We start from the raw sequence: 126,846 nt of genomic DNA, 5'->3' as shown, positions 1-126,846 counted from the left end.
ACACACACACACACACACACACACACACACACACACACACACACACACACACAGACACACACACACACAGACACAGACACAAAGCGATCTCTCAGGTGATTGTAACTCTCATACTTTACATATGTTTAAAGCTTGGAGAACAATCCTTGATGATGACCCAAGGTCTGGACGTTCCGTCCATGAAGATTCCATCAAGGAGACAGAAAAAACTTAAACTGTCAGATAGACGTATTACCAGTGCTGAACTTGAGGAAGACACAGGTCTAAGCCATGGATCCATTGAAACTATCATTCATGAACATTTACAGATGAATAAGATAACTGCTCGCTGTGTGCCAGCGTTTGTCGACATGGCATGTTTTGTTTGTTCATTTGTTCGTTTGTTTGTTGTTTAGCGCAGCACTCAGCAGGGTTCAATTCTTATATGACTGCCGTCTGTAAAGAGAATTCAGTGACTGACATTGTGAGCATCGATAAACGCAATTTGGATACGAGGACATGCATCTATCAAGTCAGCGAGTCTGACCACCCGGACCCGTCAGTTACCTCTCACGACAAGCATAGCCTGAATGCAAATTCCAGTCCTGATTTTAACGAGGGCCAAGCATGGGTTGCTGAAGAACAATTCTAACTCGGATCTTAACTGTGGACAAGCATAGGTTGCTGAAGATCAATTCTAACTCGGATCTTAACTGTGAGCAAGCATGGGTTGCTGAAGACCAATTGTAACTCGGGTCTTAACTCTTGGACAAGCATGGGTTGCTGAAGACCAATTGTAACTCGGGTCTTAACTCTTGGACAAGCGTGGATTGCTGAAGACCAATTTTAACGCGGATCTTAACAGAGGACAAGCATTGGTTGCTGAAGACCAATTTTAACTCGGGTCTTAACTGTGGACAAGCATTGGTTGTTGAAGACCAATTTTAACCCGGATAATGACTTGGAGACAATCGTTGGTTGATCAGGACCAATTCTCACCCGTATATCTACGGGGAATATGGCACATGTGAGTCAACCAATTAATTTGTCGAGGCACAGGTAATTAAAGTCATAGAAAAGTCATATTGTACGAATTAACATGACCAACCACATTAATTGAAAAATTCAATCAATGGCTTTCTGTTTCAATGTGTTTGTTTGTTTGTTTGTTTAAAGTCCCGGCTATATGACAACGGTCTGTAAATCATCGCGTCTGGATCAAACAATCAAATTAATGACATCCTGAACATCGATCCATGCAATTAGAAAACGAGGATATGCAATCAGCCAAGTCCACGAACCTGACCACCCTCAGTGAAAGAGTTTAAACAAAACAGCTTGTGTCAAATATTTGACGTCCCATTCAACTCTGCACAGCGAATTAAGACGACTTGGGCCCTAGCCTTTTATTATTTGTGACTTATTTGTTCTGAATAATATGAGTGATGCATGTGTCAAAGACAGTGTTTTCATATGTCGATATTACCATTACGAAATGAGTATTACTTGTGCTAGTCGTTGGTTGGTTGGTTGGTTGGTTTGTTGTTTAACGTCGCGCTCAGCAATATTCCAGCTATATGACGGCGGTCTGTAAATAATCAAGTCTGGACCAGACAGTCCAGTGTTTAATATCATGAGCATCGATCCATGCAATCGGGGTCGATGACATGCATCAACCAAGTCAGCGAACCTGACCACCCGATCCCGTTAGTCGCCTCTTACGACAAGCATAGCCGCCTTTTACGGCAAGCATGGGTTGCTGAAGACTTAAATTCTACCCGGGATCTTCACGGGTCACTTGTGCTACTTGTCATGATATGTATATATAATTAACTCACTCACTTATAACTTGTATGGGGTAACTGGTGTAGTGTTTCTTGTTAGAAGCAGAATATTTTCTCGATCACCACTTGAATGTACTGTTTTTACTCACTGATGGTTCAGATGTGAATGGTCTCATGCAGAGGTGTGTGTGTGTGTGTGTGTGTGTGTGTGTGCGCGTGTGTGTGTGTGTGTCTGTGTGTGTGTCTGTGTGTGTGTTTCCCCCAGCAGTGACAGTCACAGTACTCTAATTTTGCTACCAATATATTTCCCAGCATGGACCCCAGCAATATTCTCCCTCACTAAATTAAAACATTAACGGAAAAGTGTATACCATAGGTCTCACACAATATTCAATATCACAGTGTTCACGTGAAGCCAGCAAGGCCACTTTTCAATTGTTTGTAATGAAGTTTAAGAATTCGGGCGCAGCAACCTAGTTTCAGCGACCAAATGGACCGGATGGTCATTCGCTAACATGGTTGATGGTGGGTCATCGTTCGTCGAAGGCGTAGATCGTTGTTCGCAATATCAATCACTTGATTGTCTGGTCCAGATTCGATTATTTACATACCGCCGTCCTATAGATGGAATATTGCTGAGTGCGGCACTAAACAACAAACAAACAAACAAATACACAGTAAGAATTCGGAGAGTCGTTTTCAAAGGGCTCCAGAGTAGTCGAGTAGTTACTTCGCTCGTCGAGCTAAATAAACGTCCTACGTCTTGATTTTGATGGAACGGCTGTTGCTGAACGTACTCATTGACCCTTGGGATTGCAGTGCAGTGTTAAATCTGTCGCAATTTCAACATTTTAAATAGAAGCAAGTTATTTTGCTTTTGTTTGCGTTGGTTTTAATGACAGAGCGCTTTGTTTTTATAATCCCAGCGCCGTCGTGTACGATGGCACGCAATCAACGTGATCACCCGATGTATATCATCTGTGTCGCTGCTTATTCTCTCTATGTAACGGCGTAAATGGTCGTTTCAAACTCTTGAAGATCCGGGTTAGAATTGGTCAACAGAATCCAACATTTGCCGTCTCCAGCAACCCAGACCGTCGCAACATAGCCAGGATTATTTTGCTGAGTGCGGCGTCAAACAAACAAACAAACAAAAACGTTTCAACAGCGGTTACTACTATAGGAGCAACGTCGACGCCCACTGGGTACGATAACACGACATCCACCAAGTCAGCGAGCCTAACCACCGATCCATTGAGTCGCATCGTCAAACACGTACAGCTAGCTGGCCATAGGGCCCTATTCTATCCTGGAATGTCCACGGGACATATTCCTTTATAATACTATGCAATTAATATCTGATTGTACCTTAAACTACTGAAGAAACAAAATGTAACAAAATATGAAAAACATGTGTTAATGCATTCAGAACAAACTAATGACAGATTCCTAATCATATTTTATTTTTGACGGAACATCAAATCTTTCGTACCAGTCTATATCACTTACAGTGAAATCCTCCGGATTAACAAGTGTCCGCATTAACGAATATTGGCTCGGACGTGATTCCCGCTGTACATATGTACACATTCTCAACAATAACCTGTCGTCCGTTTTAAGGAGGTTTCCCTGTACTTCATCGTGATCAATTGCACCAGCAGTGGTTCATCAAAACGCCAGACTTAATCTTTGCACTGTGTGATACTGCGTGAAGCTGTGGGGGCTAGTTGTTGTCACATGAATCAACCACAGACACAGGCTTGTCACAGGGGGCGTCACAGGACATCACACGTGTTCACGGGTCCCCGGATCAGAGGTCAAGGTGTTAATCTCGCTTTGTGTTGTGTGACACGAAGTTGATGTGGAAACGTGGCCTGTTCATGACGTTTACTGTACTAATAATTGAGAATACAAAAGCTGCATGTTATCATTAGTAGAAATTCGATGTGCAAAACTGAAATACTTTTTAAAGCGGCGCTAAACCAAACTCACTCACTCTCCCTACTGTACTGCCACAACTACCAAGTTGCTGCTGATGCTATTACTAAACCACTACTACTACTACTACTACTACTACTACTACTATGACGACGTCTACCACTACCAGTAATACTACCACTACGACGACAAAGTACAACAACCACTACTACTACTACTACTGCTGCTGCTACTTCTACTACCACTACTACTACTACTACTATGACGACGTCTACCACTACCAGTAATACTACTACTACGACGACAAAGTACAACTACTACTAGTACTACTACTGCTGCTGCTGCTACTACTTCTACTACTACTACTACTACTACTACTACTATGACGACGTCTATCACTACCAGTAATACTACTACTACTACGACGACGTCTACCACTATCACTACAATTACTACTACTACTACTACTACTACTACTACTACTACTACTACTGCTGCTACTACGACGACTACTACTGTAACCAACATAACTACTACATATACGTTGCTGCTAGTGCTATCACTAAACCACCACCACTACTAGTAGGAGTACAACTACAACAACTACTACTGCTGCTACTGCTACTGCTACTGCAACTGCTTCTGCTACGACTACTACTACTACTACTACTGCTACAACTACCATAACTACTACTATAAATGCGTTGCTGCTACTTGTTATTAACCGTCACAACTATATTGTTGCCGATGATGACGATGATGAGGCTTCTACAGATGATCTAATATTCGTCACATGATGAACCTTGGTTGGAAGGCACACTTCGCAGGTGCTTTAATGAATGAATGAGACGGGCTTTAGGTCGTTTTGAACAGTGTTTCAATTGTATCAGGTGTCTGAGCTCAATGTAGCACGGAACGTAAATCTCAAAGAGCCGTTTACCATTTGTGTAAATACCACGCCTACTGGCACAAATTCTGAATCTGAATTTCAACAACATATGCACTACCACCAAGCTCGTAACTAACATCTTCCTATACATTGCGCATTTGACCACTTGACAAACCCATTCTAAGATGCTTCGCTATACATCAAAGGCGCCGATTATATTCTGCGATAAAGTCTCCACGTGTCCCTTATTTATCTCGAACTTTGTCCTATAAATATTACAAGTGTACATGTATTTGTATTCAGCTACCATAAGCTGTTATTAAGCCGGGGACCGCCACGAGGTCGTACACCACTTGACTGAATGGACAGTGTTGTTCCGCCTGGAGTTTCCGTGTCTGTTGCAGGAGAAATCCTATACACACACGAGCAGGGCACGGACGTTGGAATACACCTGATATGACATACCATATTCTTATAATGGATGAACTTATGAAGTCCAATGGACAATGTATTGTATGCAAACCATGTAAACACTGCATTCATTATACTAAGTCTTGTCAAGCCATTGTTGGTCTTTAGTCTCTAAGGGTATGTTGGTATTGTCAGGGTAATTCAATAATTAGATCATTACAGCATTTAGAGGTACGACGACTAAGTAAGGACAATATATATGGATGAACAACTTCTTTATTTTTAGTAAGGGTTTCCTTTGTGATGCTCTGTATTGTTTGTTGCACTAGATGTTCGCATCTTCTCGAGGCAAGGGAGTTATCTTATTCTAAAAGTCCAGTTTCCACCCTTGCCGAACTAGGCTGGTATTATGGAGTTACATTTTGGCTGGACTAACGAGTATATGCATTGTCCAATCAAATTCGCACACCGAAATCGAAATCCGGTTCGTAAACCGTCGTGCAGATTTCGGTCGATTGCAGGATTTGCAAAGCATGTGCACCGCCAACTCGTTGTCAGCAGATATTTTCCAAATCTTTTCATGTTTTTAATCAAGGTGCTCACGTGATGTGATGCATTTCGCGATGTAAGACCCGTTTTATCACAATATAGATCTTGATTATCGATCAGATCGAATTTTTTTGACTGGGCGCCACCATTTTGTGTGAAGCAAATGCAAGTGATACGACAGGTGGAATCTGATTGGTCCATAGGAGAGGCTTAGAAAGGACAAAACTGGTAATAGCCACTGGTGGTGCTACGATCGAACCCAGTAATTCCAGCCTAGTTCGACAAGGGTGGAAACTGGACTTTTATAGTCAGTTAACTCTCTTGCCTCGGGAAGATGGATGTTCGGGGAAGCGGCTGTATAGTCCTGAACCATGACTGTGGAATAGATGCATTTTATTGAGAGCAAAACCAGTCTCGATTTATAACAGCTCTATTCCACATCAGCATCAGGAAAATTATTTGTTTTAATTTTAGAGAGAAATGTATTTTGTAATGAAAAATTTCATACATTACGGCAGTACGGCTGTACTGTGTGAAACATTTTTTGAGATGATTTTGTTCAGAGGTAAGGTAAGTGTTGTTTAGTAGAGTAGATGTTGCGTCTCGTCTTGCTAGGGTTGACATTATTCCTTTCTTGTGTTGAGGTGGATGGCATAGTGAAGGTACTGTGCGGGTTGGTTTGGGTGATACTAGTATACAGTTGGGGTCGTCTAGTTGAGGGTGAGGGTGACAATGGTACCTTGTGGAGCCAGCAGAGAAGGGATGTGGGGGTGGTTCCAGGGTTGTTTCTTCTATGTGGATGATGAAGATCTCGGTGATTAAGGTGATAGTGGGTTTGCGGATAGATATGGTATCTAGGGGTATCTCTATGTGGTATCTCTATCTGGCATCAGGCAATACAGAGCATCACCGAGAAATACCAGAAAAAAACCTTCCCGCCAACAATCTGTGCCCCTTGACATCAGCCTCTCCTCCTTTGGAACTGTTAGCCACAAAATTCAGACTCCTACAGTGAGTGAGTATAATTTTACGACGCTTTTAGCAATATTCCATCAATATCACGACGGGGGAACACCAGAAATATGGGCTTCACACATTGTACCCATGTGGGGAATCTAACCCAGGTCTTCGGCGTGACGAGCGAACGCTTTAACCACTGGGCTACCCCAACGCCCCGAGACACCTAAAAATGTAAAATAGGCCCTTTGGAAAAACGGAAACTTCAAGAAACTATGGAAATTCAAAGAAAAAAGCCAGCCATTAACAGAGACCGGGGGATCTATCTACCAGCGTGTACCAGTGTGCGATTAACCGCAAATGAACATATTCATGTCACATGTTACCAGTATAAGGTATATATATAGTAATAGAAGCTAATAATGTAATAACAGTATAGGTCAGTATATCAAACTCTGAACAGAATCCCTTAATGTACTGGTTATCAGACGCGGATCCTTTTTGAGATTATATTTAGTGGGTGAGGGAAGGAGTAAATATATGATGTTTAAGGCCACTTTTAGTAATACTACTTTGGTGTGACGAGCTGACGCGTTGCAAGGAGTAACCACCGCCGCCATTGCCCCCAGCACGAAGGCTGTTCATATGTGACGTATTGGAGAAAACACGCTCACGAGGTTTTGGGAGACAGAGCATGCCCCGGGGAGAGGGAAAAATCAACGGGGCGAAGCCCCCGCGGTTTTTCCCGACCCCCAGGGCATGCTCTGTCTACCAAAACCGAGGGAAAGTGTTTTTCCATGCTTATAAACCGAAAAAAGAAACTTAAAACAACATTTATCAACATTTTTATGTTTCGAACATACTTTCCATGAACCTTAGGAAACGCGCGTAAAATATCTGTTGCTGGCGTACGGATCTTGAAAAGGACATTCTAAAAACCAGTGATACACTCCCCGGGCTACAGATATGAAGGTTGCGAGTTCGATCCTCGGGAATATAAAGAAAACATTTCTCATTTCATTTCATTACATGTTACAATCTGAACGGAAGTTATATCAATAAAATACCCAGGACATTATATAAAATCCCTGGGATATTACAACGTCCCTGTTTATGAGATTTAACCCGACAGGAAAGTAAAACCTCACAATAGGTCTTAATGCCTATAGAAAGAAGTCTCTTACTTAATAGCGATCCCAATGAATAGGTTTATAAGTATTCCACATGCTTTCATCCCTGTCGCTGTGACAGAATATTAGATATGATCTTGTGGGTAAGACATGCATCGTGGGTTCGGATCTCGCTGACGACACACGTTTGTATCAACTTAAAATATCATGAAATAAAATGATAGAAAAATAGATATTCAGTCATTGTCTTGTGGTCTTATACCAGCGATTCCGTTAGTTAAAGTTTGGACAAATGAACCTTGGTTTAACAGTTGGTTGTACACTTCTCAGTAAAGGTACCTAACGAACGGTGACAGGTACGTTATAGAGCTTGGACCAGACAAACCAGCGTCGGAGAGAGATACCAACAATCACGGGTCACAGTTCAAGGACCGTTCTTTCACTTTGGTTACTCGTGGCTGCATTGTCTTTAAATTACAATACAGGTGAGGTGGGGTGAAATGGGGTCGCGTCGGGTTCAAGGTCATTTCACTTACCGTATAACGACGTATGGAATCATACAAGGGACATTGTCCCGTTTTGCATTGTTGCGATGTCGCCTTACAAAAACAAGCAAAAACTTTCAAAATTTACCAAAGAGTGACAAGGTGACATTTTAGCCATTTGTGACCATTGCGACAATGTCACTTCTAGGATTTCATATCGACGTACCTGTATGTGTGTGTGACTGCTTGTTCTAGTTCGGACTAATGCCTGTTTTATAGTGACAAGCGCCTGAGATACCATGTCACAGTTTAACATTGATATCCCACTCAGCCACAATATTCTCACTCGACCAGATTTGTTTTATTCACTCAATGCCACGCGCTAGGCAGGGTAACAACAAGTACAATCTTTTAATATCGTTCTTATGACGTGACCGGGGACTGAACACCGACCTTCCGCTCTCAGGGCAAAAACTGTATTCACAACAGACAACACACAAACACTTTGTACACAAAATTTTATTATAAAAACACCTAAATGGAAGACAGTAGGATCTCAAACAGTTTTAGTATAAAGAAGTATAGTAATTTCTCTATCCTCTCTGGCACAAACGATTCTGATTGGCTAATCACAGATACTAGCTTCCTAGGCACTGATTCTTATGTGAAATCTGGGGCACAAACATTTCATGATCTCAATCCATTTTATGAATCTTTGAAAAAATCTACGATGTTGGCAGCCACCAACATGGACACGAATGAAATATACAAACATAAATGCTACATCCTTTTGCAAGAAACAATGAGTGTATGAATAATAATATAACATAATAGTAATAAAATTAGTTATCTTGGTGGTACAAAAAATTAAATATGATCAGTCTCTTGAATGTGCATGGAGAATAAATAACAACAAAACCATTTAAGCAGAATATTAAAACAGAGACTGTTTCATTTCTGATCGTAATACACAAAAATCAATGAACTAATTTTCAAGGACCAAGTTTCTTTTGTCTCCTATTTTACAAGATGTACAAGATTGTGATACAAAATCTACAAAAATCATGAAATATATCAAACGCATACTGAAATGTACCTTCATGAACAGTTATTCATTTTGTGCAAGCCTTTGTCTTTCCAAACATCAAGAAACTGCCTTCTTGGAAAAAAAATAGTTTCAAAATTATATTCTTAAACCAATGTACAACAAAATGAAAGTATTTACAGTTTCTCTGCACCAGAAAGTGAATGTTATTGAAATAACAACAAGACTCTCAGACAAAATTAAGAATTTCAAAAACCAAACTTTTAAGAGTGTACACATGATGAGTAAATATGTACAATGGTATCTAACTGATTTACTGAGAGGATAGGAAAATCTGTTGATTAATATTTAGGGGATATACGGAAACTATACACCTCACAAACACAACCATATACCACACAGCTTTGAGATCGTTGCAACACAGGTCAATTAAACAGGCACAAATTTGCAAATACTCCCTAAAATGGACATTTGTGGTCGTATCCACTGATTCCAAACCTAAGAACAGATTTCGGTTTCTAAAAAATATTTAATTCTGTTTAATGTGTGTTTTAACAAAAGGTGGTCATTTTAATAAATAAATTATGAAATTCAATGGTAAGGAGCGCATCCTGTTTAAAAATGACACCTTGCATCCAATTTAGACTCAGTTACAAATATTTACTTCTTGAAAAATAGTCGAAAGTGCCTGCTTAATCAATTCATCATATAAGAACAATGAACAATATGAAAAACATGCCCAAACCATATTTTGAAAATGTTACATCAACAAAATATTTATTGAGTTTTAGAATTAAGTTTCCTGTTCAAAGATCACATATGATGGCACGTTACTTCGGATCAAAAGGCACCATGCACATTGAAGAGACTGGAGTTATCCTGTTGCTATGGTAACTACAAAATCTACCATTGATGATAACTAGAAGACCCAACCTCCCCAACAGGTATCTCCCTTTTTTCGGCTGCCATATGAAGTTTGCTCTGGCACACAGTGTCTAAATGTCATCTATCAGCACAAACACATTTATTGACAAATATGGCACACTTTGTTGGGGAAGTTTCGTATAACTGGGAGCATCTGTATACACAAAACCTTTAATGTCAATATCATCAAGTCAAGCAGTCAGAGATTGTGTTCTGATTGTGACACTATTTTGGCACAAAGAATTCAAGCATAAGTTAATCCATGTTATAATAAGTTATGGCACTTTTGGATGACAAATCTATAGATTTACATAGCCATATTATCTTAATATATTCTTACTTCTGTGTCTGATAATATTACCACAGAGATACCTTGATATCAATAATTTTAAAATGTATGTGTTTGGAATATTGTACAAGAGAATTATAAAAGAAATATTACATAATAATTTGAATAGTTCATTACAATTAGTTTAAATTTATAACTTTTAATTAAAAAGAATTTTTCAGATATTTACCTACTCAGTATGAATGAATACACATATTGAATACTAGTAACGGGACAACTCAGAGTGACGAAGTAGTTGTCGGTTATCAGGGTTACAGCATCAATGATCATACCTACATTTTAGGCACATAGTCAGTATGACTCTTTGTAATATCATTTATGACTCTTGTTGCTGGAGTCATATCAACACAACAGCCATTTGTGGTACAAGCTATAATCTAAGTGGTCTTATGGTCTTTCTAGATAGAATGATGAATTAATTCATCTTGTATTAATTCACTATAACTCAACAAAATGATATTTTTGCAAAAATAGAGAAAATCCAAAATGGCGACAATCTACAAAAGGGAGATAACCACAAGTACTCTCCAAAGGACTACTGCTAAAAATTTTGATGAACATAAGATGCTGTACAGTAGAAAGAATTCTTACAACACATAGATTTCAAATAGCTGTGACCACATGAACAAACTGATGTTAAATTGAAATATGGGCTAGAATTTGTAGGAGTTCTACCTAAAGCTTATTACTAAGATAGCAAGGACTTGGATAATGGTTGACACTAGGACTGAGGCTGTTGTCATACTGGCGGCACCTGAAACAACAAGAGTGAGTGAGTGAGCTGGGTTCATTGCCCTTTGAACAGGGAGTTTATCATAGTGTGACAGTTTAATGCAGTAGTAAACCCAGAGGACCAAGGACAAGACGGACCCTTTGATATTTCGGTGTTGGCTCTTGTTTTTTTTGTTTCGGGTGTCAGGGTGGTATTGTTATAAAAAACAATTCCTGAGGGTTTACAAAAAACATCCTATTGTTCACTGGACATTTGGGATGTCCTGCAAAATTGGAATGGTGAAAAGATCGAAATTGTTCAGCTCCCCTTAACTACCCTAATCTGTCAGAGCAGAGTTTGTTCCCTCTATTTCAGGACACTATGATTTTGATAAATTAACACTTAATTGAAAATCTTTTTCGAGTTGTCGTTAAAAAGAAAACTGACAAGCAGGGGCAAAAATATCTCCATTTAATTTTTGTCAACATAAAGCTTGTGCGAATATGAAATGCTGACACTAAGAGTTATCAGCTGGAGATTGATTTGAATGCAATTGCCTTACCATTTGGTTCTTCCTTCTCAACTTTACCAACATTGATGCCAGTCACAGGAGCCTGAGTCACTTCTGCTTCATTGTCTGAGAAAAACACAACAATAGCAATGTTAACATCCAGACTGAGAAATAATGGTGCTTACAAAAATGCAAGCAATCCATGAAAAGACATGTTAATAAGAATTCATTTAAAGAGATCTTTACTTGCCAGTACCTTATCATACTATAGATAAGTGCCATAACATGTGATACACCCTATAAACACCAACATATTGCATGGGAGTGTAACGATGTATCAAACTATCGATGTATTGAAATTGCTTTCCCTATGACTCTGCACCCTGTTGAACACTTGCATAGCATACTGCATGTAGTGAATAAACTATGTAACATACTGCACCCTGTATAACATATATATTACATTCTGCACCCTGTATAACATTTGTATAACATACTGCACCTAGTGGATAATCTACATAACATACTGCACCCTGTATAACATCTATATGACATTCTGCACCCTGTATAGCATCTATATAACATACTGTGCCCTGCATAACACCTATATAACATATCACACACCCTCTGTAACATCTAGATGTCATACCACAGCCTGTGTAACACCTATTAAATATACTATACCTTGTATAACACCTACATAACACATTGTATAACACCTATATAACATACTATATTGTGTATAACACTTGTATAACATACTATGTCATATATAACATCTACATAACATACTATGCCGTGTATAACATCTATATAACATACTGTCAAATATTTTTTGTTTTGTTTGTTTGTTTGTTTGTTTAACACCGCACTCAGCAATATTCCAGCTATATATGATGGCTGTCTGTAAATAATCAAGTCTGGACCAGACAATCCAGTGACTGATATCATGGGACAAGCATAGTCGCCTTTTATGGCAAGCATGGGTTGCTGAGAACCTATTTTAAACCGGATCTTCACGGGTCCTATGTCAGATGTTATACATGACATAGTATGTTATATAGATGCTATGTTGTATATAACATCTATATAGCATACTATGTCATGTATAACATCTATATAACATTATATGTCGTATATACCATCTGTATAACATACACACCTTTAGATGTGCCTGTGGGACAGTATTTTTGTGCCTGTGTCTCGAGATAGTGGAGATCATTCTTCATCTTGTTCTTCTTCATCACCATGCACTCGGAATCTGCCAGCGCAAGCTGTCTGCATTCTGTTGTTTTATGGATATAGCTGCAAGAAAATAAACATTGTTTTAAATTGATTGTGTTATAGGCTCCTCCCATTGTTTCCATAGGATCATAGCAAGGCGTATCTCCATCAGAGTTTTACTGAAGTATTTCCCGATACTATTTAACAGCAAAACAGCAAATCAAGTCATGGAAAAAGGCCAAAGAAAACTGTGAATAAACGTTCAAAATTTCTCTACAGTTTGTTCAGCTTCCATGTTTCATGCAATTCAAATTAAATTTCATAAAGAGAAAAGGACATTTATTTCAGTATATGAGGTACATAACATGACACTTTGGACAATATCCCAAAAGAAGTATAAAATATACATCATCCCAGTTGTGTCAATATCCCGTGTTACCAAACACTAATTACAGAGACAACAAGAAGCACGTCTGACTTCACACATTTACTCTCAGAGGCCATGATCTTAAAAGCCCGGATGTACGGGGATCAGTTATTGTACTGGACAGTGATATGATAGGGAGCAGTCATAGCTTGATGATGCAACACCAATGACCCTGTGACTGGCAAGAAACAAAGAAATACATGTCTGCTTGGAATGAACAATGTTTTACTAAAATGTGGCATTAAGCATTCTTGAAAATCAGGCAACTAAGCATAATACAGTTTTCCAGTGAACTACTGATATGTGATGAAACCGTTTTTGAATTCATGCATTACTCTACATCAGCTTCCCTCAGTGTTTGCAATGGAGTGATTGTACATGTCACTGGTATTGCATCTATTTGACAAACATTGATTCAGTCTTCAGCAGGTGGAATAAAACAGTTTCTGGGGTTGAAGTTACAAACAGACATCCCAGGTGATAGATACACCAGGACTAAGAACCATTTGCTGTATATTTCTAAATCCAAAAGACATTGGAAAACAAATCTATTAATTTGCTGACAAAATACATTTGTTTTCATCTACAAAGTCACTGACTCACATTGAAACATATCTATAATTTCCTGTTTTAGGATATCTGGGATAATAGTTGTTTTACTCCCCTTTCAGCAGGTACTGTTTTTTGTTGTTATGTTTAATGCTGCACCCAGTAATATGACGGTGGCCTGTAAATACTCAAGTTTGAATCAGACAATCCAGTGATTGATATTATGAGCAACGATCAATGTTGACCACCTGATCTGATTCATTTGGTCACCAATAAGATCAGGTTGCTGGGGATCAGCTCTAACCCTGACTCCCGACAAGGTGCAGGCACCAATCCAATCAGTGAGGTATTTCAGGCTTCGTATTCTCTGATTTGGTTGGATGAAAACTAGTTCTTGAAAACTAAATTTTGTCAAATGAACATAGTTTCAAGTGGAACACTGTATCTCGTGTTTTGTTTCTCCTGCTGTTCATATGTGATTTTATGTGTGCTTCATGGTGTCTGAGTGTTGAACAAGAGAGGAGTGTTGAGCACTATGTCAGTGATTACACTCCAGGGTCTAATCTATTTAAACCATGACCAACATTCAAAGAACCCTGGCACCGAAAAGTTTAAATTTTTTTGTTATGATAACTATGTTTAAAAAGATATTCAAGAACTCATTCCAGAATCCTCATCCGTGAGATCACTGTGTGAGACGGGTCTGTGTGATGCACGTGATGAATGTACCCTGTGAGATCACTGTGTGAGTCGGGTCTGTGTGATGCCCATGATGAATGTACCCTGTGAGATCACTGTGTGAGACGGGTCTGTGTGATGCACGTGATGAATGTACCCTGTGGGATCACTGTGTGAGACGGGTCTGTGTGATGCATGTGATGAATGTACCCTGTGAGATCACTGTGTGAGTCAGGTCTGTGTGATGCACGTGATGAATGTACCCTGTGAGATCACTGTGTGAGATGGGTCTGTGTGATGCATGTGATGAATGTACCCTGTGAGATCACTGTGTGAGACGGGTCTGTGTGATGCACGTGATGAATGTACCCTGTGAGATCACTGTGTGAGACGGGTCTGTGTGATGCATGTGATGAATGTACCCTGTGAGATCACTGTGTGAGTCAGGTATGTGTGATGCACGTGATGAATGTACCCAGTGAGATCACTGTGTGAGTCGAGTCTGTGTGATGCACGTGATGAATGTACCCTGTGAGATCACTGTGTGAGACGGGTCTGTGTGATTCACGTGATGAATGTACCCTGTGAGATCACTGTGTGAGACGGGTCTGTGTGATGCACGTGATGAATGTACCCTGTGAGATCACTGTGTGAGTCGGGTCTGTGTGATGCACATGATGAATGTACCCTGTGAGATCACTGTGTGAGTCGGGTCTGTGTGATGCACATGATGAATGTACCCTGTGAGATCACTGTGTGAGTCGGGTCTGTGTGATGCACATGATGAATGTACCCTGTGAGATCACTGTGTGAGTCGGGTCTGTGTGATGCACGTGATGAATGTACCCTGTGAGATCACTGTGTGAGTCGGGTCTGTGTGATGCACGTGATGAATGTACCCTATGAGATCACTGTGTGAGTCGGGTCTGTGTGATGCACGTGATGAATGTACCCTGTGAGATCACTGTGTGAGACGGGTCCGTGTGATGCACGTGATGAATGTACCCTGTGAGATCACTGTGTGAGACGGGTCTGTGTGATGCACGTGATGAATGTACCCTATGAGATCACTGTGTGAGTCGGGTCTGTGTGATGCACGTGATGAATGTACCCTATGAGATCACTGTGTGAGACGGGTCCGTGTGATGCACGTGATGAATGTACCCTGTGAGATCACTGTGTGAGTCGGGTCTGTGTGATGCACGTGATGAATGTACCCTGTGAGATCACTGTGTGAGTCGGGTCTGTGTGATGCACGTGATGAATGTACCCTGTGAGATCACTGTGTGAGACGGGTCTGTGTGATGCACGTGATGAATGTACCCTGTTTGATCACTGTGTGAGTCGGGTCTGTGTGATGCATGTGATGAATGTACCCTGTGAGATCACTGTGTGAGACGGGTCTGTGTGATTCACTTGATGAATGTACCCTGTTCCTGTGTCACATCAACCTCACTCATGCCATGCGGGTTTGTTTTTTAAAATCGAACTTATGAATCAAGGAGGTAAAGATATGACACTGAATTAATTCAAAAAGTTGACATCTGATTGGATCCTTAATTACGATTGGGTGGTGAAACTCACTGATGGTTCACCTGTGAATGGTCTCATGCAGAGGTACCATCTTTTAACATCTTTTGGTATGACGCGGCCGAGGATCAAACCCCCGACCTTCCGGACGAGCACTCCACCATTAGACCAGGGAGGCGGGCGGTATCGCCTCAGGGTATAAGGGATCGGATGTTAACAAGATTGATATGGTGCTAGGCAGGAACTGATCCCAGGCCTGGCAAGGGAACACAATAACCCAACTCACTTGCACAACATGGGGACGTCAATGAGATCCTTCGGCTGGGTTTGCACTGTGATCGGAGGGCGGCAGGTGCCATAGGACCCACACTTCATGGAGACCTTGTCATCACGGGGCACTGGGGGCATAAAACATCCTTATCATACTGCGTTGGTAAACATGTTGTTGTTCCGCCCAAATTTAGTTCCAAACCCAGAACAAATATCAGGATTTATTACATAAAATTGTAGTGAAAATGTTTCGACCCTGCAGTGAAAGGTTCTGTCGTCTCTTATGACAAGCATGATAACAGACCTATTCTGACCCGACAAGCATTATGACTGACCTATTCTGACCCAACAAGCATTATAACAGACCTATTCTGACCCAACGAACAATATAACAGACCTATTCTGACCCAACAAGCATTATGACTGACCTATTCTGACCTGACAAGCATTATAACAGACCTATTCTGACCCAACGAACAATATAACAGACCTATTCTGACCCGACAAGCATTATGACAGACCTATTTAGACCCGACAAGCATTATGACAGACCTATTTTGACCCAACAAGCATTATGACAGACCTATTCTGACCCAACGAACAATATAACAGACCTATTTTGACCCAACGAACAATATAACAGACCTATTCTGACCCAAGCATTATGACAGACCTATTCTGACCCGACAAGCATTATGACTGACATATTTAGACCCGACAAGCATTATGACAGACTTATTTTGACCCGACAAGCATTATGACAGACTTATTTTGACCCGACAAGCATTATGACAGACTTATTTTGACCCGACAAGCATTATAACAGACCTATTCTGACCCGACAAGCATTATGACAGACCTATTTTGACCCAACAAGCATTATGACAGACCTATTTTGACCTGACAAGCATTATGACTGACCTATTTTGACCCAATGAACATTATAACAGACCTATTCTGACCCGACAAGCATTATGACTGACCTATTTAGACCCGACAAGCATTATGACAGACCTATTCTGACAGAATGAACATTATGACAGACCTATTCTGATCCGAAACTTCAGACCAGGGGATGTTGAAATATACTTAAGCTTTCATTTTCCTTTTGCTTACTGTTTTATTTTTTTTATTAAAAAGCATAGACAAAAGTGTATATCAAGTGAGACCCTTACATTTGCACTACAATATAATTAAAAAGTGCAGAGAAATTCCCGAGATTTCTTGCTAAACTTACATCTTGTACAATACTCGTCAAACCAGCCTGTCATGTCAGCCAGCGTTGCCTGTTGTTGGTCACTGTTGACGCCGCACATCATCAAGGCATCATGTGCACATGTGAAAAACTGTTGCAGTTGGCTGAAATATGAATTTTGAGGTAGCTATACATTCACACTTTCAAGCTATATAAAGGTGACCCATAAATTATCAATTCTGGGCTAAACAAAACAAGTGATTAATAAAATGAGCAATGTCCCATGACAACGGGGTACGGTGACACAAAATGTCATGGAGACTGACCCTCCAATATGAGTGAATGAGTAAGTATGGTTTTACGCCCCTTTTAACGATATTCCAGCAATATCACGGCGGGGGACACCAGAAATGGGGTTCACACATTTTACACATGTCGTGAATCGAACCCAGGTCTTTGGCGTGACGAGCGAACGACCGCCCCCCCTCCAATATGACAATTATAGGTTTCTGGGGACATGTTCTAACTGTTGGGGGGTTAACCCGAATTTCATAATTCCAATCCAAATTTGTGGATTATCTGCCCCTTATGAACATAGATGTGAAGGTCAGGAAAGTGTCACTTCATTCATTTATAATGGACAAATCAATATTAACATCAAGATCAGACAATCTTTTAATTCGCTTTTTCATATGGTGTATAAAAAGCTTTTTTTATTTTGCTGTTGCAAGCACAAATGTGACGTTGTTGCAGGAGTGTATTGGCTGATCAGGCAGTCTAGGGATACTAATGTTTCAGGGCCGGTCGGGTAGCCTAGTGGTTAAAGCGTTTGCTTGTCACGCCAAAAACCCAGGTTCGATTCCCGACATGGGTACAATGTGTGAAGCCCATTTCTGGAGCCCCCCGCTGTGATATGGCTGGAATATTGCTAAAAGCAGCGTAAAACCATACTCACTCACTCACTAATGTTTTTTTTACTAACGTTTTTGCTTCTTCGTTTGTTGTTTACGCTGGGCTCATCAATACTACAGCAATATGATGGTGAAATGTAAATAACTGGGCCCTGACCATACAATACAGTGATCGATATAGTTAGCAACGATCCATGCCATCGGAGGACGATGAGGCACAAGTAACCAAATCACAGAGTCTGACCACCGATCCATATGGACGCCTCTTACAACCAGCATAGTTTACTGGGTCCCATTGTAATCCCCTTGGCAATTTACTAATGTAGGAGCATGTATATAATGTTATACTTACTCGCAAGATTTATGAGTTTTGAAATTATTGGGAGTAAAGGTTGGAAGGAATGACTGATAGCAGGCCTGCAGTTTGCTACACTCAGGATGCGGGAACATTATTCCTGAAACATAAAAATACCATCACCATCATCCTGAAATGAATACATGCACGCCTGAAATGTGTACTACTTAATGTTAAAGTTACAGCAGCAGTGTTCAGTGTTGATGGTCCATACAGGTGAGGAAAGATGAAATGTGAGCTACCATCGAGTTAAAGTGCAAGTGTAAGAGTGAATATTATCCTACCCTATTTTTTATCCCAGGGAATAAATTCTCTGGTGTCAGGATGATTCTCCCTTGTGAATTTGAACCCATACCAGTGTGGCACTGAGGTAGGATACTATACTCTAGAGTAAAACTTCCCCCGGGATAATATCTAGGTAGGATATAATGCTTGTTACACAAGCACCCCCCCACTTCTGCTCAGCCCTTTACCCACTAGACCACATAGATGGTCCATGTTTAATGCAATAGGCAATAGTTCAGTGGGTTCAGTGAGTGAGTGAGTGAGTTGGGTTTAACGCCGCTTTTAACAGTATTCCAGTTATATCACGGCGTGTCAGCTTAATGTGGGAGGAAAGCCCGAAGTGATGCAGGTCTCAGACGTTTACCACTTCGGTGAAACCCATGAGCACGGGTATGGTGCTGACAAACCTAGAAACATAATCGGGGCGATCCGGGATTTGAACCCACAATCATAGGTTTCTGGCGTGCCCAAGGGACGCAACTCTGCACAGAAATCGCGGCGCCTCAGACGACTGGGCCACCCGTGCCCCCAGTGGGTTCAGAAGGGGGAGTTGTTATTTTCTGAATTATAAAGCAATACCACAACAATAATTCCCTGTGAATAACATCAAACCCAGGCAAGACTAATCAGTGACTGTGAATAAAAATGTGTCCAATGTTTGTCTGTTTGTTTGTTGGTTGGTTGTGGTTAACGCCGCACTCAGCAATATTCCAGCTCTATGATGGCGGTCTGTAAATAATCGAATCTGGACCAAACAAATCCAGTGATTGAAATCATGAGCATCGAGCATCTATGCAATTGGGATACAATGCATCAACCAAGTCAGCGAGACTGATCACCCATCCCGTTTGTCGCCTCTTACAAAAAGCATAGTCACCTCTAATGACATGCATGGGTTGCTGAAGACCTATTCTAACCCGTATCTGCATGGGCCGAATTGTCAAATGAGATGGTTCTAAGTGGTACATGTATCTCAACTGTTAATAAATTTCAGCTTACTCATATATTCAGACAATTAAATCTTACAAAATTCCATGTTCCTGTTCAACACAGCAATCTTAGAACTATGCCTGTCGAAGTCGATGTTGAAGTATGTGTATTACAATCATCTTGGAAGAGGGGCAGAACATTTCAGGGACTGAAGTTCAAATAAATTTGTCAAGTATTTGTAAATGTAAATCTCCTTGGCCCCATTCTACAAAGTGATCTTAGTGTTGAGACAATCCATACAATAACATGGATTTAAATCAAATTTAGCACTAAGATCGCTTTGAGGAACAGAGTGCTGGTCCCCTAATGATGCAGTGGTCTTAGCAGCAAGACAATGGGAACTTCCAACACTTCATCCTAGGCTTATGATTAACATAGTGCTAAGATCGCTTTGTGGAATAGAGGAGTGGTCCCCAATCCATGCAGCGAGTTTAGATCTGAGATAATAGGAACTTCAACACTTCATCCTAGGCTTATGATTAACATAGTGCTAAGATCGCTTTTGGGAACAGAGGAGTGGTCCCCAATCCATGCAGCGATCTTAGATCTGAGACAATATGAACTTCAACTCTTCATCCTAGACTAATGATTAACATAGTGCTACGATCGCTTTTGGGAACAGAGGAGTGGTCCCCAATCCATGCAGCGATCTTAGATCTGAGACAATATGAACTTCAACTCTTCATCCTAGACTAATGATTAACATAGTGCTAAGATCGCTTTTGGGAACAGAGGAGTGGTCCCCAATCCATGCAGCGATCTTAGATCTGAGACAATATGAACTTCAACTCTTCATCCTAGACTAATGATTAACATAGTGCTAAGCTCGCTTTTGGGAACAGAGGAGTGGTCCCCAATCCATGCAGCGATCTTAGATCTGAGACAATATGAACTTCAACACTTCATCCTAGACTAATGATTAACATAGTGCTAAGATCGCTTTGTGGAATAGATCCCAGGTTAGAATAATCCATACCATTTTCTTTTACCAGTGTGACGGGTATAAAAATCTTACCTTGATTGTTGCCGTTTCCTTCTGGCTCTGGCTCGGGTGTGCCATCATCAGTGTTATGACCTGATTCGGTTCCTGATTGCAAGGAATAATTAAAACTTTACAAAACTGAAAATATGTTCTTTTTTCTTTCCTTGACGGAAACATATACCTTCAACAAAAAATTGTTATTCAAAACGACAAGATTCATTTTTGAAATCCATTTCATGACTATGACCCCTCATGGTGGCCATGCATTAGACTTTATTTTTAATTCATATTGGAAACAGTCTAACTCTACCCAATATTTTGTAAAAATATGAATGGAATTTAAATGAAAATATGCATATGCTTATGTCAAACACATAAGCATCCTCCTAAAACAAGGAATAATATTGGCTAATTTTCTAACTTAGATTTCAAAACATTTAAGTTTTCCCTCACATACTGAAACACATTCTTAGGAATCAGCCAGACATGAATAGACAGCTAAAAATGATCAAATTGTAACTTTGTTTAGAAAACATACAGGAATATATAAATACAAACATTGTGAAAATAAAATAAATAATGAAAAAATTAATTGTTTCAATTTCTGAACGAGAAATATATAAAAAATGGGTTCATCACTTTAAGGTCATCCTGCTATGATAGGAATACTAAAAAATAATATTGTCTCTTCCCTCCCTTTCCCCCACCCACAACCAATCTAGTTATCAATATGTCCTTGGCAGCCAATACAAGCTTCAGTAATTGCACCAAAAGATAAAAGATCCATATTTCGTATTTATGAAAAAGCAAAAATAGAGAGAATCTACACAAGTCGATAGATGTTATAAATTCTGAGGCTTGCTGAGGCATTTTAAACTTCATTGATGAGTGTTGATATATTTGAAGATAAAAGATAAAATGGTAAGATTTTATCTACCACAAAAATCATTCTTCCAACACTTTTAGTTTGCAAACAGTAATAACCAGTGTCTTGAGTGTAACAATTACAGCTAACCAGCTTCAGAGACAGACGTGATTTTCTGCATGTCATTGTGATGCAATTTCAATGAAGCTGTCCCAGGAGACATTGCTTGATCTCACCCAAGTGATATCTCCTGTGGAAGCCAGTGTTGGATGATAACACTGTAGGTCTTAAAGTGAAAATTAGAAAAGACTGAACTTTAGCCTGCTCTGTGGGAACCTCACATCCGAATCCGTGACGATCCGGGTTAGAATAGGTCTTCAGCAACCCATGCTTGTCGTAAGAGGCGATTAACGGGATAGGGTGGTTAGGCACACTGACTTGGTTGATGCATGTCATTGTATCCCAATTGTGTAGATCAATGCTCACTATATCAATCACTGGATTGTCTGGTCAAGACTCGATTGTGTACAGACCGCCGTTATATAGCTGGAATATTGCTGAGTGTGGCGTTAAACAAAGAAAGAAAGAAACAAAATAAAACCTCACATCCTTGATCACTTCATTCCTTTCTCCCACATCAAGATTTCATTCTTTGATATTACTGATATACTGGTCAAAGCGGAGTTAACCCAACTCACTCACACACACACCACAGGGCATTTATTGGTTCAAATACGGTACCCAGTCGACGTACCATGTAAGAACATGTATAATGACATTAATATGGAAAACAAAGACAACACCTATACTGTGTAGGAATACCACAGAGGATAGACACATCTAACAGCGATTGAGTGACCTTGAGAACACAACACAGTACGCAGGACACCGAGAGGCCAAGACCAGTCCTATCATGCCGATTGAATATATGACTCTCGTAATCTTAACATTTCCTTCTTTGATGAAACCAATAATTAATACACATTTGGAATCAAAGATAAATGCAAAAAGATTATGAAAAGATCATATTTTCAATCAAAAATAGCATTTTAATTTTTGTTATTTATTTTTCACTTTTGAACAGTCAAATATACACTTGTCCGTTACACAGATTCTTTAAATTTCCTGAACCTTAATTTAGGTGTGATGCAGGTCTTAGAAGTTTACCACTCTGGTGAAGACTGGCCATGATGCAGATAAACCAAGGATTATAATAAGCATGATAATGCCACTTAGGATTCAGCCCCATGATCAGTGGATCCTGCGAATATAAGGGAGACAACTCTATTTCTAGAACCGTAGACCACAGGCTGCACCTTTCCACTTCAAACAAAGATGGCCAACTGTAGGAACAAGTAATCAATTTTCTGTAGCCTCAATCTTAATTTAATCAGGACATGGCTGTCATAGAACTTTGCCTTGGGTGCCACAATTCATTATGCAGTTGAACCCGTGAAGATCCTGGGTAGAATAGGTCTTCAGCAACCCAAATGGCGACTATCCTTGTTGTAAGAGGCAACTCCTGGGATCAGGTGGTCAGGCTCGCTGACGTGGTTGATACATGTCATCTTATCCCAGTTGCGTAGATCAATGAGCGTGATTTACTGGCTTGTCAGGTTCAGACTCGATTATTTACAGATTGCCGTCATATAGATGGAATACTGCTAAGTGCAGCGTTAAACAACAAACAAACAAATAAACAAATATTATGCAGTGGTGTCCCTTGCATTGCCTGGAACCTGTGATCATGGCTTCAAATCCCAGTTCACCCTGATTATGTTTCTAAACAGCACCAATACATGTTCATGGGTTTCGCCAAAGTGGTAAACATTGCAGACCTGCATCAATTTGGGCTTCCTCCCACATCAAGAAAAGCTGACACGCCATCATAAATTGAAACACTGTTGAAAGTGGTGTTAAAATCCAACTCACTCACTCACTCACTCAATGAACTGAATCATACTTCAATCGTGCAACTGGTGTTACTCAACCCATGTTAAGTATGAATATCACAAGACAATGGCTTTTAGAAAGTGGCCAAATGTAATGTATGTAACATTTGTTACAAGTGAACACTTTCTGAAAGCCATTGTCTTGTCATATCTTCTGGCCATGGGAGCCATGCCAGTTAACACTTATCAGAGGGGTACACAATGTATGTGACTAGACTACCAGTTGTCGGACTTCCATTTTGGTGGAAGGCTTAGTGGCTGAGTGGGTTAGATCGCTGACTTTGTGTACTGGCAATCAGGTGCCTTACTTTGAAAGTGTGGGTTCGAATCCCGGATGGGTCTCACCCCAAAGAGGTGAAAGTGTAAACCCAAATATATTCATCATGTATTCATCATGTCAATCCTAACATAGCATCTAAATCAGTGGAATATTCAAGATATGATTTGTGTGTTTAAAAAAGGGATTTAGTATGTCTTTTTTTACAGATATACCATTGTGTACATTTATATTTAGAGACAGAAAATATTAGATATTAAAATAATTTCAAGTCAGAAAGTTGTTATAAATCACTCCAAGAATGCAATAAGCAGCACTGTAGTGAATCATCATGGCGTCTAAAAGCTTCACTCGAACAGAAGACCCCAGAACAACAACAGTAAACAAACAAACACACACAGAGGATTCAGAGTGTGAAAGTTGAGAGATGATATGTAGGAATATCACATATAGAGTTATATATATGTACATGGAACTTCACATTTAGTATGCATATATTTCTATACATAGTACGTGGAACTGGAATATATACAACTATACATATGGAAGATATACTGGTTGGTACAACATTAATGTATTATTAAGTTGAAAGATAAATATTTTGTTTATTTATTTGTTAGTACTTATGAAATCAATATACTCTAATTGGTTGTCGCTGAATACTGGATTTGTGTCATAAACTATTCTTGTTTGTTGTAGTTAGTTATGAGAAGTATTTATTTGTAACTGTGTACCAGAAACAAATTGTACAGTTTCTGCAAACTAAGGCAACAGTTAATTTCAACAGGTTTTTCAATACTTGGGATATTTTTACATAGTAATTACCATTAAATCTAATTATATGCATTGTAAGTAGTATGCAATCATTTTAATCATTTTTCATTTCAATTACATGTACTTTTTTTCTGTCCAAAAATAATGTTACATTGTATAGGTTTGTTTAAAAAGTATCTAAAATTTCAAAAAATGGTTTCTTTCTTGTTTTTTTTGCAATGTATCAAATCACAGTCCCCATTCAAAGAGATTCCTGGTTTCAACAGGAAAGTCAGGTATTCCTGGCATGTTCTGGGACTTCGGAACATGATAACCACAGTTTTCCTAGGAATTTCTAGGATAAATAAATATCCTAACACCACTCATCATTTAAAACATAAATATTCTTTCTGTGGAGTTCGGCATTTTTACCGGTATAAAAATTCCTTTCATTTGAAACCAATGTTTATCAAATTTGTTTCAAATGATTGTTGACAGGCAAATGTAATGCGATCCTACCTATTCCATGATACATGGTATCATTTTCTACCATATTTCCTTCTTGCATACTCTCGGTCGTATATTCCGCAGATGGCATAATGTCCGACGTGACATATGTCGCGTCTTCCGTAGTAACATTTCCCTCAAATATTTCTGCAGTTGTCTCGGGTTCAGGTTCGGGCATGCTTGTTGTGCTGTCTCCTGATAGTGGAAATGTAAAATCGGGACGATAAAATGTTGTCATCTCCTCGGAGACGCAATGATGTTAGTGTGCCAAGCGCCCTGATTAGCATGATGCTCATTCCACTGACCACCGATTTGTTGAGAGTGTTTTTGTCAAAATTGAATAATAAAACAGAATGTTAAAACCTACAATAAATAAATAAAAATAGATAATAAAAAAAGTAAATAAATAAATATTTTAAATAAATAAATAATATAAATATTTTTAATAAATAAATAAATAAATAAATAAATAAATAAATAAATAAATAAATAAATAAATAAAATAGCAAATGAACATATTTGTACCCATTTTATAATAAAAATCAAAAGTGAATACATAAATATGGCCATAGAACAGAATGAGTACCATTAAGGGTCATGTTTTGGTTAGTAATGAAATTATGAAATGTTTTGTGTCTGTATGAATGGAGGAAGGTGCTTTTGATAACAGAATTCCTTCAAACAAAACAAAACCTCTGTGTGTTAGAGAACATATTTGTCAGGGTTGTTTTAGTCAACAAGTGCAATTCATATTTCTTTCTTCATTCCTAGGTTAGGTTTTGGTAAAAAGTTTGCTTTTTTAAAAGTTTAAGAGATTGTGCAGATCCTCCAGCCTCCGGCTTCAGTTTGGTTATCGGAGGATGTGGATGGGGAAGTACAAACAAAAGGAAATATCAGTTGGTAGAGTAAGAGACAGACCATCCATAGGTATCACAGAAAGTTTCAGTTTCACAGAGGTTTCACAGAAAGTTTCACAGAAGTGTCACAGAAGTTTCACACAACGTCACATCACGAACTAACACCTAGACGGTTGGCAGGCAGGAGACATGTACAATGTGTTTGTGACAGAATCATACACGTCACGACAGCCTCTTAGATGCATTTTTTCAACTTGACCTTGAAATTCAATACAGTAAAACAACCTCAAATCTATTTCTTCTTTTATTGATTTTCTAACCCATTTAACACAATGTGTCTACTTGATCAATCTTCCGGAAATTTTAACTAATTAAATCTTCTCATTCCTAGGCTTTTAAAAAAGTTATAGTTTAATCAGAAAAATAGTTTCTTATTTTATGGCTTTTGTAAAGGTTTAAGATCATCAGTAAAAATGTGGAGCAAATGTGACCGACCTATAGAAAGTTGAAATATAGAAATATGAAATATAGATATGTGAAATATAGAAATATGATTACATGTCTGGATAAGTTTATGCATTTACACATACATTAGGTTCAAAGTGGTTTTCTGACAGCAGTTTGGGAATATATTTTACATCATATGACATTATATAACATATATACACATTCTTAGAATAATGTGAAAAGTAGAGATTATCTCTGAATATCTGTTCGTGATATGACGTACGACAAGATAATAATTATTGAGAGGTAAAGAAGACAGGATGAAGGTGAGGTTATATTATACAGAGCCATGCACAAGTAAAGACAATTAGATACTGTATACACATGGTTTGGAAGATTGTAAACACAGTGAGTGCATAAAACTTTGAAATCTTCCTCAGACGCCATCTTCCTCTCCATCTTGTTCCAATGAACTACCCTGGGAGGCAAGCGCCATTGTATCATTACTGTACATCTAACAATAAATACTTGTTCTATCTACAGGGGGTAGTTCAAGGATTTAGCTAATTAAGTGCCCTTGTCATGTAATTTGGGACAAAATCGTGATATTGTTCAAAATTTGATTATTTTTATGTGCTTACATTTGTATAATCTGATTAACTGGGAAATTGTTATTCAAATTTGGAATTTTGACTGACATTTGCTGCAGACTTGGGGCTGAATATTGGCCCCTGGGCAGGTCTAGATAAATCCCTGTAGTTATTTCTGAAGGTTCACAAACTTTTACAAAAACAGAAGCTGATGTTTCATATTGTGAAAAGTTATTCCTTTCAAATTTGTCAGCTTAAATCACTACACCGAACTGGACTAATTAAAAAATGTTTCAATTGAAATAAATAGATATTTGGTTGGTAAAGTGAATTTCTTTCAAACTAGAAGCTGTGTGTCTTAACCCATTTCAAAACATTTGACTATACAAAGAACTATGAATAACCCTGGCTTCCTGAATATTTTGGGGGATATAATTATGAAATTGTGTGCTCAGTCCTCACTACAAAAATATCCACCAAATTATTCATGATTCCAAACTGTTTTGGTTCAGTATATTTAAGGTTTCAGTTATATAGTGATCTTTGATGTTAAACACTTAAAATTACAACATAGGATGTAGGATTACATGAACCAAAAGTCATATAGATTTGAGTCAAATATTTTTTCAGCATAGGGGGGTGGTGGGTTGTCTAGTGGTTAAAGCGTTTGCTTGTCACGCCAAAGGCTCGGGTTCGATTCCCCACATGGATACAATGTGTGAAGCCCATTTCTGGTGTCCCCAGCCGTGATATTGCTGGAACATTGCTAAAAGGGGTGTAAAACTATACTCAAGCAATCAATCTTCTGCATTGTGAAATTATATTTTCAAAGTGGTATTCTTGCTTATTTCTTTCAGTAAGAGACAAGGTGGCAATTTCAATGTTGATATTGAAAGTTTGGTTGGCACCTTCCTATTTGAATCCTATCTGTCATTGTCATGACAGGTTGACAGGTTAACAATAGTCATATGAAAATACTGGGTGTTCTTTAACTTCTTTTGAGTAGAATACACTGACTGCACATGATCATGCAACAGAACATCTGTGCCTTGTTTCTGATTGGTTAATGTTCAAGTCGATACTGATGACATGCCCAGGGAGTTTACTGGAACATTGGAGAGGAGATCATCTTTGTACAATGAAGATTGTGCTTAGGAGAATTTATAAAAGGAACACAGAACCAAATCTTATAAAACTTGGGAATATAAACATTCAACGAGATCATAATGTGCCAAAACACTCAAAAGAAATACACAAAATAATCTTAAGTTCAAAATTGTCTGTGGCTTACAAAATGTTGGAAAAACTAAATTTAGCATTTAAACATTATCAAAGTCTACTAAGAAACGTTAACTTAAAGGTATCCAAATAATTAATGTATTTGAAAGAAGGTTTCATGAAAAAATGCCAAGGAATTTGTTAAATTAGCTTCAAAACAAAAAACACATTCAGAGAGAAGGACACACGACAGAGTCTTACCAACAACGGTCAAAGTCGCTTCGCCACTTCTTCGCGTCCCGGCAATATTTGAGGCCTCACATGAATATGATCCGGCATCCTTTTCCCCTACTTGCAAAATGACAATTGATTGTTCACGGGAGTACAGGAGGTTGTCATTGGCATTGAAATCCAACAGCTTTCCATTAAAAAACCATGATATCTGCAAATGATAAAATGAAATGATGAAATGTGTGATGGTTGAATGCGGGGGATGGAGTCATCCTTGATGCACACATACAGACATCAAAGTTTAATTTGTTCCTAAGGAGCCATTGGCTCCTAATAATTGTTTTCAGGGAGCAAATGTGAAATTCAAGAAGCCAGGTGAAAAATTAAGGAATGGTCAGTAATGTATAATACTGTTAAAGCAAATCTAATCTGACAAACAGCAGCGATACCGATTCATATGTTTGGTGTATCAACCTTTGTTCTTAATAATTATGTTGTTGTAAATACTTGACAAAATTATTGATAAATTTTTACCTCTTTTGACTTTTAGATTTTTTACAATGAAATTTTAGTTCAGTTGAACAGTATTTATTAATGTATCACATATCTGTCTCTAACATTAAGGAGTTCGTAATATCAGGTCACAGGCCCGATGTTTCCAAGTAGCCAAGTTTGAGCAGTCGTCAAGTGGAAATTTCAATCGACAAATTAGTTGCAACTTCCCCCACTTTTTTATAGGGTTCGAGGATCCAATATTTAAGTAATAAAACATATGAATAACATTAAAAGGAAGGGTACATAGAACTGCACCTACCACTGGTCGGGGAAAGCCATCGGGTGACACACATTGCAAGGTGACCATTGTATCCATTTTTACTGTCTTGCTTGAGGGCTCTAACACAAAGTCGTCCTGGAGGTCTGGAACAAGTTGATTATATAATGTAACAAGTAGTTACAGTAGTGTGTGTGTGTGGTGTGTGTGTGTGAGAGAGAGAGTGTGTGTGTGTGGTGTGTGTGTGTGTGAGAGAGAGTGTGTGTGTGTGGTGTGTGTTTGTGAGAGAGAGAGTGTGTGTGTGTGTGTGTGTGAGAGAGAGAGTGTGGTGTGTGTGTGTGTGTGTGTGTGTGTGAGTGAGTGTGTGAGTGAGAGAGTGTGTGTGTGAGAGAGAGTGTGTGTGTGTGGTGTGTGTGTGTGTGAGAGAGTGTGTGTGTGTGTGAGAGAGAGTGTGTGAGTGAGTGAGTGAGTGAGTGTGTATGGGTGTGTGGTGTGTGTGTGTGTGAGAGAGAGAGAGAGAGTGTGTGTGTGTGTGTGTATGTGTATGTGTATGTGTGTGTTACATATAGCTGGAGGAGAGGCGTGCGTGCATGCATGTACGCACGCGGTTGTGGACCTTGATGGAATTGAAAATAAGAATGGATAGATCTTGAAACAAGACAGCCACTGGAACTGAATATTATAATGTCTATTTCAGTTCAGTGCTGTCATTTACAATCGGTATAATTACCATACAAATATAAAAATAATTCAAACAACTGTCGATAACCACAATAATCCACCAACAATAAAGCCATGTTGTTGTTTTTTGTTTTTTGGATGATCAACTTCTTTATTGTTATTTTTTATATTAGGTGTAGATTACAAACTAGATTACAAAGATTTAAACTTACATGCAATTTCCACACGTCCACGGCGACTGTTTACAGACTGCTCTGGTTCGTTATCACTTAGTTTGTACCAAGCCAGGCATTCACAAGCATATTCCTCCGATATGTCAATGATACTGTCTGCCATAACGTCCATTGATGCTACTAAAACCATTTCCCCATCATCTGATTTCTCATTTCTGTATGTTATACGTTCTTCTGCTACTTCTTCGTTATTGCACAAGAAGGTAATCTTCCCAGTTTGCATAGCTGCGCAGGTAAGTGTTGCCTTTTCATCCACAACGAAGATGGTCTCATTCAGCTCCTGTGTAAAGGTTGGAACTTCCGATGATATGAACACTCCAACATCAGTACCATCAGTTGGCTCTGGTGTAGGTTCATCTCCTGCATTGTGGGAAAATTGTACGAATTAGAATCAAGGCAACCTTATATTTAATCATTTGGACTGTTGATTGTTGAAACAATAGTATAAATCTAATTGAATTGTTTTGAAAGTAATCTCATAAAACAAATAAGAAGGAAATGAAAAAAAATGTATTTTGTAACGAAAAGTCAAAGGGCTACACCCCTTCTTAGTTAGATTTTTCTTCATGAAATAAAAAGTAGCTATCAGACTGGATGGAAAAAAAATAGACTCTTCTCAAAAAGTTGATACTGTTTCATGTTTGTGTAATTGTGTGTTGGTTGATCTGTAACCCAAGCATTAAATATAATTACCTATCATCTAAACGAAAAACCTGTGCATTGCTTCTAGATTTGATATCAGACCCAAATTTTGTGCTATTGGTATATCAAATGTTAAAGTACAACTTCTGTCTAGGTGAGCTAAAATGAAGATCAATACCAATGGGGTAGATCCATTAAGACATACATTTTGTACTTGATGATTAAACACAGCACAGAATTAATGACAGGAAAATTTTATATGAAAAATCATACCCATGACTCGAATGACCCCAGACTTTGAATATCTTTTTCCGTAAACATTTTCAGCAACACAAGTATAGTTGCCGTCATTTGTCATTTGAGCTTCACTGATGATCAAACTTCCTTCACTGGACACTATGATGTTTTCATCCTCAGCATCAACAGCATCACCATCGAAGAGCCAGCTTACCTACACACACAACAACAACCTGTACTACAACTGGTTATATCAACAAAAACTGGCTCCAACAGGAAATATTGCTAAGGTGAAATAAAGAAACGTGACTCACCAGGAGAAAGGGTAACTTATGGGTGCAAGGATATGGTTATGCTGTGATGTCATATAATTAAAACAAATTCAAGCCATTTCAGCACACATATCTACTTTCAATTAATCAGGCATTACATAAAAAACTGCAATTATTACACAATCAGTTATTTATAAGTCTGAATATGGTACTTGGTGGAAAATGAGTCCAAATGTTTGATGCGATGTATCTCTCTAATAAAAATGAGCTGAAGCTTGTGAATTGTATCTTTGTGTTCATAAGATGCTGTAGTTTTAAAATATAATACGGAGTCGAAATGTGATTTTTCACCCATAAGGTCCCATATCTCATGGTTGTCACAAATATCTTTCAAGGGATATGAGACAAAGAAATTGCATCACATAAGTTACCATGATGTCACACTCAGATGAAATCATAAATCTCTCTGCCACTGTCGCTGTACTATGTACACTCAAGACACTGCTTAAAGTGAGTGAGTGAGTTTGGCTTAACGCCTCTTTTAACAGTATTCCAGTTATATCACGGCATGTCAGCTTAATGTGGGAGGCAATCCCAGAATGACGCAGGTCTCAGACGTTTATCACTTCGGTGAAACCCACGAGCACATATAGTGCTGACAAACCTAGAAACACAATTGATGCGAACCTGGATGCGAACCCACACCATGGGCCAATTGTGCATCTCAGATCACTGGGAAACCAGAACATCCGATTATAAACTAATTTTTTTTTATTTTGCTGATAAATACAATCTCACCCTTGTGTTAATTCATTAACAAAGTCAGTGAATCTAACCACCCGCTCCAGTTATTCGCCTTTTATGACAAGCATTGGTTGCTGAAGACCAATTCTAACTCCGATTTTCACAGGGACCCAAAATAAGAGGATTGTACAGTTAAAGCAGAGAATGACTGTCTTAACTTGCAGGGACTGAATGCTGGGACACTCACTGTGGGGGTTGGGTTGCCCACGGGGGGCATGCAGGCAAGCTGAACGGTGGAACCAGCATCTACTTTCTGTGACTTCGGGGGATCTTTCTGGAAACGCTTCTTCAGGTCTGGAAACAGGAACAGACCAAGGCTACAACCACAGCTGGACATGCATGAAAAGTTGAAAATATCTAAATCCTTTAAATTAATAACAAAGTGATTTTAGAGTTAAGATGATCACACTTTTCATACTCTAACTTGAATTATGACAGTATTAACACTGAGATCATTTTGTTGACCACAGCCCTGGCATTGTAGCACTAAGATCAGAGGGCCCATGGGCAAACGTCAAATGTACTTTATTTCTTTGCATTGAAATAGATATTATGTTTGAAATCAGCCAAGACTTTCACTAAAATCTATGTTCATTATAGCCATGTTTTACTTTTCCAAACTTTAATAATAAGTGAATTCAGATTCACTTTTAAAACTTCAAAATTAAAACTTTATTTGCCCAGTCAGAAAAAGAGGTAACATAATAAATAAGATTCATCAGGAGATGACATATCATATCATATCAGTGAATTGTTCCAGTGCAATTCAGAAATAAAGTTTGGCTACTTCTACCCCACTTTTGGTGCATTGCTATTAGATACCTTCAGTTCAGGGAAGAAAAAAATAATGCTGTTCAGTATTTCTTAATATATCTCAAATCATCAAATTCACCCCTAGACTGATCTGCATAGCAAGTTTTATCCTGAAATATGTAACAGGTTTGAAGCTCTGCTCCAGAACGAGCACTACCCTCGTTTTCAGTGTAAGTCCAACTTGTCGTCATGAAAATAAATTGAAATAATTGAAATCACAAATCATCAAAAACACCACTTTACCACTTGACCGATCTGTGGGAAGTTTCAATAAGAAATTTTCAATGATTTAGGAATTCTGCTCCGGAAACAGAAAACGGACGGAAGACAGATAGACAGACATGCTGATACCACGGCCATAGTTAACTTTCTTTGACAGTGGGGAGGGAGGCAAATATTTGTACAAGTATCACTTGTCCTCAACTTGTATTTTCATGATTCAAATAAAACTGTTTTCTATAAGAAAAATCCACGGGGGCGACTGCCCCACCCCTGCCCCGGCACTGCTATATTTTGATAACAAAACTAATGAAAACAGATATGCAATGTAGTGCACCTGAATGTACTTACAAGCAATCTCAACTCTTGTAGGCATATTTAGCATAGACCAGCCTTGCTTGACGGCGTCGGCGTACCAAGCACTACATTGGCATGTGTAGTTGTCTACTGCGTCCACTGTCTTGCGATCGAAGTTGACTGTTCTCTCAAGAATCTTTTTTCTGGTTTCAGGATCAATAGCAGAGTAGGTTTCGTTAAACTTTTCTGGGAGTCTGGCTCCGTTGCACTCAAAGATGAGGTATTCAGCACCAAGGGTGCGGCAGGTGATGCTGGCGGGGCGTTCACGGACAATGTAGTAGACTGGTTCTGGTTTTCGGATAAAGATTGGGATCGGTGAGCTGAGATCTACTTCTGTGGTTGTCTCTTCCATCATTTCTTGGGTTGTTTCTGGTTGAGGTGTGATGGTTGTCTCTGGCTCCATGACATCAGTAGAATCTCCTGAATCAGCATAAAGAGAGTTTATTATAACTGACCTAGGTAATCAAGTTTCATAATCTTGATCCCAATGGGAGAAGCAAGATGGCAGATAGCGGTAATATTCATAAAAACCAGATTTCGAACAAAGCATTATTGCTAAACACACTTGCTTTTTCAGTTGAACAACTGACTTGCCTTTGCATGTGTTTGTGATGGGTGCCGCAGGTAGAGAAGGATACCTTTAGTGCCAACATCTATATCATGCCTATTTGATAGTGATTCATAAACACATGCTCATAATACACAATGCACTCTGCTTTTGACAGATTTCTGGGATGAGTTTTTTTGCTATTTAAAAAAATTAATTGAATAATTGACAACTAAACCAGGAGATCTGCATAATCCATGCAGAGGATAACAACAGCAGGGCTGGAGGTGTTGCTTGTGGGCTACAGTTCATGTTGGTGCGACAGCTTTATGAATACACGTAGAGCATGAACTCTTCATGAACAGAGACCCACTCCACCGCCATCCCCAGCACAGTGGTTATGGATTCCAGTGCATGAGGAACACCTACTGTCCCAGAATGGGGTACTGACACTGATTTGTCTCATTTGGTTTAAACATATTTTTATTCATTGAAATGAGTTGGGATTGGTGAACAAGCTTTACAGCTTATGTTAACACCGCTCCCATACAACATATATCACATATTGAAATGAAGGATTTGTCTCATTTAAGCATGCATTCATTTAAGCACTACATCAATACCAAGTTAAAATGTCAACAGTTAACATCGAAGTTGTCCGATCTTAGGGGTATATGGTGTGGTGTGCCTTGTGTGTGAGGCAATGTACATATACATTAGGGCTGGGACAAGTCGTGATTTACTACGCGGGTACCCACCCACCTATTCCCTGACCCTACCCGGGTACCCACCCACCTATTACCTGACCCTACCCGGGTACCCACCCACCTATTACCCGACCCTACCCGGGTACCCACCCACCTATTACCCGACCCTACCCGGGTACCCACTGTTGGTCTCAAGAGATAGGTACAAAATGTCCGATTGGGAATAGTTTGACTGTAGCCCTGGACAAAATGTATTTAGATACACATATGAATCGATCTGGTCATGCATACACTGATGTTGACTGAAGTTTTATCTTTATTCAAACATATAAAAGTCTTGGTGCATAGTCAGAAAGAAATGCGAACGTTAGTGACTTGTAGTGTAACCATGTAGTTCAAGATCATTTTTGTCATTAAACAATATATCACATGACCAACCACGGGTCCGGGTTGTTCTGTGGGTACCCGGGTCCTTCTCAGTACCCACCCGAGTGACCCGTCCCAACCCTAATATACACCATATACCCTGAGGGATCAGTTGACAATGAATGTTCAGTCATAATTTTGTCTGCAGTTTAACCAAGTCAGCAAAACTCGTAGCTGACGACGAAAACAAAATGAGTTACTTCCCCTTACCCAATGCATTTGGATGAACATCAGTTCATTTCAACTCAACGATACTTGTTCAAGATATACAAGTAACCAAGGATGTGTTCAGATTGATTTCTCAGCACGTTACATGAGTGAGCTACATGAGGGGGCTACTTGAAAAAAATTGCCAGCTCTTTAACCAATGAGAGGCTAGTATTTTAATGTAAGGTGAAATAAATAGTCTCAATCGTCTACTTTTCCTTGGGCCAAAGTTTCAGACCTGCATCCATCTTACCACAAAAAGGTGTCACTGTTACAGTTGAAATACTGTTACACGTGACATTAAACCCAACTCACTCACTCACTCCACCACTCACCTATCACAGACAGTAGAGCTGCTGATGATGCAGTGGCCGATGCAGTGTTTTCAGCGACGCAGGTGTAGGCACCGATGTCCTCTCTCTGAACAGTGAAGATTGTCAGGCTGCCGTCGGCAACAAGCTCATAATTCTCATTGGATGTGTCCACCCTCTGGCCATCTTTTGTCCAGTACACCTGTCAAAAGAAAGCACTTGTTCTGAAGACATGTTTGTTCATAAAAAATGTGCTCCAAAACGCACCTGGAGGTTATAGAGCTTTTGCTGACCAAAGGAATAAATAATTTTTAATAGATCAAATAATAAATCCTATAAAAAAAATAATAAATTAAATGGGTACTATTTCCCTATTTTCCCAGCTTCTTAAATATATGGTCTCTGTGGTGACACTGGGGAACAGGTTCTCAGTGTTCTATTGCTGGTCGTAAGAGGCAACTCAATTGTACAGCGTGGTCAGACTCAGTGACTGGTTATTTGTGTGTCACTCTACCCTGTAGGTGTTTGCTTTATGAAAAAAGCATAGTACATGTATAAGGCTTAAAAAGATAAAAGAATTGGTTCTCAGGCAATGGTTTTTGAAAATATAGTGCAGGCGGGCAGTGTCTTTTTTTTTTTAGGTTGTACAAACTGGTATGTAACCACTAAACAGCTGTGTAATCAATAAAACAGTGTGTGTACAATCAACCTGGGAAAAGGCCTCCCTACATAAATGTATTCCTTGATGAGTAAAATACTGGAATACAAGTTGGATTTTTTAAATAGTTATTTTAAAAATTGAAATAAAAATGAAACATAGTTTATGATGATGGGGATGGTGCCTGTGAGCCAAGACTATTATTCTTTTTAGCCTAACTGATCATTCATTAAGGCTGCCTTGAACTAGAATTATACTACTCAAAAGAATGAAAGGACCACCCGATTCTGTATAGTTAATCTGTCATGGCATGAATAGTATATGTACAGATGACTGTGGCATAAAGCAACAAACAAAGACAAGAAATAAATCACAATGGTCATTAGGGGGAAAAAAACACATTTTAATTGCTTTCAGAACATTGGCACATATACTGTTCATGACAAGGACTTCAACAAGTAACAATATGTCAGTGCTGCTCCTTGCCGCGTCATTGTTGAATACGGATAGTCTATTTTTGGTTATTGGAGGTATTGTTCCAGGTTGAACACTATATAGGGTGAACACTGCTTGAGGGTGCATGAATAGTGTTCTCCTAAGGCGACACTGTTTCAGAGTGAAAACTGCTTTAGGGTGAATACTGCTATAGAATAAAACTGTTCTAGGGTAAAAACTGTTCTAGGGTAAACACTGTTCTAGGGTGAAAACTGTTCCAGGGTAAACACTGTTCTAGGGTAAACACTGTTCTAGGGTGAATATTGTTCTAAGGTGAATACTGTTCTAGGGTGAAAACTGTTCTAGGGTAAACACTGTTCTAGGGTGAAAACTGTTCTAGGGTAAACACTGTTCTAGGGTAAACACTGTTCTAGGGTGAAAACTGTTCTAGGGTGAAAACTGTTCTAGGGTAAACACTGTTCTAGGGTAAACACTGTTCTAGGGTGAATACTGTTCTAGGGTGAAAACTGTTCTAGGGTAAACACTGTTCTAGGGTAAACACTGTTCTAAGGTGAATACTGTTCTAGGGTGAAAACTGTTCTAGGGTAAACACTGTTCTTGGGTGAATATTGTTCTAAGGTGAATACTGTTCTAGGGTAAACACTGTTCTAGGGTAAAAACTGTTCTAGGGTGAATACTGTTCTAGGGTGAAAACTGTTCTAGGGTGAATACTGTTCTAGGGTGAAAACTGTTCTAGGGTAAACACTGTTCTAGGGTGAATATTGTTCTAAGGTGAATACTGTTCTAGGGTGAAAACTGTTCTAGGGTAAACACTGTTCTAGGGTGAATATTGTTCTAAGGTGAATACTGTTCTAGGGTGAAAACTGTTCTAGGGTGAAAACTGTTCTGGTGTAAACACTGTTCTAGGGTGAATACTGTCCTAGGGTGAATACTGTTCTAGGGTGAAAACTGTTCTAGGGTGAACACTGTTCTAGGGTGAATACTGTTAAGGGTGAAAACTGTTCTAGGGTAAACACTGTTCTAGGGTGAATACTGTTCTCAGTTAGAAGTAATGCCTCCTCACCTGGGGGTCAGGCCCTCCTTGAGGGGGTACACAGTCAAACACGGCTGTGCGTCCCACCATCACTTCGACGTTCTGTGGTTCAACCAGGAAGGCTTTGTCTAAGACTGAAAGGAAAATCAGGTGATAAGTCAGCTTGAATAACAAGGCAGTCCCAAGTATTCCAGCGCTCTCACAGCAGCCTGTCTATATTTGAGTATGGTACAAACAAACCAGTGGTCGACAGCATGAACATTTCTCACTGTGGACACACAATCAGTCAGGTCACTGTAACCATCCGATCCTCAATAGACGGCTTGTGTGACACACAAATCTCTATTGGCATAATAAGGTAAACCCCAGAGTGAGTGAGTTAGTGAGTATTGTTTTCCATCACTTTTTGCAATATTCCAGCAATATCACGATATTTTAGTTTTTTATTACTTGGTTTAAAAAACTTTCAATGGAGGTATATAAATCTCTTATTAAATTTTCATTTCCCGAATAGTACTGCTTATAATGAATGACAAACACTATCCCGGAAGTACGATTGTGAAATGATACCGAAAGATAACTGATTTGTTTCTTTTATGAGAATAAAGATTGGTGATATGAATGATATTAATGGTATTAATCACCATTTCTTATGAACAGAGGTGTTAAAATCTTGTGTGTGTTTTTCCCATTTCACCTAAATGTAAAACAGAGTCCGACACCTTTTTGTTGTGTCAAAACTCATTTTAATTTCTTTTAATTTTATCTTTCTTCTATTGTAAACCAACTTTTAAGAATATAAGTCATTTTAACTTTCTTATTAAGTGAAATACTGTATTACTTACATGCTTCTTTGATTACTGATCTCTGGCCTTCAATGGTTGACCACGCACCATCCTTTGCAACCCATCCCATACACATACAAGAGAATTCTGCAGAAGCTCCGCGGACTTCTTGCAGTCGGACCTGGACAGTGCCTGTGATGCTTTTTTCGCCATTGATCACATCCTCCTTAGTGGTAACTCGGTCTGCAGCTAGGCGGTTGCCGTTGCAGCGGACGGTGAGGAGATTGGCACCGATGAAGGTGCAGGAGAGCTCTGCTGGGCGTCGCCTTGCTGCGTAGTACACTTCTTCCAGGTCCTGGTTGAAGTAGGCGGTACCAGATGGAGGGGTTGTCATCAGGGTCGTGGGGAAGTCGGTAGTTTCTTTACTGCTGTCAACCATCTCAGCATCCTCTGAAACACATACAGATCCAAGTGAACTATATGACTTATTCACCTGAAACAGTACAGCCCGTCATCGCCCATGAAGGAATGAGTGTGAGTGGGATGTCTTACTGATTGATAGATGCCTATATTCCAGGTAATGGCCGAAACAACAAATCATTCCCACAGAAGATTGATTTGAAACTGATGGAGATTCTTTGTCAATGCTTCTGTAAGCTTTAAGGGACAGACCATTTGATATTGTGAGTGGGTGTGTGTGGTGTGGGGGTGGTGTGGGGGTGGTTAACCATACTATTCAGATGACCTACAGGCACATACTAATGCATACACTGTACCTCTGTATCACGGTAATGATAAATATTCATTGCTACTTGATACACACCAACTCTGTACAGCATTCTAACAAACACAAAATACAATCAATACATAGAATAGGTTTTCGACAATGTCCCAAAATAGTACTGGCTATAAACCGGTATTCAACAGTCTAAGAAACAAAGACAGCTACTGAACAAAAGTTTCTGTCAGCACAGGCATTCAAATATGTTTTGCATAAATACTGAGGACTAACACTAAAATCTACACTCAACCAGGTTAGCTGAACATTTGATAGGGAATTTTACCTGACAATTTCAAGGTAGCGGTTGTTCTCCGGGTGCCGGCAACATTTTGCGCTACACAGCTTATCTGCCCCTCGTATCGGGAGGACACTTGTTTAATCATAAGAGAATTGTCAGTAATCTCTACAGAAGCGCTGGCACCAAGCTGTTGGTTGTTTAGTGTCCAGATAATCTGAAATGAAAAGGTATATACAAATTAATGATCATTATCAGGGCTCCGAGCCGAAAGGCTTGGAGCCCTATTGTAATCGGCCGATTTATTTATTATTATTATTCCACCGCCAATTGGCTTGATTTAGTTGAAATTTTGTATGTGCATGTAGACGGTTGAGTTCTAGATACAAAAAAAAATCCCAAAGACCAAGGGCAGATAACTTTTACAAAGCTGAGCAACATTAGGAATAAAACTTGGTATGGTTTCCTGAAGCAACCATAAAATAATCTGAAGTGAACACAATGAGTGCGACTTGATCGAGTGTTCATCAAAAGCCATGAAGGAATAACAAGGGTTGCGTAACAGGGCTGGGCTGGGTAACTCGGGTACCCGGGTCGGGTGGGTCCTGAGTAGGACCCGGGTACCCACAGGACTACCCGGACACGTGGTTAGTCATGTGATATATAGTTTCATGACAAAAACTATCTAGAACTATGTGGTTACACTACAAGTCACTAATGTTCTCATTTCTTTCCGACTATGCACCCATTCCTTCTGACTTTTCATATGGTTGAATAAAGATATAACTTAAGTCAACTTCAGTGTATGCATGACTAGATTGTTTAATACATGTATCTAAACACGTTTTGCAAGTGCTGTCCCATTAGGACATTTTGTATCTCTTGAGACCCACAGTGGGTACCCGGGTAGGGTCGGATAATAGTGGGGTGGGTACCCGGGCAGTAAATTTGGACTCGTCACAGCCCTAATGCGTAAACATCTGTTGTCATAACTGAATTTGCCTGTTCATATCAATTCATATCTACTTGTATACACAATTTATAATATGTATTATCACCAGCATTTCATGTGTTATTAGAAAGGTGAATTCATTATAATATTTGGGTATTTGAACTACATAATGGGAGTTAAAATTACTGCCAGATCTTAGAGACTGACACTGACAATCAACATCTGACAAGTGAGCACCCAACCATATATCCATATACAATATATATAAGGCTAAACCCAGTCTCATTCAAATCAGATCTTAGTTCTCGCTACCGCTAAACAAAGATCTGAGGACATCCCATAAGGGGTCACGTCAGAGCAACCTTTCATCTGACCAATCAGAGCGTCGCTTACCAGATCATGAAAGTGACAGTCGGAATGTGATTTCTTATCATGCAACCTCGAAAACTTTAACACGGGGTATTCCGAACGATAGTTACGGGCTTAACGACGGAATCCATACAATCTAGACCATCTATTAGCCATTCCAGAATGTTCTTTTGTTCAGGTTTCAATTTTGTTATCGAGAATTTGTCAAAATATGTTTCGAAGCGTAATCGCCAATTTGAAATTAGTGCCGTAAAGCATGAGAAAGCTGCCTTCTGATTGGTTAATGTCGACTTCTTGTGAGTCATTCCATTGGTCGGTCAAAGTTCGCGCAAGGTCGGTCTGACGTGACCCGTAAGGGGATGTCCTCAGATCTTTGTTTAGCGGTAGCGAGAACTGAGATTTGATTTTAGTGAGATTGGGCTAAACCAGAAATAATTTATCATCTTTTATCCTGAATCCTTAATTGCCTGAGTTGTACTATGTTATCCACAATTTATAAATGTTGTATGGTAGATATTTCCAAGCAACTCAATGCCAACATAAATATTTCATAACCAATCATCCACATCTGCCAGGAAAAGTTACTTACACAAGTTTATTAATTAGGTGTATACCGTATATATCGCTGTGTATAAGGCGAGTTTTTCATACCTAAAATGAGGGGGTTAAGAAGGAGGGTCTTATACACGGAGTCGAATATCTCACATTTTTTTCAGTTGTTTCACTTTCAGCTTCCACTGGCGATGTCAACCGGCGTCTGATAGCCAGCCCAGCATTTGACAATAAAACTTTGCATTTCGTCCTAAATAACTGTTCCAATAACTGTTTCCATACATAAACATGATTTGTATCTGTTTTCCTTGAATAAAGTTTAATAATTTCTGCAAATAAAGTTGAAATGACCCTCGCCTCGATGCAGATTGTCAAACCAGCTGACACGGTAAAACAATCAACATCCGTGAGTAGAGAGCCGGAAGTACCGGTAAGCATTTGCATATTGCATATGTGACCTAACATGTGATAACCGGTGAAGCTGAAATCAATTCCCGCATTAAGTTTATTAATTAATTGATTAATACCAGCTAATCAGAGTTAATGAGTAAGTGTAGCTTAATTCTGCAATCAGCAATAAACAAACCATATCCCAATGATCTGTAAACAACCAAATCTGGACCAGACAAACCAGTGATAAAAAGCATGAACAAAAACAAGCAAGCTACCAAACAGAGTCTGACTACCCGATCTATCCTAGCTGACTCATACAAGAGGAACAGGCTACTGGGACCAATTCTTCCCAGGAATACCAATGAGGACCAACCTCACGCTCTGCATGTATGTGACAGAGTACTGACCCTTGGTGCTGGGACTCCTCTGGGCGCCTGACAGCGGAATGTAACAGTTGAACCTGGCGCCACCGTCATGTCCTGGAGCTCGGAGCCAAAACGTTCATCAAGTTCTGAAATTGATTACCGAAACTTGTATACTGTTCACAAGTAATACCTGCATCTTGATGATGGTGGGTTGTTAGAACAGTTCATTAAAACAGTTTTAGGCATCAAATGCAGGACATTCTGAAGCAGTATGACGCATATGATAGTCAACCATACACCAGAATTCTGAGCATGTCCGACCAAATAACCTGAAGATATAAACAATCAAGTTTTCACTTCAAGTTCAATTTTCAGCCCTTTTGCTCTTTAAATACTATTGCATTATTTACTACTGAAGCTAAGGATAAACAGATATAAAATAGTTTCATATAAATGCTTCATAAACAGATAATCCCATCAACATCACTCAAAATAAGTTTAGAACAGATGTTTTATCTACTTATATCAAGGCAGTGGTATAAAATTTGAGAACAAATTGGCCACATTGGCAACAAAAACTACATCATTGTACAACATAGCTATACTGTCCACAAAACCTACATCCTTGATCATATATACAGCACAATTCTTTTTATAAAAGGGAAAATTTGTTTTAAGAAATCAATAGCAGGAAACATGCTCAAATGGATATGGGTGGACTTGAAAGCACCTCAGTGATTTAGGACTGGCAAGAGATGACAAACTCAAAACAATGCAGATGGCCCTATAACAACATCACTAATATCAGTCCATTACCTCCCAACATTACATTTCCAGGAGTTGTTTCTTTGCCGGACCAGCCAGCATCGGTCATGAACCAGGCATAACACAGGCAGGAGTAGTCTGTTCCCTTGGTGACAGCATCTGCTGGGACCTTGTAGATGGACGTGATGAGCCTCTCAGGGCCTCCCCGAGGGTTGGTCACATCCTTTTCTATCAGCTTCTCATCAATCCGGGCACCATTACACCTGTCAAAGGATGTCGAATATGTCAAAAATACAAATTATTATTTAGACACAGATTTGATATTGTAATGTTCAGTGAATGTGTCAATCCCAAACCGGCATGTTTTCCAAGTTTGTTGTCTGACCCTGGGACGTTCCACATGGTGATCTTAGTTCTACGTAAGTCTATAATCTTGGACGTGACTTTAAACCCCATTTCATCTGACCTATGTTAAAGTCTGCCAGTTACTATCGTCTTAGCACTCAGATCGCTTTGTGGAAGGAGGCCCTGGTCATTTTGGGCATAATCCTGTGAATCTTACCAATTTCTAGTAAATTTGTGGTATGAACTTGACATTTTCAGTAGTATAATCCTGTTAATATTTGGGAATGGTTCTATCGAATGGGCAGCATGATCATGCCAAATTTGTTGACTCAACACAATCCGTCATAGTATTATCAAGAGGGTATTGTTGTCCTTTGATGAAACATAGGACATCCACACAATATATTGTGGTATGAACACAAACCAAGTCATATTACAGGAGCTATCTGTGTGATTACCGTATTTGACGTAATAAGCGCCCAGGGCTCTCTCAAAATAGGAAATAGGGGGCTCTTATTAGAAAATATTTTTGGTGAGAGAAAAAAAGTTGGAAGATTTCGTGGTTTATGCTGACAGCCTGAAATGATACAAAAGAAGAATCTGTGCGTATTATACACAATAGATATAGTTTCCAGAATGTAATTGCCCAGAATTAAGGGTGCATATAACACACGTGTGCAAATTGTACACAAATAAATAAGTTTTGTGTACATTGATCAATCGGAAAGGGTGCTAACTGGGGTTGTTCACTAGCCAATATATTAACAAATGTCGCCCTGGGTGGTTATTACGTGGAATACGGTACTTGTTATCAATACACTGATTGTGTGACACGCTCAAGGTGAACATGTCGATCTGGCAGGATCATGATTGACGCTAGGCATTATCCAACACCTCTCATGCACATTGGCAAAGTTTTACGTAATCTTTGCTGACTACCAACAAACATTATGAAAAATGTTAACATTGTCCTTTTATTCGATTTGTGTAGTCGTATCTGGTTATATTTTTCTATTTCATGAAAGATGGAAGGTCAAACATAATAACTTTTAAACTGGACTGGCAAATAAATTTATAAAAAAAACAATCTTTATTTATTTTTTTCATGGCTTTGTATAGTCAAATTAATAATATGAAAAATTGATAAAGCATTGCTTGAGCAATTAAAGTAATATTATGGTATCTTGTCTTTTAAAATAAGCCAAGTTTTTTTGCAATCCATGTGTTTTCAACATTGATTTTCACTGCATAATCAACTTAGTTCACCTGAACTCCAGAAACTCTGCTCCTTTGACAGAACAAGTAACGGCTGCTGGTGTGTCCTTCGTTGTGTAGTACTCAGCTTCTGGGACCTGGAGGAAGGAAGCTATCTCTTCATCTGCCTCATCAGCCATCAGCAGATTTGTCTCCCCTGCCACAATGTAGTCTGAAAGGAAGGTACAGTTCCAGTGCTGAATCTGGTATGCTGACAATGAAGCTTTGCAGATCGCTCTTGCCTACATCTTCCAAAGACAAGAGAGTTAACTAACTTTAAAAGTCCAATTTCCACCCTTGCCGAACTAGGTTTGAATTCCCGGCCTTGATTGTAGCGCCACCAGTGGCTGTTACGAGCTATGTCCCTTCTATGCCTCTCCTATGGAACCAATCAGATTCCACCTCTCGTATCACTTGTCTCGCAATTGTTTCAAACAAAATGGCGGCACCCAGACAAGACGATCTGATTAACAATCAAGATCTATTTTGTGATAAAACATGTCTGACATCGCGAAGTGCATCAAATCACGTGAGCATCTTGATTAAAAACTTGAAAAGATTTGGAAAATATCTGTTGACAACGAGTTGGCGATGCACATGTTTTGCAAATCCTGCAATCGACCGAACTCTGCATGACAGTTAACGAACCGGATTTTGATTTTGGTTCGCGATTTTGATTGGCCTATGCATAGACTCGTTGTCAAGCCAAAATGTAAATCCATAATGTCAGCCTAGATTGGCAAGGGTGGAAACTGGACTTTTATAGTCAGTTAACTCCCTTGCCTCGGGAAGATGTCTTGCACATAGCATTCTATGAGACAGTTGTCTCTTCCCTGACATCTTGAACTCTGTTGAATAGCCTATACATATGACCTTTAACGTTAGTCAATTCTGTAGGGAAGTTAAATTCATAACCAATATGCATATACTGAGCAAAAGAAGGTCGGGATCATAATGTTTTTGCGGATATTTTTGTATGTTGAAGACTGAGCACACAATGTCATAAAAATATCCCCCAAATATTCAGGATAACTTTTTTTGTAGAGGATACATCAACAAAATAGCCCATAAGTAGTTGCCCTGCCATGGATTGTATGGAATAATTCCAAATATGACATCAAATCTAACTTACTCACTCACTTAAACAAAACTTCTTAATAATATAATATATGTCACATGATCTGACCTTGAACTTTGACCTACCTTGAAGAGTAAGTGAAGCAACATTGCTTTCAACTTTGCCAGCCAGATTCTTAGCTACACAAGAATAATCGCCTTCGTCTGTCATCTGGAAGTTCTGTATGACTAGTGACCTTGACTCTGTGATGAGCAAGTTGTCATCCTTGTCAGGGTGAAGGCGATGGCCATTCTTTTTCCATATGATCTGAATGTAAGAAAGGCAAGTTTCATCATAAACATCAACAAAGAATGTGTCTTTAAACATTGTTATTTCTTTATAAAAAAAATATTAACAACATTTAGTCTTATGAAACAATTTGAATAAGTTTCCATTCTTGTAATGCTATATTTTTGTTGGTTGGTTTGTTGTTAAACGCCGCACTCAGCAATACTCCAGCTATATGATGTCAGTCCGTAAATAATCAAGTCTGGACCAAACAATCCAGTGATTAACATCATGAGCATCAATCCACACAATTGGGATTGATGATATGCATCAACCAAGTCAGTGAGTCTGACCACCCGATCCCATTAGTCGGATCTTACGACAAGCATAGTTGCCTTTAACAGCAAGCATGGGTTGCTGAAGACTTATTCTATTCTGGATCTTCACGGGTCTAATGCTGTATAGATGGATGTATCCTTAACATATATTGTAGTCAGATATAATACAATAATTGGCCATGATGGTGTCACTCATGACATCACTTATTAATTGACCAGGTTTTTTTGTTACTTGGCAAATTAACACACCTACGAAGGTTGATTTATAAGTTCTGAGCCCACATAGATTTGACTGAAAGATTTGATATACTTTGAACAATGATGTTGGAGAGATTTTATCACAGCTTCATTCTACTGGCTGTTCAACAATGTTGACAGTTGCTATTAAGTTAATGTTTGAATCAAAATGATTTATGGCTGGAGCTTTCTTCATGTTTAGGAACAGATGGAACTCACCTAAGAAGGTTATATACACATGACATGGTGAATAAACTCACCTAAGAAGGGTATACACATTACATGGTGTTTAAACTCACCTAAGAAGTGTATACACATTACATGGTGTATCAACTCACCTAAGGGTATACACATTACATGGTGAATAAACTCACCTAAGAAGGGTATACACATTCCATTGTGAATAAACTCACCTAAGAAGGGTATACACATTACATGGTGAATATACTCACCTAATAAGGGTATACACATTCCATTGTGAATAAACTCACCTAAGAAGGGTATACACATTACATGGTGAATATACACACCTAAGAAGGGTGTACACATTACATGGTGAATATACTCACCTAAGAAGGGTATACACATTAGAGGTGTATAAACTCACTTAAGAAGGGTATACACATTACATGGTGAATATACTCACCTAAGAAGGGTATACATATTACATGGTGAATATACTCACCTGAGAAGGGTATACACATTACATGGTGAATATACTCACCTAAGAAGGGTATACACATTACATGGTGTATAAACTCACCTAAGAAGGGTATACACATTACATGGTGAATATACTCACCTAAGAAGGGTATACACATTACATGGTGAATATACTGACCTAAGAAGGGTATACACATTACATGGTGTATAAACTCACCTAAGAAGGGTATACACATTACATGGTGAATATACTCACCTAAGAAGGGTATACACATTACATGGTGTATAAACTCACCTAAGAAGGGTATACACATTACATGGTGTATAAACTCACTTAAGAAGGGTATACACATTACATGGTGAATATACTGACCTTCGGTTCTGGGTGACCTTCAGGGGGAATGCAGATCAACTCAACAGAAGAATCCTCTTCCACAGACTGACTTAGGGGTTCTTCAACAAAATATTTTCCTAAATCTGAAAAGTAATGTCATTTAAAATAAATTATCACATAATAAATAATAATGAAATCATGAAAACAAATCTGGCCACAAAATTATTGTGAAACCACAAGTAATATCTGTTACCCCAAGTCATGATGTTGGAAGCACCTCAACAGGTACAGCATGGGATGGGTGAGTGAGTGAGTGAGTGAGTGAGTGAGTGACATGCTTTTAACATGCTGCTTTTACCAATATTCCGACACCAGAAATGGGCTTCACACATTGTACCCAGGTGTAATCAGTGTGATGAGCTAACACAATAACCACCAGCCTACCCCACCTCCCCCTTATCCTTGCATAGGCCATGATGCAACCACAGTGAGCTGGTTTAACATAGTTTTGAATAGTATTTCAATTACAGCTGTGTGTGTTAGCTTGATGGGAGGAAGAGTGATGCAGGTCAAAAACATAAGTAAGAAGCTGACAAACCTAGACACACAATCACAGGGATTCAAACCCATGGTCACTGGATTCTTGTAATCTAAGGGACATAACTCTGCAAATTGTGGCACCATAGAGGACTACAAATAGTGAAAAGTCAAAATAAAAATTTGATCATAACACGAATTGTGTAGCTTCTCCCAAAATGAGAAAAGAAGTTTTCCATTTTATTAGAGCTAGACAAAAAATGAAAAGAAGCCTTTTAAAACAAACATTCCCAGGATAAAAGTGCTTGACCTGATTGATGACCATTAACCCTGTTTCCCAAGCCTTTCACTCGTCCATGACAATATTAAGACATTAGTGCTATTATATACAAAGGCATGGTTGAAGGAGATGGTTCCTTTGACCCAGAAAATTGGTTCACCAGGTCGGGCAACCCAAACCTAAGCTCCCGTAAACTCCTTACCATAAACTGACTACCTGTGCAAGTGATATGACAGAACTCCTTTGAAATCTGACCATTGGCATTATGAGTTTCCACCCCATCAAATAATAACACAGGCGCCTAAGTGTTGCTAAACTGGTACTTAGTGTGCCGTGCGCTTGATGTCGGTTGATGGTAAGACTTATACGAGCTGCTCGTCCGTCAATATTTGTTTTGCTTGCAGATAATGTTAAAACGTTGTACAGCGTGTTGACTGCATCGCAGTGTTAGGGCGACATCAATTGTGTCCGCTTATTTCTCTTGAATATTGATTATATGAACACGATTATATACATGGCCAGACTTATGAAGATTTTTGTATCTTGAGCTGAATAGATTCAGACATGCATCAAACCCGGCTTTATGTCACCGGACAAATATCCGTTAAATTACGCCCTCACGACTGGAGCTGTTAATTTGTATAGGACTAGACAGCGGATGACGTTCTATAGACAGAACCTAGTACATATTGCGTGGTGGAAACATAAAACACGAAATGTTGGAAATTGTTAAATTTGTAACCATTTGTTGAACTTATTTCATCCAGCTGTATATTAAGTATAACATAAGATACACATATTCAGAATATGTTTTTATATATGATTATCATTGTTTACTAATATTTTTGTAAATTTCAGTTTTCTACTTTGGCACCCATCAAAGTATTCATACTCTACATCCACCACCGTGTGTATCCACAATATTGACCAGTTCATCTTGTCCACACTTGATTACATACAGGCCGCTGTGTTTGTTTGTTTGTTGCTTAACGCCGTAATATTCCAGCTATATGACGGCGGTCTCTAAATAATTGAGTCTGGACCAGACAATCGAGTGATTTACACAAATCTACGCATTTGGGATACGATGTCATGCATCAACCAAGTCAGCGAGCCTGTCTGGTCCAGACTCGATTATTTACAGACCGCCGTCATATAGCTGGAATATTGCTGAGTGCGGCGTTAAACAACAAACAACAAACAAAACCTATCCATCAAAACTTCAGGAGTAAAAATTATGTACTCGCTAACGTGTGTGGGCATTGTTCATCACGGGGCATAGCAATGTTTTGGAAATAGGAGTAAACATCAGTTTTGCAGATTCTATATGAGTTCAGTTTTTTCTGATACCAGCAGTAGCTGCCAGATAGAACCCATATAAACCATGACTAACTGTGGCATATGCCGGGGCCAGCAGGTATGAGGGAGTACTGTGAGATGGAGTCACACGTACACTGTGTTCCGACTGCTCACAATACCTAAGTGTGTTGATGCAGTGCCGACTTTCAAGAACTGATGAGATCCTGATGCGAGGTGAAGACAATTGGCAATGGAACCAGCTGTAGATTGTTCTGCCTACTGTATTGATAAAGGATTGAGAATTACACTAGTCTTATATTCTATGATTAAGGGGTTTTTTTATAGTTTGTACATTTCGCATTTTTCAAGATGTTCTTCCTGCGGTGGAAATTCTTGAAAGTAGTATTAGGAGCATCTTCGGTCAAGGGGCTATCCTTGAAAGGAATTGTATTACAGAAAGGTCTTACTTGTAAGGTCCTGCTGGCAACACTGATGCCATAGCTATGACAGAATGTCCTCATGATAATGCCAATACTTATTAATATCAGCGTTCAGTATCGCCATTTCTTAGTATCGACTCAGAGAATCACAAATACGAACGCACCCTACAGATCAAGAGCATTATATTTCACAGTCATCCACGATCTTAGCACTCTATCATCATATCTGAACTCATTACTCGGATTTACAAAGTGCTGTATGCCGTTACGAAACCATAACCATTTATTATCATGTTGCAAGGACTAAAATACCCTGGCAAATTACAGCAACACAAGTAGAGGCAGAATGCTGAGGGGGAGATTGTACCTGGCAGTTCGCCATGCTGACAGAAGTATTTTGCCACAGGTCTACATGCCATACTGGCGGGTTTGCCTTCACGAACGAGACTAACAGGGATCATTATTGTTGAAACGGCACACGGCCGCATGGTTATGATATCAAACGCGGCCATGTTGGTATCCGAGTCGGGCATGTCAGTACTGTACAAACGCAGATCCGTGGAATGGCCAATGGCAACCACTTCTGGTCGTCTGCTCATCGCGTCAGCTACATTTGAGAATCCAGCCTAGTCTACACCGACCCTGAAGCTACATGCCACCACGTGGTGTTGTTGATCCCCAAACGTTTATTTGCACCACCTAAGCACGATTTCTGCTTAGCTTGTACACGTCCACATAGCCTACACACCTGATGTACATCTACGTTTCTGGATACTTACAGTGTGCCAATGACATTTCAGAAAATTGACTAATCTTAAGGACTACTTCCTATAGTCGACCGTCTCAAGGTTACACCTGTCACTTAACCTTATGGCCAGCGACGTCATTGTCAAAATAATTGAGAGAAAACGTTTTTCATGACGTTCATGTAAATTTTCTAAGGCCAACTGTATGGTGACCTTGACCTTCGCTCACTAACAGTGCATGTTTATGAACTTGTGCTTTCCATTTCTTTGATCTGTGATTTTTCTCTTGGTATTATATCCACGTAAAAGACGTTTTCATGGATATCCAAGCCCCTTCATCCAACCTGCATCTATATCACCTATATCGGAGGAGTTTCCTCTACAGTGGAAACACCAGGTGTTCGCCAGCATGACCTTATAGCTCCTTTAGTTGGCCCTAGAAAGCTAACACGAGCGTCAAGAAAAACGTTTTTCTCTCAAGTAACTTGTCAATGTTTCAGTGCTAATATGGCAAGGCTTAACCGGGATATGTTTTACAATAAAGATGATTTTTCAATGCTTATCCGATAACTTCCCTTTATCGGGTATTATTTATGTGCTTCTCATTCAAACCGTAGCAGTGTAGTTCTGTGTATATGAGTCAGAATGCACATGTAGTTCCCATCCAGAAATTTTGAACACATGGCAAAACACAAGTTCTGCAGGCTTCGAATCACTTTTTGGCTACGTTTATGTACCTTACTTCACGGTAAAGCACACAGATGAAGAAGATTGGGCGTGAGATATTTTGTCATGTTCAAGCAATATATTTACTTAAACAGTTTCTTGTGTTCTGTGCATCAGAGAGTTCTAACAGCAGATTCGGCCCTCTAGACTAGACCTCTAGTCAAAATAAATAGGTGTTTCAACTGAATCTGAAACTTCATGAAACATGAAGGACAGAAGTGGGGAGACATCATCGTTTCTTTCATTAACTGCGTAAAGTATACATGCCCAAGTCGGATTGAAAATGAAAACCGATTCCTCTGTTTACAAACACACATACTTCTGCAAAGCATCTGAGTAAACATTGCATATTAAGTTCGTGGGTTCCATGTAGAATGTGTAAGTCAGCCGTGCTGTGTTACTTATAACTGCGAGGAACATGCAGGTAATTGCAGTTCAGAGACACTGAGGCGGCCCATGGCTATCCTTATTTCCTTATGCACTTGAGCCATAACCACGGCAGATGTAAACCTAATCTCCTTTTTGTAACAAAGAATGTTACCATAATGAATGGATGAGACATGGTCTTTGGCCTTTCTCCAGATGGTCAGTGATACCACGGGGAACTGTCTCGCACAGTCGACGTCTTGCACACTGGATTTCATTGAGTGAATGAATGTTGTGTTACACCGTAGACAGGAGTTATCAATCAAGATCAGGTACGAGTCGAGACTGGGCGAGGCAAACCAGGAGCTACCCGCGACCGACACTGTGGGATACGATGCCATATCGCCAGCCAGATCATATTGTGACCAACCAATCCTCACAAGCACTTTGGACATATTCTGCCCTTCAGTTCCCGATAATAATACGTCATGAATAGTGAAGGTAATCTGTGGCCGAGGGCTTAAGATACTCGAATGAATATAAAACGTCAACGCAAGAGAACAACCATTTTGGATTATCAAACAAAACAGATCCCACAAGCGTAAGAGGCAAGATAGCGGTGACAATAATCTATGAAGCATACTGTTAGCATTGTTGTTTTTGTTGTTGCGAGATATGTTTAAGAAGTAGTGCAGAAGTGTGCCGAAGTTTATTGTATGTGTGTGTGTATTTTAGCCATGTGTTACTTTTGATCTGCCAGTCTTTTAGTATGACTCGATGACTTTCTCTGAAAGGGGAAACTACATTTCCAACGACAAGCAGTATGCGGTCACGTGACTGTCAGCTGCATGTTTACCAACGTGGGTTAATGATGGATAAGTGTTATTTGTTTGTTTGTTGTTTAATGCCACACAACACTATTACAGCTATAAGTCGGCTATATAGAAATAATCGAGTCTGGACCAGACAGGCAGTGATTCACACCGATCTACACAATTGGGATACGATAACATGTATCAAACACTTCACTTCAGCGAGCATAACCACCCGATCCCGTTAGTCGCCTCCTACGACAAGCATGGGTTGCTGAAGATCAATTCTAGCTGGGATCTCCACAGGTCTGGTGATAAGTAGCACATCTTCTCAGTGGGTACTTTTTACATGAAAAATCGCCGTTCATTCCAAGTCTATTTTGAATGTAATTAAATATCAGATCTGTATGCAAAATACGGGCTACCTTTACACGTGCAAGAAGATAATGTATGTAAAATTGATGCTTGAGATTCTATGCTGCTTTCAGCAACATTTCAGCAATATCACGGCGGGTATAATCCAGAACGTAGACGTGAGGGGAACAAACTGCCCTCCCATTAAATATAAAACGTCAACGCCAGAGAATAATCAGTCTAAATTATCTGCCGAAACAGATTCCACTTGTCGAAAGAGACAAAATAATGTTGAAAATCAGTGATGCAGGTGTTCGCCAAAAACACTGAGACTTGTCGGGAACATGGATAAATATGCACTGATTACGAAAAGGACCGAATGTGATATATGAGTGGGGCCGAGGTGCAAACTCGGGTCGAAGGTAAACCATTCCGGTTCACTGTGCAAGAATGCACGCAAAGAATCCTCAGTACTCATACTGGGATGGGTTGCCTTACCACACCGCTCCGGTTGTTGTTCATAAGTCAGATATCTTATTTCAGGACCTTCGTCTTTCCGAAGCCCATGTATTGTCGAGATTGCATATGCCCCTGTTCAAAGACACATTCACAATAAGACCATATACATCATAAGGGCCAGAATGCCTGTCTCCTACGCCCTTGCCATGTCTCTGCAAACCGCATGTGCATGCGAAGAATGTTTCAATGTTCCACGTGGTCTAGCCCGCCATTATGAAGGCAGACTGGGTTACTGTCTACAGATATCAAGTATCCACACGTGCGGTCGCGCATACCGAGAGTGGTACCAGTTACTGATGAATGTGACAGCAAGTGATACCACGTGCTTAGGGTATACCGGAAGATAGCTGAAAGATGATTTGATTGTAGCTGTTCAGGTAAGTACGACTTAAATTCTCCAGGGGAGAAGGATATTTCGACACGACAACCCTGTTGATGCACACGGGAGCAGATCAAAAGCGTAGCCTTACTGAGTTTCGACAGTCATTGAACTTGGACATTGCGCGGATGAAAAGATTGCCTGACCTTTGAATAAACCTTTATAGATTATTCATCAAAGAAAGCTACGTCTTTTACAACGCTTTAGACGTACGCTGTTTCGTCACTAGCATTTGGGTTTCAGTGAGTGAGTGAGTCATATTACAGTAAAATTTCGGCATGTCAGCTTAAAATAGGAGGAAGCTACAAATAAGGCAGTTCTTAGACGTTTACCATATAGAGCCGCCTCCTTCGTCTAGTGGATAGAGCGTCTGCCTGGAGAGCGGATAGTAGGTGGGTCGAGTCATACCGAAAGACGTTATAAAATGGTTCTTGCTGCCTTTTCTGGCGCCCGGCATTAAGGGTATAAAACAAAGACTCTTGGCTCTTGACATCTCAGTTGCATTAGCCCGGATTGGTACAAGCAGACAAACAAACTACCTGATATAGGAACATGTCATGAGACACAAAACAGTGACAGCGGATGTCTCACTGAATCTTAATAGCTAAATGATGAATAAAAAAACCCCTAGAATTACCGAATTACTTGATCATTTAACAACTACGATTCTCTTTGAACCCACAAAGACATAACCACAACCACTAAACTGTCACAGATCCAAGTTTTCCAACACCCCAGGCCAACAAACATCATTTGCATGGGTGGACAAAGCGAACAGTTCAAGGCTGGAGATCGATAAACAAGAAGTCATGGGCGGGAATGAAACTTATAGAATCCTCACAATCGCTCCTCATTCCATGGCCATGGGATGAGATTGAGCTAAATAAACTCTGAAATAGAGACCTTATCTGTATCCGAGCTCCAGGCCTTCTTGTCTCATCCCCTTGCATAATCGGCAGATTTAAAGCAAAAACGACCATCTCATAGCTTGAGGGGTTTGGGCAGATTGGAAACAGGAACGCAGGCGCGTTTGAAAAGTGTTTCTCTGTCATTTGCGTGACATAACCTTAGCGTTCAAATCACGAAAATTGCTAATTGGTGAATGTTGCTTTAAGATCTTGTAGAAGTAAGTGTGTTTGGTATGTGAGAGCTGTGTCATAAAACACATAAGTATTGCATCAAAGCATATAAATCGAGGCTGTATAACTGTGGTGTCAAAGTTGAAATAATCTGGTACAATGACATAAAATAGACCATAAAAAAAATTAATTCAGTACACATGATCACAGCCAATAAGAGAGAGTGATTGAGTGAGTGAGTGTCGTTGACAGTACAGTTCTCAGGGTATATGACAGACTGAGAGACCATAAGTCTGGACAGGTTATCAAGTGGTTGATAGCATGAGCAACATCTACGCCACCGGGGCACGAGCGTCAAAGAGTGAGTGAGTTGGGTTTAACGCTGATTTTAACAGTATTCCAGTTATATCATGGCGTGTCAGCTTAATGTGGGAGGAAAGCCCGAAGTGATGCAGGTCTCAGACGTTTACCACTTCGGTGACACCCAGGCACACGGGTATGGTGCCGACAAACCTAGAAATATGATCAGGTCGAACCGGGATTCGGACCCACATTCAAAGGTTTCTGGCTCTCCCAAGGGACGCAACTCTGCACACCGAATTGCGACAGGGCCAACCGTATTCCGAGCGTAAACGAAAGAAGACCAATGACAATTCAAATAAACTACTTACAAGGAGACATGACAAAGCCTCTCCGGCTGACGGTGAACTGCTGTGCTGCCTCTCCCCCTTCAACCAGACCATTCCAGGCCTGGCACTCGCACCAGTAATCCTCCATGCCTCTGACGTCATTCTCGGTTACGTCGAACGTAGCCTTTATTAAAATCCGGCCCGATTCAGGCTCAAAGCTTTCATACGTCTTCATACGCTCGGTATCCATTTTCATTCCCAGGCAGTTAAAGGTAATTTCCATGGCATCGTAGGCCTCGCATGCGAGGGTGACGGGCTGGTGCTTCACGATATACGAATATTCCTGGGGGTGAGTCACAAACTCCGGAAGCGCCATTGAGGTATCTTGTCCAACACAGGACATCAGGAATGTACCTGAGAGAGAGGTAGACTTTGTTCATGGTTCATATTCTAGCATTTGTCATTCACAGCATTTTGATAATACACAAGAGCATTTACATTCTTAGATATCATCATCATAATAAAATAACAGTTTACAAAATGGACATTGTCGAAGTAGAAACCTTATAAAGTGGTACCAAAATTGTCAATTATTCACAAATAACAGTGTGAGTGCATGAGTATGGTTTTACGCCGCTTTTTAGCCATATTCCAGCAATATCAAGGCAGGGGACACCAGAAATTGTCTTCACACATTGTACCCATGTCGGGAATCGAACCCGGGTCTTCGGCGTGACGGGCGAACGCTTTAACCACTAGGTTACCCGACCGCCCCTCACCAATTAATAGACGTGACCGTATGAATTAAGAGATGAGGTGAGGTGAAATGGGGCTTAACGTCGCGTCCAAGATTATTGCACTTATATAGTGACGTGTGTGTGAGTGTGTGTGGCTGCTTGTATTAGTCAGGACTAATACTGACTTTAAAATCCACTGAGGTCCAATGTCGCAGGACACCAGTCCTTGTTTTAGTCCCTTAATGCCGAGCGCCAGAGAGGGTAACATTAAGTACCATCTTTTAACGTCTTTTGTTACGATGCGGCCGGGGATCGAACCCCGGACCTTCCGCTCTCCGGGCGGACGCTCTACCACAAGAACACGGAGACGGTCGAGTGAAAAAAGAAGTGACTAGTGGCTACTGCAAAAGCTCCATCACATCTTCAATAATATTTTGATAAAGCATTTAACGTCTTCAAACCGCAATATTTCGGAAGCTATAGGTACCAAAGGGTAAAAGGTGAGAAGTCGCGCTGAATGTGTGTAGAACGTCTTCGTTTATCGTGTGCTAATGATGTAATCTCCATGAAAACATATCAGTTAAATATCTTCAAATCCCTTATGAATTATACTTACAGAGTGTGGAGAGGAGAAACGCTGTAGTCATCTCCATCTCTGCTGTGACTGTTGATGGTAGTTGTTTTTGATTAGTATGGTACTGGTGTTACACGATATGTCCTTGTACCGGTCTCCTCTGCTGCCTTAGTATGTCCTATACAGCGTCCTGGGCTGACTCTCTCTCTCTCTCTGAAAAAGAAAGCAACCGTCAGTATCCAATGGCACTTACTTTTGATCAATACGGTACACTGCTCATCAGACATAATCTATCTATGAAACTTTACTTTGCAAAATATAGTACCCCACGTAGGTCGCGTAATGTAACCATTAATGTATGTTTTGTTTGATTAGCACCGTATCTCGTCCATGGTCTTGTTCCAGCATGTTGTACAATCAGCTGATATCAACCATATTACATTCAACAATTGATGGCTTATCATGGCGACTTTCCCTCGGTCCTCCTGTTACAACGAATATTTACAATAAGACATGACATGCAGGTTACGGTTAATAGGAATTGCAGGTTGCACATTGTTGAGAACCATATAACAAGACCACATCTTGCAGCCAGAGGCATTGTACGGTGACTCATGAATCGGATTTAACTTTGTGGGTTGAGTGTGCAGAGTGCATTTCATGGAACTTGTATTTGTGGCTTGCACGCATATGACCTTCAGCCAAATGACACGAAACTGAAAATGTCTTGTTTCAAACAAAAACAGTTACATTTATACACACTTCGTTGTCAAACGATGTCAAGTTCTGTCTGGCACCAACAACCTGGTATCAATTGTCTCCAGTGACATGCCTGATGAAGATTTATAACATGCAACCACAGAGAACTCAGTATCAAGTAGGGGGACTCTTAGTCTGTCTCACAGTCCTCGAACCATATTATTCCCCTTCCGCCCAACCCTTACTATAATGCTATAGCTCTAAATGAAGCAAGTCTAGATTTTCCCAAGGATCTGGATCTCCTATACTAGTATATCTCAATGGAGCTCCTTTTCAATTTAAATGTAGTTGTTTGTTTCCATCAAAGTGTTATATTTTTCGGAAGGGGTAATCTCGGGGAATATAGCCTGTCTATTTGTCAAAGCCTGGTTGGCCATGTATCAACTCCTATTTTCAAAACCAACCTTACCTCAGACAAGTTGTCGTTATTGGAAAATACAGCAACAAAGAGACAACCAAATTGTTGCATTGCTTTGAAAAAGGCCAAAATGCTCATGGAATTGTAGCACAATGACAATTATGAAAAGATTTATTACCATAACTGTTTTATTAATTGAATAATATTTCTCCCCTACCGTTCGAGTAATCCGTTCAAACATGAAACAGAACGACGGCCAACTTGTCTGGAAACGTTATTGTAAGCTATTGTATCACTGATATCTATTGTTAACGGCTTCTAACCATTTGCGCTGTACACAGGTCATTATTTGTGCCCAGAAAAGGCTTGCGACTCGGAGAGCGGAAATAATTGACGTCAGTTCTATTCAGCTGCAGAACTGGTTTTATCATTGGTTTTCTTAAACGCTTGCCGTCACTTCAAACGCTTACTTCATTTCCGTAGGCTGTGTTGCACTTAAGAACTAAGGTTTTTATAGATGACAACTTCTTCATTGTCGATTGGAAAAACGTTTCAGAGGGTTGTGCAATTCCTTCATCAGGTGACTGGCCACATTGCTAAACGAGTTTTACTATCATTAACTGATTGCGCTTTACACAACGACATCTCTCTCAGCCCGTCGCTGTCCCTTAGGTTATCTCGGACAGAATAGTGTGGAATCCATTTTTAAATAGTTTCGTGGACGTGATTATCGCGTGACGCAACCACGCGGCGAGGTGATTCTCATATTCAAGTACAAAGTGTTGCTGTTTGTTGTTTCCTTCAAATCAGAATTCATGAATCATTTTTGGTATGCATTAAACACATGTAACCTGTCTTATGCTGCCGATACTGTGACATTGTGCTATATCTCGCCTGAGGTATTATGGACAACTAGTTAACGGCATTAGTCGAGTGGATCCGAGTGGATCCGAGTGGAATCAGTCAATGAAGACTGCTTCAACCAGACACTTAATATGAAATTCAAGTAGTTAGGGAAAAGTAAGTGAGTATGGTTTTAGGCCGCTTTTAGCAATATTCCAGCAATATCACGGCGGTGGACACCAGAAATGGGCTTCATACATTGAACCCATGTTGGAAATCGAACCCGGGTCTTCGGCGTGACGAGCGAACGCTTTCACCACAAGGCTACCCTACCGCCCCTCGTGTATGAACATATTCTACACTTCAGCAGATTATCTTAAAAATGTGACAAACTTGCGTTTGCTATGTTACATTTCAAGAACACTGCGCTTGGACCTGTCTGAAGGACGAGGTAGGAGCACAAGCTACGCCTATCCACATCTCTGAAGGTTATTTAAACTGGTTTTCACTGTTATACTCGGGTCGCTGTTTACGCTATCCCGGGAGGCTGGTAACAGCGAAGCATAACACCTTTCCCCGGTATCACTGCGGGTATTTATAATCGCCGGCTGTCAGAGAGACATTCAAGGTGAGAAAGCGCCCAGTGTTTGGCAATGATGGTGCAAAGACGAGAGGATGTGCTGCCTGGTTCTCTGGTTCTTGTGCGCTGCGATCTAGCGTAGAGGACAATGCACAGCACCCAGAGATCAAGGTTGAGTGTACTAGGGGCACACAGCACAAACAGGCCAAGATCACCGTGACATACATTGCTATGTGACTGGGAACATCCTCAAAGCACAAATAATTTCTGTCACTGCAAGAAACCACTAAACATTGCACAATGGTATCTATACCGCTAAGAACTACAATGTTTTTCAAATAAGAACTTTTGTGATAATAAAACATCCATCGAGTGTTAAGGATGGTTCAGCCTGATATATTTCTAACTTGTTGTCGGGGTTCTATCTGCCTAGTCCTATTTGTTTTCGCATCTACCGTGGTTGTTGTGCACGTGATGTTTTCAAGACAGGTTAATCGATAAAATCACAGCTAATATCCTTCTCAAAATACCTTACGAAAGAAACCATATTTCTTAGTTACGCACATGTGTACGAAACTATCGAATACGTTTCTTTAACAACTCCTACCGGAAGTACTATAATAGGCATTGTGGGTAAAACAATTCGGCTGCTTGTCTCTGGTTATAAAAGGTAAATTCTCAGCTTACAAGTCATTAGCACTTGCTTGTCTTCAGTAGCTAAAATAGAATTGTGAATTCAGTTGCAGCCCAATTAGGTGTTTGATAAGACCAGGGGTAATTTTACTCTCATTTGGCATTCTTGTTGAAAACTGTTCGTCAGAAAACACCTGCCGAAGCAGAAATCTAGATTCGTAGGTGTACTAGCACCGTGTGATTAACTACATAGGAATATACGCATGGTCGTGTATATTGTTGGTATCAGCTATTATGCAAGGTTGGACCTATGGTCGAACGACATCTAAGAGATATATCGTCTTGAATAGATCTGAGAAAGAAAATACCCATTAGTTAAGGAAATACGTAGTGTCGATTTGCTTATCCAACAATTAGGTCATCATGTGGAAGACTTTTCAGTAGCGAATATGCGATTGAATCATACTGTCTTAACAATATAAATAAGATGAAAACTAAATATATTTTATCATAAAATGCCACACATCTTACATTGGAACATAAACTTGCCACGCCTAACGAACAAACACGTGTTTATTACTGAACTTGAATCACATGTCTGTTTGAATCTGCAGCAATACACACCAGCACAAATCCCTCAACGTCACTCCAACGCACGTGTTCAGGCTTTGGTGAAGCCGCTCGCCTCAACACGGAGGCACACACCCACTCCAGCCGTCTTCGTCTGTACAACCTATTTCTCTGGTTTTCTATCTTCTACGCAATAAATCATATCCGATATCTCTTAAGCCAACGAAAGCATTATCGGGAATTCCCTCAAATAGGTCAAAAATAGCGATAAAAGAACATGAACATGGAAAGTTCATAAAGAAAGTATTTTCTGGCCTTTACCCCACGTCCATGTAATCTTAACAGATTAACCCCGTCAGTCGTATTTTCTGGTTGAAGGTCATACATGATGTTACATCATATTAAATTTCATAGGTTTTGCCAGTTGACTTAATATTGTTAATGAATAGCTCACTGACAGGAAGGTCCTTTCGCTATTCGTTATGACATAACAAAGCTCTGAATCTTTTCCCCCACCGTTTCATTTTTAAACAATGATGATTCATCCTTTATGTTTGGGGCCACTATGATCTCGTAACCAGCCCTGATCGAGCACCTCGCTCTGGAACTAGTGTGAGAAACACCACACACAAATTCCTTCTTTTTAAAACGGAAAGGACACACCAGACTAATACGAACCATGACCCCTTTGTGTTATTATATAGCCACAGACCTGAATGAAACAATGCAGGTTTAATGTTTGACACACTGGCAGAAAAACGTTTCCATCATATTTTGTTTATAAAACACGATAAGGTTAAACAATATGAAATCGGTAAGAGAACTGACGTGACCCACATGTTCGCCGGTCTGCCCCCTGCCCCCCTGCCCCACCCCAAACCAGTTCCCCCTTCCCAAACATTTCTGACCTATTGGAATTTGAAACCTTGCAAGAAACCCGATTCAGCCATTTTCCTTGGTTGTTGAATACCTTTCCGGTGTTGCTAGGCAACCGTCTTAACTACAATGCCGAGGGCGGCATGGTACGCCTTGAGAAGCCGGAGTCTTTGCTTGTATATATATAACACTTACCACGGTGTTTGTGTAACACGCGCGTCTAGAACCCACACAGAGAGTCTTGCAGAAGTTCGACCGCGGCTGGCTATCTTCACTTGAGGTTTCCCAGAATCCCCAAGCGTATGATTGGGATTTGAGACCGTTGAAGAATCCTAATAACCAAGCATTGGTGTTTGTATAACATTTCATTACAGAGCTGATGCGCTGGGATGGAATGGTGTTTTAAACGTAGCCGATGCTGTGCACATGGAGAAGGGTGGAGGCATGGACTCCCCTTGCAGAAGACGAATCTGCACGATATTATCAGTTTTCTCAACTGGAGCGTCTGGGTGTATATTCAGCCTGCCGCCCACCGCACCCTGATACCCCCAACTTGTCGCCCACCGCACCCTGATACACCCACCTTGTCACCCACCGCACCCTGATACACCCACTTTGTCGCCCACCGCACCCTGATACACCCACCTTGTCACCCACCGCACCCTGATACACCCACCTTGTCGCCCACCGCACCCTGATACACTCACCTTGTCACCCACCGCACCCTGATACACCCACCTTGTCACCCACCGCACCCTGATACACCCACTTTGTCGCCCACCGCACCCTGATACACCCACTTTGTCACCCACCGCACCCTGATACACCCACCTTGTCACCCACTGCAACCTGATACACCCACCTTGTCGCCCACCGCACCCTGATACACCCACCTTGTCACCTACCATACCCTGATACACCCACCTTGTCGCCTACCTTACCCTGATACACCCACCTTGTCACCCACCATACCCTGATACACCCACCTTGTCGCTTACCATACCCTGATACTACTACTTATAATTACTATTGCTGCTACCCTACTTCTACTACTACCACCATCACCGATGCTCATGATATCAATCACTGGTTTGTCTGGTCAATCATTTACATTGGTCAATATTACAGCCATATTACGGCGTTCTGTAAATAATCGAGTCTGGACCAGACAATCCAGTGATTGACATGAACCAGGTCAGCGAGCCTGACCACTCGATCCCGTTAATCGCCTCTTATGACAAGCATAGTCGCTTTTCAGAGCAAGCATGGGTTGCTGAAGACCTATTCTATACCCGATTCCTCACGGGTCTACATTACAAGAATGAGGATTTCTTATGAATATCGAAATTGTTTTGTCCGTTACTTGAAGAGGTTGTATCTCCTCACTTCACACAGCACTATTACCCAGACTAAAAATAACCATGTTTGGGAATGAAAAAGATTCTTTATGACAATAAACAACTTTGGAAAAGCAAATAAAAGGCCATTATATGATTAACGGGGAAACGCTATATACCGCTACGCCCAGCAAGGGACAACATCCACACTGGTTCCACGTTGCAGCATGTGAAAGTCCAGACTAATTATACCACACGGTAGAATATAACTCAACATAAATCACAACAAATCACGAACAAATGTTTTTTCACGAGAGACAGGATCATATACTTAGCTAGCATTACAAGAGGAAACAACTTAACTCGCTGATATGCCCCCGCAGAACATCCAACGACCTTGAACAAACTACCACACTCCAATATGAAGAAGATATGAGATGTTGAGATGAAAAACACTGACATCCTTTTAAGTTATCTCAGCTTATGAGCCTACGCTGGTTCTGTGTGGCAGATGTGACTCGGTTTAATTTAGAAAAGCGATAGCTTTACTCCAGAACTTTACCTTAATACTGATGCACCTTCGTCCCCGGTTGGGCAAGATATTCGAGTCAGACGCACATCAAACGCCTCCGACGTGATGGGGGTGAGCTACCGAACGCCCTATTTATTCACAGTTTGAAATTCAGGTCGACTCACAGGGTTACTTGGTGCAAGAACTTTGTATGATAACTTCAAGACCTCTGCGATAAGTTATTATAACCTTTTTTAAAGCGTTCAATGAGACAGTCGTGTTTCTGAATTCATTGCGAAGGACGCGCGAAGCGTTATGATATGAATTCCCTGAAGATTAAAATGTATATAAAAATCAAATTTAATTTCTATTTGAATTAAGTTTAACACATGCATTTAACCTTCAAGGTAGCATGGTCATGTTTATTCAAATGGCAATGGTTTGGGAACAAGTTTTCCAGCTTAGAACTCCCTATCCATGGTCATGTTTGTGTTTATTTAAACATGGTTTGTTCGAATGGAAATGGCTTGGGAACAGATTATCCAACTCAGAACTCCCTATCCATGGTCGTGGCACGTAAAGACCAACGAATAACGAGTCACAGTGACCGTTAATACCGTTTCTAAGCCAATGGTGTGCACCTCTGCGACAGTACTGTTTTACGTTGCACATGTAATCATACCAGTCTGGGAAAATCGTAATGAAGTTAAAAATTAAACGAGAAAAAACATACTCTGAAACATTGAATAACTATTTACTATAACCATCCACATCTCCAGTTTACTCATTGCCTGCTGCAGGCCTATTAATAAGCCCAATGTAAACGTTTCTCCCTCGTGCAGGAGTTACATAAGACACAAACATTTCCAGACACAAACAGTACCAAACATAAACAGCAAAAGGCAGTGAAACAGGATCTCGGAACTGCCTTATTCATTATTGCTTCAACATAAAATGTGTAATTTTCTTCTGAGAAACTGTTTCAACCACATGATAATCCAGAGTCTTGGTTGTATGCTGATTACGAAAGGGGAAGTGAATGCTAGGGTGATTACTGCTTGAAAAGATCCTAGGACTGCCAGGACGAGCTTCAGCGGCTTGAACTTCCCGGAATTCTAACAATAAAACACACGAATTATCTTATCATGGAAACTATTATACATTCATTACAGAACCAGGGTAGCCAATGGTGTGATTATTTTATTGGTGTGTTTTTTCTTGTGAAAGGGAAAAATGTGATCATAATTTGTGTATGTGTTTAATTGCTTTCTGTCACATTATTGACCCTGAAAAGCATGGTTGACACTTAATTGGCATTTATTTACTATGACGCCATAGTATCATGATTAATTAACATAGATTATTTCACGTGAGTCGTTTGTGTTTTCGTTGTCATCACCTGATGCAACTGTTCCTAATGATGCAATTAGCAAATACAGGGGGTACCTGTTCCTGTGTTACACTTAAAAGGCTATGCTTGACTTAAGATGCGACAAACGGGATCGGGTGGTCAGGCTCGCTGACTTGGTTGATGCGTGTCATCGTATCCCAATTGCGAGGATCGATGCCCCTGATGTCAACCACTGGATTATCTGGTCCAGACTGGATTGTTTACAGACCGCCGTCATATAGCTGGAATATTGCTGAGTGCGGCGTTAAACAACAAACAAACAAACTTTAAAGGCAAAGATTACCCCGTGACCTTGGCCTACAACAACGTCACCAGCTAGGCCGTTTCGCGAACACCAGATGCTATCATTGGAGCTCTACATACTTTATGAGCGCTGGGTTTTGAAACTGTTTCTTTCGTTTGGACACGTTTTCTTGTGAATTAGATACACATCATATTACTTACATAAACCCACATACACGAATACCGGTACGTGTGAATTCAGGCTCTTATTATTTATAATATAAATATCAACAATAAATTATACAGAATGTACATTGTCCGCAATATGAACTCTAGATTTACTGACCACCAAAAGGTCACAGTCATTAGAGACGTATTTGCCAGGAAGTCGACTCTGACAATTACACTGGAACCTCTTCCTCTGGCTAACTTGGTCAACAGCTCCACATTCCTGCAGAACGTTTTTGGTTTCAAGCACTAAACAAACATATTTAGCGCCGTTGATAGTGGGAAATAGAAAGCACCTGTTTCATAGACTAATCCGAACCTCGGTGGGTTGGCTTTGTATTACGAGACTTTGATGATCATATACATGTTGTAAGACCTGACACAAATTATACGAGCCCCCGCTTATTAGCATTTGTCATGTTGTATTACCCAAAAAACAGATCATACAACATTGTGCTGAACGTAAAGAGCCCCCGAAACCAACTACGAGGCATTAATGGAAGATGATTATATTGTACATAATAACCCACAGGAGGCAGGGGACAAAACATGAACCTGACTACTTACAAAGGAAGTTGTAAACTTTTGATATACACAATGTAACAGAATTATTGCTATTTTAAGGTCTAGAGAGGATATGCTGATTTTCTTTGCATGAACATTTTTGCAGAAGGCGCTGGTGGAATGGGAACGTTAAAACTGGTATTAGGTGCATAGCAAGTACAGTAAACTACGCCTATAACGAACTCAAAGGGACCAATAATTTTAGTTCGTTATAACCGTAGTTTGTAAAATGCATATATGCAGCATATATACAAGAAATGGCCGGCACTAAAATAAGTTCGTTGTTTTGGTCAGTTCGTTACAAGCGTGTTAGTTATAAACATAGTTTACTGTATGTTCTCAAATTATGAGAGATCTATATGCGGCCGGTTAAAGAGTATATTAATCAAAGGATGGCCTCATTCCGATAAAAACGTCCCTTAATGCAAATAAAAGCGACAAAAAACATTTCCATTATCATAAGAAATCTAAATATGAAACAGATGAGACGTTTTCACTGGTGTCTTTTATTTCTAGTTCGAATGGGTAAAACAGTCGAAGGGAATTGGTTAATTGGCCATTATTAAACGATATCAGATCATCCTTAAATCTGAAACTTAAGTAGCATTGACGTTTTATGTATAGTAACTTCTTGGACAAATTGCCTTGTTTTCATTTTGCCAAATGCCGACTCCTATGCACATAGATGCTGACCAGGAAGGAGGGAAGCACGATTGGTGCCAATCGAGTTGTCGGCAATAATGCATGACTGTTATTTTTGAATTAGTAATTACTGTTCGCCCTATCTTTGATTCTAATTAAAATCTACTGATATTGAAGATGAATGAGATGTTGATTATAGTGGCCTCTGATGATGGACATTGCTTCTTCGTCTACCACGCATGATTCCCTGGGATAAACGACCTGACAACGTTACACAGTTTCCAGCAATCAAATTACACACTATTTGTCAATATTTAACCACGGCACCGGAATCGATGAAGGATCTAACAACAAATATTCTACATATGGACACACGCTGTCCGCTTGTGTACCAATCCTATTTATCATGCAGATCTGCACTTGGCCATTTGAACACTTGACCAAGGCAACAAACACCACACCCGATGACCAGCCACAACGGCAGCGCGGAAACACGCCGAAGACGTTTTGATTGGCTGGTGGGGGGGATCCTCACCAGGGGATCATAAATCAACTGACGGACAGCTGAGAAAACGTACAGCTATGATGCCCACTGGTCAAGGACCAGTCTTGTCCCTTGACGTCTCTGTCAGACACATGTTTTACACCAGTGAAAATTGGCACTTAAAATGTGACTTGTTGCTACTAGACTCTTAATTGCGCCGCTTAGGGCTTTGAAGAACGGGGGGAAGCGTCCTAACATCATTACGAAGAGTCCCTCGGAGCTGAACTGAGAGTTTTAAATTCTTTCGACAAATTCATCATGCTCTCGACCCAAAGTGTTCCTGTAGACTGATGTTCCGGAATCATTCATCTCCTTGAATCTCATGATATGAGAGTAGTTTTGAAGGGAAAGACCCACTGGCTAACAGCTCTTTTGGAAATACTTTAATATTCCAAGGCAGTGTTAGGTTTAACGAGTAATATACCGTCATGTTTTCTATCACTTAATCTATTGTCAATACGAGACTAAACAGCCTTCAGTTGCTACCACCAGTAATGTTAAATGTACTTAAAATGCCAATGACCATGTTTAGTTGCATTATTATAGTGAGTGAGTATGGTTTTACGCCGCTTTTAGCAATATTCCAGCAATATCACGGCGGGGGACACCAGAAATGGGCTTCACACATTGTGCCCATGTCGGGAATCGAACCCGGGTCTTCGGCGTGACGAGGGAACGCTTTAACCACTAGGTTACCCGACCGCCCCTTGCATTATTATAACCAATATGATGTACCGTATTCTACATAATAAGCGCCCAGGGCGCTCTCAAAATTAGAGATAGGGGGCTCCTATTAGAATATCATTTTGGGGAAAAAAAGGTGTTTGAAAGGTCGTTAATTTTGTGTATTATGCTGACAGCCTGAAATGTTTATATACGACAGATATATTTTTCCAGAATTTAATTGCCAATAATTAAGTGTGTATAAAACACACGAATGCGTATTATACACGAATAAATTTAAGTCTTCTGTACATTGATCAATCGGAAGGGGTGCTAATTGGGATTGTTCACTTGCCAATATATTTGCAAATTTCGCCGTGGGCGCTTATTACGTCGAATACGGTATTATTATCAACATTCGCTCATCTTCATCACCATCACCATCACCATCATCATCATCATCACCACTCACCTCAAACAACACCAAGGCAACATTAACCCGCCTATGGTTCTCAAGTACACCACTGAAGCACACACTGTCACAGTGTTCTGATAGGTTAAATTAAAATACTTCGAGAAAATGCAAGCTCGGTGGTGGTCTGAGTCTGACTCGGCTCGTTGTGATAAGCAAAAGGATTGATAACACAGAGCGGGACCGCACAAAACACAGCCAGTCAAAGAAACAAGCTCTCCTTGCAAAATTCCCTTATTTCCAACCACAGCTATGAGTTCGTGCTTGAACGGCGGGTGTCAGCTCATACGAGGTCAAGGGCTATATGTCAAGGATGCATTGAGTATTCTGGGATGACGAACGTTTTACATAAAACTCCATGCCAACACATGAGAACCTGTCTTCGAGTGATTCTCATGAATCCAACAGAAGTAACAAGGACGCTTTTTGTGAGTGACGGGTACTGAAGGTAGGGAAGGACATGCTTAGCCTTCTAGCACACACCTGGTGTCATCAAAGATTTGCAGTGATCTATTCACATAATTTTCACAGCTAGTTTGCCTTTTACGCCCAATGGAATCTGATTCGTCGGATGATCGAGACAGATAGTTCTCTGAGGTTGACGTTATATATTTACTCTTCCAAAGACGTCCCCTAAAGAAGCATTATTTCCGCAGTACAAACAAGAGTCAATACGAGGTTCTATAGTTCACCCCAACCCGGGAAGCCATTCCCTTCATAATCTAAACCTTTTAACACAACTGTGACACTGGAGTGATAACCAAGCCACGAACAAACTATTTAATCTTCTTGGGCGGCACTGGTTTTGTTTCTGAGAATAATCCAGTCAAAGGAAAGTGAAGAACCGTTTTTCGTCTTTTTTTAATTCAAAGGCAATTCCAGATGAGAAGTTCTTCTTTTACAACATATAACCAGTTATTTATTTCCTCCAACAAACACAAAGGTCGGTCTGATCTTGCAATAACCCTAATACAACCTTGGAAGTAACCGATCACCACTACCTTCAACACTAGCCATACATCAAGAATGTTTATTTTAAATGTATGTATTTCACGAAGTGAAAACCCATGTTCCTTAGCTTGATATCAAGATATCAGCACACATATAATGACCCATGGTCCCAAACAATCTCTATTCATATTAGTCTGAATATTAGCTATCTGGGATGCCATCACGCCCAATTAAGCATTCTGGACAATTCAATAATGTCTAGACCACAGTGAAATGACCTTCGTGAAGCGCTAATGTTCTCGCGGTATCTCACCAACCAATCGTCCTATTGAAATGAATTAATGGCAGCTACTGGAACGAGAATCGTCAAAACAAACGAATGATGATTCAAGCAATCCGCGTCGGTGGTATGTTCACTGGCAGTGTGGATGCTGCGCCCATTTGAGGTCTTTCAACAGCATGAGGGTAATGCGGTTTTCCTCGGCTCTGGGTGAGATAGATGGTATCTTGTGGTGGATGTTGAAGGCTACAGGCGTTGAGGGATGGCCGTTAATGTCGCCGCAGATACATAGAAGTGTTGGTAATCGGTTCTAAATATGCAAAACTGCTGTACCACAGATATTTATAGTTTTGGATCTGTTTTAGGACTTGAACCACCTCTGCGGTGAAACACGCCCAACCAGTGGTCATCATATCTTAGGGTGTGTTTGGGCGATCAAGACACATATGTGTTTAAAACCACATACGTTAATGCCTTATCGTGGAACAGGTCACGAATGATACACACAGGTAACAAATTGTGTACGATAGATATTTTGGAGAACCACGGTTCACGTTTGCGTTACGATACAGGATAAGGATTCACGGAATACATTTCCTATCCACGTGTCAAGACAATGCTGCATGAATCGGCAAATTCAAACATTGCCATTTCATGGAACTTGAGACACGTCCATCTATTCCCCTGGTCCAATGTCCAGTATCTAAGGTTGAAGACCACTGGCATGACAGCTGCTGTAGAAACAGTTATTAGAAGAAATTCAACACTCAGGTTCTATCACCAAACACAACCCGTAATCTGTGATGAACCTGAGCGATTTCCGAGCACATCTCGCGAACATCTCGGACTCCTGCGAAGAGCAGACGAGATGTCCATCTGAGTAAACGTGCCTGGCTGGTTCCCGTCAGGTCACCCTCGATCCCATCTGGTGGGAAGGGGAGGGGGGACCAGGACGCGGATGGGTGATTTTCGAAAGGAAGATAAGACAGATGAGGGACTCTGGACTGATGTGTGAGGAGGAGTAAGGAAGCAGAGTGGAGGGAGGCAGATATCGCTGCATCAGCATGTTATCATCCATTGGCGGCAAACACAGGGAGGAAAGGCTATCACTTAGTCTACCAGTCGTGTTGTCTCTGTGTCAGTATAACAGGTCACACGTAGCTAATGCAAATTAGTCTCGTGCAGTGATGTTAATGAAACTTAGATAAGAAAGATTTATCTTTTCAAATATAGACTAGTTTTGGAAATATCTACATAGCAGCAGTCTGACCGTGTGTGTGTGTGTGTGTGTGTGTGTGTGTGTGTGTGTGTGTGTGTGTGTGTGTGTGTGTGTGTGTGAGAGAGAGAGAGAGAGTGTGTGTGTGTATTTGTTTGTGTGTACGTGTTTGTGTCTCTGTATTTGTTTGTGTGTGTGAGTCTGTGTGTGTGTGTGTGTGAGAGAGAGAGAGAGAGAGAGAGAGAGAGAGAGAGAGGGGGGGGGGGACTGTCAGAGAGGGTGTCTGTATCCTTGTGTATGAGTTTCCTTATCTGTTTGTTGGTTGTTTTGTTGGTTGTTTGGATGGTTTTATTGTGTGCATAAAAAGAAGGAAATCCGGAAAGCGAAGCAGGTCAATACATGTGTGTTTTATATCTGGCCCATGGAAAATACGTAACGTAATGATATGCACACAAGCGATATCCTTGGTATTAACTTAGATACATTCCATATCAATCTACCACGTGCATCGAATTTTAACAAAAAAGTTACACAACCAAATACATATATCAACGCTTGAAGAGCATTTGAGGTCTTGAGCCGGCCTGATACTTGTACCATAACGGTGAGGACACCGGGTGTTTCCTCACTGGTGAACGTACCTGACTACCTATAGTACCTTCATCATCACACTTGAATACAAAATGTATTTGTTTTTCAAATTATTATTTTACAATAAACACAATGACACCTGGCGTTCGCCAACCAAATGAACTTCTCCTGTCCCCCCTTTAGTAACCGCCAAATACAATCGAACACATCCTACTCTCGTCACGGCTTGTCTTAAAGATATATGTCATCACAATCCACACATTCCCATGTTACCCTAACATATACGTATGTTGTATTAGCTGACAGGAGCTGATTATCTGTGGTTCTCATCTGAGTGCAAGCAGCTTCAGGGTTACGACTCCCCTAAACACAATCTAAAACCAGCCATAGTTACATGTGACTGGAATGTTTTGGTTCCTGAAGATTAGATCCGACAAAGCTCAACTTGTAATCACAAACAAGGTTACGGAAGAGAATATGTGAAGGAAACTTTGCTATGACAGGTGGAATGAGCTAAACTTGTCTCACGTGTCTAGCTAATGCTGGAATCATTTGAATCTCGCCTAAGACAGAGCTTGTCTCAGTAGAGTGTTGGGTTGATAGAGGAAGCCATATAACAAGGTAATGATCTGAAACCGTACGTTCGAATTCAATTTTTTTTCAAACATGGACTTTACAAAACCCCAATCACCATGATCCTATCATTACAGATGGAAAAGTTATTCATATGCACCATTGCCTTCCTATTGAATCATGATCTGGGGATTTCTCCCTTTCACCGAAAACAGTTCGCACCATCGTTTGCTCTTTACTGACTACAAGTTCTGAACTCCTCTCAACCTCTCAACCTCTCAACCTAGCTAACATTTTGGTTAGCATAATCTTTCGTAGTGACATCAATGTGTTGGCATAACTGTTCAGCTAAATGGCAACATACTCTTCTTGCCAGACAACAACAAAGCAACAATTAATGGAGGTTTGGCATGATATAACAGCATATTCCGAAATATATTGTCAAGGATCTGGATAATGTCATGCCGTTCAGGAAGAGTGATGACCTGGCAACTTGGAGCTCTAAGAGGTGATGTGAATATGCCTCTACCCTTTGAGAAGGATCGGATTGTCGGTCAAAATCCTATGTCATTTGAACTCCCAAGTTACTCCAGCTACACGCACTTGGTGTTCACACATGGGGCAGACTACATAAATAACTGTACCTTTATATTTCAACCTCAAGGTAACCTTCGTAACATGTTATATTTGAAGCTACCCGCCGTACCAAGCATATCTCAATCACCAAATGGTCCATGGTATCTGAGAAAGAGAGTAACTTGTTTATACCATCTTGTGATAACATAAACTAAACGTCACTCTAAATACCCCTGGTCTAGAGATTCAAGAAACCTGGTTTAAATCTTATTAAAAAAAGTTTAAACAATATAAAATGATCCCCATGGCAACTCACCAATAGGCCTAAGTGGCTGATAGTGTTAGGTATCCTCATAAAATCCTTGGCATCGTCAACCTACATTTCATTTTAAATTTAACATAGACAGACAAGGGCAAAGAAGATCACCCTGTCTCACCCACTGTCTGATCCAACCAAGATGAGTGCTGTGGAATGGTATGAGGCCGGACAAAGAGGAGGAGAAGCCCATCTAAACTGGTTTTACTGTCGGTATGTGCTGCCACCTGGTATGTATAGATGGTATCCTAGTCTAAAAGTGTGGTCAACTCTGACCGGCATGCTGTTACCACCTGAACGGTCAAGCGAATTCCGACCTGCTGTGTTTGTTGATTATTGGTCAATCGGACAGAGGTTGATGCACCCTAACATCTGTAGTAAAATATCTAGGGGGCGGAGGAATAACAGCCATTGTAACAGATACTCTTGGATCAGAGAAACTCCTGTTAGAGCACGCGCGTACTCCAGGCCGCAATGGTTTGATACACTTGACAGAACGCGGAAAACTTCATCAAACAATTTTTCTGTTAAGTAAATAAGTCCCATATGTAACGATGCGTATTTCGGTTTTATCACAGTCTGATAAACCCTATTTGTGGTATACATGCATGTAAATATAGTTAATGACCAAAATGTTACAAAGGTATAATCATAATCAAACCAGACTGAGATCTACCAATTATCGATATAAAAATATCTAAATAACTATATGTAAACAGTAAACTACGTTTATAACGAACACACTTCTAACCAGCTGACGACATAACGAACTGTGTTTTTGGTCTCGGCCATTTGCTGTATATATGGTGTGTGTATGCTAATAACGAACTACGGTTATAACGAACTAACATTACTGGTCCTTCTTAGTTACTTATAACCGTAGAGTACTGTAAGCATATTGCATATTCCGATGCACTCGAGTTACATATTGTATCTGTGTGCAAAATACATGTATGTATACGTATTAGGGATACAATCCCAATATAGATAAACCAAATTAACTAACCTGAGTATTTGTGGCAAGGGGCATCCGTGATTATATAGGAGAAGATTACAAATCAGTACATGCACTTTGCATGTTTAATGTTATACAACTAACGAACAAGAAACTCAAAAATACTCTCTACACATGCCCAGAGAGCGTTTTAAGTTCCACAACTCCACGAATGAAATCCCCAATTTCAGAATTCAAATTATTGCAAAGCGTTAACGTCTCGGCTCCAATATCAGGGAACATGTGGGCCGTATGTCCATGCTCCCCTTAAAACCATTTACACCCGGGCCTCTAAACATTCCCTACCCCTTCCCCCTTCCCTTCCCATATCCTTCCTCTCCCTGAGATCACAGCCTGTCATGTTTGAAGCTTGGGCAACAATGCCATTCAACGGCCATGTCTACCGTATGCGTAACGTCACATGCACACCATATTGCGAACATGGTATTTCCGCACTTTAACCTTTCTTAATGAAACACGTTGCTCCCTGAGGGAATAAAACATGTTCAGAGCATTCGTAGAAGGAGCACATTTATTCAACTATTAACGTAATTATTGAGTGTTAATGAGTTTCCAAATTTCACGCATCAGTGACAATATTGATGTCTGATAATATTCCCTATTTTGACTTGTATCACATGTTCCCGTGTTTTTTCAGGTGAACAATTGACTTGACTTTGCATGTATGTGTGACGGGTGTAACCGTTGGGGCAGGATACGCTCACCATTTTCGTGAACACCTGGTATCATCACTATTGGATCGTGATTCATAAGCACATGCTCATGATATAGTGGGAATCGTATAATCGACTCCTCTTTAAGCAGTGATTTCTTGTGACCATGGAAAGGGCTTTGTCGCATTTAATTATATATGGTGAACCCAGAGGAACAATGGCTTTGTGGCTGTAATGGTTCCATCATGTGTGAACCGGCACATTTCTATTTCGCATCGAAAGTTTTGAAAGACGTGAAAATGTAATGTTTATCCATTGTAATGTACACTCAAATGTAGTCGTTCACGGATGCTATAAAACATATTAGATAAAATCATACGTTTTGGAGGAATGGCTGCAACTGGGTGATGGCGCATTAAGCAAATTCTTTTATGCTCTCATTATTTTTGTTTGCCATGAAAGCAATACTAGTTTGAAGCCTACTATTTACACAGAATAAAACGTAATCCACCAAAAGTGCTACTAGACTACGCTTAGTCTCTAAAAATGTATAATTTTGACAAAAACAAGCAACTACATTAAAATTTAAAGGGCACCCTTGTGAGACGAAAAAATCAAGACTTGCTTGATTAAGGTCTATAGCATTACAGTTAGGGCTGGGCGGAAGGGGAAAATATGGTTCAGGACTGTGTTAGTGGTAATCCCATACCATGGGGGACGAGAATTGATACAAAATGGCTGATGCAGAATTAATCATCGCAACTGCACAATGTTGAAAACATTTTTGCAAAGGTACTTGCAAAGGTACATGCACATACTGAAGCAGATAAAATCAAAGTTATGGCTAATTCTTTGCATGATGATGTCATCAGCTATCTATGAGGAACATTCGGCGAGTGTAGCAGATCTACCAACTGTCACGTCAATATTGCTGCCTCATTGTATTCTTGCACGTTGCATTGTGGGAAATAACATCCTGGTACGTTAGTACTACTGTACTGACATTGTTAGCAGTGTCATGCCGACACCCTGACGCACAGATGGTGCTCGTAAATATCAGTCCACCAGGGTCGGTATGCTGCAGAGATTCTGTCACCAATGTCGCTGGGTAAATACTAGCATTCGTCACTCGTGACTTCAAAGACCTTGAGACGGCCTCTGTGGTATAGTGGTAGAACGTCCGTTTATACAAAAAAAACGTTAAAAGATGGTCCTTGTTTTTTACCCTGCTCGACATAAAGGGGCTAAACCACAAGGACTCGTCAGCTTGGAGTCAGTGTACTGTGTTTGAGTGGTATATCCTTGTTAAACTGCGGCATGGTATCTTAGTGGGATAGCACTATAAAATCGCCATTAGTCCGGACTAGTACAAGCAGCCACACACAGGTGCATGCACGCCTCATGTAAGTGCAATATTCCAGTACGCGACGTGAAACCCCATTTCACCTGACCTCAAAGACATTGAAAGTCTGTATGGTGGTGGTCGGTTTGTTGTAGTTAACCAAAGCCTATAGTTTGATATGATAAGGGGGGACTCAGGGAGTGATTCTCCTTTGAGTAATCAATACCTCGTTTATACAAAGAATAATAACAGCACTATTGATGTAGGGGTTTACTGCATTTTTTAGATTTTTTTTATAAACTGCAGGACAAAGGACAGTAAACACTTGAAAATTGGATGTGAAAAAAAATCACAAACACTATCAAAACGTTACTCGGCTGAAAACAGTCGCAAACATCTCAACCTTAAGGTATACAATATCAAATACATCGCCATGGAATAAACATTTCTTGTTTGTTTCATTTCAGCCACCATGAAACTTCTCACATGACACTGAATCGGCATTTTCGTATTCGAATCGTACAATAATGTATCAATTACCAATAACCATTAATGATCCATTGTCCACATCGATCTAGCATTTGACAACAGAACCATACATTACTGACATGTCTAGAATCTATCTGGGTCATCAATCACCCCAAGACATTGCACTCCCTTCAACAAACGCAGCTGGTTTTTGGTACCTAGTATAATAGCCTTGCTCCAAGGCTGTACTGAAAGAAATGTCCGGATGTGTAGTAATTATATCCTCCTAATAAGCAAGTCTAGACATGTGGACAGTCTAAGGACTCCAGTCTCTTAAAGGGACAAATTGTTCTTATTATTTACACAATCTAGAAATTATGATTTAAACTTATAAGTATTGCCTTAGAGACTTGTGCAAGTTTACTAGTATAACATCGTACGTCAAACAGTTACTGTGGTGTGAACTCTGGCAGTAATGGTATCTACTACACGTCAACAGTTAAACATCACAGACCACAATGTCAACAACCAACTGCCAACAACCACCCCATCCATCAAAACTTTTGACAACTATATCATAAGAAATATGGTCGGGAGGTATTCTTCAACTAAAGGCGACCTCCTTCAAAACAAACCCCAGCAAATATATCTTTGACAAAATACCCATAACAATGTGACTGGTGAGCGGTGATCAATCTTGCAGTGACGGATGTCCTCCCATTTGACCAGAGTACCGCCGGATTCTTGTTATTTCCGATCCGCCATCAGTGAACAGTCGACATCAAACACAAACACCAACTAGATAACAGTCATCAGCCAGCTCCACCAAATACACCTTTGACAAAATTCTCAGAACAGTCGAAGGCGCCCTTCGACTAAAGCACTTCCGTCTGCTTGTACAACCCGATGTACCAACAACGTAAGTCAACACCACATACCAAATGCAACACGTTTGACAAATAAATCATAAAATATGCATTTGACATGTCCGCTCAGCCAACCGTGCCCTCCAACATCTGATCAGAGCAAAACTTGGAGATCTCAGGAACCCCGGCGATTCAAAGAAACCATCAGGCAACGGAAAATCCCACAGACTCTACCTATTCTACCACCTAAACAATATTCTGAAGTAATGTTACTGGATACGTATATGTCGACGTATTGTCTCCAACATATGACAAGAACATTCCCAAACATCACACCTCATCCACCCCTCAGCACCCATCCACCCACTCTACGCACTAATCATCAGGAAATGTACTTCGACATCCAACCCATGCCCTAACGCCCTGAATGCATCAAGACATTTTATCATATACAGTTACAACATTATCCTATCCCGAGTGCAAGTCTCCACAGTCTGACATCTTAAGTCATCCCACGCTGAGAGCAGGATAAGCGTCGAAGGATAGGAAACGAAACAGATTCGTGACATCATGCGCGCTGATAAAATGTCTCCCTCAACAATTTTTTGTGACGTAGTTATAAGTTGAGGCGAGAGGATGTCTTAGGACCATTAATGCATCTGAGGTTATTTGAATCACGTCATGAAGAATATATTCTGCAGAGTAAAACATTATTGTTCTTAAAGTTTCATTGTATTTCAGTGTCATTTTTTGCTTCAATTTGTTCATAAGCATGCGGTCCTGTGAAGATTCCGGGTTAGAATAGGTCTTCAGCAACCCAGACGTCTAACGGGACGCTTGGTTGACGCTTGTCATCGTATCCCAATTGTATCGATCGATGTTCATGATATCAGTCACTGGACTGTCTAGTGCAGACTCCATTATTTACAGACCGACGTGTTTATAGCTGCAACATTGCTGAGTGCGGCGTTAAACAACAAACGAGCATAACCATTTGTGTAGTTAAACAAAACATGTTACATTGAACCTGTAGTTTAAGTATGTTCTAAATATATCACACTATAATTGTCAGGATGGCACGGAACAGAAATACGATGTTCTGGTAAAAATGACAGCCACAAAAATGTTACGGAACATCTGTATATTTTGACACACACTGGCAATTCCCATCAGTTGACGTCAAGTATGGAATCAGGAATACGCCAGTGCAGCAGTGTCAAGGCTATGCGTGACTCTAACTGGATGACATCTTCAGTCTCTGCTTTCAGCTGTGTCATGGCTGAGTGTGCTTATCACAACGGAGAATATGTTGCTCTTACCGTTGACCCTATGTTGTATAGTTAAGGCTATATGACAAATAACTTGTAACAAATCTAACAGCTGGCAACGATAAGATTCATTTCGAATAATCACATGGTCTAAAAAATATTCAAATTATGTCTGAATAACTGACAACCATTTGCTCATTCTTGATAAACAATGGATCGCTTGAACAAAATAGTGACGTCACAGATGAAAACATACACTTGAAGTGACAACCTGAAGAATGTATTGTCCGTATTACATGAACAACGTATAACGATTTTTACATACGGCGATGTAAGCAATTGACGTCATAATGAGGGCAGAGCGCATGATTTCATGACATAATGTCTATATTTTGTTCTGCTATGTACATATGGCATCGATTGCCACATGAAGGCCATTGTTATGAAAGTACATTTTCCTGTCATGAAATATTGCCAAACCCAATGACGCCATTGTCAGTAATGCCAAAGATAAGAATCGTGTTGTGTTCTTGGAAATATGGCAGGTATCTTGGTTCCTTAATACTGATGGATACCATGCATTATGGCGTGACTGTAAACCCAAATATACATTATGATACATTTCAATGTTTCCTGTGCTGCTCTGTCAACCTCACAAATGACGCAATCGCTAAGAGCTCGAATGATCTAAGCTTCCTATATCTGACGTCACATTATGAAAGCGCATGCCCACAACATGTGTCACTCCCCCTAGTGAACAAGGGCGGATAACTCCCACATACCTTCCTCACGCGGTTCCAATTAACCTTTACCATTTGATAAAGCCAATGAGAAACAGTGGTCTACTTATAGGGTTATCCAACTGTAGGAAGTGACAAAAGGCTAGGGACCATAAAACACACTCTCGCGAGACTAACACTATGGTCACGAGATCATGGCGCGTGGGCGGGCTCGGATTGGTTGTATCTCGGTGCCCACCTGGACATATCACGAAGTACCGGTGGCTATACTGCTACAAACAGACGGTGACCTTTGTGTGTTTGTGGTGGTGTATTGAGACTGTTGAGAGTATATGTTGAGAACCCTGGTCTGTGTTGAAACGATAGGAGCGATTAAGGATAAATGTATATGTATAAAGTAAACTGTAAGCTACACCACTGACTCACTGATCGCTGCGAGTTTTGGAAAGGCGAGGAATACGGCTGTAGAATCGGCGTTACAAATAGGGAGGATACACACTGAAATAATTGACTCTGTGACTGAAACTTTCGACACCCTTGTTATTAAATATGACATCATGGCTTTGTAGGAAATGTACACAAACCCATGGACCTTTCCAGCCATCACCTTTCTGTCTCCCTATCTGGAACCCATATGATTCGGACCCTATATCCATCAGGCACCTCTTCTCTGTACCCATCGTTTCCCCCGTTCTTCTCTAACACACATGACACCGCCCATCTTGACATCAACACACCTCTTCTTTAGCCTTCTATGTACTCCTCTGACATACATGACTCCGCCCATCTTGACATCAACACAACCCTTCTTTAGCCATCTATGTACTTCTCTAACATACATGACCCCGCCCATCTTGACATCAACACACCCCTTCTTTAGCCATCTATGTACTTCTCTAACATACATGACCCCGCCCATCTTGACATCAACACACCCCTCCTTTACCAATCAATGTCCATTGTCCTTCTCTAATATACATGACCCCTCCCATCTTGACATCAACACACCCCTTCTTTACCCATCACTGTCCACCTCTAACACACATGATCCCGCCCAACTTGACCTCAACACGCCCCTCCTTTACCCATCACTGTCCACTGTCCTTCTCTAACACACAAGACCCCGCCCATCTCTACATCTACACGCCCCTTCTTTACCTATCACTGTCCACCTCTAACACACATGATCCCGCCCACCTTGACATCAACACACCCCTTCTTTACCCATCTCTGTCCACTGTCCTTCTCTAACACACAAGACCCCGACCATCTCGACATCTACACGCCCCTTCTTTACCCATCACTACCCCCTGTCCTTCCCCAACACATATGACCCCGCCCACCTTGACATCAATGCATTTTTTCTCAGACCAGTTGTCTCTCCCTCCCTGAGAGAGGGGTATGACCCTGCCCAACTATTCGTTATCCCCCTCCTTGTAACTAATATCACCAAACAATATTGTTAACTGTTAACGCAAAAGCATATCCCATACAACTAATTGCGATTTTTTTCTCCAAATTTGGTCACAACATCTGCTTCAAGATTAACTAGGTCTATAGCTTTTTCTGTCATATATATCGGTCATGACCTCTTTTCATCCAATGAAAACAATGACTGACCTTTATGATAATGGTGACGTGAGGTGCCCGATGGGAGATGCAAGTGGTCGTACAGGCGTGTTCCGAGCGCAGCGGAAGTAAAGCCAACTAACTAACTAACAGTGTTGCATGTGGTCAGTATTGTCGAGGTTCTTGAGGAACGGCGACTACTTGGAATGGACAGCGAGCTTTGTTGCATGTCGGTAGAAGTAGGCTAGGAAATGACCACAGTGTGTATTTTTAATAGCACTACATCTTACACACTCTCAATGATTTTGACTACTTCTTCAAACTACCTTGGGAGCAGTGTTGCGATGCGTTAGCAGGGAAACCCAAGAGGAGCCATCTTGCAATAAAAGCGACAAAATCGTTTCCATGGCCCGAGAAATCTAGCAGAATCGATTCATTTTGACGGTTCCGACTGTATTCTGAGCTTGTGTCTGTGAATCACTGTCAAATAGTGATACTACCAAATGTTCGCGAAATGATGAGCGTATCCTGCTTCGCCGGTGGCACGTCACAAACACTTGCAAAGGCAAGTCAGTTATTCTCCTGAAAACGACACGGGAACACATAATACAAGTCAAAATAGGGAAACCCAAGAACAGACTCGCTCATTGCGTCCCGGCGAGAATCAAACATACAGCGACCCCATTAACCATTTCACAATCCACGGATCAGAATAAAAATAGATTGAACATTTAAAAACATAAAATGACACGACATCAACGAAAGCTGGTCAGATCTGACCTATTGGCATAATATTATCTGGTGATCAGCAAAATTTCTTCATTTCTAACTCCCTTCGCATCTTCATTACATTTCAAAATGGCATTTCTTACGGGAGAGGCCAAGAATTTGGGCTTGTGTTACCTATACAGCTTAAAAATAGCAAACACTTCAATAGCTGAAGTCATGGCATACATACAAAGCCGCTCAAGGAACAACAATAAACAACACGGTAGGCAGCTCCAGCCAAGGCAAGTGCCAAGTCATCAAAATCTATCCAACGGAGGCTTCATTCTTGAGCTCGCACAAGGAGGTAGCCTAAGTCTGAATATTCTAGAGTGCGCCGATGACATTATTGCTATCTTGTAAGATATTGTTGAGAAATGTGTTGATGGATGTTTCTTTCGGGAAATAGGTCATCTTCTTCAGACAGTGTTCCAGACACTGCCCATCGCCAAGGGTGGTCCTGCAGGCCCTTCTTCACAGTCACATGGCCATCGTGACCTTTCCACTGTCTGGACCTCCATCTGTGACCTTCTTACGTTGTGTGTGTATTCACCGATGTAACGCTCAACAACATTTGTTCAAATGTCAAGGAGGACGTCTTACTTTAGGAAATCTATGTTAACACAACCAACGACCATAACGCAGCAGTCTCACCGTCATTCTTCACATCAAACATTTTAAACACCTGCTGAAAAAAATCCTTTTTACATATGACAGGAAACAAATGCCTTTTCCATATAACAATATATTTATTTGTGTTGTATTTTTAGTTTGTCAGTTCCTTTCTTTCGTAGGGCATACACACATTAATTTAATGATCTCCATTATGTGGGTATGAGCTGCATAAATATGCCGACATATAAAACTGATGGATATTTCAGCAATCACCTATTGTTTGTTAAAAAGAGAAAAATTGCCCCGACAAAAAAGAAATGATCTTCGATCTTAAGATACCTTCTTCGTGGAGAGTATTTACGATGACAGAGGGCACAATAGGTCCACTTAGTAAAGTTGCGTCCCTTTGGCGTGCCGGATATAATTCCTGGTTACACTTCTAGATGTTTCATCACCATGCTCGTGCTCATGTGTTTCCTCAGAATGGAAAACGTCTAAGGCCTGCATGACTTAGTGTTCTACTTCCCCTTCCATATATAGCTAACACGCCGATCTAGAACTGAAATACTCTTCAACGGGGCGTTAAACCCAACTTACTCACTTACTCATGATCACGTGTGAGTGAGTGGTTTTTACGCCGCTTTAGCAATATTTTAGCAATATCAGACGGGAGACCCAGAAATGGGCTTCACATATTGTACCCATGTTGGGAATCGAACCCGGGTCTTCGGCGTGACGAGAGAACGTTTGAACCACTAGGCTACCCGACTGCCCCTGATCACGTGTGCTATGACATGACCTTTGATAATATGAAGCACATGACGCATGATACAGTATCAAAGTTCATTGACATATGTACTGACAAAATAAATTACAATATCTACTTATCAGCTATTTACTCCACCTTATCTCTAATACAATAAGGATTCAACGTTATTCTGATTCGTTCTAGGGTGTGCCATATTCCCGAATAGTGGGTTAATTTAATTAATTCTGTTTATTTTAGATACTACTTGCCCTCGGCAGCTGTTGAAGTCTGTTACAGTATCCCCTGTCGCCGAGTCAGAAGGAATACAAAATGTACGTGCTGATTGAGATTTCCGAGCGGCATTCTCCATTATCGGAACACATCGGATCTGCCCGTAGAGATGAATCATTCTGCAAGGCTCACGAAACATACCGAGTGGCAACCGCTGAACTCCCTACATCCCCGGATGTAACCTTGTAAAGCAGCTCACTTTTAATGTTTTGAAAACATAAACTGATAAATCAAATTAATAGTGTGAACAATTTATCGTTCACCTTATGTAATTTCGGTGGTGATGGTGGCAACACCATTAGCTAAATAATCGGCGCATGTGCTAGAAGGGGCCTACGGCTCAACCAGTTATACCTTTGTACTCTATCGCGCTGGAGATATTGCGCGGCCTCACTTAGACTTGCAGAAGTCTCTTGGGAAATGATTTGAAGATTAAATCATAATTCTTAGATTATTTGTAACAAGTTGTCCATATAAGAGACTGGAGCCGTGCCCTCCTGTACTGTCAACTTATGAAGGATAGAAAAAATAAGTTATCATTCAGTACAGCCTTGGGGCAAGGCTAGGTTTCACTGTTATCCGAGGAGCGCACAATTGATTCGTGTCTTTAAAAAATGATAAAATCCCCGTCACTTAAAACATTACACAGGCTTTATTTCATATCATTCAATAACTGCCTTAGATATGCCAATACAGGTTTAACGATATACCGAAAAGACGGTGCATCGCGATGAGATCATCGCGGTGAGATCAAGCATCAATACATGAATAAATCTATTAATTGCATTTTTGGTGTTGTCCGAAGTGATACGGCTGACTGTTGCTAACAGCGGCATCACACCACACCCTCTCTCTTACGTGTATTGTATAGCCTTGCCTTTAAAGTGCTGGCTCGTCGCGCCAAAATCCGGGTTCGAGCGCCTGCCTTGGTGCATTTTGTGCAGGCGATTGTCCAGACACCATGAATATTGCAAAAGCGGCGTAAAATCATACTCGCTCCAACAATCCCGTGATCAATTCCCCACAGCGATGTGTGAATCCCATTTCTGATGGCCCAAGCTGTCATATTGGTATAGGTGGAGTAAAGCCAAAATCACTTACTCAAAAGAAGAATTACCGCCTCCGTAGCCAAGTAGTAGAGCGTCCGTGCGGAGTGAGAAAGGTTCGGGGTTCGATACCAAAAGACGATAAAGTTGGTACTGGTTACCCTACCTGGCGCTCGGCATTAAGGGCCTAAAACAAGGACTTGTCGGCTTCAAGTCAATGTACTGTGTCTGAGTGGGGTATTCATGTTAAACTGCGGCATGGCATCTCGGTGGGCCCTCACTATAAAATCGGAATCAGTCCGGGTAAGTCAAAGCAGCCAGATACATACACACGTGTATGCACGCCGCTGTGTAATCTTGGACGCGACGTTAAACCCCATTTCACCTCATCTCACGCCAAAGAAGAATTAGTCAATTGATTGTGGTCGCACACACCATCAACTGTGAATGAACTCAGGGAATGCCTGCTGACAGAGCCAACCTTTCATTGAGTCAACCTCTACCGACACAAACAAGGCACATGTGTTCTGGTGGTGTCAACGCAGCAGGTCGAGCAATCAGCAGTCGGATCATGGAAAACTAAAAGCCATGCACGGTGTGTGGAGGCCACTAGCTGCACTTTACTTTAAAAGCCGTTTGTTTGCCCCGCCTCGCCGCAGATGGATAGCCGGCAAGGCATTCTGGTAACCATGACAACGGTTCCCTTTGTACAACAGAAGGGTGTTGTGCCAAGAAACTCCACCGTGGCTGAGAGGATTGCATCTGATGAAGGAACATGTATGAAGCTTGATGGCTGACACATACAGAGCATGTCTTAGTTAATGAGCAGGATCTCGGATACGCAGGCCACTCTGTGCCAGGATCACGTTAAGCTTCTGGAGAGCTACTACGTTTGACACAGGCCTGAGAGATGGCTTCATTTAATTAAAGTTCTTATAACCGGAGAGGTTATTATTGATATGAGGCATCTGATATTCAGTTGAAACAGACCAAGCATGGATACAGCTGTTTGGGAATGGGGGTGCATTCAAAGTACAACGTGCTAGACGTATGCAAATTATTCGGAAACAAATTTTGTTTGGTACTCGTGTTTGTTGTTGAAATTATACTATAATATACTTATAATAATATTCTGTATGTGTTTACATGCTTAGTATGCGTCAAAAAAAAGGATGGGATAGGTGCGCGGCATGGGTGCGATTCTACACACACCCCACCCAGACACCCCACCCTCTGGATCGGCATGTGTTGGGCACTGTGAACCAGAGTATGTCAAGAATGTAGCTGGTGCATGTGGGTCAAGTCTTCAACAGATAGACACTTCGGCCATTAAGTTGAACCTTCAACAGATTTCAGCTCAAAACAACATCACTCAAATCAGCTGTCATAACCATGACACATTAAGCACAACCAGTTCCATAATTGGTGATATATCACTAGTCCCCTTGAGAAATTCCGATATCAATATGAGGCATGTACATACTTCGGCCCCCTGTTGATGTGACATTTACATGTTTACAAGCGTTTTACACACCCATGGCAGACAGGTCGGGGGAGGGGAAGGGGGTGGGGAGGCGTGGATTCCTCGAGGCATGAGGGACGAGATGCGCGGATATTGACAGAGTATGTCTGATACACCCGGGTGAACAAGTACACAGAACTGATTAGGCACTTTAGCTTCACGTTTGGTCGGGTTCTGCAAGGTCGAGTTAACTCTGGAGATGTCTGTTTCAATATTGGTATCTGTAATCAGACTGGAGTCTCTATATCTCTATAATCACAGCGGCAGATCACAAACAGCAATCAGGACGCTGTCTATTCTGACAACTATAGCGAGGAGGGGTATTATTGTTCACGAACAAATGCACCGTCCAATTTTGCAAGTCAGCCCTGGTCAGAATCGGGATCCTCGTATGTCGTATTGATTCCGGTCTAAAAAGGCAATGGTCGTTAAGCTGGTTTATCGTTCATATTGGATATACATAAATTTTATGAATATATTGTTATACAGTTTGACCATTCGGGACTGTCAGAACAAGGTACTTTAGCACAATTATGATATCTAAAAATAGCTCAATGATGGGAGTTTATTGGGGCGGCTTGAGATATAGATTATTTACGGTACACCTGCATTGGCTATGTCGTGATAGTATCAATTTTCTCTTGAATAGAGGAATAATTCATAATGCATAATGATAATATAACATTTCTCAACGTCATCTCCTTACATGCTAGTTATCTTGAAATGGAGGGGAACTTGACGTTCATGTCTAACCCTATAACCTGTCTTATATCCAAGAGAAGAGATAATCAAAGACTTGAGAGACTGACAAATCATATACAGGCAGGGAAATCCATAGGCAAGGGAGGTCGTGCCACAGAAATATCAAATAGTCAAAACTCAGGCAGTGACGTAGACCATAAGTAAATGCTTTGGCACATTTCCTCGTCATCTCTGAAACTACAATGTTCATAAAGTCTAGCAACAGTGATCACAAAGTCTAATTACGCTGTTTACAAAGTCACAAACCAGCGATCCAGATAAGAAGGGAGCACGTTTTTTTGTGCGCGACAGTTGGTTGTGTTGTTGCGCTCCTGACAGGCAATTATCGTAAACATGCTGTTTTCCAACCAAATGCCAATAAACTATCTGTGATAGAGGCAATCTGTGGTTTAAGAGGCTCCGTCTATCTTTTATAGCGTGGCGTGTAGTGTCAACACTAGAGAGACATCACTCTAAGACAACATAAATATTGCTAGCTGACAGAACATGTTATTTAGTACACTGCACGCAGCGGAAATTCGTAAGAACGACGCTATATTCGACGGCAGAAACCGAGACGAGTTTTTGTTTGTATTTCCCCTTTATTTTTTTTCGCGTGGAATGAGCGGTGCGATATTCCTGTGAAAGGAATAGGTGAGTGAGTATCTTTTTATGCCGCTTTTCGCTCATCATACCAAGGTTGGAAATCGAACCCGGGTTGGTGGCAACGGCTTTGAACACTGGACTACCCTACACTATGGATGAGTGGGTGAGTATGTGGTTTGGCGATTTTGACGGGTGACTACGGTCGGCACACAATGTATCGATATGATAAATCGAATAGGTCATCGGAGTGACAACGTAATAGTTTATCCACTAGACTATCACACCTTCCTCACACCAAGAGGCTGTTTTAATGACACACACAACCGTGTATATTTCAAATTGCATCAATGCGGTGGGGCAGCCATGTGTTCAAAGCCTTCGGTCGTCAGGCCGAAGACCGGGTTCGATTCTCCAGATGGGTACAATGTGTGAAGCCCATTTCTGGTGTCCCTCGCCGTGTTATAACTAGAATATTGCTAAAAGCGGCGTAACACTCTCTCCATAACAGCAAAGACTTAAGAACAGTGAACCCCCGTTAATCCGGACTGTTAGTAGCCAGTGAAATCGTTCGGATTAACGAATTTCCAGATTTATATTTGGTTGCTTATGTCCCGTTACTATAAAAGAAGTTCCAAACAATAATCGTCCGGAAGACGGTCCAGATTAACGAGGTATAAAACATTACTGCACATGCCTCACATCATCCGGGTATGCCGAAGTTTGGAAATCCTGAACCTTTATCTGAATAACTACACGTGATCAAGATATTATAAATGCGACGTGTTCATTTTAATACAGATTTCAACACGTGTGACAAGAAGCATTATCAGTTTTTGATATACATTTGAAAAGAGGTTACACTTATGACAACAAATTCGCTGTATGTCGGACATAAATATCTATCGAATCAACCAGTAGACCTTCCTCTGTCGAACGCTGTGTATATAAATGCTGTTTAGCTAGTCTGTATATCGAACAGAATCACAGGTACCAGCATACATAGGAATTCTTGGTTAGAGAGGAATGGGCAAAACACGCTACAACAACAGAACACATCTGCTGAATCGACTTAATGACTAAGTGCTATATAGTTTCTCCGCCTCCAAGAACACTGCGTACCTACCTTAGTTATACAAAACACAGCGCTGTGTATTTTCTTTCATAAAACCAATCTTTTAAAGAAGTATGTCATATCCCACGTGATAACGGTGCTATTGGCGAAACAGCTGCATCGGCATCGCCACCACGGGATGAGATGAAGGCAAGGGATATATGCCAATGGGCAAAAACTTCCACCGAGCCTCAACAGGATGGCTTGGTAGAGAAAGGCAGCATTGTTGGGTCGGCGGGAGCAGCGACAGCCAGGAGCACGTTGGAATGCAGCTTGGATTTCAGTATACCGCCCAGTTACCATTGGAAACGAGAGAAAAACAACTAAGAGTATTGCCAAACAGACATTTGGTACTTGTTTCTGATATGCCCAAATCATCAAAAATGCTTTAACATTCTCAGTAAACGCTGAGCAAACAATGGCTGCCTGGAGAGTTAGATAGAGGACATAAATTGATAGATGTAATAGTTCCACCGTTTCTTCCACTGCGAACTGGTGGCTTGTCTCGAGAAAGATAGCGTTTTGATCACAGATGAATGATTATCTAATGGATATTTCATAATATGCTTGTGGCACCAGATGATATTTCCGTTTCAGTAAGAACAATATATTGTGAGACTTAGAAACGACTAGGTTTTTAATAGATATAAATGAGCTATGAAAGGGAAATTTATTTTTATCCTAAGATTTGCCTTTCCTCATCAAGAAATTTGATAAAATATTGATATTAAATAATAAATTCTTTTAGACATTATTCTAGACAGATTTCTTTTCGTGGTTTAAAACGTTCACCGCGGTATGGTGCTGACAAACCTAGAAACAATCTGGGCTAACCTGGATTTGAACCCACAATCAAAAGGTGTCTGGTGCGCGTAAAGGACACAACTCTCCACAGCGACGAATGTGCCACCCTTACTCCCTCAAATGACCGCATCGTGGAGGAACCGAGGTCATGATGACACAAGGCAACATACCAAGTTTCAGTGCGGAGTGCGGTACACACTAAAATATGAACCTGGTTACCTATAGTAACATATCAGGAATTGTGCACAGAGTGCATGTGCTTAACGCAGCCAGTATCTGCACAAGAACAAATCTGAGATGCTTCTTAATCATAAACATCATGGCGTCTGTGTCCGCATCAATGTGCAGTAAATGTACCAGCGCTGTGAAGACTACCGGTACCCCTGAACTGAAGAGATGTTCAGACATCCGGGGCCTTTAGACATCAATGAAAAACACTATATCTTCATGTGAAATCTGTTTTTAATATTCCCCAAGAGGAAGCCAATCCGGACATCCCTTCTTTCACCGTCTGTACATAATTACAAAACCGATATTTTTATGTGTGAATACGCATGTATGATTTGATAACTTCTGTCCTTCGATTTGAGTGGGAAAGACAACTGAAACGTTATTTCTACACAATCGGTACTGATCGCCCGTATTTTATTTCATAAACGGACCCGGTTAAAGTACTCCGGGTTCAGCTGTTTCTGTTTGGAGAAGAGCAAGTATGCTACCACTCCAACAAAACAAAACACAGGAATGCAGTCTACTTGAAACGTTGCCATAAACGAAAGACGAACATACTCAGTCACTACCAAACCATTGTTTAAGTGTCCTTCACAAATACTAACTTTTTACTGCCAAAACACCTATGCTAACATACTGAGCACTGGTCGCACGCCATCAAATTCTTTGCCGGATGTAACACGAAGAGTGTCCGGATATGGACGGTGTGAAAAGAAAAAGTATCTATTTAATTATCATTTTGAGTTATTGGCGAAGCGTTAACATATTTAGTTGTATTATCAACATGAGTACAGGAATCCGACCTGTGATTTTTATTCAAAGAGTTGTAAAATATCTGACATTTTTTTCTGCGATAAGCATCAATATGCAGCAGAAAGGATTCCGTTTTCAGTCGATAGACACTTTTAACAAGATCGCTTTTTGTGTAAAACTTGTCACCACGACGTGAAAGTTTTAGAGATGTGAAATCTAACAACAGCATTATTTTACAGAATAAAAGCAGGAAATAGCGATATGATAGAAAAAAACACACACGAGATGAAATACCAACCATAAACCATAGAGACGGACATATTTTACTTATCGCCCCTTGCACGTGCTCACTTGAGCAGCTGCGCGAGTTCTCGCGAGAGTTTTCGTGCCTTGATCCATAATCCTGATGTGGACGAACAGTAGTTACACACTTCGTCCGTCTCATCCCCTTCCAAACCCCACAGTTTCTCAATCCATCTTCCCCAGCACGGTAGTCTGTATGTCTTCAGACCATCCACACAGATGCGTGATATATGAAGCACACGTATCAATCAACCAGTGGCATAAAATAGTATTTAACGGCATGTTTACGCCTCTTACGCGTTATCTGTAAGCGATAACACGTCTCATCTGGGGAAGATTATTTCACGTTTTGTGAATGTATCAATGAGAGGTATTTTTAATTCAGGTTTCGAAACATGACTTACAATAAAACTGACTATGCCATGTCGTAGAAAGAAGGTAATTGAGAGCAATCATGATGTCATCTTTTTAATCATTGTTCGTAACTATCCGTTCTGCATACGTCCCCATCACCCTTGAATGTAATGTGTTTAAGTGGCATTTTAGAGTGTGAGTGAGTCAGTGAGTTTGATATTACGCTGCTTTTAGCAATATTCAAGCAATATCAAGGCGGGGGACACCAGAAATGGGCTTCACACATTGTACCCATGTGGGGAATCGAACCCGGGTTTTCGGCGTGACGAGCCAACGCTTTAACCACTAAGCTACTCGACCGCCCCTAGTGGCATTTGAGAAGTTGCCGTGTCAGTGAAGACCGCGTTGGTGTATGGGTTTCAATTTCTGTATTCTTTCTGTACCTTTATCAAACAGATGTACCGAAACGCCACATTGAAATCTATATACGTCACACTCACAGTTGAACGTATCTCAGTATGTGTCCAGATCGGATTTACGATCGCAATTGAAAAGGTCATCAAGGTCATCACTGATGCGCATATTTGTTTTCGCAACACGCGAAAATTGAAACCATTGCGACATCTCGCTGGTCTATTTAAATCAGACTACAGTCGGACACTGTCATAATAAACAGTGGTAGGAAAATATGGCCGTCAATCCCAGAACGAGGCTGCTGAGTTGTTAAAAGAAATACCCTGCAGGTGTGAGTAATGGTAGGAATGGAACAGGAATGTCGACAGTCCCTCCTGGGTTGAATGAAAAAGTAAAGATGAGTGAGTATGGTTTTACGCCGCTTTTAGCAATATTTCAGCAATATCGCGGCGGGGGACACCAGAAAGGGGCTTCACACATTGTATCCATGTCGGGAATCGAACCCGGTTCTTCGGCATGACCAACGAACGCTTTAACCACTAGGATACCCGACCTCCCCAAAAGTTGTGAAAGGTGAAAACTTAAATGAATTTTCATAACAAAGTACGATAATACGTCAATACTGCATCCTTTTTCACATGAGTACTGTAAAGAAAGTAGTTCTTAATCCGTGAATATAATATTACGTCGTATCTCGTTTTCGGTATGCGTTTAATGTGATGAGGTTTCGAAACGTGTAATGTTGCGTCCGATGTAAGACTTGTCCATCATATATAATATTGCACACTGGCTGCGTGTATACACTTGAGACAGACCATACAATCATTCGCCTTTATCTGCGCACATGTAGCCTATACGAAGAGTAACGTGAACGACATTCTGACCATCTGTTTCTTAACACGTACTGCTGGTGTTAGAAATAATATGAAATTGCGGACTGATGACTCAGTGATCTCAATAACATAAGACACTTTCTCTCAACCGTACCAGGATCCGCTGAACGTTGGTTACAGATTCTTCCTGATAACGTTCCTCAGTATGTTAACGTCGAACCCGCTGTCGTTGTTTTCACGTCACATTTGACCTTTTTCAAACAATATTCAAACACACTTGACATAAACTGGGGAGAAATAGAAACTATACCTTTGATTTTATGATATGTTTAATTTTAAAAAAACTTAGCGATATTATATATTTAAAATTTAAGTGTATGAGTGCTTAGTCAGCACTCAAAGACTAATTATACATTGTTTCATTAAAAAAGATATTTGAAATACCCTCTCCAATACATCATGGTATCACAGATTAATTATAGTAATGTGAAAGAATCGAGTGTTCTTTTACTTCTTTTGAGTAGCAATACTGATATACTGTCAAAGCGGCGTTAGGCCCAACTCACTCACTCACACAAGAAATTACATCTGGACACGTTTGAAGTAAAAACAGTTCTTCAAGTCGGAGACAACCTTGGTGACTGACGAACATTCCATAGGTCAATCGACAATATTTTGGTTTGCAAACAACGGAAATTGTGCATTTTCCAACTGGCAATTATACAAAGTGTATCCTCTCAAGGGACGATGTCACATAGCCGTATGCATAAGAACAAAGCTTCCAATAAAAACTGTTTGAAATCACATAATGGCATGTAACTGTAATAATTAGTTACGCGACACGCCCGTTCCACCAGCGACATGCCATAAACCTCGTACTTCGAGGAGGCACACTTCCGAGGAGTGCTTCACACTCGAGTGACACTAGACGCTTTGAAGCGCCCTCTTCCGACAGAGATCTTGCAACAAGTGCGAGTACCCGGGACTTGGGTCAATAGGAGATAGCCTTTAGAAGTGGTACATGCACCTCTAGATACTCTCTGCAAGTCTCGCTATCTTTGTTGACGAAAAGGTATGTGAGTGGGTAACATTTGTAGGGAGTGCCTGATATTAACCAGACTCTGTCGTCCTGGAACGTTCGAGACTGTTATGTAAGAATTGATGGAGGTATAAACGTGAAACCGGTGTGCACACTGAGATTCGCTTCACAGACTGTTAATTTAATCATTAACACGCACATTAAATTGTGGACAACAATACGAAATCAGTGACATCTTTCAGCGCAAAGATGTAACACAAGCCCCGCCCATTCTATGATCAGCCAATCAAGAAAGAGCAGTCCGTTAGTGCTTGTGTCCCATATTATCGGTTTATGGAAACATAAACGCAAAAATTGCTTTGCTATCCAATCAAATACCACGGAATTGCTTGCAATTTATGTATTAATGTTGGTCTTCTTATAGAATAAATACATGAATTGTAAGGCGAGACATATAGACGTCCCAAAAGTAAACACGAGGTAAAATATAATGTGATTGCACTATACTTTAATTCCGCCGAATGCAAATGTAGTGCATGACCATTGATTGGTTCCTGTCTTGGGTGATGTCTGGGTATTCAAAAGTCGTAATCAAGGTTGATCCCCATAAACGTTAAATGCCGTTACTGTGGATGTGAATGTGGTTCGACGTTATCGGTGGTTCCCTATCCGGCCTCGATATATCCATGCTCACAGGTCTAGTGAATCAACGGTGAAGAACTATTTGGCAGGAATACGGCATTTTTCGGCAAAGAACGCACGTATGCCTTTCCTGATACACCCAGTATATCATCTGAAAGTGACCGTGCAGGCGAACCCTGATAAGAGGTATATGTCGGAAGCGGCATTACGTAAGTATGTATCTTTGCCAATGCACTGATTGGGATGCACATAAATTGCATAATAACAAGGTACCGTTGTGCAGGAAACCTGAATATGCCATGTATATGGCACCATGGTGCACAATTCACCAGGGAATGCACCTGCAGGTCTCAAGCCTTCACACAGACCGTACAGAGGTCGATCCAGAACTTTGACCAAAAAAGTTGTATGCTCATAATAATCAGTTACAAAGAACACCCCCCCCCCCCCCCCCCCCCGATCGGCATGTGCCATAAATACGCTAAATCGAACTTCTGTTCCATCGACCCCACAATCTCGTTCTCGTGTAATCATGTAACATGATTTTCGAGACTCTACGATACTTCAGAGTCAATTCGACTATAGGATCAAGCAATTCATCACAATTTGTAAAGTCATCGCAGCAGTTTGTGGTCCATTTGGAAGATTGCCAGATTCAAGCAACGGGGTTTCATTCTTTTAAAAAACGCAGGTACATCGTGTTTCATGTAAACATTTAAGTATCGGCTCGAGAAGCATAACTGAGTCTCTCACGCAGCAGATACTATTTATCAAGCCCCAACACATTACCAATAAATATTCTAGTAAAGAGGGTATACAAGGCCTCCTGTCTGTACAACATATCCCTCCCTCCTGCCTGCTGAGGTAGCAATGGCCGCGAGCCAAAGCCGAAAGAGGAAGCAAATATTATGTGAGGCGTGAAAATCCTGATAAACTGACGGATAACTCTCGTCTGTTCGCGTCGAGGTGTACCTGTAAGGTTCTTAGTGCGTGTCAAAAGCTTGTGTTTGACAAAATATATTACACTGCATTTGATGCTTATCAACGTGTTTCACTCTCTCTGTTACATGGAAATGTTGTTTGACAGGTGTTACCCCGATATTGATCAAATCTGGAGAGATTGGAAGTGAAATTGGAAAATATACATATTACTTTTGAGATGGTTCCCAATATGGAGGCGATTCTCATCTCGTTTCGTCTCGTATCTTCCGGATACCGGAATGGTGACGAAAATAAGTCTTAGAAAGTAGAGAATGATTTCGGGAATTCAATTTGGGTTATTAGATTTAGGATATGAGAACTTGTTTGCAGTTGTTCAAATTGCAATAAAGTCTCGCACCGAATTGAAATGGGAACACAAACTTGGTTATTCATACTATACGAGAAGAAGTAATCTTAGTGCATAAGACCGCCTCCGTGGTCTAATGGTAGAGCGTCCGCCCGGAGAGCGGAAGGTCCGGTGTTTGATCCCCAGCCGCGTCATACCAAAAGATGGTACTTGTTGTTACACTGTCAGGCGCTCGGCATCAAGGGGCTAAAAAAAGGACTGGTCGGCTCGGAGTCAGTATACTGTGTCTGAGTGGGGTATTCATGTTAAACTGCGGCATGGTATCTCAGTGTGCTAGCACTATAAATCGGCATCAGACCGGACTAGTACAAGCAGCCACACACACACGTGCATGCACGTCGCTATATAAGTGCAATAATCTTGGACGCGACGTTAAACCCAATTTCACCTCACCTTAGTGCATAAATAAAACATTCGTCGGTGCTTGGACATGCAATGGCTCATTAATAAGCGTTCAGTGTTTTGAGTGAGCTGAAACTTCAGCAATATGTCACCATACAACGATGCGACCATGTTATACACTATATATCCGAATATCACCGATATATTTTCAAACAAACCATATCGTTAAAAGTAAAACATATCTAGACAGCCGCATGAACTCACACTTCAGAGCCGTGGTGACAGAGCATAACACTACTGCCATAGGCTAATTTGCATATCACGTGACCGGACTTTTCTCTTGTTTGTAAACAAACGCGCTATTTCAGAAATGAGAATAAAACGGACTAATGCAAATAATTTAGGGCGCTTTACATATTGTTTTGCATAATTATATAAATATGCCACGACAACTGCGACAGTGAGTTGCATGACAATGCATATTTACACATCAAAGTGACCGTATCGCTCGCTCTCCGTAGGGCTTGATGACAGCGCGTGGAGCCGTACAACCAATGTAAACAAAGGATAACTACGCAAATGGAAATAATTTTTCACGATTGAGGATATTTTCTCAATGAAAATTAACTATTCCATGACATATGTTTATCTAGATATGGAGACTTGTCAAAATTGAAATAGATGAAAAACATGATTATGCAATATCTTGAATGGACTGTGTAAGATGTGACGAATCGTCACATGGCGCTGGTCGCATGGAACTCTGGGTAGGAGAGTTGCATGAACTACAACAAAAGCATGTTATTTCAACACTGTTTACGATACAGATCAATTTCATTTAAATATTTTGAAATCCTCAATGTAAATATCCTCATTTTTTAATCCTTCTGATAGTTGTAATTCTCTCGAGTAAACAGTTTCTGCTGCTATATAATACGGATCTGTTGCAATAGCAGTCCACTCAAAATGATACATGCACATTACAAACGCATTCTGTAATTGTAAGCGATGGTTATCTACCGAAACGTTTAAACACGATTACATAATTATGTGTTTATTCCAATGTGATGTCTATAACAAACTATGCTTGTACATTATTGACATTAATTAAATATACCATTTATCTCGATAACTGCTCAATTAGCTAACTCGTGACCGCTCAACATTGCAGATAGTTAACCTTTGTAACCTTTTGTGCCTACATAATATTTATATTTGCATTGGAATTACTAGACAACGATACGAACCAAGTTAAAAACACGTTTTTGACCTAGGTGACATGTCACGTGACATATACTTCAGTGGTCATGTGATCAACAGTTGCGTATTGTATCTATGGTTTGGATGGTGTCCCTTGTGGATGATTTAAATAAGGCTGCTTTGGCTGATGGCATAGTGCCGCTGTAGTTATTGTGGACGGCTTTCCCTGGGGTGATTGCTGTGATACAATATAACCTTTAACGATTTAATCTCGTCTAGGCAAACCCCAATAGCATTTATCAAAGTATGTATTGCTATTAATACGTAATCGAAACTACCGGGTAAAAAGGAAGTATAGACCCATGTTTAACGGTGGCTAAAAAATGGTGATCCATTTGACTGATTTCAGCCGAGTAAAGTTTTTTGATAACGTTTGTAAAGTTTTGGTCACATCCAACTTTCAACTTTCTTTTGCCCGGAAATATATGTATACAACAGCGTATATTGTTACAGCTACTACCGCTGTTTCTGCTGCTACTACTACTACTACAACTACTACTGATGCTGCTGCTGCTACTACCACTACTACTACTACTACTACTACTACTACTACTACTGCTGTTGCTGCTGCTACTATTACTGCTGCTGCTGCTCCTACTACTGCTGCTGCTGCTGCTGCTGCTGCTGCTACTACTAGTACTCCGGCTGCTGCCACTCGTATCCCAATTGTGTGGATCGATGCTCATAATGTCAATCACTAGATTGTCTGGTCCAGACTCGATTATTTACAGACCGCCGTCATATAGCTTGAATATTGCGCACTGTGGCGTAAAACAACAAATAAACATAACAAGCAAACTACTACTACTTCTGTTGCAACCTGTTATTGTGCTATAATAACGTAATAACGTGGCTAAAGATTGACTGGCCACGGACAGCGGACCGGCACGTTTTTCAAACCCTTCTGCTGATGCCTCTCACACCTCATCACCAGCATTAACACTGCTATGGCAATACCACGCTCTCTTAACAAGTTTACTAACCTATTTGAATAATCTAAACCATTAATTTTCACAAGAACGACCTGAAGTGGCATTCGATTAACCAACCATTCCACACCCAACAATCTCTTTAAACGCCAATTTGACGCTGTTATCATAATCATGGCCATTTCTGCCTGATAAGGAAGGTCATCGGATACTCTCTGCGGACGAGAAGCAGCATCCAGGTCAACTGGCCCGGGGTCACCCCGACAGGTCAGGTCAAATCAATATCATCCTTCGACCTCATCGAATGATCAGTTTGTACGCGATGAGATACATGTGGGCCTCGTCTGTATTTTCATTAATTAACACTGGCTGACCATTTCCGCGTCTCCGGATCTAGCGACTCTATGTCGTGGTTGATGCTTTCAATCGGAGTAAACATCATGTATCATAATAACCTCAAGGGGCTGTTATCAAGGACGAGCAAATGTCGACCGTGAATCAATACTTTTAAGATGGCAGTCAACACCAGTTCAATAGTAATAACGGAAAGTAATATCCAGGCAACAGTAGTCCTTCCGGTCCAACTATCACCCATGGGGATCTGAGAAAACCATTGTTCCCCTTTGGGTTCGGCGGACATCTGTTTCCAAATGGTGGGAAGTGAGGTCAATTTCATAAGTGATGAAGCAACGGTTAATCCTTGCGGACACAAATCACGATATTGTATACCAAAAAAACAGCACCGTCTGAACTTTTGTCGTGCGTCTTCAATCAGGTTGGCCGCACATAGGCTTAGGGAAATTGAATTGGGTGGTCAATACCCCGCGTACAACATGAAGATGGATAGGTAGACAGTCAGCATAATAATTATGAAAGAACTGTATGTTCCATATGTTAACATACGAACTGCATTTTTGAAAGGTGAGTGAGTAGAGTTGGTTTAACGCCGCTTTGGTCAATATTCATGTTATACCACGGCGATTAGACGACAATACGAGACGGCATGGTACTAACAAACTTAGAAGCATAATCCAGACAAATCTTGGATTCAACCCCCACGATCTTAGGTTTCTGTGTGTTTTAGTGACAATAGTGGGGTTGTAGCCTTTCCCCCAGACCCCAGAGAGTAGCGAGTAAATTAAAATTGAATCTAACTCGAGAATGATTTTGGAAGTCTAGATTGCCTCAGCCCTGAAATTAACAGCTCCGTTTAGATTATACGTTTTATTTTGTAGATATATATTTATAAATAAGATAATTTGTTACTTTATTTATGGGACTAAATATTAGTCTATTGAAAATGATGCAATATGAGAATGAGTGAGTGAGTGAGTGAGTGAGTGAGTATGTTTTACGCGGCATTCATCAATCTTCCAACAATATCACGGCGGGGACACCAGAAATGGTCTTCACACATTTTACCCATAAGGGGAATCGAATCCAGGTCTTCGGCGTGACGAGCCAACGCCTCATCCACAAGGCTACCCCACGTCTCTGATGTATTTTGAAATATACACGGTTGTATGTTTCATTAAAACTGTTTTTTTACAGGGGTGGGAGGCAGAAGAAAGTATATTGAGTTTGTTTTGTATGCAGTTGAAAATTGAAAGAACTGTTGTAAAGTTTGATTATGTCTACTTAACCATCACTCATTCCTGCAACAGTCCGTAAAATGTAATCTATGACTGGGTGATTTTGTGTAAAAAAATGTTTAAAAAAAGACCGGGACAAGAAATGAATCTGCCGAAAAAAGCACATGTATTGATTTTCAAAGATAAGACGTCTAAGATACCCAACAGCAGTTGTGTAAAAGTTTTATATTAAATTATATTGTTAAAATTAAATTACACTACGAAGAATTGTTTTTTGAGTGCTGACTAAGCGTCAGTACAATTTAGATATTGGATATAAACATCGCCAACTCAAGACATTTTCACTTCAAAATAAAAACTTGATGTATTCAACTGAGAGGCATAGGTTCTTTGGCTCCTTTCTTAAACTTATTCCATGGCGTGTCGCACTTTAAGCAAATTAACTGAAGCTGTTGTCATTGGTCATCATATTTCCCTGTTCAGATATTATACAATTCCGTCAGGCTGGGGTTAAGTGATTTTCAATATACGCATGTGATAACCTCTGTAAAATCAATGAAACGTCTATTGAGGCATTTTCTCGGCGTCTTGAAACTGGCGTCCGCGCTAGCAAGAGCTGGCAATTGTCAGACCGGTACAATAGCCCATCTGAGATGCAGAGAGTGGTAAGGCGGATTTCGTTCCGGTGTGGAGAGGTCCTTTGAGACGGGAGGCGAAAAGGTCATTCTTGGACACCGTATCATAGGAAAAGACATCCGGCCAAGCTTTCAAAGATGGTTTGAACGAGAATGGATTTCGCATTAAGGACTGTGTAGAGAACCCCCTCGCGAAAAGAAACAAATTGCAACTCTCATGAATGTCATTTCTATCTAAACATTCCATCATTGTAGAGCGTTATCGAAATGGAACCATAAGTCGATTTAATTTTCTTGAGGATAAATGAATGGTGGTAAATAAAAAGTGGTAATAAAACACAATGACAAAGGAGACTGTAGTGGAATATTATATTTCAGAGGCTAAATCCAGTTTCATGACAGTACCAAGAGGAGTTGCTACAATTACTGGTTGACTGGATCAGCTTTTGTGATGCGCGATCGCAAACACACATCTAGCATATCATATCCATTATTGTATTGACATTGTTAGTAGTACTGGTAGTAGACGTGGGAGTTCTAGTAGCAGCAACAGCAGCAGCAACAGCAGCAGCAACAGCAGTAGTAGTAGTAGTAGTCGTCGTGGTGGTAGTAGTAGTGATGGTGGTGGTGGAAGTAATATCTTCATGAATGGTGTGTAACAAGACTGATTATTGTTTTCAGCGATGTACGTTATTCCATACGGCATGAGTGAGGTTTCGCAATGACAATATCATTTAGAAATATATTTCCTAAACGCTGGACACAATAATCTCCTATCACCGTCCACATACTGATCAAAAATCGCCCCGCGTTTCAAACCACAAGCTTTTTGAAACTAATTTTAGTCATGTTCCACAAGACATCCCGTGCAGGATATAAGGATAAACTTATCTCCCTATAACAGAAGATGAGTCAGTGTATATATACACAAGACATCCCTTGTTATTTGACATCAGGAAACTAGTACCACCGTCAGCGAATGTTTATATATGAACAGCAGAGCTGACAAGCCGGAGACTTCGGGGCATATTACTGTTATGATTAATAAGTTTCTACTTGTACTCAGCGAGATCCCCTCAGCGTAAAGTATGCAACAAATGGTACAAATGAAAAGATGAGTTGTGGGGGGCCACTGAGGTTAACTACCGCGTGTCATGTGCTGTCATAACGGCTGAGGCTAACTGATAGCATTATACATGATTGGGGCATTATGAACAGAACCTGCGTTTACGAACATCCGATACTGTTGGATGTGATGGTGATGGATTCTACTGACTTAACAACTACAAATGATTGTATTAATGATGGGTGTCATTCTGCTGACACTATCATCATCTACTTCTGGTGATGTTGTCAACGATAGCTCTTAATGATGCTACTATTACTGCTGCTACTACGATGCTTCGGTTGCTATGTCTATTGCTGCTGCTTCTACAGCTGCTACTACTAATACTCTGGCTACTGCCACAATTATTGTTGATGACGTACTACAGACATAAGTTTAAGGTTATAACATTTTACTGGTGTTGCTGCTGCGACTACTACTACTACTACTACTACCACTACTACTACTGTTGCTACAGTAATTGCTACTTCTACCACTACTGCTGCCTCTACTATTTCTACTACTACTACTATTACTACTACTACTACTACTGCCAGTAATGCTGCTATTTCTTCTACGCTCGCTTTCACACATTACGACATCTGTTGTAAATACATCACCTACTTCGACTGCTGCCACATCCACAACAACATAACTACTACAATGACAGATGTGGCGACAAGAGCCACCCAGGCTTCGACACCCACGACAAGAGCCATCAAGGCAGCGACACGCCACAACTGCAACACCAACTCCAACTTCAACGTCTACCACCAGCACCACCACGACAACAGTATCCCGGCAGAGGTCAAGCCGGGTGAACATCATGTAAGGTCACATAACAGGAAACGCCTAATTCCCCACAGATAATTGTCCACCAACCGTACATCAAGCAACCTTGATATTCTTCCACAATATCGCCCTGACTTAAAGCAATAACAGAAAATCTATATAAATTCCACAATGCGAAAACCCAAACGGAATTCCGCTTCATCACGCGAAACTCAGTCCGGCTATGGACAGCCCAGCTGTGTTGAAATAACTCTCCAAATAGGTTCAGTACTCGGGATGCTTCTGAAGATACCGTGAAGGGGGAGAGAAAAGGGGGGGGGGGGGGGGGGGGGGCACAGCCTGTTCCCCATTCCGGGGATACGAGGTAAGGTTTGACCTCTCAAATGTCAAAGTGGTCGGCCTACACGTCCGGTGGCATCTGGAAATCAGCCGCTTCCAACTTCAACCCCTTATAAACAATGCGTAACTTACGATGTGAACGCGGGCCTGCTGCCTTGGCTACACGTTCACGATCTGAGTAAATTAACACCAGGCGAACACAAGACCCACATTGGGCTAACACATTGTGCTTGGTAACTTCTAATCCGATTGTGTAGTCGGTGGAAAAATACGAACACCCTGGTGGATACTATTGTAGTCCGGAGTAAGGGGATACTCCACCCCGGGAAATATTTCCTCAACTTTCATATTACCCACAAATCGTGACGGTAATGCTTGAACATGTTCAAGGATGTGCGTGCTGGATACATGCCCCAATAGTATTGGTATTTTTTCAAATGTGATGTATTTCATAAAATCATGTTTTGAGGTTTTTTTTAAAAATTATTTGAAACGTGCAATTCGTTCTAATTCTTTTTGGATCTGCTGTAAACCTAACGATGAGCCACAACTGCTGATGACCTAACCAGTTGAATATAACGAAGCATGATTTCAAATTTAAGTAACAGAAACACTTTGAAATAATGAATTCTTGAAATGAATGCAACACAGAAGAAAATAACCAAACGAAAGATTAAAATCGGTTTATAAATAGGACCCATAAAAACTTAAAACCAACAAATACGAAATAAGATTGAAGTTGGTTTAAAAATAGGATTTATAAAAAACTTAAAACCAACAAATACGAAATAAGATTGAAGTTGGTTTAAAAATAGGATTTATAAAAAAAACTTTAAAAAAACATTCATAAACGTTAACAAGCAGAAGTAATAAAGAACTGTTCACATTCTGCAGGCCTCGAGCAGTGACCTGTTTCATCTGACCTATATTTGTCACATTTCTTCAACATCATTGACAGAAAATAGGCACTAACAAGACGACTGAAGCAACAAGTAACGCGAAAGAACATCTACAATGAAACAATCAGAAGCTACTCGACCAACCTCGTTATCCCGTCAGTCCCATGTGATTGTGTTGGGGTCAAGAGTGGAGGGAGAGGTATGGGTGTGATGAGCTCTGTCAGATGGTCAGATACTGGACATGTGGAACAGACTGACCCCCTGGAGCGACTGACCAGCCTTGTAACGTAATGACAACACGGTAATTGCAACATCACGGCATCTGTTTCAGCGGCGATGTATGTACAAGCTAATTGGTCTGTGGTTCGGATGCCTTGCGGAATTAAGGAACAAGACTGATGCGAGATAATTGGTCGCAGATTTGATAATTGTTCATAATCGCCGAAATATGTCTCTAATTTAAAAATATTTGGTAGAAATATAAAGGTTACATGAGTATTTGATATGTTTACATTTTTGAAAGTTCTAACACTTGACGGTGCAGTTTATAACCCGGATAGAAAAAGGCGCTGCTGACGAAATAAACGACTTTTGGGTCTGAAATAATATTCCTTGTAAACATAATGTTTAAACATTGACGTACAAGGATAATACTCTCTTGGCTATTTCATTAGAAGTATTACACTGCGGCATAATCTGATGGTTGGTGATATATAGAAGACGCAGACATGAATACTTAGTTAATCCCAGTGCATATTATTCTCAGCATGTCTATAAACATCTGCACGTTCAACCTGAGAACTGATGAACAGCAAACTGCATATATCGATATTTAGGTAGTTTTAGCTCTTCTAGACGCGAGGCATGACACTTCCCTGTTCTTTACTCTCACATATCTTTACATATGCTAAGTTCAAGGTAATCAGTTCTGTATAAAAGTTTCGATATTTATCAGAATATATATTCCGTCATAAATCGAGTTATAAAATCTGAAAAGAAATCCAATAATCCACCAAAATTGTGTAAAGTTCACAAAAAACAATATTTCTCAACGAAAGAGAAGCCAGTGAGATCCAACGGCACTTACCACGTCAGCGTACTCCACAGCAATGCCTAACACATCTAACACTGCACGGAGCTCCAAGGGCAATGCAACAGTGGGTTGTCTACAGTCCTTGGACGTCTGCTGCTTCGCTCTCGGTGGTACTCCCAAATAATACTGTATCTATTTTCGGTCAGGGTTAATCAATTTAAAGCAAACTTTCATATTCTCCAATCATTTCCTGTCTGACTCCGACGTCTGGTATTTATCACTCCTTCGCGTCGAGATTTCACAATTCACTATGATGGGAACATACACACAATTCGTTATTCATATTCAGGGCGTAACGACATAATCATATGCAATCGGAACATGTGTAATCCTACGCAATATATTCCATCTGGCTCATTTTTACCACGTGACTCTGGTTATGTAATTAATTAAATGTAACATATCTGGTTTACAAAACAGAGATATTGTTGATATTATATTCATTAAAACCACGGTATAATGATATTTCATTTAGAACTGTTCAAGTATTTATTTCCTCTTTTTCTTTCCTTTTCCCCTATAGATATATCCCAGAATTCCATTTGATACGAGTCAGATTGTGGAATATACAATTAGGCAAGGTTTGCAGTTTCCGGTTTTTAACATCAAATGGTTTACATCTCGGAGCAACAACGAAGCATGTGTCTACAAGTCCCAGGCCTCGCCACCACCAGCCTCCTTGTCAATGATTATTCTCATATCATACGTATAACATGTGAGAGAAAGTCGTCCTACTTTCATTTTTTTAATAAAATGAAATTATATGTTACGGAATGGTATTTATTTAGAAGCAGAGTTAATACACATATGTTAAAACAACAATTGAATAAATAATATGACGGAGGATGATTTGATTCCTTAGAATTGATTTATTTTTTAAAACTAAAATTTGATTTATTTGATTTATTTTAGGGAAGGAAGAGGTTTACAATTCGTAAATGACCCACATCCATCTCTGATCAACTAGAATGATTGTTTTCGGTATACAGTTTCTGTTATTCGCTTTTAGTTTATGTACATATTAGATTTGATGTCTCATGACATAGAAATGGTACATATAAGTGTCTTTATGGCATATGTATGACAGGTGAGGTGAAATGTGGTTTAATCGCGTTAAAGATTATTGCAATGATATAGCGACGTGCATGCACGTACGTGTGTCTGTTTGTACCGGTCCGGACTAATGCCAGTTTTATAGTGCTAGCGCACTGAGATGCCATTCCGCAACTTAACATGGATCCCGCTCAGACACCGTGTTCTGACTCCGAGCTTACCAATCCTTGCATTGTCCCCTTAATGCCGAGCGCCGGGCAGGGTAACAACAAATACCATCTTTTAATCTACTTTGGTAGAACGCGGCGGGGAACGAACCACCGACCTTCCGCTCTCGGACAGACGCTTTTTCCACTAGACCACGGAGCGGGTCCTATATATCATGGCATAGTTATGACACACACATGTGTGTTTATGACAAGGTATGTTCATCGGGAATAAACTTGGAACTATATCCCATTTTAGTTTCACGACAATGTTCCAGGCCGTCAACCACAAATTAAAAACAGAAATTAGTAACGGACGTATAATTGTAATGCCATACTCTTTACAGATTGCGTTCATTCTTCCATTGGAAGAATGGAACTCAACTTATTATCTTTCCTGGCACAAACCATTTGTATTATTTACATAAGGAAGAAATCCCCTGAAACAATATGATAATGTTATGACTATGTCCTATACCGCCCTGCTGTGTCACGATGACGTCACAAATAACGCCCCCTGGTGTGGCCGCATAGGCGTGGTTGAGAACGTATGTTCTTCATCACAATCAACGCATACGTCTACCCCCGCAGCTCAACAAAACCTGCGACAAAACTCCTTTCTCTTGTGCGACCTAACATGCCCCATTCAAAGATCATTTGGTCATGTTTCCTATGTCGGTTAATTTTAGGCCACGTGACCCACTTAACTTCCGGTGACATGCATAGAGCGCTAATAAGCGGATTTGGAATTATGATAATGATCCCCGCTAGGAAATGACCGCATGTGAATGGAATGGGCATTTGCTGACCATTCGAAGGTTAAAGAGATAATTATACTGAAAAGATAATAAATGCAGTTGAAATTGCCTCGAAAGTGTGTAAGTACATGTGAAGTACGTGTCCTCTCAGTGTTTCAACAAATAGGATCATCAATGTTGTCATTGTGTATTACATTGACTGTAGTTGTAACTACAAAGAAATACATTTATCCGAATAGTTTTTTTACGTTTAATTCAAAATGTCCGTTAACATGAACGTGACGTCATGTATACAGTAAGCTATAGCTATTTCTGCAACCATAGATATAAGGGTATATACAAAGATGAACATTATATACACAGCTCTGACCTCATGCTTTTGATTTATTTTTAATAATGATAATTTTAGGGTTTTGGACATCTCCTATGCTTAAAACGAGAACCAGTATATCTAGCTATATATGTAAAACAGACTGTGATTTCCTATCACGTAAATGAATCACTAGTCTATATTTTCTTTATTTATGAAAGTTGGGTATTTCGGACTTAATGAGGTCTATGGTTTCTGTTCTGTTCTAATCGGAAATGATACGCCTTTTCTATCTGGCTCACTGGACATTCTTTACAAAGTTTAGTTTAACACTAACCGAGATAATGAGCCATAATATACGATGCTTATCAGACTGAATTTCATGAATTCAGTTCCGTGAGTAACATACGCAACGTCCCTCACAGCAAGAATGGCATTTACACCAATTGCTTCTTAAATGCAGATTAATAAAAAAAACAAGCTTTTTTTAATCTAAAAACATATTTATGAAAATATGTGACTGCTGCTCTGTGTCGAACACTATCTGTGACTTTCACGGTCGTTGATTTTTTGTGTGTGTGTTATAGTATAACTAGCGACGGCAGACATGGCCGAACCAACAAAACACATGTTATATGTTAGGATTTCTCTCTCGATAGCTTAGCACAGCATTTCTGATAAGGCTTACCGAGTGACCCCATCACCGAAACCCATTTATACTTAAATAGAGTGCCTACATAAATGTGTTAATGGTTCATGTGACCTTGTTTTACCACGCTATTCTTCCATTATCAACATTTTGTGTTACTGAGTATGAATCTATAAACCGTCACCACGAGTTTAAATTTTATAAGTAAATGATGTTTTGAGCAAGAAAAGGTCTGGTATATCACGTGACAACCTATTGTTTAGAAAGGTTTTCAAACGAGAGATCACGTGTTCGTGTTCAAACTATCGACAATACACTAGTTTCTCTGGAGCTGTTATTATACTTGCTTGTAAAGTTACCAGCTTTTGAATATAATTAGAACTACATATCCATCGTTACCGCCCGGCTATTCACATTCAACCCTCGTTAAAGAACCATCCCGACAATCTTGTGGCATTACAACGAGTTAAGCATAGTGTGGGTGTTGTTTAAACAGTTTAAGACCGAGAAAGAATATCAGTGTAACGTGTGAGGTATTATACAACAGGGCTGCGCTATGACGAGGTATATACCAAATCATTTTTGGTACCAGAAGCAAATATCACCGCCTCCTCCTCCTCCTCCTCCTACTACTACTACTACTACTACTACTACTACTGGGGGCGGCCTGGTAGCCTAGTGGTTAAAGCATTAGCTCGTCACGCCGAAGACCCGGGGTCGATTCCCCACATGGGTACAATGTGTGAAGCCCATCTCTGGTGTCCCCCGCCGTGATATTGCTGGAATATTGCTAATAGCGGCGTAAAACCATACTCACTCACTCACTCACTAACTACTACTACTACTAGACTAACCTATAATAAATTATTTTTTATACACAATACAATTATCTCCTCTATATATGTTTTTGATGCTGTGGAACAGAGCTGGCTAGACTTTCTTTTTTTAATATCTACATTGATTTGGGTTTCATAAAACGCACACATTCCAGTCACAGTGTTGGACTACTACTATATTTATACAGACTTTACAACCCAAAAAATTCAAATACACAACACGATTCATGGCGCTATAATTTAGACCATTCCCCACTGGCGCCTATAACACATCATCCCTATCTATCTGATGAGTTTAGACTATCGGCGTAAAAAACAGGTGACTCGGGGGAAGTGAAGACGCGCCGTATTGCCACTGGTGCCGATCTCAAAGCCCCCTCGCTTCCCCCACAAGGCGTGACGACACCCCAGAGACAAGACTTCAAGAGCCATCATAGACATGACCACACGGTGATACCAGTCAACAAACTATTGATATCCAACACCTAATGTAGTTAGGAGAGGTCGTGGAAAATGAAATTGACATGCAATCAACAACATCAATATCATAGTTTGAGTGGGCGAACGAAACACATATAACTGATATTGATATTTTGTTCTACGCTGTTGCGTAAGGTTGCATTAGCTGTATAGTTGTCTTGGAGAACTTGAAGAATATTTCGAGGGTGAAAGAAACAATGGCGGAGCAAGGGGATCCACTTCGAGTATTATTGTGTGCACCCCCAACATTCCCAAAACTCCACCCTACCCCACCCTCCTTGATCAGTCTATGTATGAACATAGTCAAAAACACATCTTCACCATCGTGATGGTGACACGAACACGCCATGTACAACTGTACATCACGATCAGAACTCTCACTTTGCGCGTTCAGTTCCCTGATGACAGAACAGCCATCGAGACTGGACCAAGGGCGGATTGAGCGCGGACAATAAACTGTTCGTCATAGCTTATGCCTCTTACTCAAGATCAGCATAAAGCCTGTCCCCCGAGAACAGAGCTATGGACGATAATCCTCATACTGAAATAGACAAGCAACAAATTGCTTCTATACCACACATTGGATGGGCGAGAGACGAAATAAACGCGATATACCCATCGTGGTCAATGATCCTTAACTGGCATCTGCAATTGACACACGGACGGCGAAACCACAATTCATGATTGTTGGGAATCAATTGTGAAACCTTTTACGAAGTCATATCGCAGATGTTTATTTATAAGTTTACTTAACGTGATGGGGACGGCTTCATGAAGGAATAACAGGATACGTATTCAAAACAGTAGCGAGTGTAATAGTATTTAATGGACGTAAATGCTCATTTTAAAAATAATGCTTTATTTCATATGCAGCCTGTACAATGGTAAATATTGACCGCAACCACTAACGCTACACGACGCGATGAAAGTCAGAAAGCCCATTCAAAGCAACATCTAGCATGACCCGTTGTCAAAACGACAGAGGTTTCGGGAGTATTGCCTATTATATAACCACGGCATCATTTAGATACATTGCAGGAGCCCTACACTCTCATTCAACAGCTGCAATAAGATGGCGCGCATAACGCTCCAAATAGCTTCCTAATATCCCAGAAGGTCACATGAGCGTCACAGAATACCGTACTCTAGGCTCCAAACATCTTAGGTTTCAGTTTTACAACCGGTCGCCTCACGATCATATGGTTTGGCTAAAAAACATTGATACATTGCGTTTTGAAAGCATGAATTATTGCTGGACATGATAAATGGAACCACCCTCTCGTCTCTTTCATGTAGTTCAAAAGAAGTCCGATAGTTTTTTCAGTGAAGTTATTTCAAAGTTTGGAGCAACTCGCTCTTTTAGCACAGATTTGGAACAATGTTCTTCTACAGACACCATAGACGTTAAACAGCAGATAAGGAAACATACTTTGTGAAGTCCTATCGGTTTACGTCTCCGCCCGAGAGAAAACCCCGGGGGAGGGTATCAGGGGGGGGGGGGGGGGGGGGGGGGCGCCTTATCTCGGGGGTAAGAAGGGCTGGGTAAGAAAATAACATCTTTGGTTACCACAATTCTGTTTCAATCATTTAACCTAATAACTTTGACGTGAATCAAACTAACACTGGCTGATTTGGAAGGAGTTAAGTAACACGTTTTGATGGCAGTGGGATTATTTTGAAATAGGCAACGTTTGGGATTAAAATTCAAAACTGAACAAAGGTTAAAAAGAAAGTCAGAAAAAGTAGAGCCGGAATCCGTATTCTGTTCCGTGTTTGTTTCTATAGACCTGGGCGTTACAATGAAGAACGCCAAACTAAACTACGACACCCGGCAATAGAAATGATTTGATCTGAAAGGGCAAATGTGGTGAAGGATCTCATAAGAGAAAATCTCCCGACATTTCCCCAAGAAATTCCTCAAGGGCGTGCCTAATATTTTCCCAATCTGCGTACCCCGACCATCCCCAGTGAATCGTACTCCCAGTCTATGCCACTTCTAAAAGTAACACACTATTTCGAAAGTCATAGCTTTCTACTTCTGAAAAAATGACCCAAGGAAAAACGGAGCCTGACTTCAGCTCAGAGCGGCAGTTAAAACACATTCCACAGTAGCGTATAACCGGTGGTTTGAAAAAAAGCGGTTTCTCGCAACAGAATCTTTCCAAGTATTTCAACTTGTTGAAACTGACGGTAAAAACTGAAAGTTGAGGTTAGAGGTTGAAACTTCACACAACCCCACCGAAACCTGCATGTTTTTTTACTGTTCAGAAAACATGGTGCCTGCGAGGCATCCAAGGGGGACAGAGGCTGTGCAAGTATTTTGTAGGGAGGGAAAGAGGCTGTCGACAGTGGGTGATAAGAAGCCGGCTCCCCCAACCCTCGCAGACAATCAAACACTGACAAGAAACATACGGAAAGCTTGGAAAACCACGTCATACTTTCACAACAACCACAGGAGCAAAGCATGAGCTTCAAAAGCAATATTGCGCAGTTATTTCCGCAAGAAATGTTAATTTTGACCTACCGTAGCGGTTCCCTGCTTTTCGCTACTCCGCCATGTCTAAGAGTAAGACCGATGTGGAAACGACATGAATCTAAAAATAGCATGGGGTAACCCTGCGGAGACTCTATGGCTGTATTTGGCTATCGGAGCGCGGCTTGGAACGGATCGCGCCGGCATAGTAGCGGATAAGTGCGCGGGGGTCCTTCAAGCACACTCGTTCTTCCCCAGGGGTCGGGCTGCCGGCCCGGGGGTTACGACTAACATAGTTTTAATGAAAGTTTATTACACTCAGAAGCAATGTTTTATCTAAAGTGGTAAACGAATGATGACGATGATTTCTATTTCAAGAGCTAGGCAATGAAATTGATACAGCGAGCAATGATACGAATCATGGCCGACATGACGGTATCGGTGAATGGTGATAATGTGCCTCTCTCGACGATGACTCTTTTTTGTATTGCGTCTTGTCTATCGATTTGAAAAGCGTTCAAACAAACGCCTTACAACAGTGTCGCTGTGGTACATTGTAGATGTGGAAACAGTGACGAGGGTGGTCGTGGTGGAAGTAGCAATGTAGTCCCGGTTGAAGTGCCACCAGCGTACAAGTAGAAGTAGTAGAGTCACAAGTAGCAGCTAATAGCATCGGTAACGACTCGAGTAAGAATAGTAGCGATTAACAATTGTGTTTCAGACAGCAAAAAAGTGAGGTCAAGTGTTGTGGTTCAAGTGAAATGAGTAGTGGTTCAAGTGACAAGAGTAGTGGTTCAAGTGAAATGAGTAGTGGTTCAAGTGATAATAGTAGTGGTTCAAGTGACAATAGTTGTGGTTCAAGTGACAAGAGTAGTGGTTCAAGTGAAATGAGTAGTGGTTCAAGTGATAATAGTAGTGGTTCAAGTGGCAATAGTTGTGGTTCAAGTGGCAATAGCTGTGGTTCAAGTGACAATAGTTGTGGTTCAAGTGACAACAGTAGTGGTTCAAGTGACAATAGGTGTGGTTCAAGTGGCAAGAAGTGTGGTTCAAGTGACAATAGTTGTGGTTCAAGCGGCAATAGTTGTGGTTCAAGTGAAATGAGTAGTGGTTCAAGTGATAATAGTAGTGGTTCAAGTGACAATAGTTGTGGTTCAAGAGGCAATAGTTGTGGTTCAAGTGACAATAGTTGTGGTTCAAGTGGCAATAGTTGTGGTTCAAATGACAACAGTAGTGGTTCAAGTGACAATAGTTGTGGTTCAAGTGGCAATAGCAGTGGTTCAAGTGGCAATAGTAGTGGTTCAAGTGGCAATAGTAGTGGTTCAAGTGGCAACAGTAGTGGTTCAAGTGACAATAGTTGTGGTTCAAGTGGCAATAGTTGTGGTTCAAGTGACAATAGTTGTGGTTCAAGTGGCAATAGTTGTGGTTCAAGTGACAATAGTTGTGGTTCAAGTGACAATAGTTGTGAATCAAGTGGCAATAGTTGTGGTTCAAGTGACAATAGTTGTGGTTCAAGTGACAACAGTAGTGGTTCAAGTGAAAATAGTAACTGTTGTGGTTCAAGTGGCAATAGTTGTGGTTCAAGTGGCACGAATTGTGGTTAAAGTGGTAATAATAGTGGTTCAAGTGACAATAGTAGTGGTTCAAGTGGCAATAGTTGTGGTTCAAGTGGCAATAGTTGTGGTTCAAGTGGCAAAGAATTGTGGTTCAAGTGGAAATAGTTGTGGTTCAAGTTGCAATAGTTGTGTTTCAAGTGGCAATAGTTGTTTTTCAAGTGGCAATAGTTGTGGTTCAAATGGCAAGAATTGTAGTTCAAAGTGGCAAAGAATTGTGGTTCAAGAGGCAATAGTTGTGGTTCAAGTTGCAATAGTTGTGTTTCAAGTGGAAATAGTTGTTTTTCAAGTGGCAATAGTTGTTGTTCAAATGGCAAGAATTGTAGTTCAAAGTGACAATAGTTGTGGTTCAAGTGGCAAGAATTGTGGTTCAAGTGACAATAGTTGTGTTTCAAGGGACAACAGTAGTGGTTCAAGTGACAATAGTTGTGGTTCAAGTGACAACAGTAGTGGTTCAAGTGACAATAGTAGTGGTTCAAGTGACAATAGTAGTGGTTCAAGTGACAATAGTGCTGGTTCAAGTGACAATAGTTGTGGTTCAAGTGACAATAGTTGTGGTTCAAGTGACAACAGTAGTGGTTCAAGTGGCAATAGTTGTGGTTCAAGTGACAAAAGTTGTGGTTCCAGTGACAATAGTTGTGGTTCAAATGACAACAGTAGTGGTTCAAGTGACAATAGTTGATGTTCAAGTGGTGACAATAGTTGTGGTTCAAGAGGCAATAGTTGTGGTTCAAGAGGCAATAGTTGTGGTTCAAGTGACAACAATACTGGTTCAAGTGACAACAGTAGTGTTTCAAGTTACAACGGAAGTGTTTTAAGTGGCAACATCAGCGGTTCAAGTTGCAATAGTAGTGTTGGAAGTAACAATAGTAGTGATGGAAGTAACAATAGTAGTGATTGAAGTAACAATAGTAGTGTTGGAAGTAACAATAGTAGTGATTGAAGTAACAATAGTAGTGATGGAAGTAACAATAGTAGTGATTGAAGTAACAATAGTAGTGATGGAAGTAACAATAGTAGTGATTGAAGTAACAATAGTAGTGATGGAAGTAACAATAGTAGTGATTGAAGTAACAATAGTAGTGATTGAAGTAACAATAGTAGTGATTGAAGTAACAATAGTAGTGATGGAAGTAACAATAGTAGTGATGGAAGTAACAATAGTAGTGATTGAAGTAACAATAGTAGTGATGGAAGTAACAATAGTAGTGATTGAAGTAACAATAGTAGTGATTGAAGTAACAATAGTAGTGATGGAAGTAACAATAGTAGTGATGGAAGTAACAATAGTAGTGATTGAAGTAACAATAGTAGTGATGGAAGTAACAATAGTAGTGATTGAAGTAACAATAGTAGTGATTGAAGTAACAATAGTAGTGATTGAAGTAACAATAGTAGTGATGGAAGTAACAATAGTAGTGATGGAAGTAACAATAGTAGTGATTGAAGTAACAATAGTAGTGATGGAAGTAACAATAGTAGTGATTGAAGTAACAATAGTAGTGATGGAAGTAACAATAGTAGTGATGGAAGTAACAATAGTAGTGATTGAAGTAACAATAGTAGTGATGGAAGTAACAATAGTAGTGATTGAAGTAACAATAGTAGTGATGGAAGTAACAATAGTAGTGATGGAAGTAACAATAGTAGTGATTGAAGTAACAATAGTAGTGATGGAAGTAACAATAGTAGTGATGGAAGTAACAATAGTAGTGATGGAAGTAACAATAGTAGTGATTGAAGTAACAATAGTAGTGATGGAAGTAACAATAGTAGTGATGGAAGTAACAATAGTAGTGATGGAAGTAACAATAGTAGTGATTGAAGTAACAATAGTAGTGATGGAAGTAACAATAGTAGTGATGGAAGTAACAATAGTAGTGATGGAAGTAACAATAGTAGTGATTGAAGTAACAATAGTAGTGATGGAAGTAACAATAGTAGTGATTGAAGTAACAATAGTAGTGATGGAAGTAACAATAGTAGTGATGGAAGTAACAATAGTAGTGATTGAAGTAACAATAGTAGTGATGGAAGTAAAAATAGTAGTGATGGAAGTAACAATAGTAGTGATTGAAGTAACAATAGTAGTGATGGAAGTAACAATAGTAGTGATGGAAGTAACAATAGTAGTGGCAGAAGTGACAATAGTAGTGATTGAAGTAACAATAGTAGTGATGGAAGTAACAATAGTAGTGATTGAAGTAACAATAGTAGTGATGGAAGTAACAATAGTAGTGATGGAAGTAACAATAGTAGTGATGGAAGTAACAATAGTAGTGATGGAAGTGACAATAGTAGTGATGGAAGTAACAATAGTAGTGATTGAAGTAACAATAGTAGTGATGGAAGTAACAATAGTAGTGATTGAAGTAACAATAGTAGTGATGGAAGTAACAATAGTAGTGATGGAAGTAACAATAGTAGTGATGGAAGTAACAATAGTAGTGGCAGAAGTGACAATAGTAGTGATTGAAGTAACAATAGTAGTGATTGAAGTAACAATAGTAGTGATTGAAGTAACAATAGTAGTGATGGAAGTAACAATAGTAGTGGCAGAAGTGACAATAGTAGTGATGGAAGTAACAATAGTAGTGGCAGAAGTGACAATAGTAGTGATTGAAGTAACAATAGTAGTGATTGAAGTAACAATAGTAGTGATTGAAGTAACAATAGTAGTGATTGAAGTAACAATAGTAGTGATGGAAGTAACAATAGTAGTGATTGAAGTAACAATAGTAGTGATTGAAGTAACAATAGTAGTGATTGAAGTAACAATAGTAGTGTTGGAAGTAACAATAGTAGTGTTGGAAGTAACAATAGTAGTGATGGAAGTAACAATAGTAGTGATTGAAGTAACAATAGTAGTGATGGAAGTAACAATAGTAGTGATGGAAGTAACAATAGTAGTGATGGAAGTAACAATAGTAGTGATGGAAGTAACAATAGTAGTGATTGAAGTAACAATAGTAGTGATTGAAGTAACAATAGTAGTGATGGAAGTAACAATAGTAGTGATTGAAGTAACAATAGTAGTGATGGAAGTAACAATAGTAGTGATGGAAGTAACAATAGTAGTGATGGAAGTAACAATAGTAGTGATGGAAGTAACAATAGTAGTGGCAGAAGTGACAATAGTAGTGATGGAAGTAACAATAGTAGTGATGGAAGTAACAATAGTAGTGGCAGAAGTGACAATAGTAGTGATTGAAGTAACAATAGTAGTGATTGAAGTAACAATAGTAGTGATTGAAGTAACAATAGTAGTGATGGAAGTAACAATAGTAGTGATGGAAGTAACAATAGTAGTGATTGAAGTAACAATAGTAGTGATTGAAGTAACAATAGTAGTGATGGAAGTAACAATAGTAGTGATGGAAGTAACAATAGTAGTGATGGAAGTAACAATAGTAGTGGCAGAAGTGACAATAGTAGTGATGGAAGTAACAATAGTAGTGATGGAAGTAACAATAGTAGTGATGGAAGTAACAATAGTAGTGATTGAAGTAACAATAGTAGTGATTGAAGTAACAATAGTAGTGATTGAAGTAACAATAGTAGTGATTGAAGTAACAATAGTAGTGATGGAAGTAACAATAGTAGTGATGGAAGTAACAATAGTAGTGATTGAAGTAACAATAGTAGTGATTGAAGTAACAATAGTAGTGATGGAAGTAACAATAGTAGTGATGGAAGTAACAATAGTAGTGATGGAAGTAACAATAGTAGTGGCAGAAGTGACAATAGTAGTGATTGAAGTAACAATAGTAGTGATGGAAGTAACAATAGTAGTGATTGAAGTAACAATAGTAGTGATTGAAGTAACAATAGTAGTGATTGAAGTAACAATAGTAGTGATTGAAGTAACAATAGTAGTGATGGAAGTAACAATAGTAGTGGCAGAAGTGACAATAGTAGTGATGGAAGTAACAATAGTAGTGGCAGAAGTGACAATAGTAGTGATTGAAGTAACAATAGTAGTGATTGAAGTAACAATAGTAGTGATGGAAGTAAAAATAGTAGTGATGGAAGTAACAATAGTAGTGGCAGAAGTGACAATAGTAACTCTAACAACACTACCACCACCAGCTCTATCACTACTACTACTACTACTACTACTACTACTACTACAACTACTACTACTACTACTACAACAGCTACTACTATTCTACCACCACCACTACCACTACACTACCACCACGACTACTACTACTACTACTCCTACTACTACCACCACTGCTACAACTACCATTGCCATTACTTTGTTGTATAACGCCGCACTCAGCAATGTTCCAGCTATATGTCGGCGTTCTGTAAATAATCAGACAATCCAGTGATTGACAACATGAGCATCGATCTACACAAATGGGATACGATGACATGCTTCAGCCATGTCAGTAAGCCTGACCACCCTGCCCCTTTAGTAGCATATGAGAAGACCTTTTCTAACCCGGATGTTCACGGGTACTACTACTACTACTACTACTACTACTACTACTACTACTACTACTACTACTACTACTTCCACTACTACTACTACTATATTAATTGAACAAAATGTATATGCTATACGATCTTTTATTACATAATACGCTTCTCTGATATCGTGCGCTACTAATGCTGCTGCTACTACTACTACTACTACTACTACTACTACTTCTACTACTACTACCGCTGCTGCCACTGCTGCTGCTGCTACTACTACCACTCTACTTTTACTACTACTCCGGGTGCATCACCAGCACTGCGTCCAGTTAGAAATAACTCTGTAACCAGTCACATGTATCCAAACCAATCACTGCACACAAATAAACACTTATGACGGAGGCAGCCACATCTCCCCTAAACATGTGCCTTACACAAACAACTACCACATTTACATAAATGAGCGACAGCTAGTCACAGGCCTTTCTCTGTGTTTACATGCCAGTGACACGGAACACCCCATCCACTTACCATATCGCTAGACATGTACTACACTTGATAACTTGCACGTGAAAGTACTCGCGAGTGATGTGCGCATGACATGCGAAGTGAATTAACGATGACAGAAGGAAATCAGCTTAGATAATCGCGTCGTTAATAACATTGATAAGGACATCAGAGAACAGAAATATGAATTGCGGGGTCGTCTCAACAGTATTTGAGGAATAAGTGTAATGAATGATAATCATTTGTCTCCTTTATTGAAATATTATTTACCGAAACTCGTGGAGAATATGGACTAACGCTTACTCTCTGAAAATGTATAATTTTGAAAGAACAAACAACTCCAATTAATTGAAAAGGTGCCCCAGTGAGATGGGAGATTCAGAACCGGTAGAAAACCTAGACTTGCTTCAGTTAGGGCTATGTACACCATTACAGTTAGGGCTGGGAAGGGAAAATAATATAGTCTAGGGGCCGTGAGACAGACAAAAGAACACGTTTAAAGGTTGTTTATTTGTATTGACATGATAGGTAAGCTGAACTAGTTTTCATTTCAGAATGCTACATTATGAGAATAAAGTTTCGTTTCCTTCAGAAAGTACGTTTTGATGGGGATATATTTTGTATTTTCCATGACGGATTTTCCAAATATGCAAAGTGTTACATTAAAAGTATTTAAATAGAATACCATATACATGTATGATTATCCCTTGAGTTGGGTGGCATATTATTTCAAATAAATATATATTTCAAGAATTAACGTAAATACATTTACAAGGTAATCATTTAATCCCTGGCTAGATATTCAAAGAATATTACAAACTATGTTACTTGTTTTAGTTTGTCATAGGATGTATTTTGCTTCAAACTTAATGACGCTAGATTTAGTATTCCTGGACAAAGGCACCACTTTTGGGTCACAATCTGGGCTCATCTGGGAAATATATATGCTGCGGTCAGGATAGATTTATAAAATGCAAGAGAAATGCACAGATTACTCGGAAATGATGAATCTGAATCATGCGATACTGTGATACGATACTCTTGCGGGGATACTACTTACGGGGATCTGAGCAGGGTTTTTGTCTTTGTATAAAATCTATTCTGAACCAAAGCGTAGAAATCCGATGCCAGTTGTTTAAAAAGTGCATACCGCATGTCAGTCAGCTATTTCCATCAGTAATTGGATCCAGTGATTTAAAAAGTATACACGTGCTTTTCGTGTTGTTTACGGGAATCAACAACAAGTAAGGTGAGAGTTTGCATGGTTAGAAAAACATTCAGTCGGCACAGAACCTTGGTTGGGAGTGATGGGAGTGGGGTGTGGGGTGGGGGGTGGGGTAGGGCATGGGTGAGTTTTGCGTGAGTGGATGGGTGAGTTGGTAGTGGTTGGGTGATTGAGTGAGTGAGTGAGTGAGAGGTAGCCATGGGGGCCAATATTTTAATACCACGATACTGCATATTCGTTTTTAATTCAATTTGAGTGAGTATAGTTTTACGTCGCTTTTGGCACTAGTTCGACAATATCACGGCGGGGGACACCAGAACTGGGCTTCACACATTGTACCAATGTTGGGAATCGAACCCGGTCTTCGGCGTGACGAGCGAACGCTAGTGAGTCACTAGGCGACCCCGCCATCCCTAATTCAGTCTGAAAGCAATAAACCAATGTCTCAAAGAAATTGTGCTTCGTATCTCAATTACCATCAAGCTTGTAAGTCTTTTTCCTTTATTTTGATGGCGAGGCAGGTTTCCTTAACATCAATCATCGTTAATCATACTTTATGCTCTATAAACATCCCACAAAGCTCAAACAAAATGCGAGAATTATTAACGTATTTGGAAAGAAAATAAACCTTCTGCTGGAATTCTATTGGCAATTACGTAATGATTACATAACTTTTTATATAATAACAGTCGTTATTGCATCACTGCTAAAAACTTTATTGTCAGATCAAAGCATGGTGGTAATGCATACTCACGGATCCACGTTACAACTGACTGTGTGATACACAGAACGCATGCACTTGAAAATTAAGTTTGACATTATTACAAACGTTATCAAAACGCCACAAGAATGACCTATTGTGACATACTCATTGATATGACGCATGTTAATCACCAATGATACCAGTATCCAATACATCGCATTGGAAGACCTTGTTGTTTTCATGTTTAGCCACCATCAAACAAACATGGGTGTAAGTGTCTTTTGTCCAGCAGTCTTAGAATTGTCGCAAGTGACGTCCAACCGGATCAGGTGGTCAGGCTCGCTGACTTGGTTGATGCATGTCATCGTATCCCAATTGCGTAGATCGTTGCTCATGATGTCAATCACTGGATCGTCTGGTTCGATTCGATTATTTACAGACAAACGTCATATAGCTGGAATATTCCTGAGTGCGGCGTTAAACAACCAACCAATAGTACTGACAATCTTTGTCCACACGTCCGTGTTTTTTCCACGTTTACCAATGCTGCAGACCAAGCGAGAAATAACTCTGATAATATACCATATCAACCACTGGTAACTGTACAACACAGTTGATGAAGATTGTGACGAAATGGACCACATCCCTGTATATAGCTTCACCGAGTGATCGATCTTTTAATAGATGGGTACACGATAAACCACTTGTGTGATAGATGCTCTTATCACAATAAGATAATTAAGAACATTGATCATGTTTATTTTTACCTTAGTATAAATGCGGTTAACCCATAATTATGGAAGAGTTAGCCGCCCCGGTGTGTACTAAAACCGTACATGAGGGGTGAAATATGAGGTGAGGGGGTTTGAGACAAACGAATGTTTTTTTCAGTTAATAAGGCTTTGATATTACAAAATTGTTTGCCTTGTCATAATTCATCATGAATCCTATCGCTCCTCAGTGTTAGTGCACTCTCAGCACAGCATAATGGATCAATGCAACATTGAAGAGAGATCCGTGGAAGAATAAACACTACCAGAGACCACAGGATCACGACTATATGAATAAAACATATTTGCAGATTGTTCTTACCGATTATTATTCTTACTGTTGTTGTTACCGAGTCAGGTGTGAATATTTCTGCTGCTGCACGTGTACACATGTTACAAATTTTAGTTAGGAGAAATTTTTATTTTGTAAGGTCATCCAATTATTCCTGGTTTTTGATGACCCTCCACACCTGTCCCCTGGCTCAGCGCTCCAGGCCCCTTTATCATAAATATAGATCCATCTTATAACGTCTTATGGTATGACGGACCCGTGAATCTGGGGAAAAATAGATCTTAAGCAACCCATGCTTGCCGTAAAAGGCGACCATGCTTGTCGTAAGAGGCGACTAACGAGATCGGGTGGTCAGGCTCGTTGACTTGGTTGATGCACGTCATCGTATCAATATTGCGTGGATCGATGCTCATGATGTCAATCACTGGATTGTCTGGTCCAGACTCGATTATTTACAGACCGCCGTCATACACATAAAATATTGCTGAGTGCGGCGTTAAACAACAAACAAACAAACATTGGATGACGCGCCTGGATTCGAACCATCGACCTTCTCTCTGGGCAGACACTCTATCCACTCGACCACGTTGGTGAGGTTTCTTTTCTTAATAATATTCTTTAAGGCTTCGCAAACAGAAGGATCGCTTGTGGAAAAATGGTTTTCACGTGTGTTTTTTTTCAACGAACTAATGAACAATTGTCTGTTTGTGTCATATCAATAAATGCACGCGTTTTTTCGTTTGGAAGAAATGTCAAATGGTTACCTCCCTTTATATGCTGAATATATTTCCATTTAACAATGTTTATCGCATGGGGCGACTAGATTCGGTGACTTTGGTGATGGCGTGTCGCATGATCGTTCACATAAGGCATGGGACGATGCTCAAAACATCAGGCACATCGATTATTTGCAGGTCGCAATGATATCACTAGAATATTGCTGAGTTAAAAAACAAACAAGTGCTACATGGACCTACTTCGAAATTTGGGTAACAAATATAATCAATAAATTGACTCTGTGGGATAAACAAAAATTCAATTTAAGTAAACAAACTGTTGGAAAGTTTGGTACATCGAATCTAAAAAAACAAATCATAACACTTTGAAAAACATAAGTCAGGCACGGCGTTACTGTTCCGGTGAGGTTTCAAATTCTCAACATCGTACCGATGATGATGATGATATATATATATATTGATATGCATTGATAAGAAAGTTGTTACATTTTGCCGCTAGGTCGACTATTAATACCAAATCAGCTGATCGAAAGAGTAAATTACACTTGTATGCTATTCTTTGCCAACAATTTACCCCGGAAGAGGATTTACAATACGATATTCCTGAGTAACACATCCGTGGTGAATGTTAACAGATCGACGGATAACAATAACGGCCCTGCAAAGGAAGAAAGGTTACGGGATATACAAATGTAGAGCACGTTCGTAATATAATGTGCTTTATTAGTTTTAAAGTTCAAATTTGATAGGAGGATCGTGCTACGCAAATATTTGAACCATTTACAGGGAAAGAAAACATCTGAGGTAAATAAAGTTTAACTACCACTCTCATAAATCAAACAGAAGGTTTTTATGAATAGTAAGTCAGAGCATGGTTGTCAAACGACATCATTGTCTAAATAGCTGAAGAAGAAGGAGAGAGAGAGAGAGAGAGAGAGAGAGAGTGTGTGTGTGTGAGAGAGAGAGAGAGAGAGAGAGAGAGAGAGAGAGAGAGAGAGAGAGAGATGTTTATGTATGGGCCACGCTGTGTATATAAGACTTACAACACACAAAAAGACAGTAAATACATACAAAATATAAACATTAAACATAAGAAGAATACTTTTCGTATCCTGTACAAACAATATTATACATAGTAATATATATAATGCGTTAAATTAGTGTTCATGAAATAAATAATTGGTTTCGTTTATATATTTTATAAGTTGTGGTTGTAAATCAGCCAAATTTTTAAACGTTGGGATTAATAACATACAATAATGTATTCATACAGAAAACAAAGCTGGTGATAATTTGCATCCTTGCGTTACACCAAGGTTCACATTCAAACGCTCTGTGGGAGAACTCTTACTGCACAGTAGTCTAAGGCACCGCGATTCGCTGTGCAGAGTTGCGCCAGAAACCTATGATTGTGGGTTCGAATCCCGGTTCGCCCCGATTATGTTTCTAGTTTTGTCAGCACCATGCCCGTGCTCGTGGGTTTCGCCAAAGTGGTAAACGTCTGAGACCTGCATCACATCGGGCTTTCCTCCCACATTAAGCTGACACGCCGTGATATAACTGGAATACTGTTAAAAGCGGCCTTAAACCCAACTCACTCTCTCACTAACTCACTCACTCTCTCTTACTGCAAGTTAACAGAAACAGTTAACTAAAAAAGTCTGTTTTGCAGTTAGAATATTTCCACGAATGATAATATCACCTAATTTGTACCACAAATAATGTCTATTTACAGTACCAAACGCCTCGTTAAGGTCAACAAATCATACAAAAGTGGAGTGATTTTTAATTTTTTGGTTTTTATATTTACGTTGACAAAATCAACGAGAGACCGAAAACTTCAATGTTATACTCAGTCTACTTTTTGACATCACCTAGCTGCCTATTTACGAAGCTGTCTTAGCGCTAAGTTTGGCGTAAAGGTGTCGTAGCGAATACAAATCTTTGCTAAGTCTATTCTCGAAGCTATCTCAGCGCCAAGATATCTTAGTTTACGACAAATATTGTGACAGGGTCGGACTGTCTTAGGAGCTTACGACAGGCAAGATGGCGGACATCTGATGGCGTGTTGAAGAAAACGATTCGGTAGTATACGGGTCAACTGTATCAATCCTGACTCTACAAGGCAAGACAAAACCTTCGAAGAATTATTTGTATGGTGAAAAAAGATGGTGAGTCGCTTTAGAAATGTGACATCTGAATTGAACCTTCATTTAGTGTGGGCGGGGTTCAAATGACGCAACCTGCTGGGACGGAATAAAAGATCTGATTTTATTGAGATTGCATTTTGAAATTAATTGTCATTATATATTCAAGGATCTTTCTTCAATGTGTTTGTTGTAGTGTATTCGTTTTTGACATGTGACCATACCGGTATAATGCATATGTTCCCCATCCTGGTTGACATGTTCCTTTTTGGTTGATGTAAGATGTTACATAGTGACAGTTTACAGGATATTGATTACAAAACGTCTCAAGAAAATCCTGGGTATGTCACGAGGAAACATCACAAGGGAATCTTACCAATGCAGTATGAAGAAATATTGTCACGTGTGTATCATCTTCCCGAGACAGGGGAGTTATCTGTCTATAAAACTCCAGTTTTCACCCTTTCCGAAATAGGCTGGAATTTCCAAGCTCGATCGTACCCCATCAATGGCTATGACGAGTTATGTCCCTTCTATGTCGCACCTATTAACCAATCGGATTCCATCTCTCATGTCGCTTCAAACAAAATGGCGGTGCCCGGTCAAGACGATCTGATCGATAATCAAGATCTCTATTGTAATAAAACGGGTTTTACCCTGCGAATTGCATCAACTGACTTGAGCACCTTGATTACAAACATAACAAGATTTGAAAAATATCTGTCGACGCCCAGGTGGCTGTACACGTGCTTTGCAAATCCTGTAGTCGACCAAAATCTGCACATTGAAATCCATGTTGTTTACATTATCTAGTTCGTTACGCAATTTTGTTTGGACTATGCATAGACTCGTTAGTCCAGCCAAATGTAACTCCGGAATGCCAGACTCTTTCGGCAAGGGTGGAAACAGGACGTTTATAGTAAGTCAACGTTTAAATGACGGTGGTGTGAATGAATAAAGTATTACAACTTACATTTATTGCACACCAATATTGCCATAATGCTGGTGTCTACCAATTAAGTATTGCCACTTCTATGCCAACATTGCCGCAACAGTCATGTGCACCAATTCAAAATAGTGAAAAAGCCCCACTTCAACTTTCAAGTGACAGTGTTGTGTACGAATGCAGAATTTGGAAGTACAGTAAACTACGTTTATAACGAACACGCTTATAAAGAACTGACCGATATAACGAACTTATGTTTTAGTCACGGGAATTTGTTGAAAAATACTGTATATATATACATATATATATACTTATAACGAACTACGGTTATTACGAACTAAAATTATTGTTCCCTTTGAGTTCGTTATAACCGTAGTTTACTGTAGTTTACTGAGTATGTACTACCGCTCTTAGTTACTCTTAGGTTGGGATTTGGCTATAGATTCACTTAATACAATGTACCCGCGTGGAGATTTCGGGGTATAACAGGTCCAAAGAAAAAAATGCTTGTGCGAGGCGACATAATGGATCGGTGTCCGGGCACGGAGATTTGGTTGACAACCTATCATCGTACCCTGAAGGTATAGGGCGTTGCTCATAATATTAATCACTAATTTGACTCGATCATGTATCGGTCGCCGTCACATAGTTGAAATACTGCTAAGTGTGGCGTTCAACAGCAAACAAGTAAATTAATACAATGCACAAATATGACCACACCCAGAACAACCGAGACTTCAAACAGTTGTTATATACTATTTATGACTAATTACCATATATAACATAAGTCACAAATGTCAAAGTTCGTTATCCAAGATAAACACACTAGATAAGTTTTCACAATTACCAGTAAACACAAATTCCTTCTATAGATTTTTTTGACATTAAGATTTGAGTTTGACATTAACCTCATCAGATGGAATTTCGTCGCCTGTGTTTGACAACTACCCAGTCGATTATTATATTCACTTAAACATATTATAGTGCGTAATGTATATAGTTCATGCTGAAACGCATTGCTGTCTTCGCATGTGAGTCTCTTGCAACGCCAGTCGTCTAAGGCGCCGCGATTCGCTGTGCAGAGTGGCGTCCCTTGGGCACGCCAGAAACCTATGATTGTGGGTTCGAATCCCGGTTCGCCCCAATTATGTTTCTAGGTTTGTCAGCACCATACCAATGCTCGTGGGTTTCACCAAAGTGGTAAACGTCTTAGACCTGCATCACTTCGGGCTTTCCTCCCACATTAAGCTGACACGCCGTGATATAACTGGAATAATGTTAAAAGCGGCGTTAAACCCAACTCACTCACTCACTCACTCCTGCAACGAATGTCGTAACATACATGTACTTTAAGTAGGCCTTGTTCGGGCTTGCTCCATGAAGGACCATAGCTACAACTGTCGCTACATCAAAGCCATTTTCAGTCGTCGCGGTAAGACCACGCTTTGTGTGAAATGAATAACAAGGCCGCCATTGTTGACACAGAAATGGACAATTACTTATGATTGCTAATTACCCAGTTGGTGAGGGTCGTTATAGTTGAAGTCTCCCCCCAAACATTGCTCATGGGGGGCACAGGTGGCCCAGTCGTCTAAGGCGCCGCGTTTCGCTGTGCAGAGTTGCGTCCCTTCGGCACGCCAGAAACCTAGGATTGTGGGTTCGAATCCCGGTTCGCCCCGATTATGTTTCTAGGTTTGTCAGCACCATACCCGTGCTCGTGGGTTTCACCAAACTGGTAAACGTCTGAGATCTGCATCACTTCGGGCTTTCCTCCAACATTAAGCTGACACGCCGTGATATACTAGAAACTGGAATACCCAACTCACTCACATTGCTCATAAAAAACTTCTACAGCTTAAGCTAGGAAACTGGGAAACTAAATGATCCATTGCACTCCTTTACCTCTTACCTGTTATCTTTAAAAAGGATAGGTCTGATTATATCCAATAATTTCTACATATTATATTCTTACATAACAAATGTTATAATTGGGATAACACTTTCTTCGTACAGTACAGATTCTAGTACTTTTTTGGGTTGAGTCCCGTCCCTGATTCGAACCCACGCTGCCAGAGTGAGCCACCAAATCGCCAGCACACAAAGTCAGCTATCTAACCCACTCAGACACCGAGGCTTCCACAAAAATGAAAGTCCGACAATTGGTAGTAAGTCTAGATCACGTACTTTGTGTACCCCCCTGACAAGTGTATATTGGCACGGGATAGACTAACGGAAAAGAGTATCAGTGCTTCATATACAGTTCAGTAAACATATACGTATTCTGAAATTACAGACTGCGTCTTTCAATACATATTCATCAAAATATCTCCGCTCTATTTTACGGTCGTGATTCACAATTGCACGTGCATGTTCATGCACGGCGCACAATTTGGATTTTTGCGTGTTTGTTGGGAACATGATACACAAGTGAGTTTTTATTGTGAACACCACAGAATGATTATTCAACCATCAGGTGCTCGTGAAACACTTTTGTGTAACCGTCAATAACGCTTACGCAATGCTACGTCTTTCTAAAAATCAACGTCTTCGCGTCGTCAGGGATAGGCTGCAAACAGTAAAGGCGCCAAACGAAGCTGCCAGACATCTTT

The 126,846-nt window shown here is 40.2% G+C and overlaps 1 protein-coding gene across 5 annotated transcripts; it reads right to left on the bottom strand.

Annotated features, from left to right (window-relative positions):
- Positions 1-8,623: 8,623 nt before the first annotated feature.
- Positions 8,624-111,034, bottom strand: LOC124112265 (hemicentin-1-like). Of its 5 annotated transcripts, none has more exons than XM_046472289.2 (26): positions 110,927-111,034; positions 57,364-57,534; positions 56,053-56,424; positions 47,884-47,987; positions 46,131-46,311; positions 44,940-45,099; positions 43,380-43,591; positions 42,606-42,709; positions 39,981-40,149; positions 38,977-39,366; positions 38,162-38,265; positions 36,009-36,186; positions 33,781-34,206; positions 32,585-32,691; positions 31,358-31,535; positions 30,422-30,802; positions 29,571-29,674; positions 28,787-28,967; positions 25,426-25,608; positions 21,093-21,164; positions 18,800-18,902; positions 17,579-17,700; positions 16,358-16,469; positions 12,826-12,968; positions 11,715-11,789; positions 8,624-11,194 (listed from the first exon to the last, which is right to left on the bottom strand). In XM_046472289.2, the coding sequence occupies exons 2-26, from the start codon at positions 57,398-57,400 to the stop codon at positions 11,112-11,114; spliced, it is 4,281 nt and encodes a 1,426-aa protein (XP_046328245.2). In that variant the 5' UTR covers positions 57,401-57,534; positions 110,927-111,034; the 3' UTR covers positions 8,624-11,111. The 5 variants fall into 5 exon arrangements, with proteins under 5 accessions (XP_046328245.2, XP_046328246.2, XP_046328244.2 ...); XM_046472290.2 differs by lacking the exon at positions 110,927-111,034 and adding an exon at positions 104,105-104,230; XM_046472288.2 differs by lacking the exon at positions 110,927-111,034 and adding an exon at positions 88,416-88,546.
- Positions 111,035-126,846: the final 15,812 nt, after the last annotated feature.

This window comes from Haliotis rufescens, unplaced genomic scaffold, assembly GCF_023055435.1.
Source record: "Haliotis rufescens isolate VD_foot unplaced genomic scaffold, xgHalRufe1.0.p SCAF_6, whole genome shotgun sequence".
Lineage (NCBI taxonomy): Eukaryota > Metazoa > Mollusca > Gastropoda > Lepetellida > Haliotidae > Haliotis > Haliotis rufescens.
Note: the sequence above shows the minus strand (reverse complement) of the source record. Positions and strands in the feature narration are given on the sequence as shown.

What these genes read in the sequence shown, in the direction of transcription:
- LOC124112265 (XM_046472289.2), bottom strand. Translation starts at nt 57,400, where the DNA reads ATGGAGATGACTACAGCGTTTCTCCTCTCCACACTCT. An exon ending in TACAAGAGTTGAGATTGCTT is followed by an intron (nt 32,692 to 33,780) that starts GTAAGTACATTC and finishes TCCTGTTTCCAG; the next exon opens with ACCTGAAGAAGCGTTTCCAG. An exon ending in ATGGCTTTCCCCGACCAGTG is followed by an intron (nt 28,968 to 29,570) that starts GTAGGTGCAGTT and finishes TATCATTTGCAG; the next exon opens with ATATCATGGTTTTTTAATGG.